At 41.9% G+C, this 144,179-nt stretch overlaps 4 protein-coding genes across 9 annotated transcripts; 3 read left to right on the forward strand and 1 right to left on the reverse strand.

Moving 5' to 3' along the window:
- The first annotated feature begins 3,864 nt into the window (after nucleotides 1–3,864).
- On the forward strand, nucleotides 3,865–52,810 carry LOC123931370 (zinc finger protein 432-like). Its single transcript, XM_045988380.1, is given in 7 exon segments — nucleotides 3,865–3,978; nucleotides 4,240–4,345; nucleotides 5,423–5,606; nucleotides 6,742–6,868; nucleotides 8,037–8,132; nucleotides 21,219–22,943; nucleotides 50,136–52,810. Coding segments are annotated over 5 exon segments (2,871 nt in total). The 5' UTR covers nucleotides 3,865–3,978; nucleotides 4,240–4,345; nucleotides 5,423–5,591; the 3' UTR covers nucleotides 51,044–52,810.
- Nucleotides 52,811–55,291: 2,481 nt separating this feature from the next.
- On the forward strand, nucleotides 55,292–75,993 carry ZNF615 (zinc finger protein 615). 6 transcript variants are annotated; one of them, XM_045988218.1, is made up of 5 exons: nucleotides 55,292–55,417; nucleotides 66,490–66,700; nucleotides 68,840–68,966; nucleotides 69,226–69,318; nucleotides 72,898–75,993. In XM_045988218.1, exons 2-5 carry the CDS (start codon nucleotides 66,686–66,688, stop codon nucleotides 74,850–74,852), a joined length of 2,190 nt encoding a protein of 729 aa, XP_045844174.1. In that variant the 5' UTR covers nucleotides 55,292–55,417; nucleotides 66,490–66,685; the 3' UTR covers nucleotides 74,853–75,993. The 6 variants fall into 6 exon arrangements, with proteins under 6 accessions (XP_045844174.1, XP_045844176.1, XP_045844171.1 ...); XM_045988220.1 differs by having other exon boundaries at nucleotides 55,293–55,370; XM_045988219.1 differs by lacking the exon at nucleotides 55,292–55,417 and adding an exon at nucleotides 63,889–64,063.
- A 5,092-nt stretch (nucleotides 75,994–81,085) lies between these two features.
- On the forward strand, nucleotides 81,086–91,693 carry LOC123930560 (zinc finger protein 713-like). The gene is made up of 5 exons (XM_045986777.1): nucleotides 81,086–81,187; nucleotides 85,918–86,112; nucleotides 86,491–86,613; nucleotides 88,026–88,121; nucleotides 91,640–91,693. Exons 2-5 carry the CDS (start codon nucleotides 86,098–86,100, stop codon nucleotides 91,691–91,693), a joined length of 288 nt encoding a protein of 95 aa, XP_045842733.1. The 5' UTR covers nucleotides 81,086–81,187; nucleotides 85,918–86,097.
- Nucleotides 91,694–116,858: 25,165 nt separating this feature from the next.
- LOC123931330 (vomeronasal type-1 receptor 4-like) lies at nucleotides 116,859–117,809 on the reverse strand. The gene has a single exon (XM_045988324.1). The coding sequence runs from the start codon at nucleotides 117,807–117,809 to the stop codon at nucleotides 116,859–116,861; it is 951 nt and encodes a 316-aa protein (XP_045844280.1).
- Nucleotides 117,810–144,179: the final 26,370 nt, after the last annotated feature.

Consider the following 144,179-nt stretch of genomic DNA (forward strand, 5'->3'; position numbering starts at 1 on the left):
AAACCACTTCTTATAATTTACAGATTCCTCCTTTTCTTCTTTGCTTATTTTATTTTCCCTAACTAGAATATAAGCTCAGTGAGAATAATATGTTTGTGTGTCCCCAACACCAGCACTGTGGCCAGAACCTAACAGGCATTTTATCAGGATTTGTGGAATGACTGAATGCGGCCCTTGGAATTTTGGATGACGTTTTCCTTCCACCTCTATTTTCTCTTCTAGCAGTGGCTTTCTTATTTTCTACTCTCTGCATGTTTTTGCAAGATGCTATTTAGAAAGCAGCTGACTCTATATTTACTCATTGTGAATCATCCAAGCTCATTTTCATATGCTTATTGCTTTTGCCACTCGAGTTTTGCATATTGTGTTTTTAACCAGTGTTCAAGAAATAAGGAACATTATTAAAGTTTCTTTCATCCTGAGGTCATGCATTCAATACAGAGATTGGCCATTCCACACCTGGGCATTCATTGTTCTCTTTTTCCTAGAAGTCGAGGAAATTGATGATCATGTGCAGTGATACTTGCATACCCAGAGATTTCTAAAGACGACTAAATATCGAGCAATGTGTGAACATAATGTCTTTGAAAATACTGTTCATCTGGACCAACATCATTTTCCTTTAAGGCAAAATCATGGAAAAATTCTGAAATCAAATTTAAATTCAGTCAGTTAAAACAGAAGCTGTGAAATAAAGAACCTTGGTGAGCAGGTGGAGATGGGAAATCCTTTCTCCTTACAAAATATGAGCAAATTCATATGAAAATGCCTGAAATTGGAAAACCCATCAGCACTAAGGCTCCCATTTGTTAAGCATCAGAGAACTCACAAAATGGAGAAATGCGCATATACAGTGAATGTGGGGAATCCTTCATCAGGAAGTCTCTGCTCACTAAAGGTGAGAGAATTCACTGGGAAGAGAAACTCCATGGCTATAGTACATATACAAAGGCACACACCACAAAGTCTAACTAACTGGAGTTTAAATAAAAACTTGGAAAGAAAAAAGATGTATAAATAATCCAAGATACAAATACTTTTTAAAAAATGCCCATGTCTTATCTCCCCACATTGATTATATATTCCTTGACAGTTTTGCACTAATTTCAGTAGCCATTAGCCACATGTGGAAATTTAAATGTAAATTAATCAAAATTAAATTGAAAATGTGTTTCATCAGTATCAAGGGTTCACATTTCAAGAGTTCAATGTTTTTTTGTGGCTAGTGACTACCGTGTTGGACAGTACAGATGTAGAACATTTCATTATTGCAGAACAGTCTCTTGCATGGTGCTGCTTTATAGAGTCACATATCCTTTGTGGTATAGAAAAATAATTATATATTGACTTGGAAGATGAAGGTGAATGGACTATAAAGAAAAAGCTCTATCTTTGTGAAGAATGAGCAATTGTAAGGCAGTTCTAAAAGAACGTAATTGTTCAAAAAACGTTTTGTGTACATGTGCATTATTAGAATAAATGTTTGCCTATAAAAGGGGGGAGCAGAAGAGGAAGAGGATGCCCAGGATAAGTAAAATAAAAGGCATGAGAACCTCGGTCTAAGATGGAAGGAAGCTAGCATATGAAAGCAGGTAAGATTTCTCTTGAGTGTACTGGAGAACCTTTACATTGTTCACAGCCCTATCACCTCTGAACGTTGCCATAATTTTAATAGTTTTCATTTCCTCCGTGACCTGCTTCATTGCACATGTAATCTGTCTTTTTTTTTTTTAAAAGATTTTATTTATTTATTTGTCAGAGAGAGTGAGCACAGGCAGACGGAGTGGCAGGCAGAGGCAGAGGGAGAAACAGGCTTCCCACTGAGCAGGGAGCCCGATGCGGGACTTGATCCTAGGACACCGGGATCACGACCTGAGCCGAAGGCAGCCGCTCAACCAACTGAGCCACCCAGGCGTCCCTAATCTTTCTTTTCTTTTCTTTCTTCCTCTTATGACTGGGGCTCTTGTCCTCTCTCCTCTACGAGGTCTTTCTCTTGATGCAATAAAGGTATCTTGCTAAAAAAAAACCCCCTGAATCCTGGTTAAAGAAGAAATGGGTATTTGCTATGTAGGAGTTGTCTTATCTTTCACCACACACCCCTGGATTATTGGGGGGAAATTCAACACATATTTTTAAGCACCTAAATTTGGTTATGTCAACACTTGAGATTTGATTCTGTAATGCAGTCATTAGACAACTGAGAAGAGGAAAATTTTTCATGATTTGTGTTTTGCTAGGATCACCTTGCCTGCCTTATGAAAACGAGATGGTACAGACTTAGTATCAGGTTAGTGTTATGCCTGAGTTTTCGCGTCCACCAAGAGACCACCAAGGAGCCAAGCACCGATGCAATCACAGGAGGGTTTATTCAACAAGCTTAAGCTTGGGCCCAAGTATATCCGACACAGCGGAGTAGGGACTTGGACCCCGAGCTTAGTTAAGGCAGGGGTATTTATGGGTTCCTGTTACTAAAGCAGGGTGGGGCTTCCTGGAACTAAAGTAAAGCAAGGAAAATTCAGCCCTTAGGCACGGGGTCTGAGATGGCTGTACTTATGCTAAGGCTAAACCTGAGGTGGGATGGCCTTGATTTTTCTCAGCCTCCACGGTACGAGACTAGGCCTGCATAGTAATGATGAAGATCTGACTTCATGCTTTGACCTGTGGTTACATGACTTTATCAGGTGGATTCTGAAAATGATGATCGCCTACGGGATTGAACATGGAGCAAACAGGTTAACCTGGTGTCTGTGCCACAACCTGTGTTCTCCAGATCTCTGGTTCCTCAGGGGAATGGGGCGAATATGAGCTGGAGCAGGGCTAGAAATGGGTAGTAGGCCTGCAAATGGCTGGCAAAGGCGGCTTGGTGCTGCAGACGCACAGTACTGTGCTGAATCAGTTCTCTGTGGTCATCTTATTTTCTACACATGAATGTTCATAAGATTTCCAGTTGCAATATCCAAAACACTGGAAACAGCCCAAAGGCAATTATGCTGTGCGAAAGAAGAGGGAAGGAGGGGACGGGAGGGAAGGAGAGGAGGGGGGGCGGGGCGGGGGAAGGAGTACACCCACGACTCATTTCGTGAATATGTCGCAGACCAATCTTTAGTGACAAGCGGCTGCCTAGGGTGGATAAGGGGCATGGTTGGGATGAGGATGGTAAAAGGCTCAACGTCCGTGGCTTCAGCCTTCTTTGCGACCGCCACACACCCCATATCATCTCACTTTTCCAAACCGTGCTCTCCTGAAGCACCCTTGCCCAGCTCCCAGGCAGCTCGTGCTCCGCCGCCCGGACACCTAACTCCATCCGGGCTGACGAGCACCTGCTCCGGGCGCAACCCTCCCCGGCCACAGCGCACCGCCTCCTTTCTTGTCATCCTGCTTAAATTTTGACATGGCTTCTGAGCCTCTTCTCAATGAGAATCGAGACTGCGGGGCCGGAGGTTATTTTAATTTCCCACCTTGCTGAGACTTCCGGCCGTAGGAGCCACGCCCCTTAGATGGGGTAGGGCTCCCGGCCTTTGAATACTTGGCGCCGTTCCCCGTCCCTTACCTCGAGGAACCCTGCCCCTTCAAAGATGATCCCCATGTCATGTCTGCCTTGAGTGAACTCGAGCCTCTAAACATCTCCCCATTTTCCCGTAAGAGCTGAGGGGCCAGGAAGCACGAGGGATTCAGCACGCTCACCATCCTGTCACCGCGAAAACGCGGCCGCCGCGCCTCCAATACGTCAGGTGTGCCAAGATGGCGGCCCCCAGAGGGTCCATGCGACGGGCGCACGGCTGTATGACCTCATAAGGAAGCGCCGGAAACCCGTAATCCGTTTTCCATAGAAACGCGCCAGAAATGCCGCTGACCCCGGTCAGGTGTTCCCGGGAAAGGAGGCTGGGTGAGGGGACTAGAGCGAAGGAAGTTTAGGGAAGTGAGTTGGGCCCTGACGAGGTCGCTGCAGGCTCAGGAGAGACTCCTGCCCGCGAGTAGGTCAGTCTGTGGAGAAGGGTTGGGGAGGAGAGGGGCGGCCTAACGGCCTCTGGGTCAGTTGTTGGTCCCTTAAGTTCGTGAAGGTAGCGAGGGGCGGGTGTGTTTTTGGAGGTGAGCACGGAGGAGTTACTGTATGTAATCGAGATATCTTTGGGGTCAATCGTGGGGGGCCGTGGTTGTCAGTGATGGAATGTGAACAGATTAACTACCGAGAGTCCTGAAGTCAGGGTTTAGAGTCGTCGCTGGTCACTCTCCTTGTAGGTGATTGACAACTGGCCGGGTGGTGTTTGTCAACGAAGGCGGCGTTTGGCGTGGATCTGGAATAATTTGGAGCTCAGTGATCGGGGAACCATTAAGGGAGGTCAATGTATGTGTGTCGCTGGTCTGGGTTTGATATCGTCTGTCTTTTGTGCAGGGTTGTGTGACAACAGGCGTGCATGTTCAGGAACAGTGGCTGCTTGGTGCTTTGGACTCATAGTCGCTCCTGGAACAGAGTTGTTGAATGTTAGCATTCCTCAAAAGCTCCAAGCCCAAATCCATATAATTTCTTAATTTCCATATAATTTCATATAATTTCCATATAATTTATGGAATTATAAATTCCATAAAATTTCTTAATTTCTTTTGGCTCCCCCACATGAGCCCATCCCTTTGAACCTGCAGAAATGAAAGTTTGGGGGGAGATGAACGATTCAGATTTTAAATTAATTATCCTTTTTTTCCCACCAGATTTTATTTATTTATTAGAGAGAGAGAGAGAGAGTACAAGCAGAGCGAGCAGCAGAGGGAGAGGGAGAAGCAGGCTCCCGACTGGGCAAGTAGCCTGATGCGCGACTCGATTATAGGGCTGCGAGATCATGACCTGAGCCCAAGGCAGCCACTTAACCAACTAAGGCAACCAGGCATCCCTAATTAGCCTTTTATTTAAGATTCTGTGTTTATCCTTCTGTGTGTGTGTGTGTGTGTGTGTGTGTGTGTTTACACATATAAAGACTGCTATCTGTATATAAAGCAGTATATAAAGACTGCTATTTTCCCAGTATTTATATTTTTGAGGTGTTTCTTAAAATTTGTTCCTTCCCCTTTTTTTTGGTGTGCTCATTGTTCCTCATATTGAAGTGTATGTAGATAGGTATGTAAAGACTTTTAAAAGAGGTAGAAGAGCAACATAGTTTAAAGGAACAATTCGCTGTTCCTCACTGTCCATATGGCCTCATTTCTGAAATTGATCTGAAAGTTACCTGCCAGGGAGGCATAGTTCTGTTCTGATTCTCCTTTGCCACTTTCCCCATCCTTGTTATCTCTACACATTCAGAGTCTTATGCCTAAGGCATGAATTCTGGGGGATGAATAAAGAGACAGAAATACTGGGACCATGTGTTAAGGTGAGTGCATAGCAAGAGAGAATGCAGCACTGAAAGTAATTTTGTTCTTTGGCCCACAGATCCTGACAAAAAATGAATGAAGAAAAAGGAGGTCCCAGGACCTATATAGTGTCATCTCTGGGCCACTTTTGACTGGTGACTAGATTTTTAACTAGAAATTTAGAGCATATCCGGAAGAGACAAAGACAGAATATTGCAGTTGCTGGCCATTTCTCAAAACAGAAGAAAATGATCAATGCCCAGGTGATTTTTGTCTTGTTTTATTCTCTCCTTTGTTCCCTGATGGATGTGTAGAGGCTTGTAGAAATCGGTTCAGTATCTACAGAGAATTAAAGTTTAAATCTAACTCCAACATTGTCACAAAGCAGAATGAAGAATATAGGGTTCAGGGGCGCCTGGGTGGCGCAGTTGGTTAACTGTCCGGCTCTTGATCTCAGCTCAGGTCTTGATCTGAGGTCATGAGTTCAAGGCCTGGACTGGGTTCCACGCATGGAGCCTACTTTAAAAAAATAAAAAAGAACATAGTGTTCATATGATTCCTAGTAAATAACGAATGTTGGAACACCATATGTAACTGAAGGATCCTCTGGCTTACATTAGCCGTCACACTGCATCTCTTGTGTGCAAAACCAACAGGAGAGAATCATGTTATGTGATATGCAGTGACCGTGAGGAGAAAGCAGAATGGTTCCTCTGGCACTGAGGACTCAAGGAAAATGTTATATTCTTAGAGGTGATGGGGTGGACAGTGCTGTGAGCAGTAGCCTTCCAATAAAGGCAGCAGCAGACTTCCTAGTGCTATTACAGAGTTCCTCAGAGTCTCCTGTGGGAATAGGCCAAGGAAACTTCAGTGAACACAGTTTTCACAGGGGACCAATGCAAGGCTTCATGAATGGGTGGCTGAACTGGCATTAAATTACAGATTTGGCGTTAGATAGTTGCAAGAAATTTTGTCTGGTAAGAGCTCGAGTTATAAGTTCTGGAGTGTTTGCTGTATAACTTCATGTTATCTCAGAAAATGTGTTATCCTTTTCCTTTTTAAGATCTAATTTTTACGTACTCTTCCTTTATTGCTTTTGTTTCCTATATTTGTAGAAATGACTCATGAGTATTTTTAAAAAAAATTATTTGTTTTTAAATTTATTTTCTTATGTATTTGAGAGAGAGAAAACACACAAGTTGGGGGTGGGGCAGAGGGAGAATCCCAGCATCCGCACGGGTAGCCTCCCACCACTCTGAGGTCACAGCCTGAGCCGAAATCAAGAGCTGGACGCCCAAGCAACTGAGCCACCCAGAAGCCCCCCATGAATACCTTTTATTATTTTTTTCTCATGAGGACCTTTTAAAGGAAAAAAAATACACAAACATGTTGTTACAGGAACCGCTGACACTGGAGGACGTGGCCGTGGACTTCACCTGGGAGGAGTGGCAGCTGCTGGCCCCCGCCCAGAAGGGCCTGTACCGGGACGTGATGTTGGAGAACTACAGCAACCTGGTGTCAGTGGGTGAGGACAGCTCCCCTGTGTCACTCAGAGGGTGCCCAGTTAGTGGCCTTTCCGTTCTCAGCTGCTTACACTCCAGAGCCACTGCTTTGCTCCGTTTGCCAGATTCTCAGTGCCTCCTTGGGAATATGATACAAGGGTCTAATGTACTACGACCAGCTCTTACTACCAACACAAATGGTGCCAAACCTGTGGGGTTTTTCTACACCAACAACCAGGTCTCCAACTCTCCAGGGACCAGCTAGGTGTCCTGCCATTCATTTCAGTTCTGCCACTACCCAGAGTTAGCCTCGGACTCCACAGGCTTAAGGACTCAGTTCCACAGGACTGCCCTCACTTCAGATGCCACTGGCCACTGCTGGGTGCCCACTACCCAGGGTACCCATGCTTCAGTCCAGCAATAAATTGGACATTCCTGCAACCCCCTTCAGGCCTGGCAATTTGCTGGAACAGCTCACAGAGCTGGAAAGCACTTTACTTAAGATTACCATTTTATTATAGAGGATAAAACTTGGGAACAGCCAAAAGGAAGAGCTGTATAAGGCGTGGTACAGAGGGAGGGGTGTGGACCTTCCATGGCCACTCTAGGTCTGCCATCCTCCCACCCTTCAGGTGTGTTCACCAACCTGGAAACTCCCAACTTGGTGGTTTAGGGCTTTTTATGGAGGTTTCATTCTGTAGGCATGATTGCTTAAATCATGATTAACTCAGTCTTCCAGTGGCAGGGCCAGGGGCTTGGAGCTGAAGGTTCCAACCTTCTCATCCTGCCAGGGTCTTTGTGGCAACCAGCTGCCACGCTCAAGCTCTACAGGGGTCCTTGCCACCAGTCATTAGTTCACAGAAAGACACTCATCACCCTAAAGAGTCTAGGGGTGTTAGAAGTTCTAGTGTCGGGACCCGGAACTTAGACCAAATGCTCTAACAGAAGATGCTCCTGTCATGGCTGTCACTTAGGAAATTACAAGGGCCTTAGGAGCTCTGTGCCAGGAACCGGGTACAAAGACCAAATCTACATCATTATTTCACAGAATCACATGTGCCCTCTCCTGAAAGACAAGCCTCTGCTTTGCAGATGTGAAAACTGTCTCAGACCCTCAAATGTAGCATTCCCCCATATTGACAGACCCCAGCCCGATTTGGTGAGTCTAAGTGTTCTCTTTTCCATGACTAGGGTATCAAGCCAGCAAGCCAGATGCACTCTCCAGGCTGGAACAAGGGGAGGAACTGTGGGCAAAACAGGAGGAAGTCCCCAGTGGAACTCGGCCTGGTGAGTGAGAACCGGGACCGGGTAACCGGAAGTCGCCCCTGTCAGTGAGAGAAGGCTGGCAGCGTGCTCCTTGTATCTCTCTCCCATAGCAGAACTTTCCTTTAGGTCTTTAGAGGGAAGTTGAACTCTTTTTCTCTTCTGATATCTGATCCTTGCTTTTTTTCATTTTACATCTTGATTTTTGTTGGTTTGCCTAGTTTTCTTCCATGGAGTCTGTGGCTTACCCCTTCTTTGTACCCTGTCAGAGTGTGTGTCCCTATTTGTTCCGCTCCCTGGCTGTGAAATCTGCACCCCCCACCCCCCAGGCCTTACTCCAAAGAGAGCCATGTGAATTCACACCGTTTCTGACTATTGTACCTTCCCGCCCGGCTCCTGCGAAATGCCAGTTGCCCTCCCAATGGTGGGCTCCAGCCTGTGTTGTGCCGTCACAGTAACCTGGTCTCTTACGGGGCATCAGTCCTTTCTAGCTTTCCCCTCCACTCGAGATTCTTCTACCTCTTTTCCATTTTCCCTGCTGAATTCCTAATACTTGAGGCTTTCCTTCTGGCTCATGAATTAAGATCTTTCTGGAAGAGACTCCAAATTGGAGTCTAATTGGTGTCTCCTACACCAAATTAGTGTCTCCTACATACTATGTAGCATTGTGGGTATTTTACCTGCCCAAGATTTCTGAGTCCCTGCATGAGGAGAAGTAATCCTCTTCCCTCCGCCAACAATCCCCTTCCATCTCGTCTGAGCATCAGATTTGCCTTTTGTAAGGTACACTTTACCCCGTCCACACTGCTCTCAGCTATAGCATTCTTGTCTTAAAGGTCTCTGCTCTTTCTGTTCACTGTTTCACTAGAAAAGATGGTTTTATATCCTACATCACTTCTACCCAAAATCAGCTTATGCCTGCCTTGATGGCTTCCTTCATACAGTTAATATTTCCGATTTTCCCTTGGTTTGTTCAAGGTCTTCCCATCTCTCTAAATCATTTGTTTTCCCCATTTTTAAAAGCAGCTTTGAAATAATTCACATAACCTACAATTTGCCAGCTTAGCACATACAATTTAGTGCATTGTAGTACATTGACAGGGTTATGTAACCATCCCCTTAAGCAATTTTGGAAGATTTTCATCACTTTGAAAAGAATCATTTCCAAGGTGCCTGGCTGGCTCAGTCAGTAGAGCATGTGACTCTTGATCTGGGGATTGTAGAAATTACTTAAAAATAAAATTAAAAAAAAAAATAAAGTAAAAATTAAAAAGAAACTTTTCTTTCCAGGCCCCAAGCTCTGGGCAGCCACTGATCGACTTTCTACCTCTAGAGATGTGACTATGTTGGATATTTTATATAATCATAAAATATTTGGTCTTTTGTGTCAGGCTTCTTGCATTTAGCCTAAAGTTTTTAAAGTTCTTCCATGCTTTAACATGTGTCAGTACTTCATTCCTTTTTATTGCCAAATAATACTCACACTGTATGGATAACCACATTTTATTTACTCATTAATCTGTTGATGGACATTGGGTTTTTCCACTTTTTGGCTTTTATGAATTATGCTATGAACATTCATTTAGGTATACACCCAGCAGTGGAATTCTAGAAGCACGTGTGCTTCTAGACTCGTGGCCAGCATTCCCTCCTCCCAGCTGTGGTGTGTGAGAATATGCAAAGAGTATTGCCAACCAGGGGAGCTCACTTGAACCTTTGGCATCCAGTGTTTTTATGGGGGCTCAGTCACACATTGCCTACATGGCTGAACTTTAGTTTTTAGCCCCACCAGAAATCAGACTAATTCCTATAGTCTCCAGTTCCTCTGAGGGTCCAGAGGTTGAAACTGACATGGCATGGCCCAAAGTCTCCTTCATAAACCACACTGTTAGAGTATCCAGTGTCCAAAGGCCCCAGGCAAACAAAGGCAGTCCTATCAGGTAGGACATTGTGAGGGCCTAGAGATCACTTCCCTGGAGTCAATGGCAAGGGCCAGACCTCTCTTTGGGTGAAATTAAATCTTTTTTTTAAAATTTAGGGTGAAATTAAATCTTAACTGAAGGTAACTATGAAAATAAACAATAAAGGGACTAATTTAGAAATAAAAAGGAAATAGAGCTTATGGTTGTGTCGTCAGAATCAAATGACAGCATAATATATACAAAGGACATCTACATTTTGAATTAGGAAGATGCCACTGTGAATTAGGAATGAAGGCATGAAATAGGAAACTGCAAGACATGGTATTGACTACTCAGAATGGCTTGAAGTTAGCTGGACGAAAGAAGCATTAGAAGGTGTCGACGGAAGAATCAGTGGAGTGGACACATAGATAAATGGGAGTATTCACGAGGGTGTGCACTTTTATTGCCAGAATGACTGGATTTGGTATGTGAGTACTTGAGGTAGCATGGTGGAGGCTGTGCTTGGTTTTGCATTTTTTTTTAAAGATTTTATTTATTTGACAGACAGAGATCACAAGTAGGCAGAGAGGCAGGCAGAGAGAGAGAGAGGAGGAGGAAACAGGCTGCTTGTGGAGCAGAGAGCCTGATGCGGGGGCTCGATCCCAGGACCCCAGGATCATGACCTGAGCCGAAGGCAGAGGCTTTAACCCACTGAGCCACCCAGGTGCCCCGGTTTTGTATTTTTTGTAGCTCTAGGTTCTATGACCTTTTCACCTGGACAGGGGTAGTGGAGTAACAATAAGGAACATCTAGATGTTCTAAGAAAAACTGAAGGTAAAGCTGACACACCTTGGTTTTAGAGAAGGAAGTTGTTCCTCTCGTACAACCTGTTGACAACCAAGACACAAACGTAGAGCTACTGAACTAGATGCTGCTGCTGGCAAGTGAGGGAACAGCATATCGGGGACTCTGAAATGCGAAAAACTTGGGTATGATTTCCGTACTGAACGCAGAATGTCATCAGCTTGACAGTTTCTATATCCTGTGCAGGAGCATGTCAGCTTCTTCTTTTTTTTTTTTTTTAAATATTTTTTTATTCGTTTATTTGTTTATTTACAGCATAACAGTGTTCATTGTTTTGGCATCACACCCAGTGCTCCATGCAGTACGTGCCCTCCCTATTACCCACCACCTGGTTCCTCAACCTCCCACCCCCCCCCCCGCCCGCCCCTTCAAAACCCTCTGGTTGTTTTTCAGAGTCCATAGTCTCTCATGGTTCATCTCCCCTTCCAGTTTCCCTCAACTCCCTCTCCTCTCCATCTCCCCATGTCCTCCGTGTTATTTGTTATGCTCCACAAATAAGTGAGACCATATGATACTTGACTCTCTCTGCTTGACTTATTTCGCTCAGCATAATTTCTTCCAGTCCCGTCCATGTTGCTACAAAAGTTGGGTATTCATCCTTTCTGATGGAGGCATAATACTCCATTGTGTATATGTACCACATCTTCCTTATCCATTCATCCGTTGAAGGGCATCTTGGTTCTTTCCACAGTTTGGCGACCGTAGCCATTGCTGCAATAAACATTGGGGTACAGATGGCCCTTCTCTTCACTACATCTGTATCTTTGGGGTAAATACCCAGCAGTGCAATTGCAGGGTCATAGGGAAGCTCTATTCTTCATTTCTTCAGGAATCTCCACACTGTTCTCCAAAGTGGCTGCACTAACTTGCATTCCCACCAACAGTGTAAGAGGGTTCCCCTTTCTCCACATCCTCTCCAGCACACGTTGTTTCCTGTCTTGCTAATTTTGGCCATTCTAACTGGTGTCAGGTGGTATCTCAATGTGGTTTTAATTTGAATCTCCCTGATGGCTAGTGATGATGAACATTTTTTCATGTGTCTGATAGCCATTTGAATGTCTTCGTTGGAGAAGTGTCTGTTCATATCTTCTGCCCATTTCTGGATATGATTATCTGTTTTGTGTGTGTTGAGTTTGAGAAGTTCTTTATAGATCCTGGATATCAACCTTTTGTCTGTGCTGTCATTTGCAAATATCTTCTCCCATTCCGTGGGTTGCCTCTTTGTTTTGTTGGCTGTTTCCTTTGCTGTGCAGAGCTTTTGATCTTGATGAAGTCCCAAAAGTTCATTTTTGCTTTTGTTTCCTTGGCCTTTGGAGACATATCTTGAAAGAAGTTGCTGTGGCTGATATCGAAGAGGTTACTGCCTATGTTCTCCTCTAGGATTCTGATGGATTCCTGTCTCACGTTGAGGTCTTTTATCCATTTTGAGTTTATCTTTGTGTACGGTGTAAGAGAATGGTCGAGTTTCATTCTTCTACATATCGCTGTCCAGTTTTCCCAGCACCATTTATTGAAGAGACTGTCTTTTTTCCATTGAATATTTTTTCCTGTTTTGTCGAAGATTATTTGACCATAGAGTTGAGGGTCCATATCTGGGCTCTCCACTCTGTTCCACTGGTCTATGTGTCTGTTTTTATGCCAGTACCACGCTGTCTTGGTGATCACAGTTTTGTAGTAAAGCTTGAAATCGGGTAACGTGATGCCGCCATTTTTGTTTTTGTTTTTCAACATTTCCTTAGCAATTCGGGGTCTCTTCTGATTCCATACAAATTTTAGGATTATTTGCTCCAGCTCTTTGAAAAATATCGGTGGAATTTTGATCGGAATGGCATTAAAAGTATAGATTGCTCTAGGCAGTATAGACATTTTAACAATGTTTATTCTTCCAATCCAAGAGCATGGAACAGTCTTCCATCTTTTTGTGTCTTCTTCAGTTTCTTTCATGAGTGTTCTGTAGTTCCTCGAGTACAGGTCCTTTACTTCTTTGGTTAGGTTTATGCCCAGGTATCTTATGGTTCTTGGTGCTATAGTAAATGGAATCGATTCTCTAATTTCCCTTTCTGTAATTTCTTTGTTAGTGTATAAGAAAGCCACTGATTTCTGTACATTGACTTTGTATCCTGCCACGTTACTAAATTGCTGTATGAGTTCTAGTCGTTTGGGGGTGGAGTCTTTGGGGTTTTCCATATAAAGAATCATGTCATCTGCGAAGAGAGAGAGTTTGACTTCTTCCTTGCCAATTTGGATACCTTTTATTTCTCTTTGTTGTCTGATTGCCATTGCTAGAACTTCTAATACTATGTTGAACAAGAGTGGTGAGAGTGGGCATCCTTGTCGTATTCCTGATCTCAATGGGAAGGCTGCAAGCTTTTTCCCATTGAGGATGATATTTGCTGTCTTTCATAGATTTTATGAAGTTCAGGAATGTTCCCTCTATCCTATACTTTGAAGCGTTTTCATCAGGAACGGATGCTGGATTTTGTCAAATGCTTTTTCTGCATCAATTGAGAGGACCATGTGGTTCTTCTCTCTTCTCTTATTGATGTGTTCTATCACATTGATTGATTTGCGAATGTTGAACCAACCTTGCAACCCAGGGATGAATCCCACCTGGTCATGGTGGATAATCTTTTGAATGTGCTGCTGGATCCTGTTTGCTAGGATCTTGTTGAGAGTCTTTGCTTCCATATTCATCAGTGATATTGGTCTGAAATTCTCCTTTTTGGTAGGGTCTTTGCCTGGTTTGGGGATCAGGGTAATGCTGGCTTCATAAAAAGAGTCTGGAAGTTTTCGTTCTGCTTCAATTTTCTGGAACAGCTTCAGGAGAATTGGTGTTATTTCTTCTTTGAAAGTTTGGTAGAATTCCCCAGGGAATCCGTCAGGTCCTGGGCTCTTGTTTTTTGGGAGGTTTTTATCACTGCTTCAATCTCGTTACTAGATATCGGTCTCTTCAGGTTGTCAATTTCTTCCTGGTTCAATTTTGGGAGTTTGTAGCTTTCCAGGAATGCATCCATTTCATCTAGGTTGCTTAGCTTATTGGCATATAACTGTTGGTAATAATTTCTGATGATTGTTTCTATTTCCTTGGTGTTAGTTATGATCTCTCCCTTTTCATTCATAATTTTATTAATTTGGGCTTTCTCTCTTTTCTTTTGGATTAGTGTGGCCAATGGTTTATCGATCTTATTGATTCTTTCAAAAAACCAGCTTCTAGTTTCATTGAGACGTTCTACTGTATCTCTCGTTTCTACCCCTTGATCTCTGCTCTAATCTTGATTATTTCCCTTCTTGCATGTGGAGTTGGTTTGATTTGTTGTTGATTCTCCAGTTCGTTAAGGTGTAGAGACAGCTGCTGTATTCTGGATTTTTCAGTGTTTTTGAGGGAGGCTTGGATGGCTATGTATTTCCCCCTTAGAACCGCCTTTGCTGTATCCCATAGGTTTTGGACCGAAGTGTCTTCATTCTCATTGGTTTCCATGAATTGTTTAAGTTCATCTTTGATCTCCTGGTTGATCCAAGCATTCTGAAGCAAGGTGGTCTTTAGCTTCCAGGTGTTTGAGTTCCTTCTGAACTTTTCCTTGTGATTGAGTTCCAGTTTCAAAGCATTGTGATCTGAGAATATGCAGGGAATAATGTCAGTCTTTTGGTATTGGTTGAGTCCTGCTTTGTGACCCAGTATGTGGTCTATTCTGGAGAAGGTTCCATGTGCACTTGAGAAGAATGAGTATTCTGTTGTTTTAGGGTGGAATGTTCTGTATACGTCGATGAGGTCCATCTGGTCCAATGTTTCATTCAATGCTCTTATTTCTTTATTAATTTTCTGCTTCGATGATCTGTCTATTTCTGAGAGAGGCGTATTAAGATCTCCTACTATTATTGTATTCCTATCAATATGACTCTTTATCTTGATTAATAGTTTTCTTATGTAATTGGGTGCTCCCATATTGGGGGCATAGATATTCACAATTGTTAGATCATCTTGGTGGATAGTCCCTTTAAGAATTATGTAGTGTCCTTCTGTATCTCTGACTACAGTCTTTAGTTTAAAATCTAATTTATCTGATATGAGAATCGCTACCCCCCGCCTTCTTTTGAGGCCCACTGGCATGAAAGATGCTTCTCCATCCCTTCACTTTCAGTCTGGGTGTATCCTTAGGTTCAAAATGGGTCTCTTGTAGACAACATATGGATGGGTCCTGTCGTTTTATCCAATCTGCAACCCTGTGTCATTTTATGGGCGCATTTAGGCCATTCACATTGAAAGTGATTATTGAGAGATAGGTTTTTATTGACATCGTGTTGCCTTTGAAGTCTTTCTGTCTGTAGATTGTCTCTATATTTCTGTTCAATGATATTCTTAGGATTTTTTCTCTTTTATAGGACCCCCCTTAATATTTCCTGCAGTGTCGGCTTGGTGGTTGCATAGTCTTTTAAGCCTTGCCGGTCTTGGAAACTCTTTATCTCTCCATCCATTTTAAATGTCAGTCTTGCTGGATAGAGTATTCTTGGTTGCATGTTCTTCTCATTTAGTACTCTGAATATATTTTGCCAGTCCTTCCTGGCTTGCCAGGTCTCTGTGGACGTTATTCTAATGGGCTTTCCTCTGTACGTAAGGAGCTTTTTTGTCCTAGCTGCTTTTAAGAGGGTCTCTCTTGAAACGTAATTCCTCATTCTAACTATAAGGTGTCGTGAGGACTTTCGAGAATTTAAAATCTTGGGAGGAAATCTCTCTGCCTCTAGTACATGAACGTTGTTTCCATTCGTGAGATTGGGAAAATTTTCATAGACAACTTCTTCCACTATATCTTCTAGACTTCTTTCTTTTTCCTCCCCTTCAGGGATTCCAATAATTCTGACGTTGGAACGTTTCATGGCATCGTTTATTTCCCTGATTCTGTTTTCATGGCTTCTGAGCTGTTTGTTCCAGGCTTCCTCCTGATCCTTTTTCTCTATCTGTTTGTCCTCCAGATCACTAATTCTATCTTCTGTCTCAGTTACCCTAGCTTTTAGAGAATTTAGATTAGATTGGAACTCATTGAGAGCATTTTGAACATCATCCCTGGTGGCTTTCAGTTCTGCCCTAATCAATTCTGTTTGGTCATCCATGGCTTTCTCCAACCTAGCTATTGCCTGGATAATTGTTAGTCTGAATTCCTTTTCTGACATATTGTCTATGTCGATAGCCATTAGCTCTGTTGCAGAAGGCCCATTCTCTGTATTTTTCTTCTGTTGGGTATTCCTCCTCCTAGTCATTTTGGAAAGAGATGACTGAACAGATGCAGCTGGACTTATCGATTGTGGTGCAGTCAGTGTGCACCCTGGAATGCTTCTGTGCAATCAGGATTCCCCACCCAAATGAGAGAAAAAAGAAAAGAAAAAGAAATAGAGAAGAAGAAAGAAAAAAATGGGGAAAGAAAAAAGGAAAAATAAAGAGAGAGAGAGAGAGAGATAGGAAAAAAAGGGAAGATAAAAGAGAAGGCTCAGCCCGAATGGGCCCCAAGGTAAGATTTATGAAGTATACAAACAAAAACAGACAAACAAAAAGACTGATAAAAGTATATGACAAGAGAAAAAAAAAATATATATATATAAGCAAAAAAAAGGGAAAAACCTCATCAGAAAGAACCCCAAGTATAAGATTTATATATTATCAGGACAAACACAAATTCACAGAAACACTGAGAGAAGGAAAAATTGGGAGAGTGGTTATAAATTATCAGTGTGGGTGAGGAAGGTTATTTTGATTCTTCCTGAAGGTGTCTTGATGTTTTTGTTAAGGGACTCAACTTTCCTAAGTTACAGGGGGATTAGAAACTGGTTTGCCTATAGGGGTAGCATTGATTGGGGAAAGGGGATTACCTTGAAGTTTAACTTTATATGTATAGTAGAAAATAAAAATTAAAAAAGAATAAACTAGACTAAACTAAGTTAAAATTAAAAAAGAATTAAAAAAATAGAAAAGCAAAAGAAAAACACGGGTGTATGTATCAAAAAGTTCAGGTTAGAAGGTTATTAAAGAATTTGATATACTGGACATCTCAGTGTGGTGGTAAATAGGTTAAAAAATTATCTGTATGTATAAAAAAAAAGAACCAGAATATTGGTAAAGAGTTCAAAATAAAAGTTGTATTTATGAAGTAGTGGTGGTTGTTCTCTTCTAGTCTTTTTTTTTTTTTTCTTCCTTCCTCGTTGGTTTTCTGGGGGAGGGGCCTGCCATGTGGGTTTTCAGACAATGATGTTCCCTGAGTTAGGTCCTCCCGCTCCCCTCAAGGGGGTGAGCTCTGAGGAAACTGTTTTTTTCAGGCTTTTGTTCTCTGGGGGTTTTTATGTTCTTTCATCTGCTTTCTCTCGCCTTGACAGCTTTTGATGGTTTTTGGAGGTTTAGAGGAGAGCAAACTGCACCCCGACCTCCCTCTCAGAGAGAAGCCCCAGAATGTTTTGCAAAAGCTGCTGGCTGAGCCGGTTCTGAGTCACTGTCCCTGGGGATGCAGGAGCTCCTCCTTGTACCCAAAACCAGGGCAGCGGTGGCTGTCTAGGCAGCTCCAGACCGCCAGAGAGGTTCCGAGTAGAGATCGCACACTGAGATTTTTCCGCTGTCCCGGGCTGGGAATGTCTGGTTTTTCCGGAGGGAGGGTGTGGGATGCGCGCGTTTCAGGATTGCCATCTGGCCAGGCTCCCAGCTCCTCACGGGAGCCCGACCCCACTCGTTCTCGGGCGCGCTGGCGTTCAGGCGCACTGGCGGCTCAGGGACGGAGACCTGATTTCTCCGGCACACTCTCTCTGGCTCAGCGCCAGGGGAGGCTGTCCTGGGTCGGGGGACTTAGGTCCCTGACCCTAACCGCCCAGGTTCTCACTATTACCCCCCGCGATCCTTTGCTCTTTGTTTTTTGAGTGCTTTCAACCAGACTCCAAGTTAATGCTGGTCCCCAGATGCAGAGCACTGTCGTGTTGGGGTGTTACTTTCTGATCGGTCACCTCTGGTGGCTCCCTCCCCCTTTTGTTTATCTTCCGATATCAGTCCGACACTCCCAGTCTGCTTTACCTGCCACTGGCGTCTTCTGCTCCTGTAGAGATCCAGACGTGTATAATTCTGATCTCAGGCTGATTTCATGGGTGGTCGGAGTTCTTTGGTAGGTAATCAGCTCACTTTAGGGTACAGGTTGAAATGGTGCCTCCTCCTACTTCCCCGCCATCTTAGGAACCCCCGCATGTCAGCTTCTGAAAATGGCTACCTGGTGCACTGTCCGGCTGCCAGATTTCCTACCAGTCATGATCAGCCTATTCAGTGTAGACGGAATGTATGATAACATGAGAGCTGGGCTAAGGGTGGTGTTCACTAAATCTGACTGATGTCTGTGGAAAGTTAGTCTGGTGGTGGTCTACAGAAAGACCAATTGAGGAACAGGATTACTATGCAAGAGTCCGTCTCAGGTCACTTTCAATTCTGAAGACCTTACTTGATTACTTGCTAGGTAACAAATGCATTTATTCATACACCTCCATTTGCATAGTTCCCCAGTGTCTCTAGTCAGATTTTGGGTTCTCAGGTGAACTTAAAGAATCCCCAGCCTAAGTGTTGAAATGTCTAAAACCTTCTCTACCTTCACCATCTTTCATTCTCTGTGGCCTCACAACTTTTCACCTGGTCTTCTTTTCTTGATGGCAGGTATGTTATCATTTCAACACTGTTAACTCCGTCTACACCTCCAACCAGACCTCGATGTCTGTACTACATTGTCTAATAATCCTCACAAAGTTTATGTTCTGCAACACAGATTTTTTCCTATACATTCTGAATTTCAGCTGTATTTCTCATCTTCATTTGACATTCCTTTACCTACCCAGTGGTAGGTAAATCCTATTCTCCACTGAACTCATCATTCAACTGTCTTGTTTTTATGGAGGTATATCCTGATTCCCTCCACTTCCAGTCTCCATTGCTCTTTTAATCACATTTCACAATATCCAGCTCCCTTCTTTTTTCTTTTCTTCATCATTTGGTTTTCCCTAACTAGATTTATGATCAGTGAAAGTGAGGCATATTTTATATATTTCAAATACCAGCCTAGTGCCTTGTACACAGGAGCCATTCAGGAAACAGTTTGGAGTGAACAAATGTAACCCTCATAGTTCTGGATAGTAGTCTGTTCTCCCTTTATGGTCTGGTGTTTTTCCAAGTTCTGTGGGATGGTGTTTCTCCAACCCTGTCATTTGCTACCAACAATGACTTGCTTCTGTTTTTACTATTTCTGCATGTTTTGTGAGATCCTAGTTAGAAAGCAGCAAATCTACATACATTGTCAGATGCATAACCTTATTTATACTTACTGCTTTTCCCTTTGGATTTGTTTCTATTACTGTGTTTTTACCAATGTATAAGAGATAGGAATATTTATATATGGCATTTCTTTTATACTGTTATCATAGGGTTGTCAGTAACATGCCATTTTTTAAGAAACATGAAAGAGGTTTTTTTGTTTATTTATTTATTTTCAACGTAACAGTATTCATTGTTTTTGCACAACACCCAGTGCTCCATGCAATACCTGCCCTCCCTATTACCCACCACCTGGTTCCTCCAACCTCCCACCCCCTGCCCCGTCAAAACCCTCAGGTTGTTTTTCAGAGTCCATAGTCTCTCATGGTTCATCTCCCCTTCCAGTTTCCCTCAACTCCCTTCTCCTCTCCATCTCCCCATGTCCTCCATGTTCTTTGTTATGCTCCACAAATAAGTGAAACCATATGATACTTGACTCTCTCTGCTTGACTTATTTCGCTCAGCATAATTTCTTCCAGTCCCGTCCATGTTGTACAAAAGTTGGGTATTCATCCTTTCTGATGGAGGCATAATACTCCATCGTGTATATGGACCACGTCTTCCTTATCCATTCGTCCATTGAAGGGCATCTTGGTTCTTTCCACAGTTTGGCGACCGTGGCCATTACTGGTATAAACATTGGGGTACAGATGGCCCTTCTTTTCACTACATCTGTATCTTTGGGGTAAATACCCAGCAGTGCAATTGCAGGGTCATAGGGAATCTCTATTTTTAATTTCTTTTTTTTTTTAAGATTTTATTTATTTATTTGAGAGAGAGAGATTACAAGTAGACAGAGCACAGGCAGAGAGAGAGAGAGAGGGAAGCAGGCTCGCCGCTGAGCAGAGAGCCCGATGCAGGACTCGATCCCAGGACCCTGAGATCATGACCTGAGCCGAAGGCAGCGGCTCAACCCACTGAGCCACCCAGGTGCCCTATTTTTAATTTCTTGAGGAATCTCCACACTGTTCTCCAAAGCGGCTGCACCAACTTGCATTCCCACCAACAGTGTAAGAGGGTTCCCCTTTCTCCACATCCTCTCCAACACACGTTATTTCCTGTCTTGCTAATTTTGGCCATTCTAACTGGTGTAAGGTGATATCTCAATGTGGTTTTAATTTGAATCTCCCTGATGGCTAGTGATGATGAGCATTTTTTCATGTGTCTGATAGCCATTTGTATGTCTTCATTGGAGAAGTGTCTGTTCATATCTTCTGCCCATTTTTTGATACGATTATCTGTTTTGTGTGTGTTGAGTTTGAGGAGTTCTTTATAGATCCTGGATATCAACCTTTTGTCTGTACTGTCATTTGCAAATATCTTCTCCCATTCCGTGGGTTGCCTCTTTGTTTGGTTGACTGTTTCCTTTGCTGTGCAGAAGCTTTTGATCTTGATGAAGTCCCAAAAGTTCATTTTCGCTTTTGTTTCCTTTGCCTTTGGAGACATATCTTGAAAGAACTTACTGTGGCTGATATCAAAGAGGTTACTGCCTATGTTCTCCTCTAGGATTCTGATGGATTCCTGTCCACGTTGAGGTCTTTTGTCCATTTTGAGTTTATCTTTGTGTACGGTGTAAGAGAATGGTCGAGTTTCATTCTTCTACATATCGCTGTCCGGTTTTCCCAGCACCATTTATTGAAGAGACTGTCTTTTTTCCACTGTATATTTTTTCCTGTTTTGTGGAAGATTATTTGACCATAGAGTTGAGGGTCCATATCTAGGCTCTCCACTCTGTTCCACTGGTCTATGTGTCTGTTTTTATGCCAGTACCACGCTGTCTTGGTGATCACAGCTTTGTAGTAAAGCTTGAAATCGGGTAACATGATGCCGCCAGTTTTGTTTTTGTTTTTCAACTTTTCCTTAGCAATTCGGGGGGTCTCTTCTGATTCCATACAAATTTTAGGATTATTTGCTCCAGCTCTTTGAAAAATACCAGTGGAATTTTGATCGAAACATGAAAGAGTTTTTTTAAAGTTATATTCAAAACAAGATTATGAAAGGATTCATTGTTCTCTTCTCTTCTAGAACCTAGCAAAGTTCATAACCACCTGCAAGGTCACTGGGAAAATCCAAGAATGCTGAAAGGTATGGAACAAAACCACAAAAATGATGCATTTGGAAATCCTGTTCCTCAAAGCAAAAATCATTTTCTTTCCAGGCAAAATCATATGCTTGAGTTCTATATAAAAACTTTGAAATCAAATTTAAGTTTAGTCAACCAGAGCAAAAGCTATGAAATTAAAAACTCTACTAAATTCAGTGGGGATGAGAAATTATTTCTGCATGATAACCATGAAGATTTTCATTCAGCTGTTAAACTCCCTGTAAGTGCAAAACCTATTAGCAGTAATTCCCAAGTCATTAAGCATCAGAGAACTCGTCAAATAGAAAAGCCCCATATATGCAGTGAATGTGGAAAAGCCTTCATTAAGAAGTCTCAGCTCACAGATCACCACAGAGTTCATACAGGAGAGAAACCTTATGGATGCAATATTTGTGCAAAAGTGTTCTCCAGAAAGTCCAGGCTCAATGAACATCAGAGAATTCATAAAAGAGAGAAATCCTTTCTATGCAATGATTGTGGGAAAGTCTTCACCATGAAGAGTCGTCTAATTGAACACCAGCGAACTCACACTGGAGAGAAACCCTATGTATGCAGCGAATGTGGAAAAGGTTTCCCAGGGAAGCGGAATCTCATTGTACATCAGCGAAATCATACTGGAGAGAAATGCTACATATGCAGCGAATGTGGAAAAGGCTTCACCGGGAAGAGCATGCTCATCATACACCAGCGGACTCATACAGGAGAGAAACCCTACATCTGCAGTGAATGTGGGAAAGGCTTCACCACGAAGCACTATGTCATTGTACATCAACGGAATCACACAGGAGAGAAACCCTATATATGCAACGAATGTGGGAAAGGCTTCACAATGAAGAGTCGACTAATTGAACATCAGCGAACCCACACAGGTGAGAAACCCTATGTATGCGATGAATGTGGCAAAGGCTTTCCCAGGAAGAGTAATCTTATCGTACATCAGAGAAATCATACAGTAGAGAAATCCTATGTATGCAGCGAATGTGGGAAAGGTTTCACTGTGAAGAGCATGCTCATCATACACCAGCGGACTCATACTGGAGAGAAACCCTACATCTGCAGTGAATGTGGGAAAGGCTTCCCCCTGAAGAGTCGGCTGGTCGTCCATCAGCGAACACATACTGGCGAGAAACCTTACAGATGCAGTGAATGTGGGAAAGGTTTCATTGTGAATAGTGGACTGATGTTACATCAGCGAACTCACACTGGAGAGAAACCCTATATATGCAATAAATGTGGAAAAGGTTTTGCCTTTAAGAGCAATCTTGTGGTACATCAGCGAACTCATACTGGAGAGAAACCCTTCACGTGCAGTGAATGTGGAAAAGGCTTCACCATGAAACGCTATCTCATTGTACATCAACAAATCCATACAGGAGAGAAATCCTACATATGCAGCGAATGTGGGAAAGGCTTTGCTACGGAAACTGAGCTCATTTTACATCAGCAAATTCATACTGGAGAGAAACCTTATGCATGCAATGAATGTGGTAAAGGCTTCACTGTGAAAAGCCGACTAATCGTTCATCAGCGAACTCATACAGGAGAGAAACCCTTTATATGCAGTGACTGTGGAAAAGGCTTCTCCTCAAAGAGAAATCTTATTGTACATCAGAGAACTCATAATGGAAACAAACCCCAGTGACACAGTGAATATGGTCACACCCTCAGGAAAATATGCCTCATGCAACATCAGAGATTTCATGCAGAATTAACTTCTTTATGTGTACTGACTGTGGTAATCCCATTCCCAGGGAATTTATGCAGCAAACTATGTAGACAGTTAATGGGAGAAAGCCTTAAATACCAAGTCAGCAGCCATCATACATCAAAGAATTCATAGAAAGACTCTGGATTTAACAACACCTTTCACTCATTTGTTAAGCCTTGTCAATACACACGAGAAATGTATAAGTCAAGGTACATAAGCCTTTGCAGAGAATCTGAACTCATTACTTACAAGGGAACTCTCACAGGGGGTAAACCGTGATAGTTCAGTGACCTCATTAAACATCAGTGTGCTCCCAGCATACCTGAATATAGTCAGTATAGATCAATTAGCCTGTTGCTAGATTTTCACCCTTGGGAAATACTGAATTTGCACAGGAGTGAAGTTCAATGAATGCAGAGAATGTGCTAGTGCCTTCAGTGATCAATTACCTCATATATATCACAACAGGAAAAAAAACCCCGATACTTCAATGCAGAAAAGTCCTGAGGAAACATTTCTAGGTAATTACATATCTGAAAAGTATATATTAAGATAAAGCTTGTGAATGGAGAGAATAGGAAAGTCTCCTATGGGAATAAAAACCTGTCTCATCAGTGATCATAATCCTACCAGCGAGCTTACACACAGTAGCAATGATATGATTGTGCAAAAGCCTTTGCCTAGAATTAAAACCTCAATAATTGTGTGAAATTCATGTTGAAGGAAAATGGCAGTGAATATGAATTTTAGCGCTACATTCTGCCTCATCATTTCTGATAAATTCATTACAGACATAAAACTCATGAACACACTAAATGTGGAGTAGCTAGCAGAGAAATTTTGAAGGAAAGAAGCCTCATGAAAACAATGCATACCTGAGTTTTCCATCATAAGTCTAATCTTCTACATCTGATGTCCATTTTGGGGCGGGAAACCTTGAACCATATTCTCAGTGAGGCCATCATTTTAAAGTAGGCTATCCTCAACACAGATTAAATTTTAATGTACACAATGCAGGGGTGTTCTGTGCCCTGTTTGCATCATTGTATCATTAGCTTTTAGATTTCTTAGGTTCTAAAGTCATCTCTTTCAGGCAAAAGAAAAAGGAATATATTTATAAATGTAATTTAACAAATTAGGGTGTATTTATTCAAGTTTGAAAGTAGTTTACAAAAATAACCTTATATATGATTTTTCTAAGTTTTTGGAAATAATTTTAGACTCACTTCCTGAGTACTTGTACTCAGGTTCTTCAGTGACTGTATCTTACATAACCGTAACACATAATCAAAACCAATAAAATGACATGGGTACAATGCACTAAGTAAACTATAGGACTTATTTGGTTTTCACTAGTGCTTGCATGCATTAATTTATGTGAAGTTTTGTTTTTTAGTGTAGCGTTATAAGAAACCTGATCACATATATAGACTCCTTAAATCTCACCACAGTCAGGAGGCAGAATTGTTGTGCCCATACAAAGAAACATCCATGTGCTGCCCCACAACCCTGACCCATGGTGACCACTGACCAGTACTTCATCATTCTGATTGTCATTTCAAAGATGCTGTTAAAATGGAATGATACAGTTTGATCTTTGGGATAGGCTCTATTTCACACAGCAAATTGTCCTTAAGATTCATCCAATTTGTTGGGCATATAAATAGTTTTACTTTCTGTTACTGAATAATATTCTTTTGCTATGAATGCACCATAGTTTATTTGTTCAATATTGGTGGACTTTGGGTTGTTTCTAGTGTTTCATTGTTATGAATAAAGATACTATGAATCCAGTTTTATATGAACATAAGTTTTCATTTCTTTGGGATAAATACTCATGTTAATTTTTTTTTAAAGATTTTATTTATTTGTCAGAAAGAGAGAGAGTACACACAAGCAGGCAGAGAGAGAGGAGGAAGCAGGCTCCCTGCCGAGCAAGGAGCCCAATGCGGGACTCAATCCCAGGACCCCAGGATCATGACCTGAGCCAAAGGCAGTGGCTTAACCAACTGAGCCACCCAGGCGTCCCAAGTTTTTTTTAACTTTATAAGAAACTGACAAACTTTTCTGTAGTAGCCATACTAATTTACATTCCCACCTTCAGTGTATCAATGCCCTAGTTGTATCTTGTCCTGCACTTGGCACAGTCATATTTGATCCTGGACTTCCTGTCAGGTGTGTGTAGGATATAATGGTGGCCTTTTTTTTTTTTTTTAAATTTATTTGACAGAGAGATCACAAGGAGGCAGGGGAAGAGAGAGAGGGGAAAGCAGGCTCCCCGCTGAGCAGAGAGCCCCATGCGGGGCTGGATCCCAGGACCCTGAGATGATGGCCTGAGCCGAAAGCAGAGGTCCAACCCACTGAGCCACCCAGGCGCCCCTATAATAGTGGTCTTAACTGATCTTTCCAAACCTGCTCAGTGTATGAGTTGTCATTTATGCTTTCAATCGTCAAACATAATTTTAAAAACTCAAAGGGGAATAGCCTATTACGTCTGATGATATATTTACCTTTTTCATTTCATTTTCTTCATTCCTGGTGTTTCATGTTTCCTTCTGTCATTTCCTTTTTTAAAAAATTTTTTATTTCTTATTTTTTATAAACATGTAATGAATTTTTATCCCCAGGGGTACAGGTCTGTGAATCGCCAGGTTTACACACTTCACAGCACTCACCATAGCACATACCCTCCCCAATGTCCATAATCCCACTCCCCCTCTCCCAACCCCCCCTCTCCCCAGCAACCATCAGTTTGTTTTGTGAGATTAAGAGTCACTTATGGTTTGTCTCCCTCCCAATCCCATCTTGTTTCATTTATTCTTCTCCTACCACCCTAACCCCCCATGTTGCATCTCCACGTCCTCGAATCAGGGAGATCATATGATAGTTGTCTTTCTCCGATTGACTTATTTCACTAAGCATGATACCCTCTAGTTCCATCCACGTTGTCGCAAATGCCAAGATTTCATTTCTTTTGATGGCTGCATAGTATTCCATTGTGTATATATACCACATCTTCTTTATCCATTCATCTGTTGATGGACATCTAGGTTCTTTCCATAGTTTGGCTATTGTAGACATTGCTGCTATAAACATTCGGGTGCACGTGCCCCTTTGGATCACTACGTTTGTATCTTTAGGGTAAATACCCAGTAGTGCAATTGCTGGGTCATAGGGTAGTTCTATTTTCAACATTTTGAGGAACCTCCATGCTGTTTTCCAGAGTGGTTGCACCAGCTTGCATTTCCACCAACAGTGTAGAAGGGTTCCCCTTTCTCCGCATCCTCGCCAGCATCTGTCATTTCCTGACTTGTTAATTTTAGCCATTCTGACTGGTGTGAGGTGATATCTCATTGCGGTTTTGATTTGTATTTCCCTGATGCTGAGTGATGTAGAGCACTTTTTCATGTGTCTGTTGGCCATCTGGATTTCTTCTTTGCAGAAATGTCTGTTCGTGTCCTCTGCCCATTTCTTGATTGGATTGTTTGTTCTTTGGGTGTTGAGTTTGCTAAGTTCCTTATAGATTTTGGACACTAGCCCTTTATCTGATATGTCATTTGCAAATATCTTCTCCCATTCTGTCAGTTGTCTTTTGGTTTTGTTAACTGTTTCCTTTGCTGTGCAAAAGCTTTTCATCTTGATGAAATCCCAATAGTTCATTTTTGCCCTTGCTTCCCTTGCCTTTGCCGTTGTTCCTAGGAAGATGTTGCTGCGGCTGAGGTCAAAGAGGCTGCTGCCTTTGTTCTCCTCAAGGATTTTGAGATTCCTTCCTCACATTGAGGTCCTTCATCCATTTTGAGTCTATTTTCATGTGTTGTGTAAGGAAGTGGTCCAATTTCATTTTTCTGCATGTGGCTGTCCAGTTTTCCCAGCACCATTTATTGAAGAGGCTGTCTTTTTTCCATTGGACATTCTTTCCTGCTTTGTCGAAGATTAGTTGACCATAGAGTTGAGGGTCTATTTCTGGGCTCTCTATTCTGTTCCACTGATCTATGTGTCTGTTTTTGTGCCAGTACCATGCTGTCTTGATGATGACAGCTTTGTAATAGAGCTTGAAGTCCGGAATTGTGATGCCACCCACTTTGGCTTTCTTTTTCAATATTCCTTTGGCTATTCGAGGTCTTTTCTGGTTCCATATAAAATTTAGGATTATTTGTTCCATTTCCTTGAAAAAAATGGATGGTATTTTGATAGGGATTGCATTAAATGTGTATATTGCTTTAGGTAGCATAGACATTTTCACAGTATTTATTCTTCCAATCCAGGAGCATGGAACATTTTTCCATTTCTTCGTGTCTTCCTCAATTTCTTTCATGAGTACTTTATAATTTTCTGCATATAGATTCTTAGCCTCTTTGGTTAGGTTTATTCCTAGGTATCTTATAGTTTTGGGTGCAATGGTAAATGGGATTGACTCCTTAATTTCTCTTTCTTCTGTCTTCTTGTTGGTGTACAGAAATGCAACTGATTTCTGTGCATTGATTTTATATCCTGACATTTTACTGAATTCCTGTACAAGTTCTAGCAGATTTGGAGTGGAGTCTTTTGGGTTTTCCACATATAGTATCATATCATCTGCGAAGAGTGATAGTTTGACTTCTTCTTTGCCGATTTGGATACCTTTAATTTCTTTTTATTGTCTGATTGCTGAGGCTAGGACTTCTAGTACTATGTTGAATAGCAGTGGTGATAATGGACATCCCTGCCGTGTTCCTGACCTTAACGGAAAAGCTTTCAGTTTTTCTCCATTGAGAATGATATTTGCGGTGGGTTTTTCATAGATGGCTTTGATAATATTGAGGTATGTGCCCTCTATCCCCACACTTTGAAGAGTTTTGATCAGGAAAGGATGCTGTACTTTGTCAAATGCTTTTTCAGCATCTATTGAGAGTATCATATGGTTCTTGTTCTTTCTTTTATTAATGTGTTGTATCACATTGATTGATTTGTGGATGTTGAACCAACCCTGCAGCCCTGGAATAAATCCCACTTAGTCATGGTGTATAATCCTTTTAATGTACTGTTGAATCCTATTGGCTAGTATTTTGGTGAGAATTTTTGCATCTGTGTTCATCAAGGATATTGGTCTGTAGTTCTCTTTTTTGGTGGGATCCTTGTCTGGTTTTGGGATCAAGGTGATGCTGGCCTCATAAAATGAGTTTGGAAGTTTTCCTTCCATTTCTATTTTTTGGAACAGTTTCAGGAGAATAGGAATGAGTTCTTCTTTAAATGTTTGGTAGAATTCCCCTGGGAAGCCGTCTGGCCCTGGGCTTTTGTTTGTTTGGAGATTTTTGATGACTGTTTCAATCTCCTTACTGGTTATGGGCCTGTTCAGGTTTTCTATTTCTTCCTGGTTCAGTTGTGGTAGTTTATATGTCTCTAGGAATGCATCCATTTCTTCCAGATTGTCACATTTGTTGGCGTAGAGTTGCTCATAGTATGTTCTTATAATTGTCTGTATTTCTTTGGTGTTAGTTGTGATCTCTCCTCTTTCATTCATGATTTTATGTATTTGGGTCCTTTCTCTTTTCTTTTTGATAAGTCTGGCCAGGGGTTTATCAATCTTATTGATTCTTTCAAAGAACCAGCTCCTAGTTTCGTTGATTTTTTCTATTGTTTTTTTGGTTTCTATTTCATTGATTTCTGCTCTGATCTTTATGATTTCTCTTCTCCTGCTGGGTTTAGGGTTTCTTTCTTGTTCTTTCTCCAGCTCCTTTTCATGTAGGGTTAGGTTGTGTACTTGAGACCTTTCTTGTTTCTTGGGAAAGGCTTGTACCGCTATATATTTTTGACACCAGTTGAGACCTGATTTAGGACCCAGGATGTGATCTATTCGGGAGAATGTTCCATGTGCACTAGAGAAGAATGTGTATTCTGTTGCTTTGGGATGAAATGTTCTGAATATATCTGTGATGTCCATCTGGCCAGTGTGTCATTTAAGGCCTTTATTTCCTTTCTGATCTTTTGCTTGGATGATCTGTCCATTTCGGTGAGGGGAGTGTTAAAGTCCCCTACTATTATTGTATTATTATTGATGTTTCTTTGATTTTGTTATTAATTGGTTGATATAGTTGGCTGCTCCCACATTAGGGGCATAGATATTTAAAATTGTTAGATCTTCTTGTTGGACAGACCCTTTGAGTAGGATATAGTGTCCTTCCTCATCTCTTATTATAGTCTTTGGCTTGAAATCTAATTGATCTGATATAAGGATTGCCACCCCAGCTTTCTTCTGATGCTCATTAGCATGGTAAATTGTTTTCCACCCCCTCACTTTAAATCTGGAGGTGTCTTCGCATCTAAAATGAATTTCTTGTAAGCAACATATAGATAGGTTTTGTTTTTTTTATCCATTCTGATACCATGTGTCTTTTGATTGGGGCATTTAGCCCATTAACATTCAGGGTAACTATTGAGAGATATGAATTTAGTGCCATTATTAGCCTGTAAGGTGACTGTTACTGTATATTGTCTCTGTTCCTTTCTAATCTACTACTTTTAGGCTCTCTCTTGGCTTAGAGGACTCCTTTCAATATTTCCTGTAGAGCTGGTTTGGTGTTTGCAAATTCTTTCAGTTTTTGTCCTAGAAGCTTTATATCTCTCCTTCTATTTTCAATGATAGCCTAGTTGGATAGAGCATTCTTGGCTGCATGTTTTTCTCGTTTAGTGCTCTGAATATATCATGCCAGCTCTTTCTGGCCTGGCAGGTCTCTGTGGATAAGTCTGCTGCCAATCTAATATTTTTACCATTGTATGTTACAGACTTCTTTTCTCGGGCTGCTTTCAGGATTTTCTCTTTGTCACTAAGACTTGTAAATTTTACTATTAGGTGACGGGGTGTGGACCTATTCTTGTTGATTTTGAGGGGGGTTCTCTGCACCTCCTGGATTTTGGTGCTTGTTCCCTTTGCCATATTAGGGAAATTCTCTCCAATAATTGTCTCCAATATACCTTCTGCTCTCCTCTCACTTTCTTCTTCTTCTGGAATCCCAATTATTCTAATGTTGTTTCGCCTTATGGTGTCACTTGTCTCTCGAATTCTCCCCTCATGGTCCAGTAGCTGTTTGTCCCTCTTTTGCTCAGGTTCTTTATTCTCTGTCATTTGGTCTTCTATATCACTATTTCTTTCTTCTGCCTCATTTATCCTAGCAGTGAGAGCCTCCATTTTTGATTGCACCTCATTAATAGCTTTTTTGATTTCAACTTGGTTAGATTTTAGTTCTTTTATTTCTCCAGAGAGGGCTTTTATATCTCCAGAGAGGGTTTCTCTAATATCTTCCATGCCTTTTTCGAGCCTGGCTAGAACCTTCAGAATCGTCATTCTGAACTCTAGATCTGATATATTAACAATGTCTGTATTGATTAGGTCCCTAGCCTTCGGTACTGCCTCTTTTTTTTTTTTTTTGTGGTGAATTTTTCTGCCTTGTCATTTTGTCCAGATAAGAGTATATGAAGGAGCAAGTAAAATACTAAAAGGGTGGCAAAGATCCCAGAAAAATGCGCTTTAACCAAATCAGAAGACACCCCAAATCGTGGGGGGGGGGGATAAAAAGAGGTTCAGAATAAAAAAAAAAAAAAGAAAACAAATAAGGAAAAAATATAAAAAAGAAAAAATATATATATTAGATAAACCAGTTAAAAAACTTTAAAAAAGAAAAGGGTAAAAGTTTAAAAAAGTTTAGCAGAAGAAGAAAATAAATTGAAAAAAAAAAATTAAATTAACCGCAAACTAAAGAATCATGGGGAGAAAGCCATGAGTTCCGTGCTTTGCTTTCTCCTCCTCTGGAATTCCGCTGCTGTCCTTGGTATTGAAGCTGCTTTCCTTGGTAGATGAACTTGGTCCTAGCTGGATTTCTTGTTGATCTTCTTGGGGAGCGGCCTGTTGTAGTGACTCTCAAGTGTCTTTGCCCGAGGCGGCAATTGGGGGCGGGGCTAAGTAATCCGCTGGGGTTCATTTTTGGGAGCTTCTGTTCCCTGAATGCTTTCCGTAGAGTTCTGGAGGACAGGAATGAAAATGGCGACCTCCCAGTCTCCGTCCCAGAGGAGCCGAGATCCTGGGGCCCCACTCCTCAGTGTGCCCCCAGAGAGCAGCGCCTAATTACTCCAGTATCCCTGGCCTCCGGCCGCGCTCCAAGCTCACCCAGCCTGCGACCGGTTCAAGGTAACCCCGAGCTGAGAGCTCAGTCCTCGGTTCTGTCTCTGTAGCCGGCTTCCCTGTTCTAATACCTGCGAGCTCTGCGATACTCCGACACCCCCGATCCTTCTGTGACCCTGCGGGACCTGGGGCCATGCTGACCCTGCGTGGGCTTCACCCCGGTTTAGCCTCTGGAGCAATGTCCCTCAGTGGAACAGACTTTTAAAAGTCCTGATTTTGTGCTCCGTTGCTCCGCTAATTGCCAGAAGCCGGCCCCTCCCCCGTGGTCTATCTTCCCGTCGTTTTGGATTCACTTCTCCGCCAGTCCTACCTTTCAGAAATTGGTTGATTTTCTGTTTCTAGAATTGCTGTTCTTCTTCTCTTTGATCTCCCATTGGATTTGTAGGTGTTTGCAACGTTTAGATAAGCTATCTAGCTGATCTCCTGCTACCTGATGTAGTCTCAGCCTGGTACTTCTCCACCATCTTGAATCCTCCCTGTGTCATTTCCTTTTTGTTAGAGCTTTCTTTTTAAAAAAAAAAATTTTTTTATTTGTTTATTTACAGCATAACAGTGTTCATTGTTTTGGCATCACACCCAGTGCTCTATGCAGTACGTGCCCTCCCTATTACCCACCACCTTGTTCCTCCAACCTCCCACCCCCCCACCCCTTCAAAACCCTCTGATTGTTTTTCAGAGTCCATAGTCTCTCATGGTTCATCTCCCCTTCCAGTTTCCCTCAACTCCCTCTCCTCTCCATCTCCCCATGTCCTCCGTGTTATTTGTTATGCTCCACAAATAAGTGAGACCATATGATACTTGACTCTCTCTGCTTGACTTATTTCGCTCAGCATAATTTCTTCCAGTCCCGTCCATGTTGCTACAAAAGTTGGGTATTCATCCTTTCTGATGGAGGCATAATACTCCATTGTGTATATGGACCACATCTTCCTTATCCATTCATCCGTTGAAGGGCATCTTGGTTCTTTCCACAGTTTGGCGACCGTAGCCATTGCTGCAATAAACATTGGGGTACAGATGGCCCTTCTCTTCACTACATCTGTATCTTTGGGGTAAATACCCAGCAGTGCAATTGCAGGGTCATAGGGAAGCTCTATTCTTCATTTCTTCAGGAATCTCCACACTGTTCTCCAAAGTGGCTGCACTAACTTGCATTCCCACCAACAGTGTAAGAGGGTTCCCCTTTCTCCACATCCTCTCCAGCACACGTTGTTTCCTGTCTTGCTAATTTTGGCCATTCTAACTGGTGTCAGGTGGTATCTCAATGTGGTTTTAATTTGAATCTCCCTGATGGCTAGTGATGATGAACATTTTTTCATGTGTCTGATAGCCACTTGTATGTCTTCGTTGGAGAAGTGTCTGTTCATATCTTCTGCCCATTTTTCGATATGATTATCTGTTTTGTGTATGTTGAGTTTGAGAAGTTCTTTATAGATCCTGGATATCAACCTTTTGTCTGTGCTGTCATTTGCAAATATCTTCTCCCATTCCGTGGGTTGCCTTTTTGTTTTGTTGACTGTTTCCTTTGCTGTGCAGAAGCTTTTGATCTTGATGAAGTCCCAAAAGTTCATTTTTGCTTTTGTTTCCTTGGCCTTTGGAGACATATCTTGAAAGAAGTTGCTGTGGCTGATATCGAAGAGGTTACTGCCTATGTTCTCCTCTAGGATTCTGATAGATTCCTGTCTCACGTTGAGGTCTTTTATCCATTTCGAGTTTATCTTTGTGTACGGTGTAAGAGAATGGTCGAGTTTCATTCTTCTACATATCGCTGTCCAGTTTTCCCAGCACCATTTATTGAAGAGACTGTCTTTTTTCCATTGAATATTTTTTCCTGTTTTGTCGAAGATTATTTGACCATAGAGTTGAGGGTCCATATCTGGGCTCTCCACTCTGTTCCACTGGTCTGTGTGTCTGTTTTTATGCCAGTACCACGCTGTCTTGGTGATCACAGCTTTGTAGTAAAGCTTGAAATCGGGTAACGTGATGCCGCCAGTTTTGTTTTTGTTTTTCAACATTTCCTTAGCAATTCGGGGTCTCTTCTGGCTCCATACAAATTTTAGGATTATTTGCTCCAGCTCTTTGAAAAATATCGGTGGAATTTTGATCGGAATGGCATTAAAAGTATAGATTGTGTTAGAGCTTTCTTTATCAATTCTTTTTGTGCAGGTCTGCTGGTAAAAAAAAAAAATCTTAGTTTTCCTATCAAAAAGCCTCTTGTTCTCCCCTTTTTTCCCTTGGTCTTTATCCATTTATTTCCTTGATATAAGAACATGCGGGATGCATGGGTGGTTCAGTCAGTTAAGCCTCCAACTCTTGGTTTTGGCTCAGTCATGATCTTAGGGTTGTGGGATCATGCCCCACATCAGGCTCTCTGCTTGGTGTGGAGTCTGCTCCAGATTCTCTCCCTCCCCCTTCCCTCCACTCACATGTGTATATGCATATGCTCTCTGTCTCTCAAATAAATTTTTTTTAACAAAAGGATATGCAATCCAGTTTATACATCCTACTTGTGGCACCCCCCCCCCCGAATTTGCCATACAGTGTTATGGCCGTGTTGAATAACTCATTCCTTTAAGGAATTTATTTTTTTATTTTTTAGCATTTACACTGTACCAGGCACCATTGTAGTCACTGGGGACGCGTTAATGAGCAAAACAGGCAAAGTCATGGCCTTTATGGAGCATATGGTTTAGTGAAGGTGACTGAATAAAATAAGTACATAATAGAATGTCAGTTGTTGAGTGCTATGGAGAACTAAGAAGGCAAGTACATAGCTTGTAATGGAGGAGCTATTTTGTTTTTCAATTATTTATCTATTTGACAGAGAGAGAGAGAGAGAGAGAGAGATTGGGCACAAGCAGGGCAGCAGGCAGAGGGAGAAGCAGACTCCAGGCTGACCAGGAAGCTAGATGAGGGCCTCAGTCCCAGAACCCTGGGATCACAACCTGAGCCAAAGGCAGATGCTTAACTCGCTGAGCCACCCAGGTGCCCCCGGAGGAGCTATTTTGGTATGGGTTTTCAAGGACAGCTGTTCTAGCAGATGTAATTTGAACTAAGACCTAAGTATACTGAGGGTAACCAGCAAGCAAATTACTTGTAAGCCGGAACACTCAGATCTGTTTCTAAGTGTTTTCTCTGCACTTCCTGCCTCAATATTTTCTGAGAAGTTAGTAAAACATGCAAATTCTTAAGTCAAACCCAGACCTCCTAAACCAGAACCTTTAGTCTTGGGCCCAAGACCCTGTATTTGTAAAATAATCTTTGTGATCTGCACTTAAATTTTAACATCTTTGCCCTAAATCCTGGATTAGTGCACCTGTTACAACCACTACACTGTAATAGGATCGATTCCGGGTAGACACTCTCTACAGTAAAGAATCAGATATGAGTGTTCTACCAACCAGGCCCTCTGATCCCCTCCACTTCTTACCCTTTTGTGGAGCTACACATCCTGCCATGGCAAGATCGGATCAGCTCATTCCTGAAATCGATCAGGCAGGGTCCCAGAATGGGCTACCCAGGCTACCCTGAGCTCTCTGGACCAGAGGCCGGACGCACTTTTCAGAGCTTGACATCCCAGGTGAATGGGGTGACCCATTTAATCCCTGAAGAGAATAAAATACTCTTATAATTAAGAAATTATTCAGACAATAAATTCTTAACATATGGAAATTAGAAAACATGGGGTGCTTGGCTGGCTCAATTGCTAAAGCATGTGACTCTTGATCTCAGGGTCATGAGTTCAAGCCCCATGTTGGGCATGGAGCCTACTTAAAATTTTATTTTATTTAAAAATTTTTTTTAAAGATTTTATTTATGACACAGAGAGACAGCAAGAGAGGGAACACAAGCATGGGGTAGCTGGAGAGGGAGAAGCAGGCTCCCTGCTGAGCAGGGAGCCAGATATGGGGACACTCAGCAGACACTCAGCAGAAGGCAGGCACTTAATGACTGAGCCATGCAGGCGCCCCATACTTAAAATTTTAAAGAAGTTTTTAAAAGATTTTATTTATTTATTTGACAGGCAGAGATCACAAGTAGGCAGAGAGGCAGGCAGAGAGAGGAAGAGAAGCAGGCTTCCTGCTGAGCAGAGAGTCTGATGTGGGGCTCGATCCCAGAACCCTGAGATCATGACCTGAGTCGAAGGCAGAGGCTTTAACCCACTGAGCCACCAGGCGCCCATAAAATTTTAAAGAAGTTTTTTTTTTTAAGAAGTTTTTTAAAAAATTAGAAAACATGTATAAACCATTGAAGAAATTTTAAATCACCCATAATTGTACCTGAGTCTAGCATTATATTATATTATATAGCAATATATCTAGTCTACAATATATTTGCAATATATTGTAAACAATATATTCTCCCCAAATTTTCAGTATATTTCTTTCGTGAAAGAAAATTGAGGCTAGTTTTTTTAATATTTATAATGTTATGAGCATCTACATCATTAAATACTCTAAAACTTCTAAAATTGACATTTTTATAATAAAGTAATACGGAATTATGACACAAAGAAATGTAAACAATGGAGAACTGCAAAAATAGGGAATGTGAAAACTTCTGACATACACTTAAGTACAAAGCCAGAAGTAATCCAAACTAAATGTTTACTTAACCAACCACAAATAAACAGGCAAACGCTTACAATTTGTTCCTGTAATGGGCGGTCATAAGATTTATATTATTCTGAAGATGTGTTTTTTTTTTTTTATTCTTGAGAATGCAGTTATCTTTCCTTATTTATACTGACAGTTTTAGTATATTCTTTCCAGTTGTTATGTACTGTTTGGGTCAGGGCAGTTCCATAATTTACCAAAGTAATTCTCTGTCATCGTATATTTAGATTTTTTTCCTTCTTTTTTTTTTTTTTTTTAAAGATTTTTATTTATTTATTTGGCAGACAGATCACAAGTAGTCAGAGAGGCAGGCAGAGAGAGAGGAGGAAGCAGGCTCCCCGCTGAGCAGAGAGCCTGATGCGGGGCTGGATCCCAGGACCCTGGGATCATGACCTGAGCCGAAGGCAGAGACTTTAACCCACTGAGCCACCCAGGCGCCCCTAGATTTTTTTCCTTTTTAATTGCAAAAGCCAACGTCGTTGATATAAAGAAAATTTTGGGGGCACATGAGTGGCTCAGTCGGATAAGTGTCTGCCTGCCGCTCATGGTCATGATCCCAGCATCCTGGGATCCAGGCCCCCATCAGGCTCTCTGCTTAGTGGAGATACTGCTTCTCCCTCTCCCCTCTGCCTGCCGCTCTGCCTGCTTCTGCTCTGTTAAATAAATAAATAAATAAATAAATAAATAAGAAAGAAATAAACAAGTAAGTAAGAAAGAATCCTTAGGGGTGCCTGGGTGGTTCAGTGGGTTAAGTGCCTGCCTTCGGCTCAGGTCATGATCTCAGGGTCCTTTGGATCGAGTCCCGCATAGGGCTCTCTGCTCAGCGGGGACCCTGCTTCCCCTTCTCTCTGCCTACTTGTGATCTCTCTGTCAAATAAATAAATACAATCTTATAAAAAAAAAACTTAAATTTTTTTTTTTAACTAAGAAACTGTGGCAATTACTCTTTCTAAGTCAGAGAATGAAAAATGTAAATTGATTCAGGTTGCCTTCTATAAGGGGAGTAACTAAATCCCCTATGATTAAACCTCCCACGCCTAAATAATAATAAAAACTTTAAAGCGTGCACTCTTAAAAATCTGGGCACTATGCTGGGGCACCTGGGTGGCTCAGTGGGTTAAGCCGCTGCCTCCGGCTCAGGTCATGATCTCAGGGTCCTGGGATCGAGTCCCGCATTGTGCTCTATGCTCAGCAGGGAGCCTGCTTCCCTCTCTCTCTCTTTCTGCCTGCCTCTCTGCCTACTTGTGGTCTCTGTCAAATAAATAAATAAAATCTTTAAAAAAAAATCTGGGCACTATGCAAAGTATAATAATTACATTATCTCGTAATTTCATATTCACCAATACCCCAGGGTCATCTTCATTTATTTTTGTAAGGAAAACAAACATTTGCTCCTTCACTTCATCCCTTTCCTTACTAGCGGTAGTAGCTGTGTATCCACTCCCACGCGGGGATTAGCATTTCTTTAGGAAGCCCACCCTCTTAGCTCCGCCCGTCAAAAGCGGTCTTCCTTCTAAACGACTAGCGCCCTACCCAGTCCATACACAACTGCCCTCTCCCTAAACCTAAGACGTTAAGAGACCGCTGGTTTTATCAACTCTGTGACCGACGCCTCTCCAGCGACGTTCCACCTTCTTCAAACTTTCGTTTCCCAAGTTGGCCTTGGCCTGAGCCCATCCCAGCCTTACGGACACCTGCCTTCCTCTAAGATGGCCGCGTCCACGGTGCTCCCGCCTTAACGACTACGCTCGGCAGTGCTCAGAGGGCGCCGCCATCTTTCTTCCCTCGGCTGATAAAAGTGCCTTGTGGCTTTGGGTAGACACCGACCTCTGAGTCTTACCCAGTTAGCACAACTCTGCTGACCATCCCTCCCAACGAGGAGGTAAAAACACTGAGGTGGCGCGAAATGATTTCGATCCCCCCACACAGCCGCTATGCCCCCTCCCGTTAGACGCGCGGGGTGGGCGTGGCAGATATGTCGTAGAGCGGGGCCAGTCCTTGGAGCTGCGAAATCCCGTAGCTCTCCCAGGTCCTCGCGGGAGTCGCCGGCCCGGGAGGACCTGAGTCCCTACGTACCGCGAGGAGGGGCGTACGGAGAGGAAGTGGGTGGCCTTTCGTCGCTGCCAGCAGCGTTTGTAGCATTTCGGGTTCAGGTGAGTCGGGTTCTGGGCTTAGCTCTCGGCCTGTGGGGTCCGTGAAACGGGAGCGTGTGTGAAGAACCGCGGCTGGGATTTTATTGGGATTCAGCCCCTGAGGAATCTGAGGGGAGTGATTGGGCCTTTGGAAAGTCGGTGATTAAGAGTCTGAAGAAGTCTCGGCCGAGCGGCCGACTGTGTTAGGGTTTGAGGTCCACGTGCATCTCTCTGTCTGTGGGATTCGGTGGTTGAGAAGTGGGGTGGGGAATATGTACGTGAACGCCCGTCTCGTCCGGCTTCCGCGTCAGAGCAGCCTGGGTTGGAGATGTCCCTGTTGGCTCCTTGGGCTTGCTTGTGGGTTAGTAGGGCCTTTGATACAGGACTCCCTCCTGGAGACGCCCGGTGGGGCTGTCAGTGTTTGAGGAGGTCCAGGGCCCCCAGAGAATCGGAAGGTTCCGGCTCAAACCTTGAATGCCGGAGACAGACCTGAAAGGTGCATTTTCTCCAGTTAATCCGAACCCAGTTTACTGCTTCAATCCGTCCTCTTGGACCTTACTGAAAAGTTCGTCTCCCAACATCACCGCTCTTCTCACTTTCCCACAAGATTAGATGGGTTCGGAGTGAGCTAGTGATATATTGACTATTAAAGATGTAGCTTTTGTTTTTCTTGCCTTCAAGTTCACTGCACTTTTGGATATTTCCTTTTAGAGTCATTATAAGTAAAAGCCTCTTTTTTACCCTATCTTCTGTTCCATAGTGAAAACCTACCCCCCTACATTTAGGATCATCTGTATAAACACAAAGAGAAATTAATTGTATCATGTAATTGCTCATCCTCAACATATTTGCGTACGAGATGATATTTCTACATTCTTAATTATTGCAGTGAGTATCAACACAGCCAGTGCCATAGTGTCTGAATGAAACATTAATATAATAACTAGATTCAGAAGTATTCAATTACAATTTTAGTAGTTTCACTGAGGTTTAATTTACATACCATAAAATTCACCAGGTGTAAGTATTTACATTTTGGTGATTTTTTTTTTTTTTTGAGGATTTTATTTATTTATTTATTTATTTGTCAGTACAATTAGGGGTAGCTGCAGGTACAGGGAGAAGCAGGCTCCCCTCTGAGCAGGGAGCCCTATGTGGGACTCAATCCCAGGACCCCAGTATCAAGACCTGAGCCAAAGGCAGATGCTTAACCCACTGAGCCACCCAGGCATCCCTACATTTCAGTGATTTTAACTGAGTTTCTAGAGTTGTGCAACCATGAGTACAGTCCAGTTTCAAGACAATCCAACTTTAAAACATTTCTGTCACCCAGAAAAGTTTTCTTAGTCCTCTGTACACTCCTACTTCCAGCCACACACCATTCCGTCCAGAGTCTATTAATTTGCAGTTTCTAGGCATTTCATATAAACAGAATCAAAATAAATGTTTCTAGGCATTTCATATAAACAGAATCATATATGTAGTCTTTTGTTGTTGCCTTTTTTTCATTAGCATTATATTTTGGTCTACATTATAATTATCACTGGCTTTTCCTCTTTTTCAAAGTGATTTATTGAGGTAAAATTGACATACAATAAGCTACAGATCCATAATTGGTAAACTTGACATATATACTCATGAAAGTGTCGCCACCATGAAAATCATGAACATACCCCTCACCACTGAATTTTCTTTGTGCCCCCCGTTTTTAAAAGATTTTATTTATTTGACAGACAGAGATCACAAGTAGGCAGAGAGGCAGGCAGAGAGAAGAGGAAGCAGGCTCCCTGCTGATCAGAGAGCCTGATGTGGGGCTCGATCCCAGGACGCTGGGATCATGACCTGAGTCGAAGGCAGAGGCTTTAACCTACTGAGCCACCCAGGAGCCCCTTGTGCCCCTTTTTAATCCATCCCTCTCATCTTTCCCCAAGCAACCACTGATCTATTTCTCATCACTACAGGCTAGTTTATATTTTCTTAAGTTTTATTGAAATGGACTCCTACAGGATGTCCTCATTTTTATTATGATTTGATTCACTCAGGATTTGTATTTCGAGATAACATTCTTGTATCAGTAGTTCCTTTCTTTTCCTTTTTGTTGCTTTGTGTTCCATGTGGGCTTATCAGTTCATTTGTACAGTTTATTTTTTAATTTTTTTTAAAGATTTTATTTATTTGACAGACAGAGAGATCACAAGTAGGCAGAGAGACAGGCAGAGAGAGAGGGAGGAAGCAGGCTCCCTGCTGAGCAGAGAGCCCCATGCGGGGCTCGATCCCAGGACCCTGAGACCATGACCTGAGCCGAAGGCAGAGACTTTAACCCACTGAGCCACCTAGGCGCCCCCATTCTGTACAGTTTATTAATTCACCTGTTAATGGGCGATTGTTTTTCCAGTTTTTAGCTCTTACAAATAAAGCTTCTATGAACACTCATGTTCAAGTCTATATTTACATCTTTTTCTTTCTCTTGGGTAAATCTCTAGGAGTTGAATGGCTAAATCATAGGGTAGATGCATGTTTAACTTCTTTAGAAACTGCTAGACTATTTCCCCAGATGGCTGTACTTTGTATTCCCACGAGAAGTGGATAGTTGTTCTGTGTCTCCATGTTTTTGTCGACACTTTGATTTGGCTTTCTTTTTGATTTTAGGTATTCTGATGGGTGTGGAGCAGTACCTTGTAGTTTTATTTATTTTTATTATTATTTTTTACCTTGTGGTTTTAATTTGTATTTACCTAACAGTGACTAAGGATGTTAGTTAAACATCTTTTCATATGCTTGTTTGGCATCCATATATCTTCCTTGGTGAAGTACTTGTTCAAGTCTTTTACACTTCTCTGTTGTCTTTTCTTGTTAATTTTTGAGAATTCATTCTATATTCTGGATACAAGACTTTCCTTTACCAGTTATAGGCTTTGCAAAGATTTTCTCCCAGTCTTTGACTTGCCTTCCAACATTCTCTTAATAGTGTGTTTTGAAGAGCAGAAGGATTTAGTTTTTGTGAAGTCCAACACATGAACTTTTCTTTTGGTGTTGTACTTAAGAAATCCGCTTTACTGCAAGAGCAGAGGATTTTCCCCAATTTTTTCTTCTCAAAGGTTTAGGGTTTTCTGTATTTTTTTTTTTTTAGGTTTTTCACTTAGGTTTGTTATTTATTTTGAGCAAGATATATGATCCAATGTATGGATCCAGGTTCTTTTTTCTTTTTTTTTTTGGTATATGCATATCTACTTGTTCCATCAACGTTTGTTGAAAGGTTTTCCTTTCTACACTGTATTGCCTTTGCGCCTTTGTAAAATGTCAGTTGACGATATGTGTGTGGGTCTTATTCTGTACTCTATTCTATTCATTCGTCTGTTCTGACACGGACATTACCCTGTCTTGATTACTGTAGTTTCAATAAAATTCTTTTTTTTTTTAATATTTTATTTGTTTATTTGACAGAGATCACAAGTAGGCAGAGAGGCAGGCAGAGAGAGGCGGGGAAACAGGCTCTCCGCTGAGCACAGCGCCCGATGCGGGGCTCGATCCCAGGACCCTGAGATCATGACCTGAGCTGAACGCAGAGGCTCTAACCCACTGAGCCACCCAGGTGCCCCAGTTTTGATAAAATTCTTGTAGTCAGGTGGTGCAGACTCACCAATAAAGACTCATTTATTTTAGAGAGTAGGGGGAGGGGCAGAGGGAGAGGGAGTGCGCATATCTGAAGCAGATTCCAAGCTGAGTGTGGAGCACCACACCGGACATGATCCCAGGACCCGGAGTTCACATGAGCCAGAACCAAGAGTTGGTAAACCAACTGAGCCACCCATGCACCCAATCCTGTTCTTTTTTTACAGTTGTTTTAGCTATTCTAGACCTTTTGCATTTGTATGTGAATTTAAGAATCAGGTTGTCACTTTATACAGAAAAGCCTCTTGGTATTATGATTGAGATTTGTGACTCTAGGCCAACTCTGGAGAATGGTCTGTTTGGTTCATTTAAAAAAATGGACCATTTTCTGACATGGACAAAGTGTATCTTTCCATTTATTTAAGTCGTAATTTCTCTGATACAGTTTTCTTTTCTTTCTTTAAGATCTTATTTGTTTATCTGATAGACAGAGATCACAAGTAGGCAGAGAGGCAGGCAGAGAGCGAGGGGGAGGCAGGCTCCCTGCTGAGCAGAGAGCCCGATGCGCTCGATCCCAGGGATCATGATCTGAGCCGAAGGCAGAGACTTTAACCCAGTGAGCCACCCAGGCGTCTCCTCTGATACAGTTTTCAAAAGGTGTCTTAAATTTTTGGTAATCTTTTTCCCTGAGTATTTCACATTTTAAAAACCATTTTCACCTTTTTTAAAAAATCATCATTTTATTTGCTTATTTATCTTTTTTGTTTCAAGTTTTTATTTAGATTCTGGGTTAGTTAACTTATAGTGTAGTATTGGTTTCAGGAGTAGACTTTAGTGATTCATCACTTACATATTAACATCTAGTGCTCATTACAGCAAGTGCCCTCCTTAATGCCTGTCACTCATTGAGCCCATCTCCCACTCCCCCCATCAACCCTTAGTTTGTTCTCTATAGTTAAAAGGGTCTCTTATGGTTTGTCTCCCTCTCTTCCCCCCCTTCCCCTGTGTTCATTTTTTTTTTTTGTTTCTTAAATTACACGTGAGTGAAACTATATGGCATTTGTCTTTCTTTGACTTGTTTCACTTAGCATAATATACTCTAGTTCCATCCATGTCATTGCAAAAGGCAAGATTTCATTTCTTTTTGATGGCTGAGTAATACTCCATTGTATATACATATATATATAGCACATTTTTTTTTTTTAAAGATTTTTATTTATTTATTTGACTCAGAGAGAGATCACAAGTAGGCAGAGAGGCAGGCAGAGAGAGGAGGAAGCAGGCTCCCCGCGGAGCAGAGAACCCGATGCGGGGCTCGATCCCAGGACCCTGAGATCATGACCTGAGCCGAAGGCAGCGGCTTAATCCACTGAGCCACCCAGGCGCCCCTATATAGCACATTTTTATCCACGCATCAGTTGATGGACATTTGGGCTTTTCCCATTATTTGGCTATTTTTGATACCACTGCTATTAACACTGGGGTGCATGTGTCCCTTCGAATCAGTATTTTTGTATCCTTTGGGTAAACACCTAGTAGTGCAATTGCTAGGTTGTAGGGTGGTTCTATTTTTAATTTTTTGAGGAACCTCTACAAACTATTTTCCAGAGTGGCTGTACCAGCTTGCATTCCCACCAACAGTGTAAGAGAGTTCCCCTTTCTCTGCTTCCTTGCCAACATGTGTGGTTACCTGTGTTGTTAATTTTCGTCCTTCTAACAGTTGTGAGGTAATATGTCATTGTGCTCTTGATTTGTATTTCCTTGATGATGAGTGCTGTTGAGCATCTTTTCATGTGTCTGTTAGTCATTTGTAGGTCTTCTTTGGAAAAATGTCTATTTGTGTTTTCTGCCCGTTTCTTAACTGGATTATTTGGTTGGGTTTTTTTGTTTTTTTGTTTTTGGTGTTGAGTTTGGTAAGTTCTTTATAGATTTTTGGACACTAACCTTTATCAGATAAGTCATTTGCAAATATCTTCTCCCATTACATAGATTCCTTTTAATTTTTGTTGATTGTTTCCTTTGCTGGGTAGAAGCTTTTTATCTTGGTGAAGTCCCAAGTTCATTTTTGCTTTTGTTTCCCTTGCCTCCAGAGACATGTCTAATAAGAAGTTGCTATGGCCAATGTTAGAGGTTGTTGCCTGTGTTCTCCTCTAGGATTTTGATGTGAGACAGGAACCAGTTATCTTTCTTTCCTGATTGTATTTGAGTCCTCTCTTTCTTCATCAGTCTAGCTAAAAGTTTGTCTGTTTTTTGTTTATCTTTCCAAGAAAGGCAGCTTGTATTTTCATTGATCTTTTGTCTTTTTAGTCTCCATTGGATTTATTTCCACATTCCATTTTGTTATTTCCTTATATTTACTGATTCAGGGCTTTGCTTGTCCCCCCTCCCCCCACTTCTTTCCCATGTAAAATTAGGTTGTTTATTAGAGAGCTTTCAGGTGGATTGATGAGGACCTGAATTTCTATGAACTTCTCCCTTAGAGGCACTTTTGCTGCATCCCATAACTTTTTATAAGTTCTCTTTTTCATTTGTCTCAAGGTACTTTTAAAATTTCTTTTGATTTCTTCTTTTTTTTTTTTTTAAAGATTTTATTTATTTACTTGACAGATAGAGATCACAAATAGGGAGAGAGGCAGGCAGAGAGAGAGAGAGAGGAGGAAGCAGGCTCCCTGCCAAGCAGAGAGCTCGACGCGGGGCTCGATCCCAGGACCCTGGGATCATGACCTGAGCGAAAGGCAGAGGCTTTAACCCACTGAGCCACCCAGGCGCCCCTGATTTCTTCTTTGACCTTTGGTTGTTTACTAGCATATTGTTAAACCTCTGCATATTTTTGACTGTCCCATTTTCTTTTTGTGACTGATTTCTACTTTCATACCATTGTGGTTGGACAAGATTTGGACCAGAGGGTGAAGGGAGCATTCAGATTAAAGGTTAGTTTCCTGGGGTATTTTCTGTGGGCAGACCACAAGTTCCACACGGACAGAGGAAGGTTTTGTGAAACTGGTGGGGGTGGTCAACCCGTGTTAGAATTAGTGACTGCTACCATGCAGGCTGTGCACCACCATTCACACTGTAGCCCTGATGGACTTGTACTTCATTCGAAACATTTTCCAGAAGGTGCAGGGGTGGGCTTCTCTAACAGAAAGTTGCCTTGTGGGTTCATCACATGGCCCGAGGTCAGCAACCAGCGTGTATGGTATATTGAGGATTCAGAACCCGACTTTTTGTTGGAAGTGATAGAAATGGGGCATGATGAGTTTCATGACAATAGCCGAGGTCCCGAGTGACCCACTGGATATTGGTGGTAGTTCGGGTAGTGGGGCTGAATAAATAAATAAAATCTTAAAAAAAAAAAAAAAAAAAAAAAGAAGCTGCCAAACTATCTTCTAACGTGGTTGTATCATTTTACATTCCCAACAGCAATACATGAGAGTTCCTTTTGCTCCATATCCTTGCCAGCATTTGGTATTATTGGTGTTTTGAATTTGGGCTGTTCTAACAGGTGTGTAATGGTATCTCAGAGTTGTTTTAATTTGTAATTCTCTAATTATATATGATGTTGAGCAGCCTTTCATATGCTTATTTGCTATCTGTGTATCTTCCTTGGTAAGATGTCTGTTTGGGGCTTTTGCCCATTTTTAAAAAATTGGGTTGTCTTTTCTTATTGTTGAGTTTTAGGAGTTCTTTGTATATTTCGGATAACAGTCCTTTATCAGATATGTCTTTTGCAAATATTTTATCTAGTCTGTAGCTTATCTTCTCATTCTCTTGAGATAGTTTATATTTCTAGCTGTTACATTGAAATTTATCATCTATCTTTTTTGTGAGACACAGAGGGCACTTAAGTATGGGAGGGGTGGGAGGAGGACAAAGGGAGAGGGAGAGAGAGTCTTCAGTGGGCTCCACACCCAGCCTGGAGCCCCATGCAGGACTTGATCTCTCGACTCTGAGATCACAACCTGAGCTGAAATTAATTGTTGGACACTTAACTGACTGAGCCACCCAGCCAACCAAACTGGCATTCCTGGGCTAAATCCCCCTTAGTCACTGTATGTAATCCCTACTTATATTATCCTAGATTGTTTTGCTAATATGTATTTCTTTCCTTTAAATTATTATTTATTGACATACAGTTCAATATGGGTTTTGGGAGTAGAGTTCAACGATTCAACCTTTACATATACACCAGTGCTCATCATAACAAGTGCCCTCCTTGATACCATCACCCATCTATCCCATCCCCGACCCACCTTCCTCCATCAACTCTGTTTTTTCTCTGTAGTTAAGAGGCTCTCATGATTTGTTTCCCTCTGTTCTCCCCCCACCAAGTGTTCATCCATTTTGTTTTCTTAGATTGCACATATGAAAGCAATAATAATGTATTTGTCTTTCTCTTATTTCGCTTATTGTTTTGGTAATATGTTAATGATTTTTCACATATTTCATGAAAGAGATTGGTCTGTAATTTTCCTCTCCTGTGGTGCCTTTGTCTGGCTTTGGTATTTTGGTAATAGTGACACCTTCTATGGTGTCTTATGCCCACGTGAGTTAGTTTTTTTAAGTAGGCTCCGCGCCCAGCATGGAGCCCAAAGTGGGACTTGATCCCTGAGATCAAGTTCTGATCGGGGATCAAGGGTTGATTGCTTAACCAACTGAGCCACGCAGGTGCCCCAGGAGACAGTTTTTAATTACTAATTCAATTTTAATTACTAATTACTAATTCAATTTCTTGTTTTATGTCTATTTGGCTTTTTTTAGAACTGTTCTTCTGTCTGTTATTTGTCTCTTTCTAGGCATTTGTCCATTTCATCTAATTAATATTTATTTTTAATTCATGATTACTCAGAAGTATACTAGTTAATTTCCAAATGTTTGTGTATTTCTGAATTTCATTCTGAAGCAGATAATCTAATTCAGTTTGCTGTGGTTGGAAAATATATTGTAAATTTATTGACATTTGTTTTATATCTTAAATTATGGTCTTTCCTGGAGAATGTTTCGTGTACCTTTGAAGAGAATGTATATTTTGTTTCTATTGAGTATGGCATCAAATAATTGTCAGTTGATTATGTTGTTCAAGTCTTAAATATCTCTGCTGGTTTTCTGTTTGTTTGTTTGTTTTTAGATTTTTAAAAATATTTATTTGAGATTGTGAGTAAGACAAGAGTGAGAGTGAGAGAAAGAGAGCACAGAGGGAGAGAGAGAAGCAGATTCCCTGCTGAGTAGGGAGCCCGAGGTGGGGCTCGATCCCAGGACCCTGCGATCTTGACCTGAGTCAAAGGCAGACACTTAACCCACTGAGCCACCCAGGCGCCCCTGGTTTTCTGGGTTTTTGTTTGTTTGTTTGTTTTTTAATTATTGGCAGTGGAATTTTGAAACTCAACTATTATTATTGAATTTCCTATTTCTCTCTTTAATTTTGTCAGTTTTTATTTGTATTTTGTGATTCTGCCATTAGGTGTGTATAGATTAGTAATTTATAGCTTCCTCATTTGTTTACCTTTTCTATCATTATTGCCCACCAGAGAAAACTCACACAAGCCTTGGTATCAGAGTTTTTATTGGAGTTAATGAGCACTATGACTGATTGCTTGTGTGGCTGACCTTAGTCTTCTCCAGCCCCTCCAGAGACCTGGCTGATACCACATGGTCCAAGGCCCTTCCCCATAAATCATTTTATTAGAATAGACTGCCCTGCATGGCCCAAGCCTCCCAGGTGAGCAGAGACACTCTTATCATGCAGGATATCCCAAGGACTTAGAAGTTTCCTCCTAGAAACTAAGGGCAAAAGCCAAGCCTCTGTTGGGCAAGGTTAATCATTTAGTGCACAAAGTGGGATAAAACAGCCTGTGATTTGCTTGGTACACCAGTCTGCACACTGAAGTGTGTGTACCCGTGGGGCATATAAAGACTTTCAAAGCAGGGCACGAGCACGCATGCTTTTTAAAATGTCCAGATCTTTGGAACCTTCCATATGTTCTAAGTGGTTGTTATTGATAATCCACCGGCTTCTGAGGCATCCTGCTTTATTGCTTTGCTTTCCCACCTCCCCTTTAATAGCCATGCGGCTTCTACTTCACAGAGGAGAGGCACACCTCTCCCTCATTTAGGACCCTGCTTTATTGCCCTAGAGTGTGAAAGCCTCGGGGGCACCAAATAAAGGCACAGTTGGAAATACCGAGGTCCTCTAAGGTAAGTGTGTAGCAGCAGTGATCACACGTAGGCCCAGAGGAGATGGACACTCAAAGTCAGTTTGCTCTTCAGCCACAGGTCCCAGGTCCCCAAGAGCAAGAGTGATCAAGTGAAGGAATGAAGGAAGAAAGAAGAGGTGCTTGGACTCGGATATCATTGCTCCTAGGGCCAACTTCAAGCAGACACCGGAGCTTTCTGACTCTAAGAACTTTGTGGCAGATGCAGGAGAGATGAAAGACAGAAGAATCCGTGTTACTGTTCTGTGAGCACAGAAGAAAATGACGAAGGCCCAGGTGATTTTCGTTTGTTACATTTTCCCTATGTTTTTCACAGGTTTCTAGTGACCTGAGAAAAATCAGTTCAACCTTTTAGTAGAAATTGGGATAATTGGATTCTGGGAAGAAATTAACTTAGACTCTAAATTCAGAAGCGGGGCAAAGTGAAATCAGGAGTGTATTACAGGGTTCATCCAGAAGGACTACTGTTAGAACACGGGTGTGACTGTGGTGCATCCTGTGGGTTACGGGAGCTGTCACTTTGAGTCTGATATCTCTAAGAGACATCGTAACCAGAGAGACATGAAAAGCTGCATGATGTGCACTGACTCTGTGGGGAAGGCAGGCCTGTTTCTTGGGGGATTCAGGAGTTTATGCCACTTAGGTCTCATGAAATTTCTTCCTTCCTTTTTTTTTTTTTAAGATTTTATTTATTTATTTGACAGAGAGAGATCACAGATCACAAGTACACAGAGAGGCAGGCAGAGAGAGAGGGGGAAGCAGGCTCCCTGCTGAGCTGAGAGCCCGATGCGGGACTTAATCCCAGCACCCTGAGATCGTGACCTGAGCCGACGGCAGTGGCTTAACCTACTGAGCCATCCAGGTGCCCTAAAAAGAAAAAAACTGTGTATAGTTGAGGCTATATGGTGATTAGAATAGCCTCCCTCATGCTTCTTCCATGTTAACAAAAGTAATTCACATCACATTAAACAGGAGCGTGTTATTGCAGGAATCACTGACACTGGAGGATGTGGCGGTGGACTTCACCTGGGAGGAGTGGCAGCTCCTGGGCCCTGCTCAGAAGGACCTGTATCGGGACGTGATGTTGGAGAACTACAGCAACCTGGTGTCAGTGGGTGAGGACAGCTTTCTGTGTCATTTAGATGTGCTCAGTCCCTGGCTTTTCCTCTGTCACTTGAAGACAGCTTTGCAATCATTATGGTCTTCGGAAGAGTCCCCTCTCTTGACCCTAATCAGAGGAGTATAATCTTTTCTATCCTGAAAGAGAGCTTTTACTTTGCATACGAGAAATTGTTTTGTCTCTAAAATGTAATGTTTTCCCATCTCAACCTACTTTACCCCAAGTCACTGCATCTAAGTCTTTTGTCATTTCTCATGAACAGGGGGTCAGGCTACCAAACCAGATGCATTGTCCAAGCTGGAAACCGGAGGTGAACCATCGATAACAGAGGATGAAATCCGGGATAGAACCCATCTGGGGAGTGAGTACCATGACGGGGAGTGGTGAAGTTACTTCTAGTCTTTAAGACAAGGTGTCACAGGTGCCTGAGGATACCTAATCAGCTCCTCCACATATTCCTTTCCCCAGATGAGAACTCTTTATCTTTTGTGGGCATTTAGCTCTAAATATGCTCCTTATCTCTTCTTGGATCTGATATTTATTTCATCTTAATCTTTATAATTTTCTTTCAAAATTGTCAACAATGAAGAGCCACCCCGACCACAACATCTTTAAAACACTTTTATTCCATACTATCCTCGTGAGAATTTGTTACTGTCTTGTTTTCCTAGGATTCGGAGAGTTTGATCGTCACCTGCAAGAACTCTCTCAAAACCAGAGGTTTCTGAAGAGCGCACAACAGTACGGGGAGCAGAGTGCATTTAGACATACTGTTCATCTGAGCAAAATACATTTTGCCATAACGCAAAATCATGTGTTTGACTTATGTAGAAAAGCTTTGAACTCAAGTTTGAGTTTAGTGAACGAGAAGAGAAGATATGAAATAAGGAAGGCTGTTGAGTTTGATGGAGAAGAGAAATCTTTTCTGCATGGTAATCACGAACATTTGTATTCTGGAATTGAATTCCCTGAAAGCACAAACCATAGCAGCACTGAATTCCAAGACTTTAAGCATCAGAGGACTCACAGAATAGAGAAACCCTACTCATGCATCGAAGTTGGGAAAGCCTGCATCAGGACGTCTCCGCTCATTTACCAAGAGAGCAGTCGTAGAGGAGAGAAACCCAATGGGTGTGATCCATGTGGAAAACCCATTTTCAGAAATGTCATGTTTGCTAAACATCCGAAAACTCATACACAAGACAAAGTCTGTATAATCAGCGAATGCAGAAAAGGCTCTAATGTGAAGAGCGGTCTCATTTTGCCTCAGCAAACCCAAATGGCAGAGAAATCCTACACATGCAGTGAGTGTGGAAAAGGCTTCACCATGAAGCGCTATCTGATCGCACATCAGCGAACTCATAGTGGAGAGAAACCTTATGTGTGCAGCGAATGTGGAAAAGGCTTCACGGTGAAGAGCAATCTCATTGTGCATCAGCGAACTCATACGGGGGAGAAACCCTATATATGTACTGAATGTGGAAAAGGCTTCACCATGAAGCGCTATCTTGTTGTCCATCAGCGGACTCATACTGGAGAGAAACCCTATATATGCAATGAATGTGGAAAAGGCTTCACAGTGAAGAGTAATCTCATTGTACATCAGCGATCTCATACTGGGGAAAAATCTTACATGTGCGGTGAATGTGGAAAAGGCTTTACCACAAAGCGCACCCTCATTATACATCAGCGGACTCACACAGGAGAGAAATCTTACTTATGTAATGAATGTGGAAAAGGCTTCACCACAAAGCGCACCCTCATTATACATCAGCGGACTCACACAGGAGAGAAACCCTATGAATGCAGTGAGTGTGGTAAAGCCTTCAGCCAGAAGATATGCCTCATCCAACATGAGCGGTGTCATACTGGAAAGACTCCCTTTGTGTGTACTGACTGTGGAAAATCCTATTCTCACAAATACGGTCTCATTACCCATCAGAGAATTCACACGGGAGAGAAACCCTATGAGTGCCGTGAATGTGGAAAAGCCTTCACCACAAAGTCAGTACTTAACGTCCATCAAAGAACTCATACAGGAGAGAGACCCTATGGATGCAGCGATTGTGAGAAAGCCTTCTCCCACTTGTCAAACCTTGTTAAACATAAGAAAATGCACACAAGAGAAATGGGTAGATTCAGTCAAGTTGGAAATCCTTTTAACGCAGAATCACAGCTCATTACTTATGAGTGAACTCCTGAAGGCTTATGAATGTGATGACTATGAAAATGGCTTCTTTGGCAACCAAGACTTCATTAAACGGCAGTGTTTCCAGCAGATTGGAATGTAATCATGGTACTGCCGGTTTTCGGATATGTGCCCTGAGGAGATTAAAGAACGTGTCCAGGAGGTAAATCTGGTGGCTACAGTGAATGTATTGTAGTGCCTTCAGTGATCCTTACCTCATATTTTCCGTCAGTGAAAACATGTTGAGAAAACTCTGATACATTCAATGTGGAGATGCCTTGGGCAAAACTTTCTAGCTTCATTATATTCTGAAAAGCATACACGGAGGCAAATTCTGTGAAGGCAGAGACTAGGAGGGCCATCAGGGGGAAGGTAGACTTTATTATCAGGGATCATCATAAAGCATCAGTGAGCTTATTGTTCATAGAAATACAGTTTTTTAAAAAAAGTGTGTGATGATCATGGGAAAGCTTTCACCCAGGAAGAAAACCTCACTGAGGGTCAGAGTCCACACTGGAGGACAGTATATATATGGCAGGATATCAGTGATACAGTCGGCCTCGTTTTGTCAGGAAATCATATAGAAATGAAAACTTCATGAACATGCTAAATGTGGAGCACCTCCAGTCAAATTCCAGAACTCGTGAAGGAATGACGTCCTGTGAAAGTGGTAAATGTCGGAGTGCTTTTAAATGTTTTTAATGTTTTAAATGTTAAGTCTGACCTTTTAAATGTTTTAAATGTTAAGTCTGACCTCATTATACATCAGATAATTCACCTGATAGACATTTTCAGATGATACTTTGAAACCCTTTTTTGGTGGCCTTGTCAGTAATTTCATAGTTTCAAAAAGTCGTCTGCTTTCCTCATTACTGATGAATATTTATTGTTATATGCAATGCAGAGTGTCCTATGGAGTATTCTAGGACTACCCTGTATTATATGATTTGTTTTTACCTTTCTTGGGCTTTAAACTTAATTGTAAATTTAGCATACTGAAGTAGTTTAAAAGGAAATAATGTTTTACATTTATAAAATAATAAGTATTTGTACTTGCTTAACTAAGTTTATAAATACGACCAAATATTTTATAAAACTACCTTCCGAGTTATTTTTTTTCTTCCGAGTTATTTTTATAAAATGTTTAATTTGAAATCATTTTAACTTATAAGAAATTGCAAAATAGTCCAGAGAGTTCCCTAGTATCCTTTACCTCACGTCTCCCAGTAAAAACATTTATGTAAGCCAGGTCTTGTTACTGAATCCAGGAAAATGACTTGGTAGTATACTGTTAGCTAAGCCCTTAATCTTGTTTGGATTTCGTTAGACTTTCATGGTTTTTTTTTTTTTATGTTGTAATTCTAAGAAGTTTTATTACATATACAGATTCATGTAACTACTACCACAACCATCATGTAAAACTGTAATCAACACAGATTCCGTCATTGAACCTTGTTATGCTCATACCCTTATCCAAACCTACCTCTCACAACCACTTCTGTTTTCCATCAATATAGTTGTATAATTTTATGTTATAAAAATCATTTTTACAACTGGATTTAAAATATTATATATATGTTATATTTATTGACATAATTTTATATTTTTCCATAAAAGTTATTATTGACTATACAAATTTATAATTTTTTATTAGTAGAACATACGTAAACTTTTCATGTTTTTGTCATTTGGCAAATTGCTCTGAAGACTTACGTGAGTTAATGGATGGTTGTTTTATTTTTATTAGTGAGTAATAAACATACTAGATGACCAGTTTGTTTATCACTTCATTCTTGGAAGAGATCTCCTGGTTTCAGCTGTTGTAAAGATGGTATGAAATCCGCATACACGGTTTTGTGTGAGCATAAATTTTCGTTTTGCTACAATAAATTCAGGTGTATGATTGCTGGGATGTATCGTAAGTTGTGTTTAGCCTTATAAGAAGCTACTCTCTTCCGGTGTGGTTGTGCTCTTTTATATTCTCACCAGCGGTGTATGAAATACTGTTCTGTATACTCTCCAGCACTTGGTGTTCAGTGCACTTAAGGTAACTACTAATAGCTTGCTGTTGACTGGAAGCCTTACCGATAACATGAACAGTCCATTAACGCATGGTTTGTATATGTGTTATATATTATGTTCTTTAAGTTAGGAAAAAGAAAATATTATAAAGTCAGACTTTTGGGGACCCAGATGGCTGTCAGTTAAGCATCTGACTCTTGGTTTTGGCTCAGGTCATGATATCATGGGTCGTGGGATCAAGCCCCATTCATTTGTATAGGACACAGTTTTGATGCCACGGCTATTGTAAATAATGCTGCAGTGAGCATGGGAAGACAACTGGCCTTTTGAAATAGTGATTTCATTTCCTTTGGGTATATTCAAGCAGAATTATTGAATCATACAGTGGTTTTATTTTTAATTTTTTGAGGAAACTCCATACTGTTTTCCATAGTGGCTGCACCAAACTTAAAGGGTGTCTTTCATTCTTTTTATCTTTCTGCATGTTCATTTATGATTTATTTAACGAATCATCTACTGAGGCACATTCATATTGGTATTAGTTACTTTTGCATTACAAAATTACTTTCCTAAAAGTTAATGTCTAAAGACAAACATTTAGTAATTCTTTTGTGTGGGTCTAGGGTTGGATTGTCTGGTGGGGCTGTCTGGACAGAGCCTGTATGAATGGGATGTTTTTTTGTTTTTTTTTTTTTAAAACACCTCTAAGCCTCCGATGGAATTGATGGGGTCTTTCACAGGCTCTCATGCTACAACAGGCTAGCCTGGGCTCTATTCTAATGTGTTAGAAGAGCTCCAAGAGATAGACAGACTATACCTCACCGAACAAGTCTAGTTCTATCCTGTTTGTTATTTGTCCTATTGGAAACACTGGTCAGAGTCACTAGGAAGGAATGCTATCCAAAAGTGCATATAGAGATGGAAGAGAAGTACATTTACGTAACAAATTTGTGTTATTTCCTTAAAATTGTCAAAATTGATGCCATAATTATTCTTGTACATGTTCTCAAAAAAAATTTCTACGGAATCCCTGAAATTAATTGCTGGCTCAAGAAATGAAAAGTTTTAAATTGGATAATTTAAACAAGTACAAGATTGTACTCCAGAAACATTTTACTGGTTGGTATGCTCTCATCTGAATCCTGACTAAACACATCAAATACGTAATATTAAATGTGTTGCATTTTAAACTTCCAACTATGATAAGCAAGATAGTAACATCTCAGTTCACTCAAAGCCATATGTGGTGGACTATTTACCCATGCAGATGAGAGAAATAAGACTTAGCACAATAGAGTGTCTTTATTGCACGGCCTTGCCATAACGATGAATGTTATTCATCGTTCAGCCTTTATGAATATTAAGGCATAACATATTTTTGCTTCCTGTTCACTTTGTACTTATTTGAATATTAGATGCACTTTAAAAAATCGGATATTTGCAATTTTAAAAAATAAGTGGCTTATTATTGAGCTATTTAAAAAATTAGTTGGTCTTTTTCCTATTCCTCTTATAATAGGACGTGGAGAGTGGCTGTCATACATGGATAGTGGAATGGATTGGTAACTAACTGGAAAATAGTTGGCAATTTTACATGCATAGGCCTTTCTCTCCATTCTTCCCTATTTCTGGCCTTTGGTCCTCAAAGCCTGCCTTCCTCTCTGGACCCACGGAAAGATTCGCCTGCGTCCTCAGGTCAGCCTTCGCCCTGGGCACTGATCTTTTATGACTCGCCGTGGCCTTTCCCCCCCATTACTTGCCCGCAAGCCTAACTGGCTCGTTCTGACGCTTTTATTTCCTCATCAGTGACCACCATCCCTGTGCCCCCAGAGCTTCTGCGGATGTCCTGCTTTGTCCAAAAGTCTCTTCAAACCCATTTTTTGCTAGAAACTCGGTGGAGGAGGTGGGTTCCCAAGCGAGTTCTGTGCTGGACAGATAACCTCCACTTTTAACGGGGTAGTGCCAACGGAGCCATCTAAGTTTAATTTTCTAGTCGGCTCACTCAAAGGGATTTCCGCCGGGCGTTATTGCCCGGTTTAAGCTTCAGTCTGGAGACACCTGCGCGCTTCTGCCGGGACCCACCCGCCCTTCCACTTTCCCAACCTTCCCTGCTGCGGGCACGTAGGGCCCGACCCCCGGCGGCCCGTACGACCGTGATCTAAGATGGCCGCCCCCGTGGGGCACGGCCTGGGCGCGGCCATGTTGCCGCAGCGGAAAAGCTGGGATCCAGTTGCCTTTTCTCTACAAATGCCTCAGACCGGTGTTGGCCACCATCCGGCGGTGCCGAGCCAGGCGGAGGAAGTTCGGCGAAGTAAGTTCAGGCGCCGACCGGTCGTGGTGGGGTGTGGCGAAAATCAGGTCAGTGTCTGGGGCTCTTCGTGGGCAGTGGCTGAGGGGTGGCGGTTGGCGTCTGCCTGGGGTGACGCGGCCGGGATTCCCGCGGGAGGACGGCGTGGGTGGGTGTTCCGCCGTGTTGGGGTGTGCGCTTTTGGCGTCCCTCGACCCAGTCCGGAGTCGCTCTCGAGGCTCGTGGTTGAAGATCTCTGGGGAACAGCGACCTGGGGCCGAGGGCACATCTGGGGGCCGTTTACTCTCTCGGGCTAGGAGATGGCTAGCCGGAGGGTGGTGGCTGTCAGGGACAGCCGCATATGGTGCGCATTTGGTTTGGGGCTCGAAGATGAGGCGCTGCTTCGGGGTTCACGTGCAGGGGTCTGTGGGGTTCACGGGGCTCGGAGGGGCTGCCCTGAGCATAGGCGCCGCTGCTGGAGTGTGGGCTGCGCCTGGAAGCCCGGGGCTAGGCTGCTGCTGCCACTGACGCGAGGTGCCTTTGCGTCCTCCTTCTGCCCCGTAGCCCCAGGTCTTCAGCTTCAGTTTTTTTTTTTTTTTCCCTTTTATTTTTTTATTATTTTTTTTAATTTTTTATTTTTTTATTTTTTTCCCCTTTTTATTTATTTATTTTTTTTTTCAGCGTAACAGTATTCATTCTTTTTGCACAACACCCAGTGCTCCATGCAAAACGTGCCCTCCCCATCACCCACCACCTGTTCCCCCAACCTCCCACCCCTGACCCTTCAAAACCCTCAGGTTGTTTTTCAGAGTCCATAGTCTCTTATGGTTCGCCTCCCCTCCCCAATGTCCATAGCCCGCTCCCCCTCTCCCAATCCCACCTCCCCCCAGCAACCCCCAGTTTGTTTTGTGAGATTAAGAGTCATTTATGGTTTGTCTCCCTCCCATTCAGCTTCAGTTTTAAACCCTCTTTGGCCCCCAACATAACCCCTTAGTGTTGAACTTCAAAGTTTCTGGCGAGATGAATGATCCCGCATACCTCATAGCGGTTTCCTGTTTAAGATGCAGCCTTTTCTCCTTTGTCCTCTAAGATTCCTGCGCATTCCTCTGGGATATTTCTTTTCAGACTCCGTAGGACATAAGCAGAATAACACCTCTTGTCATTAAGTTCTATTCCCAAGGGATAATCCTTGTCAAAATTTCAGTACATTCCAGTTTGAGGCTTTCATGTTATGTGCTTAATATTGATAATCCAGATAAATTGTGTAAATGGTACAATGATTTTCTCTATTCCCCTATTTCATGTAATAAACATTTACAAATGATTTTAGTGTATGAACCTGTGGTATTGTGAGTGTTTCATGAGTGGATTCGTAGTCAGTGTTTGCATATGTTTGTATAAAGGTGAAATGTTTGAAATGTTTAGGTATCATTTTGGGGACATTTCATGATTATTCATTTACTCATGGATTTGTTCCCCTGCCTTTCATCTCCAATGTAGACTTTTTTTTTTTAATTCGTTTATTTGTTTATTTACAGCATAACAGTGTTCATTGTTTTGGCATCACACCCAGTGCTCCATGCAGTATGTGCCCTCCCTATTACCCACCACCTGGTTCCTCAACCCCCGCCCCCCACCCCCTGCTGCCCCTTCTTAACCCTCTGGTTGTTTTTCAGAGTCCATAGTCTCTCATGGTTCATCTCCCCTTCCAGTTTCCCTCAACTCCCTCTCCTCTCCATCTCCCCATGTCCTCCATGTTATTTGTTATGCTCCACAAATAAGTGAGACCATATGATACTTGACTCTCTCTGCTTGACTTATTTCGCTCAGCATAATCTCTTCCAGTCCCGTCCATGTTGCTACAAACGTTGGGTATTCGTCCTTTCTGATGGAGGCATAATACTCCATTGTGTATATGGACCACATCTTCCTTATCCATTCATCCGTTGAAGGGCATCTTGGTTCTTTCCACAGTTTGGCGCCCGTAGCCATTGCTGCTATAAACATTGGGGTACAGATGGCCCTTCTTTTCACTACATCTGTATCTTTGGGGTAAACACCCAGCAGTGCAATTGCAGGGTCATAGGGAAGCTCTATTCTTAATTTCTTCAGGAATCTCCACACTGTTCTCCAAAGTGGCTGCACTAACTTGCATTCCCACCAACAGTGTAAGAGGGTTCCCCTTTCTCCACATCCTCTCCAACACACGTTGTTTCCTGTCTTGCTAATTTTGGCCATTCTAACTGGTGTCAGGTGGTATCTCAATGTTGTTTTAATTTGACTCTCCCTGATGGCTAGTGATGATGAACATTTTTTCATGTGTCTGATAGCCATTTGTATGTCTTCGTTGGAGAAGTGTCTGTTCATATCTTCTGCCCATTTTTTGATATGATTATCTGTTTTGTGTGTGTTGAGTTTGAGGAGTTCTTTATAGATCCTGGATATCAACCTTTTGTCTGTACTGTCATTTGCAAATATCTTCTCCCATTCCGTGGGTTGCCTCTTTGTTTGGTTGACTGTTTCCTTTGCTGTGCAGAAGCTTTTGATCTTGATGAAGTCCCAAAAGTTCATTTTTGCTTTTGTTTCCTTGGCCTTTGGAGACATATCTTGAAAAAAGTTGCTGTGGCTGATATCGAAGAGGTTACTGCCTATGTTCTCCTCTAGGATTCTGATAGATTCCTGTCTCACGTTGAGGTCTTTTATCCATTTCGAGTTTATCTTTGTGTACGGTGTAAGAGAGTGGTCGAGTTTCATTCTTCTACATATCACTGTCCAGTTTTCCCAGCACCATTTATTGAAGAGACTGTCTTTTTTCCATTGAATATTTTTTCCTGTTTTGTCGAAGATTATTTGACCATAGAGTTGAGGGTCCATATCTGGGCTCTCCACTCTGTTCCACTGGTCTGTGTGTCTGTTTTTATGCCAGTACCACGCTGTCTTGGTGATCACAGCTTTGTAGTAAAGCTTGAAATCGGGTAACGTGATGCCGCCAGTTTTGTTTTTGTTTTTCAACATTTCCTTAGCAATTCGGGGTCTCTTCTGGCTCCATACAAATTTTAGGATTATTTGCTCCAGCTCTTTGAAAAATACTGGTGGAATTTTGATCGGAATGGCATTAAAAGTATAGATTGCTCTAGGCAGTATAGACATTTTAACAATGTTTATTCTTCCAATCCAAGAGCATGGAACGGTCTTCCATCTTTTTGTGTCTTCTAATACTATGTTGAACAAGAGTGGTGAGAGTGGGCATCCTTGTTGTGTTCCTGATCTCAACGGGAAGGCTGCAAGCTTTTTCCCATTGAGGATGATATTTGCTGTGGGTCTTTCATAGACAGATTTTATGAAGTTCAGGAATGTTCCCTCTATCCCTATACTTTGAAGCGTTTTCATCAGGAACGGATGCTGGATTTTGTCAAATGCTTTTTCTGCATCAATTGAGAGGACCATGTGGTTCTTCTCTCTTCTCTTATTGATTTGTTCTATCACATTGATTGATTTGCGAATGTTGAACCAACCTTGCAACCCAGGGATGAATCCCACCTGGTCATGGTGGATAATCTTTTGAATGTGCTGCTGGATCCTGTTTGCTAGGATCTTGTTGAGAGTCTTTGCATCCATATTCATCAGTGATATTGGTCTGAAATTCTCCTTTTTGGTAGGGTCTTTGCCTGGTTTGGGGATCAGGGTAATGCTGGCTTCATAAAAAGAGTCTGGAAGTTTTCGTTCTGCTTCAATTTTCTGGAACAGCTTCAGGAGAATTGGTGTTATTTCTTCTTTGAAAGTTTGGTAGAATTCCCCAGGGAATCTGTCAGGTCCTGGGCTCTTGTTTTTTGGGAGGTTTTTGATCACTGCTTCAATCTCGTTACTAGATATCGGTCTCTTCAGGTTGTCAATTTCTTCCTGGTTCAATTTTGGGAGTTTGTAGCTTTCCAGGAATGCATCCATTTCATCTAGGTTGCTTAGCTTATTGGCATATAACTGTTGGTAATAATTTCTGATGATTGTTTCTATTTCCTTGGTGTTAGTTGTGATCTCTCCCTTTTCATTCATAATTTTATTAATTTGGGCTTTCTCTCTTTTCTTTTGGATTAGTGTGGCCAATGGTTTATCGATCTTATTGATTCTTTCAAAAAACCAGCTTCTAGTTTCATTGAGACGTTCTACTGTATCTCTGGTTTCTACCTCATTGATCTCTGCTCTAATCTTGATTATTTCCCTTCTTGCATGTGGAGTTGGTTTGATTTGTTGTTGATTCTCCAGTTCTTTAAGGTGTAGAGACAGCTGGTGTATTCTGGATTTTTCAATGTTTTTGAGGGAGGCTTGGATGGCTATGTATTTCCCCCTTAGAACCGCCTTTGCTGTATCCCATAGGTTTTGGACCGAAGTGTCTTCATTCTCATTGGTTTCCATGAATTGTTTAAGTTCATCTTTGATCTCCTGGTTGATCCAAGCATTCTGAAGCAAGGCGGTCTTTAGCTTCCAGGTGTTTGAGTTCCTTCTGAACTTTTCCTTGTGACTGAGTTCCAGTTTCAAAGCATTGTGATCTGAGAATATGCAGGGAATAATGTCAGTCTTTTGGTATTGGTTGAGTCCTGCTTTGTGACCCAGTATGTGGTCTATTCTGGAGAAGGTTCCATGTGCACTTGAGAAGAATGAGTATTCTGTTGTTTTAGGGTGGAATGTTCTGTATACGTCGATGAGGTCCATCTGGTCCAATGTTTCATTCAATGCTCTTATTTCTTTATTAATTTTCTGCTTCGATGATCTGTCTATTTCTGAGAGAGGCGTATTAAGATCTCCTACTATTATTGTATTCCTATCAATATGACTCTTTATCTTGATTAATAGTTTTCTTATGTAATTGGGTGCTCCCATATTGGGGGCATAGATATTAACAATTGTTAGATCGTCTTTGCGGATAGTCCCTTTAAGAATTATGTAGTGTCCTTCTGTATCTCTGACTACAGTCTTTAGTTTAAAATCTAATTTATCTGATATGAGAATCGCTACCCCGGCCTTCTTTTGAGGCCCATTGGCATGAAAGATGTTTCTCCATCCCTTCACTTTCAGTCTGGGTGTATCCTTAGGTTCAAAATGGGTCTCTTGTAGACAACATATGGATGGGTCCTGTCGTTTTATCCAATCTGCAACCCTGTGTCGTTTTATGGGCGCATTTAGGCCATTCACATTGAGAGTGATTATTGAGAGATAGGTTTTTATTGACATCGTGTTGCCTTTGAAGTCTTTCTGTCTGTAGATTGTGTCTATATTTCTGTTCAATGATATTCTTAGGATTTTTTCTCTCTTATAGGACCCCCCTTAATATTTCCTGCAGTGTCGGCTTGGTGGTTGCATAGTCTTTTAAGCCTTGCCGGTCTTGGAAACTCTTTATCTCTCCATCCATTTTAAATGTCAGTCTTGCTGGATAGAGTATTCTTGGTTGCATGTTCTTCTCATTTAGTACTCTGAATATATTTTGCCAGCCCTTCCTGGCTTGCCAGGTCTCTGTGGACAGGTCTGACGTTATTCTAATGGGCTTTCCTCTGTACGTAAGGAGCTTTTTTGTCCTAGCTGCTTTTAAGAGGGTCTCTCTTGAAACGTAATTCCTCATTCTAACTATAAGGTGTCGTGAGGACTTTCGAGAATTTAAAATCTTGGGAGGAAATCTCTCTGCCTCTAGTACATGAACGTTGTTTCCATTCGTGAGATTGGGAAAATTTTCATAGACAACTTCTTCCACTATATCTTCTAGACTTCTTTCTTTTTCCTCCCCTTCAGGGATTCCAATAATTCTGACGTTGGAACGTTTCATGGCATCGTTTATTTCCCTGATTCTGTTTTCGTGGCTTCTGAGCTGTTTGTTCCAGGCTTCCTCCTGATCCTTTCTCTCTATCTGTTTGTCCTCCAGATCACTAATTCTATCTTCTGTCTCAGTTACCCTAGCTTTTAGAGAATTTAGATTAGATTGGAACTCATTGAGAGCATTGTGAACATCATCCCTGGTGGCTTTCAGTTCTGCCCTAATCAATTCTGTTTGGTCATCCATGGCTTTCTCCAACCTAGCTATTGCCTGGATAATTGTTAGTCTGAATTCCTTTTCTGACATATTGTCTATGTCGATAGCCATTAGCTCTGTTGCAGAAGGCCCATCCTCTCTATTTTTCTTCTGTTGGGAATTCCTCCTCCTAGTCATTTTGGTAAGAGGTGACTGAACAGATGCAGCTGGACTTATCGATTGTGGTGCAGTCAAGGTGCACCCTGGAACGCTTCTGTGCAATCAGGATTCCCCACCCAAATGAGAGAAAAAAGAAAAGAAAAAGAAATAGAGAAGGAGAAAGAAAAAAAAGGGGAAAGAAAAAAGGAAAAAAAAAAAGAGAGAGAGAGAGAGAGAAATAGGAAAAAAAGGGAAGATAAAAGAGAAGGCTCAGCCCAAATGGGCCACAAGGTAAGATTTATGAAGTATACAAACAAAAACAGACAAACAAAAAGACTGATAAAAGTATATGACAAGAGAAAAAAATATATATATATAAGCAAAAAAAGGGAAGAACCTCATCAGAAAGAACCCCACGTATAAGATTTATATATTATCAGGACAAACACAAATTCACAGAAACACTGACAGAAGGAAAAATTGGGAGAGTGGTTATAAATTCTCAGTGTGGGCGAGGAAGGTTATTTTGATTCTTCCTGACGGTATCTTGATGTTTTTGTTAAGGGACTCAACTTTCCTAAGTTACAGGGGGATTAGAAACTGGTTTGCCTATAAGGGTAGCATTGATTGGGGAAAGGGGATTATCTTGAAGTTTAACTCTATATGTATAGTAGAAAATAAAAATTAAAAAAGAATAAACTAGACTAAACTAAGTTAAAATTAAAAAAGAATTAAAAAAATAGAAAAGCAAAAGAAAAACACGGGTGTATGTATCAAAAAGTTCAGGTTAGAAGGTTATTAAAGAATTTGATGTACTGGACATCTCAGTGTGGTGGTAAATAGGTTAAAAAAATTATCTGTATGTATAAAAAAAAAGAACCAGAATATTGGTAAAGAGTTCAAAATAAAAGTTGTATTTATGAAGTAGTGGTGGTTCTTCTTCTTTTTTTTTTTTTTCTTCCTTCCTGGTTGGTTCTGGGTAGGGGCCTGCCACGTGGGTTTTCAGACAATGATGTTCCCTGAGTTAGGTCCTCCAGCTCCCCTGAAGGGGGTGAGCTCTGAGGAAACTGGTTTTTTTTCAGCCTTTTGTTCTCTGGGGGTTTTTATGTTCTTTCATCTGCTTTCTCTCGCCTTGACAGCTTTTGATGGTTTTTGGAGTTTTAGAGGAGAGCAAACTGCACCCCGACCTCCCTCTCAGAGAGAAGCCCCAGAATATTTTGGAAAAGCTGCTGGCTGAGTCGGTTCTGAGTCACTGTCCCTGGGGATGCAGGAGCTCCTCGTTGTACCCAAAACCAGGGCAGCGGTGGCTGTCTAGGCAGCTCCAGACCGCCAGAGAGGTTCTGAGCAGAGATCGCACACTGAGATTTTCCCGCTGTCCCGGGCTGGGAATGTCTGGTTTTTCCGGATGCCAGAGCTCCAGGCTAGCGCCTATGAGCACGTATCCCAAGGGAAGGTGTGGGGCACGCGCATTTCAGGATTGCCTTCTGGTCAGGCTCCCAGCTCCTCACGGGAGCCAGACCCCACTCGTTCTCGGGCGCGCAGGCGGGTCAGGTGCACTGGCGGCTCAGGGATGGAGACCTGATTTCTCCACCGCACTCTCTCTGGCTCAGCGCCAGGGGAGGCTGTCCTGGGTTGGGGGACTTAGGTCCCTGACCCTAACCGCCCAGGTTCCCACTATTACCCCCCGCGATCCTTTGCTCTTTGTTTTTTGAGTGCTTTCAACCAGACTCCAAGTTAATGCTGGTCCCCAGACGCAGGGCGCTCTCGTGTTGGGGTATTACTTTCCAATCGGTCACCTCTGGTGACTCCCTCCCCCTTTTGTTTATCTTCCGATAACAGTCCAATGCTCCCAGTCTGCTTTACCTGCCACTGGCGTCTTCTGCTCCTGTAGAGATCCAGACGTGTATAATTCTGATCTCAGGCTGATTTCATGGGTGGTCGGAGTTCTTTGGTAGGTAATCAGCTCACTTTAGGGTACAGGTTGAAATGGTGCCTCCTCCTACTTCCCCACCATCTTGACTCCCCCGACTTTTTTTTTTTTTTTAATCGCAGTTGTAAGCCTGTTATTCCTTTCTGACTCCCTTTTCCTTATAATTTTCTAGAATATAAAAGATCAATTAACTTTAATTATCTACTGGCTACTTGGCCACGCTACTAAATTCTTATTGCAGTATCTTTCTCTCTATCTAACATTTTAGTGTGGAAGATTTTCAAACATACAGAAATATCAAAAGAATGTTAAAGTATCCATCCATACACCTACCACATAGATTCTACCATTAATGTCCTACTAGACTAGCTCTACCAGTTATCTAACCTTCTGTCCATCCTTTGTTCATGAAGCAGTCTTTTTTGTTACAGGCAGGGGTGGAGGGAGAGAGAGAGAATTCCAAGCAGGCTCCATGCCCTGCATAGAGCCCGAGACCGGTTCCGTGTCACAACCCTGAGATCATGACCTGAGCCAAAAAACAAGAGTCAGAAGCCTAACCACCTGAGCCACCCAGACACAAGATGAGTCAGTCTTCTGTTGGTTTCCGTGCATTCTAAAGACAGCTGCAGTCCTGTACGGTTACTCTAAATGCCTTTGGAATTACATGACTAATAGAGTTCTAATAGCTTTATACTTGTTTCATTTGTTTACTTAATGGACAGATTTCTTACTTACAAATAGTCTTGGCCTGCTGTGAAGTGGAATGAAAGTGAATTTTGGAATGAATTGAATCTTGTTTTTATTAATTTATTAAAGATTTTATTTATTTATTTGAGAGAGAAGGTGAGAGAGAGCACAACCTGGAAGTGGGGACAAAAAGAGAGGGAGAAGCAGACTCCCCACTGAGCTTGGAGCCTAACAAGGGGCTCAATCCCAGAACTCCAGGATCATGACCTGAGCCGAAGACACTTAACTGACTGAGCCACCCAGGCACCCCTGAAATGAATCTGATTTTTCAAACCACTGTGTGATTGATGTGACCTGTAGCTGTTTCCCTGGTAGCAAAAAGAAGTCAAAATCTCCCTCAGGGGTTGTTTTGAAGATCCAGTGAAGTAAAATACCTAAAATGGTGATCTGTGATGGCAGGAATCTAGTATATTTGAATAAGAAGGCTGATGATTTCCCCATATTTATGGTTTTGTGCTTTGTAAAATTTGTATTTATAACTAATTTGCTCTCTCCCTGCCTCCCCCTTGTTTCTCTGTCTTTATTCTTTTAAGTATGAAAACTTTTTTTCTCGTTATTTAATTTATTTTTTTAAATTTTTTTGTATTAATATATAATGTATTATTTGCCCCAGGGGTACAGGAAATATGAAAACGTTTAAAGCTATGATCTAGCAACACAATTTTAATTATAGAATGCTGATAATTTTTCTGATTTAAAACATAAGTGCTCTTTGGAAACTATAATGAAGAAACTAAATGTCCTATCAAATACTACACTGTTGCCAGTATTTCCTTTTTAGAAGTTCTTAGAAGTAGATTTTTAGTTTACTAGCAATACTTTGAATGTTAAATTGAATGTTAAATTATTCCCATAAAATGTCCTGTTCTTTAACACTGACCTTGACCCTCTGTGTGCTTTATGATGGTATGGGGACAGCTGGGTGGCTTAGTTGGTTAAGCGTCTGCGTTCAGCTCAGGTCACGATCCCAGTGTCCTGGGATCAAGTCCAGCATCAGGCTCCTTGCTCAGTGAAGAGCCTGCTTCTCCCTCTGACTGCTGCCTGCTGCTCCCCCTGCTTGTGCTGGCGCGCTCTCTCTGACAAATAAATAAATAAAATCCTTAAAAATTAAAAAAAAAAGATACAGACTTTTTCTATTTAAATGTTGTAACCAGCCACCTGACTAAAGAGGTATATAGACATGTTAGGTGAATATTCATAATTGGCCTTTTTTTAAAAAAGATTTTATTTATTTGTCAGAGAGACAGAGATAGAGCAAAAGCAGGGGGGAGTGGCAGGTAGAGGGAGAAGCAGGCTTCCCGCTGAACAAGGGAACCCCCCCCCACCTCACCCCAGGACTTGATCCTGGGATCAAGACCTGAGTCAAAGGCAGTTACTTAACTGACTGAGCCACCCAGGCATCCCCATGTGGTACTAAGTTAGACTTAAACTCTTACCAGTTTTGTTTCTCTTGACTCCTTGCTCCTCTGCTTATGTTGGTGGATCCTTTCCTTTTGCTTGAAGAACATTCATGTTTGCTGTAACACAGGTTTTCTGATGAAGAATTCTCTCTGCTTTTGCCTGAACATGTCTTTATTTCAGTTCTATTTCTAAAGAATATTTTTGCTGACTCTCCTATATAGGTTTATACTTATAATTCTCTACAGAGTATCAAGAAATGGATGATAATGAGAAATTAGATAAGACCCTGCTTAATATTTGCTTAGCATGATGTTCTCAAAATCAAAATGTATGCAGCCTGGGATGTAAGAAGACTTTTGAAGAGGGGGATGGACATGCATGATTTAAAAGATAATGGGGCGCCTGGTGGCTCAGTCAGTTAAGCATCCAACTCTTGGTTTTGGCTCAGGTCGTGATCTCAGTCATGAGATTGAGGCCTCTGTTGGGCTCCATGCTGTGCGTGGATCCTGTTTGGGATTCTCTTTCTCCCTCTCCCTCTGCCCCTCTCTTGCTCACAGTTGCTCCCTCTTTTTCTATAAGTAAATAAATAAATTAATTTAAAAAATTAAAATGCGTACATCTTAACTGTCTGTATGTCCTCATTCCTAAAATGAATCCACATAAGGAGTTCCCTGCCACTGGGTATCACGCTCTTCTGGGTCTCTGTCCCGCATTCCCTTTGATAGTTATACTGCTTCCACTCTACAGAAGAAAGGTGCTTCCCAAACATTCTGAATTTTATGTTTTCTTGGCCCGGAGTACTTAATAAAAAGATAGATCTTTTGGGGCCTTGGTATAAGGTGAATGCACAGCAACAGTGACAACATCTGGGCCTAAAGAGAATGTGCCACTCAGAGTAATTTGTTTTTCAGCCTGTAGGTGCTGGCTCTCCAGGAACTAGACAGATCAAGGGAAAAGGGAGGAGAAGACTCCAAGACTTAGATGACATCATTTCTGGGGAAACCATTGACTGGAGACTGAGATTTTTGAACAGAAATTTAGAGCTGATCCAGAAGAGCTAAAGACAGAGCATCCAAGTTAGCAGCCATTTCCCCAAATCAAAAGAAGATGATCCAAGCCCAGGTGACTTTTGGGCTCTTTTATTCTTTCCTTTATTTCCCAATGGATTTGTAGAAATCGACTAAAAAAAAAAGATCAGTGCAATTAAAAAGAAAAGTTTAAATTGAGAATAGCAGGATCTGGAGAAATCTGGGCAAAGTAGGATCAGGAACCTAATTTCATAGGATTCATACTTTGTGATTCATGTTGGAATGAATATATGTGACTGTGTAAGACCCTGTAGGTCACATGAACTGTCAGTTTGCTGCAAATGTCTCTGACAATCATCACAAGAGAATGTTGGTAAGTTACATGGTAGGCATTACTGTGATATGTCTACTGCCAACACTTCTGACACCAAACATGAGTTTTTGTGCACAAATGACCAGTTCTCCAACTCTCCAGATACCACCTGTCTACAATTTGATTCAATCTTGGCTCTGACTACATGGATTTACTGTCATACTCCACAAGTTTGCCCTCATGTCAGATACCAAGTATTGGGTGCCCAGAGTACTCGTACTTCTGACTTGACTACAAATAGACAGTTCCCACAATCCCTTTGTTGGTTTTGATAATTCACTATAGTGACTCACATAACTCAGGCAAACACTTTACTTCACGTTTACCAATTTATTATAGAGGATAGAAGGTGGAAACAGGCAAATGGAAGAGAAGCCCAGAGCAAGGTTTGGGAGAAGGAGCAAGGACCTTCCATGCCTTCTCGAAATAAGCCATCCTCCCAGCACCTTGATATGCTCACCAACCTGGAACTTCTCTGAGCCCTGGAGTGTAGTGCGAGTCGGTTTTGTCATTGTCGTTGTTGTTTTTTTTAAATATTTTATTTATTTGAGAGAGAGAGAGCATGTGCATATGTGCACAAGGTAGGGGGTACAGAGGGAGAGGGACAAGCAGACTCCCCACTGAACGGGGAACCCGATGCGGGGCTCATACCAGGACCCTGAGATCATGATCTGAGCCAAAGTCAGATGCTTAGCCCACTGAGCCACCCAAGTGTCCCCTGGAGTGTTTGTTTTTTATTTAGGTTTCATCATGTATGGGCAATTGATTAAATCACTGGCCGTTAATGATTATCTCAATCTCCAGTCCCTCTCCCTCCCTGGACAGCTGGGATGGGGCTGAAAATTCCAGCCCTGTAATCAATAGGTTTGTTTCCCTAGCAACCAGCCATATCCTTAGGGTATCTAGGGTTCCACTATGTTTTACCTTGTTAATATATATTCAGGTAAGGTTGAAAGGAGCTTATTACAAGTAATGCAAGATGTCCTTCCCACCCCAACCACTTAGGAAATTCCAGGGCTTTAGGAGCCGTGCAAAGAACCAGAGATGAATACGGAATACAAATTTCTTATATCACAATATCACAGGCATCAAGTGTGAGGAGAAAACAGACTGGTTCCTTGAGGGATGTTAATATTTCATGGCATAGTTTCTGAAGTTCACATAGGTCTTTGATGGTTTTTCAGAGAGGTATTGTGGTTGGTGAGGTCCTTAATTGCCCCTACTACTTATAGATGTAAAAATATGTTTCCTACAGCTGTTTCTTCATTGTATCTGTTACGGTATTAACCCTGCCTAATGATATGCACACATACATATATGTTTGTCTTTTTACATATATGTGTCCATAAATATGTTCTTTATAGTTTTTTAAAAATTTGCTTAGTCATCTGTTAATCCTTTTGCTTTATACATGTTTTATACAGTTTCTTTTGTTTATTTTTATTAACCACTGAAATAAGTATGTATTGTCTTATCTGCAGTCTCTTCATTACTGGTTTTGGTGTTAGCTCGAATGCTCATGGTGAATTTGGAAATCTGTATTATTTGTCTGCTTATAAGTGTTATGTAGTTAAGTATTGGCAAAGAGGTTTTCAAATACATATAGATTATAGATGCCTACACTAGCAAGAGGATTTTGTGACACATATTACAAAAATTTCCTTAAATTTTCAAGGTCATTGAATGAATAGAAGATTGCACACGACATAGTATTATATAAGATTTTTTCTATCACAATGTATTAAAGAATAAAAACCACCATTTCCTATATAGTGAAATGAGCAGAATAACTTCCTTTATCTGTTTTTTCCATATCACCACAAGAATATCACTTCATTAAACATAACTGTGTTATAACAGGAATTCCTGACATTTGATGATGTGGCCGTGGACTTCACCTGGGAGGAGTGGCAGCTCCTGGCCCCTGCTCAGAAGGACCTGTATCGGGACATGATGTTGGAGAACTACAGCAACCTGGTGTCAGTGGGTGAGGACAGCTCCCGTGTGTCACTCACAGGGCGCTCTGCCAGTGGCTCTGTCTTTCTCAGCTATTTAACTCTTTAATACTCGAAATGGTAGATCCTCAGATCCTTCTCTTGCCTTAGACAAGAGGGTATAATGTCCCATCTTCTGAGAGAAAAGCCTTGATGTTACAGATGTGAAACCTGTTTAGTTCCTAGAATGTAACATTATCCCTCCTTGCTGTACCCAAGTCCACTGAGTCTTCTGTCTTTTCTCACGCACAGGGTATCAAGCCGGCAAACCAGATGTACTCTCCAAGTTGGAGCGAGGAGAACTTTGGACGAGAGAAGATGAAATGCACAGTCAGATCTGCCCAGGTGAGTGAGAACTGGCAAGGTGGGCGGCTAGTAGTGTTAGGTCGTTCAGAGAAGGCATCAGGACTGTGACCATGTCTGAGGAAACATCAACAGCCCATCCCTGTATCTCTCTTCTCATATGAGAATTCTTTTTCTTTTTTGAAGTTTAGAGGAAAATATGCTCCTTTTTTTTTCTTTTGAGATTGGATCCCTGTTTACTTTATTTATTTATTTTTTAAAAAGATTTTATCTATTTATTTGACAGAGAGAGATCATGAGTAGGCAGAGAGGCAGGAAGAGAGAGGGGGGGGAAGCAGGCTCTCTCTGCCGAGCAGAGAGCCTGATGTGGGGCTCGATTCCAGGACCCTGAGATCATGACCCGAGCCAAAGGCAGAGTCTTAACCCACTGAGCCACCCAGGCGCCCCTCTTTTTATTTTTTAGAAAGATCCATTTCTTTATTTTTAGAGAGAAAGTGCGCATGAGCAGGAAGAAGGACAGAGGCAGAGGCAGAGAGAGTGTCGTCAAGCAGACTCCTCGCTGAGCATGGAGTCTTGACGCAGGTCTTGATCCCAAAACCTGAGATCATGACCTGAGCCAAAATCAAGAGTCGGATGCTCAACATATCAATCCACCCAGGCACCCCTTTTTAAGTTTTTTTTAAGGATTTTTGTTTTTAAATACCCAACATGGGTATTTTAGACACCCAGCATGGGCCTCGAACTTACAACCCTGAGATCAAGAGTCACATGTTCCAGTGACTGAAGCCAGCCAGGCTCTCCCTCCTAGGATTTTCTAATCTTCCTCTTCTTCATCCGCTGTCACAGTGTTTTTACCTGTGTTACCACCTCTCCTGCAATGAAATTCCACTTTCCAGGCCTCTCTGGAAAAAAACAACTTTAAGTTCATCACTTTCTTCTTACTACTTTGCTTACCTGCCTTACTAGGAAATAATGATTTCCTTCCATGATATCTAACCCCACCTTGGATGCTTTGTCTCCATGATAACCTGGTTTTTCTGGGCATTTATGTTGTTCCTTGGCTCCCCTCCCCCACTTTCCTACCAGAACCCTGGAGGTTCTGTCTCCATACTTCTGTTTTCATTTTCTTCTCAGATCTCATAACTCTGAAAAGCTTCCTCTATTCCTATGAATTAATCCTTTCCCTTCTCTCATACATCCTAATTGGCTTCTCTCTTAATACAGTGTGCTTTCTTTTGATGTTTTTTACCCTTCTTCATGGTAGCATGGTAGCATGAAGACTTCACATTTTGTGTGTGAGAACGGGAATCATCTTCTCTCCATCTTTTTTTAAAATTTAGGGTCTTTTTCAGCTCAACACAACTACACATTTTAAATTTCTTCCTATCCTGGCAATGTTTTCTACTTGCTGAGGTTTCTTCTTTTTGGGGGGAGAATGGGGTAGAGAGAGAATTTTAAGTAGGCTCCACAGCCTGACACAAGGCTTAATATCACAACCTGAGGTCATGACCTGAGCAAACATGAAGAGTTGGATGGTTAACCGACTGAGCCATCCAGGTGCCCCTGAGCTCCCTTCTTTAAAGGTCATTTGATTAACAAGAAAATATCTTTTTTAACATGCTACATGTTTTCCAACCCAAACCAGGTCATAACTTAAGTCTGCTTCAAGTAATTTCCTTCATGGTTTTGCTAATTCAGATTTTTCTTGAGTTAACTAGATACTATCACTGCTTTTATTTTCCTAAAGCTTTTGTTTTCACTTTTTTTTTTTTTTTTTTTTTTTTTTGGTAATTCATCAGTCATGCCCTGACACTGGCTGTGGCCATTTATTATTACTTTCCAGTTTCTAAAGTGATGACAAAATGGAATTTCCACTAATTTTTTAAGACCTTTACTCTGATTCTTTTTTTTTTAATTGAAGTATAATTAACATACAGTGTTATATTCATTTTGGGTACACAATATAATGATTCAGCAATTCTATATATTTCTCTGCTCATCAAGATAAGTTGCTCTTAACTCCCTTATCTATTTAACCCATCCTCCCATCCACCTTCTTTCTGGCAATTATCAGTTTCTTCTCTGTATTTAAGTCTGCTTTTTTGTTTGTCTCTTATTGCTTTGTTCACTTGTTTTTTTCCTTAAATTCCACATATGGGTAAAATCATAAGGTGTTTGTCTTTCTCTGGCTGACATATTTCACTTAGTATTATACCCTCTAGATCCATTCATTTTGTTGCAAATGGCAAGATTTCCTTTTTTACAGTTTAGCAATATTCCATTGTATGTGTATACCGTATCTTTATCTTTTTTTTTTTCCCAAATTTTTATTTAAATTCTAGTTAGTTAACATATAGTTTAATCCTGGTTTCAGGAGTAGAATTTAGTGATCATCACTTACATACAACACCCAGTGCTCATCACAAGTGCCCTCCTTAATACCCATCCCATTTAGGCCGTCCCCCGCCGCCTCCCTCCAGCAACCCTCAGTTTGTTCTCTGTAGTTAAGATGCTCATGGTTTGCTTCTCTTTCTCTTTTTTTTTCCCTTTCCTATATGTTCCATGTATCTTCCTGTATGTTCATTTGTTTCTTAAATTCCACATATGAGTGAAATCCTATGATATTTGTTTTTTTCTGACTGACTTATTTCACTTAGCATAGTACACTCTAGCTTCATCCATTTCATTGCAAGAGGCAAGATTTCACTCTTTTTGTTGGCTGAGTAATACTCCATTGTGTGTATGTCTATATATCACATCTTCTCTATCCATTCATCAGTCGGTGGACGTGTGGGCTCTTTCCATATGTTAGCTATTGTTAATAATGCTGCTATAAACATCAGGGTGCATGTGCCCCTTCAAATCTGTATTTTTATATCCTTTGGGTAAATACCTAATAGTTCAATTGTTGTATCATAGGGTAGTTCTATTTTTTTTTTTTTTAAAGATTTTATTTATTTGAGAGAGCATGTGAGAGAGCACAGGTGGTGGAAGGGAGAAGCAGGCTGCCCATCAAGCAGGGAGGCTGATGCAGGGCTCGATCCCAGGATCCTGGGATCATGACCTGAGCCGAAAGCAGCCGCTTAACTGACTGAGCCACCCAGGTGCCTTAGGGTAGTTCTATTTTTAACTTTTATTTTTAAAAAAGGTTTTATTTATTTGAGAGAGTGAGCTTGAATGAGGGAGGGGCAGAGGGAGAGGGATAAACAGACTTCCTGCTGAGTGCGGAGCCCAAAGTGGGGCTCGATCCCAGGATCTTGAGATCATGACTTGAGCCGAAGGCAGACACTTATGGACTGAGCCACCCAGACATCCCCAGGTGAAGGCATTTTTATTTACTTTTTATTTTTTAATTTTTTAAAAAGATTTTATCTGACAGTCAGAGATCACAAGTAGGCAGAGAGACAGGCAGAGACAGAGGGAAGCAGGCTCCCCACTGAGCAGAGAGCCCAATGCGAGGCTCAATCCCAGGACCCTGGGATCATGACCCAGGTGGAAGGCAGAGGCTTTAACCCACTGAGCCACCTAGGCGCCCAATGTGAAGGCATTTTTAAAACAGTTTTATTCCAAGCTAAGATTATGAGAGATTACAGAATGATTCATTGTTCTTTTCTCTCTTAGAAATCAGGAACGTTGATGATTCTCTGCAATGTCACTTGGAAAATCGAAGCAATCAGAAGAGTGTGGAACAATGGTGTGAACATAATACTTTTGCAAATATTCTTAATCAGAGTGAAAGTAATTTCCTGTTAAAGCAAAATTATGATATATTTGACTTACATAAAAAATCTTTAAAATCAAATTTAAGTTTTGAAAGCAGGGGTATAAACTATAACTCAAAGAACTCTGAGTTTAATGAAGATGCGAAATCCCTTCTTCATACTAACCATGAACAATTTTATGGTGTAATAAAATTTCCTTTAAGTGTAAAACCCATCAACAATAATTCCCAGGTCATTAAACAGCAGAGAACTCACAACATGCAGAAAGCCCATGTATGTGGTGACTGTGGGAAAGCCTTTGTCAAGGTGTCTCAGCTCATTGATCATCAGAGAGTTCATACTCGAGAGAAACCTCATGGATGCAGTCTGTATGGGAAGGCATTCTCTAGAAAATCCAGGCTAACTGAACATCAGAGAATTCATACAAGACTGAAACACAAATGTACCGAATGTGACGAAACTTTCCTCAAGAAATCACAGTTCAGTTTACACCAGAAAACTCATATGGGACAGAAGCCTTATACATGTAATGAATGTGGGAAAGCGTTCATCAAGAAGTGTCGACTTATTTATCATCAGCGAACTCATACAGGAGAGAAGCCCCATGCGTGCAGTCTATGTGCGAAAGCCTTCTCTACAAAGTTCAGTCTCACTACACATCAGAAAACTCATACAGGAGAGAAACCTTATATGTGCAGTGACTGTGGAAAAGGCTTCATCGAGAAGAGGCGTCTTGTTGCACATCAACGAACTCATACTGGTGAGAAACCTTTTATCTGCAACGAATGTGGGAAAGGCTTCACCTTGAAGAACAGTCTTATCACACATCAGCAGACTCATACAGAACAGAAATTGTATACGTGCAGTGAATGTGGAAAAGGCTTCTCAGTGAAGCACTGTCTCGTCGTACATCAGCGATCTCATACAGGAGAGAAACCCTACACATGCAGTGAGTGTGGAAAAGGCTTCACCTTGAAGAGTCCTCTCATCAGACATCAGCGAACGCATACAGGAGAGAAGCCCTATGTGTGCAGTGTATGTGGAAAAGGCTTTACCATGAAGAGTGATCTCATTGTGCATCAGCGAACTCATACTGCAGAAAAGCCATATATATGCAATGATTGTGGGAAAGGCTTCACTGTGAAGAACCGTCTGGTTGTCCATCAGCGCACTCACACAGGAGAGAAACCTTATATATGCAGTGAATGTGGGAAAGGCTTTCCAGCAAAGATACGGCTGATTGGACATCAACGAACTCATACAGGAGAGAAGCCCTATACATGCAATGAATGTGGAAAAGGCTTCACAGAGAAGAGTCATCTCAATGTACATAGGCGCACTCATACAGGAGAGAAACCCTATATATGTAACGAATGTGGCAAAGGCTTAACTGGAAAAAGCATGCTCATTGCCCATTTGCGAACTCATACTGGGGAGAAACCGTATATATGCAATGAATGTGGAAAGGGCTTCACCATGAAGAGTACTCTGTGTATACATCAGCAAACTCATACTGGGGAGAAACCATACAAATGCAATGAATGTGATAAAGCCTTCAGGAAGAAAACCTGCCTCATACAACATCAGAGATTTCACACAGGAAAAACTTCCTTTGCGTGTCCTGAATGTGGAAAATTTTCTTTGCGTAAAAATGACCTCATTACCCACCAGAGAATTCACACAGGAGAGAAACCGTATGAGTGCAGTGAATGTGGGAAAGCCTTCACTACAAAGTCAGGGCTCAATGTTCATCAAAGAAAACATACAGGAGAGAGACCTTATGGATGCAGTGATTGTGGGAAAGCTTTTGCCCACTTGTCAATCCTTGTTAAACATAAGAGAATTCATAGGTAGTCACTTTGGGATAACCTGTTGCCAGTTGTAGGCCCTCAAGATAATAGTATGTAATGAAAATAACAGTGCAAAGAATGGTATCATCTTGAGTGATCAATTGTGTCATATTTTATGTTGAGGAAAAAATTTACAAAACAACTCACAATCAGCCTTGATGAAAATGTTTTAGGACATTATACATCTAAAAAGTAGACTGAAATAGATTCTATGAATGTGAAAGATGAGGAAAGCCTTCGGTGGGAAATAGACCCTATCATGTGATCATCACAGATAGTGAGTGTTTCCAGTTGGCAGATATGTAACTATGGGAAAATCTTTGCCCGGAAGTAAGACCTCAATAGATGTCAGTTCACACTAGACAAGTACTTCCTATGGCAATGAATACAGTAGGGCTTGAAGTAACATATTTGCCAGGAAGTCCATACAGAAATAACTTAGGAACACATTGGATGTGGTGGACTTCAGCAAAATACCAGACAACTTAGAGGAAAGAAGCCTTGAAGCCTTGGGGAAATGATGAATGAGAGCATTCTGTCACATCTGAACATAATGGATAACACGCCTCACAAGCATCCAGAACAGGATACTTAAGCTATATTTGATTGCCTTGTCATTGATTTTATAAATTTTAAATAGTGACTGTTACTCTCACCATGAATTAAATTTTAATATGTACAGTGTAGTGCAGGAGTGTTCTATGCCTGTGTCATTATATAATTAACTTTAGAATTTCTTTAGTTCCAAGTTTGTTATTACAGAATACTTGAAGTATTTCAAAATGAAGCAATATGTTAATTTCATATTTTAACAATATATTTGGATGTGTTTAACCAAGTTGTAAGTACCATCAATTTTGAATTTGAAATAAGTTTAGAATCACAAACACTGGAATATTTCAGAAATTTCCTAAATGTCCTTCATTCAGCTACTTCCAAAGGTAACATTTTACATAATCAGAGCTCATTATCAAATAGGGGAAAGTGAAATTATAATGCTTTTAACCACAGGATTTACTTGGGTCTCACCAGTTTTTTTTTTTTTTTTTTTTTTAAGATTTTGTTTATTTATTTGAGAGAGACATCACAAGCAGGAGGGAAGGTAGAGGGAGAAGCAGACTCCCCACTGGGCAGGGAGCCTGATGCGGGACGTGAGCTGAAGGCAGACACTTAATCGACTGAGCCACCCAGGTGCCCTGATCTCACCAGTTGTAACATGTACTCATTTTTCTTTCTGTCTGTCTTTCTTTCTTTTTTTATATAGTTTTAAGAAACTTTATCACATGTGTAGGTTTGTGTAACCAACACCACAGAATGTTTTGTCAACACAAACTCCTTCATGCTACTCCTTCATAGTCAAATTTTCTGTGACCCTAACCCCTGGCATCAGAGATTCTGTAAGTTTGTCATTTATAGACTATGCGGAAAGTAGAATCATTTAGCACTTACACTTTGAAGGTGGCTATTTGGCGTTGTGAGATAATAGAAAATATATATGTTGGTTTCTGCCCCCGGTGATGAGTGCACTAGGGTTTTTGTTTTTTTTTTTAAGATTTTATTTAGTGATTTGACAGAGATCACAAGTAGGCAGAGAGAGAGGAAAGCAGGCTCCCTGCTGAGCAGAGAGCCCGAAGGGGCATTTTTTTATTCTAATGAGGCAACACTGGGGGGACTCCTGTATGCCTTCTGGATTGGGACCGGTCACTAGAGAGAGAGACGAAGCCATAGAAGCTTAGAACTTACAGGCGTGTCTCCTCTCCCCTCCCCTCCTTACCCCCAATCCTTCAGAAAGGGGAGAGGGAAATTGAGTTAGTAACTGATCAATTCTACCTGAGGAAGCCTCCATTCACCGCAATGGCAGGTGAATTTCCATGTAGTTGGAGGAGGGCTGCCTCCATGTCCCTAGCGCTGGTGGAGAGTGCACAGAGAGCACCGCACTTGGTTGCAGTCGCCCTCCGGGGAGCCCTCGCAGGCTGGGGGTCTGGTGCGCCTGACTGGGTGTCGGTCCCGAGTGAGGAACCTAGCCGGTGAAGCAGGAACGTGCGTGGGGACATTTGCCATATTTGGGGTTTTACTTGGGGCCAGTCACCAAGGAATGCGAGCATGAGTTAAGGCGTAGTCTTCAGAGACTGATGATGAAAGGACGATGGTCAGGGCCTGGGGCCTGTGTGTTAACTCGGGCTCCGTGACTGAAAAGTAGGTGGCAGGTGTGGACCTGTGATCACTGCCCCTAGGCTACCTTAGGGGTGTCACCCGGGGTCCTGACAGGGAGCAGCCTGCCGTGGTAGGGGCGGGAGTTTCCATGGACCAGAGATCCTGGGGTGAACTTGAGATTTAATTTGAGGTCAATGTTTTTGGGGAGTGCAGGGTTTGTCTGTGTTTGGGAGCATAGGAGTCGGGGAGTTTTGAAACCCATAGCTCTGGGCTAGTGGGTGTTTTGAGGCTCAATCTTCAGATGAAAACATTTCCTTTTGGTCTTTCGAGTTGCTTCTCAAGGTTCTTACAAAAATGTGAAGAAAAATTTGTCTCCTGCATCCACTCTTCCCACTGTCCCCACAGAAATCAGAGTAGTTCACCATGATCAAGTGGTGTGTCTATGACTAAAGAGAGGATTTTTAACTTACAGCCAAATTTACTCTGATATTTCCTCTCAGGTTTGATACAAGTAAAAGCAACCATTGTCCTAAATGCTCCTCCTCAGTGAGAGCCATTTTGTTAAAAGAGATTTTTTAGATCACGTTTCAAAAAATTGGGGTCATCTAGACTCTGCCTAGCTTCTAATACTCCTGTATGCTTTTGTATTGTCTCTAGAAAATATCAAAAATTCTTGTTGCTCCCCCTTATCAGCAGCATTTTATACTCAAAGTTTTTTGGATTTTGGCAATTTCAATATCTGAGTCCTTGTATCACACAGCGGTTTTAATTTGTGATTTCCTAATACGGAATGACATTGATCATCTTTTCATATGCTTGTTTGCCATCTGTCTTTGATCAAGCTCCTGTTCAAGGTCTTTGCCCATTTTTAAAAAAATTTATTTATTTTTTCAGCATAACAGTATTCATTGTTTTTGCACAACACCCAGTGCTCCATGCAAAACGTGCCCTCCCTATTACCCACCACCTGTTCCCCCAACCTCCCACCCCTGACCCTTCAAAACCCTCAGGTTGTTTTTCGGAGTCCATAGTCTCTTATGGTTCGCCTCCCCCTCCAATTTTTTTTTTTTATAAACATATAATGTATTTTTATCCCCAGGGGTACAGGTCTGTGAATCACCAGGTTTACACAGTCTTTGCCCATTTTTAACACTGAGTTTTCTTATTATACATTTTATATGAGACAATCAAGGAAACATGATTTCTGAATGCATTATTATATTGTATTCTTGGACAGAAAAAAGATAGTAGTGGAGAAAATTGTGCAATATGAATAAAATCTGTAATATAGTTGAGTATTATACAATTTTTAAAATTAACATATAATGTATTATTTGTTTCAGGGGTACAGGTCTGTGATTCATCAGTCTTACACAATTCACAGCACTCACCATAGCACATACCCTGCCCAGTGTCCATCACCAGGCCACCCCATCCCTTCCACTGCCCTCCACTCCAGCAACCCTCAGTTTGTTTCCCGAGATTAAGAGACTTATGGTTTGGCCTTCTCTGGTTTCATCTTGTTTCATTTTTCCTTCCCTTCCCCTATGATCCTGTGTCTTGTTTCTCAAATCCTTCATATCAGTGAGATCACATGATAATTGTCTTTCTCTTACTGACTTATTTCACTTAGCATAATACCCTCTAGTTCCATCCACATCATTGCAAATGGCAAGATTTCATTTTTGATGGCTCCATAATATTCTATTTATACAATGTTGTTTTCTTAATTTGACAAATGTACTATAATTATATAAAGTGGTCACAAGAGAGGAAGCTGAATAAAGCATATGTGAACTCTTTGTAGTATTTTGTGACTTTTATGTAAATCTAAGCTTTTCCGAAAACAAAAAGTTTATTAAAAATAGATCTAACCTATGTCAATTATATCTTAGTACAACTGGGAAAAATAGGTGTAACCTAATTTTATCACAATATCTCATTGAAAATATAGTTTTATATTATAAAATGTTTATGCATATCTATATATGATATTATTAAACAGCTGTAATAATATAGGCGAATTTGTAGGATGGTAACTAGAGTCACATAAAATGTATGCATTAAAGTAAGGTGTACTTGAAGAACAAACTCTTCAATTATGTTCAGTTTCTATTTTGGTCTTCTTTATTCAAATTCTTTTTTAAAAATTTTATTTATTTGAGACAGAGAGATATCACAAGTAGACAGAGAGGCAGGCAGAGAGAGAGGGGAAAGCAGGCTCCCAGAAAGCCTGATGCAGGGCTTGATCCCAGAACCTTGGGATCATGATTTGAGCCGAAGGCAGAGCCCCAACCCACTGAGCCACCCAGGCTCCCCTCAAATTCTCACAGTCTTACTGCAAGGTTTGTTGTAACTTTTTTCTTATATGTTCCAGCTATCTCCAATTAGTTTTACTCCTAGGTAGTTTATATATAGCATTTCTATGTGGTGTCTTTAAAAAAAAAATCATACCCTATACATTTTGTAGTATGGTATAGCAATTCAATTCAACAGGTTTATTGTCAAAATGTACATATAACATTTACCATTAGTGAGTGTACAACTCAATGACATTTACGAAGTTTAGAGACTTGTGCCACCATCACCACAATCCAATTTTTAGAAATTTTCATGATCAACAAAAGTAACTGGATGGTTGTTTTGTTACTGTTGAATTTTGACAATTTTTTAAAAAGATTTTGTTTATTTATTTGACAGATAGAGATCACAAGTAGGCAGACAGGCAGGCAAAGAGAGAGGGAGAAGCAGGCTCCCCGCTGAGCAGAGAGCCCCATGCGGAGCTCCATCCCAGGACCCTGAGATCATGACCTGAGCCGAATGCAGAGGCTTTAACCCACTGAGCCACCCAGGTGCCCCAGAATTTTGACAAGTAAAAAAAATATTTTATTTGTCAGACAGCGAGTGCACAAGCAGGAGTAATAGCAGGTAGAGGGAGAAGCAGGCTCCTCACTGAGCAAGGAACCTGATGCGGGACTCAATCCCAGGATCCTGAGATCACAGCCTGACCTGAAGGCAGGGCCTTAACCTACTGAGCCACCCAGACATCCTGGCACTTCTTTATATATTCTGAATACAAGTACTTTATGAGATGTATAATGTGCAAATATTTTCTCCCAATCTCTGGCTCTACTTTTCACTTCTTAAATACGGTGCTTAGAAAGTACAAATGTTTAAAGAAAAAAAAGTACAGATGTTTTAATTTCTATTTATTTATTATTATTTTTTAAAGATTTTTATTTATTTATTTGACAGACAGAGATCACAAGTGGGCACAGAGGCAGGCAGAGAGAGGAGGAAGCAGGCTTCATGCTGAGCAGAGAGCCTGATGCGGGGCTCGATCCCAGGACCCCGCGACCATGACCCCAGCCAAAGCCAGAGGCTCCAACCCACTGTGCCACCCAGGCTCCCCCGGATGTATTACTTTTTCTTTTTTCTTTTTTTTTTTTTTTTTTAAAGATTTATTTATTTGACAGAGATCACAAGTAGGCAGAGAGGCAGGCAGAGAGAGAGGAGGAAGCAGGCTCCCAGCTAAGCAGAGAGCCCGATGCGGGGCTCGATCCCAGCACCCCGGGATCATGACCTGAGCTGAAGGCAGAGGCTTTAACCCGCTGAGCCACCCAGGCGCCCCTGTATTACTTTTTCTCTCCAGAAGGTCCTTCTCTGCTGCGGTATCCACACCTGAAGTTCACTGACTGTTTTGAAACTTCCTTTTTTTTTTTTTTTTTTTAAACTTCCTTTTTTAAAAATACAGATTAGGTAATATACACCCGGACCTTATTACTTCCCGTCCAGCCCGCGAACACGACTTAGCCCACACCATTTTTACCTCCAAGAGCTTGAGTCTCTAGAAATCTACCCATTTTCCGCACCAGCCAAAATTAAGGACGAGGTGTGAATGGCTTTTCAGGACCTCGCCAACCCCGGCTTCTGGCCGCAAACCCGTCCCTTTGACTCGTGTACGTCAAGTGTCCCAACATGGCCGCCCCCACAGCCACAACGAGCGGGCGCGGACATATTGCCTCCCTGGAACTAACGCCAAGCAGTTGTTTGCCGTTCTTCAAAGGCTTCAGGTCCTCCTCGGCCGCCATAGGCTGACGAGCAGTTTGGGCGACGTTCCCAGGAGTAGAAGCAGTTCGCGGAAGTGTTACGTTTAGAGACTCGTTTTGGTCTGGAGAAAATTAGGTCAGTGTGTGTTTTTATTCCTTGAAGATTCTCTGGTTTTTGTTTTCTGTTTTGCCCCGTTAGGAGGTTTGTTTCTTACAGAATGACGTGACGTCCCCAGGGTAGAAGTGGAGTAGGGTGAGCCCGTGGAATTATTGGCGGGGATCGATTGGGCCGAGCACGAAAGTGGAGGCATTTGAGAGAACGAGCTGGGAGTCTGTGACTCACCTGTCCGTGGTTAGGGTACTTTTGGGGTCAGTAAGTCGGCTCAGGGTCTGTAGAGCTCAACCTCTGTGTCCGGGCTGTCGAGAGGTTGGGGTTCTGCAGATCCGTCCGCTTGTCGGTGGTGCAGGCGATGCGGATCATTTATCGTGATCGCAGTGTCTGGTTCCAGTTGGGGGTTTAATTCGGGGCTCAGTAATGTTGGGGCCCGGGTGGATGCTCGTAACATCGGGGTGTCTGGCCCGGGTTTCGGATTAGTAAGGGGGTGCGTAATCAGTGTCTGGTACAGAGAGATGCACGTGAGGGCCGCAGCTTTGGATGCCAAGGACCCGGGGCTGGAGTTTCGATTGAGGTTCCAACCTCGGCTGCTGGAACAGAAGGCTGCAGAGTTCAGAAGAGTAGTTCGAAACCCTCTGTTTTTTGTTTATTTGTTTTTACAAGTCTTTTGTTCAGAAGTTGACTAACTTCAGACCGAGGGATTCACCCACCACCCATCTCCCCTGTCTGTTAGGAGCCGTCAATGGCTGCTTTCTCGCGGAAAAGAAAGAATTGAGTCCTTGTGCCAGGGATCTTAAAGTTGAAAATGTGTAATATCCATCCCTTTGCAGAAAATGTTTGTCAACGCCTGCACTCACCTCTTAATACCTAACACCTAACAGCGAACACTGTTGCTTCCTTTCCCGACATACAGTCACACTTTACACTTTGCTGAAAGAATGTCAATGTCCATTTTGTTTAGTATCCGTCCTTCTTGCAAGAGTACCCACATCTCGGTTTATTAGTAAGTACTGGTTGGTCTTATTCAGTCATGGTGCTTCCAGTTCCCATTGCTAATGACTGGATTTCTGTGAAATGAGCTTAGTATATTATATAGTGCAGTTCTAGCCAAATATGTGGAAATCTGCTTAGTGGCTTCTGGGGGAGCCTTCTCTCTTTTATATAAGCAATTCCATGAATCTCTTTTTCCATGTCCATGATGATATTAGTCTGAGTATAACCTTAATTTTCATTCCAGTTAACAATGTTTATAATTTATTCTTATTTCAGTGTATTGGGTCTACTCAGTAATCAGGTGGTAGTGGACATACCTATGTGTCCAGTTGCTTACCCATAAAATTCATCTGCTGTATTGTCTGGAGTTGACATGATTCCAGGAGGGTTAGACAATAAAATTTATGAATTTATCCAGGATTTCAAACTTGTGACCAAAAATGTTCATAGTATTTTTTCAAGACAAAAAAAAAATAGTCTATTTTACCCGAGTTATCCGTTTCACTACAAACGGGTATGTTTTATTGGTATTTTTAAAGAACAGGCTTTGGTGTTGTTAAATACTTATTTGTTTCAAAGATCTACCAGTTGATCTGTATAAAAGTTATGGATATTTTGGGGCGCCTGGGTGGCTCAGTGGTTTAGGCCACTGCCTTCGGCTCAGGTCATGATCTCAGGGTCCTGGGATCGAGTTCCGCATCGGGCTCTCTGCTTGGCAGGGAGCCTGCTTCCCTCTCAGTCTCTCTGCTTGCCTCTCTGCCTACTTGTGATCTCTCTCTGCCAAATAAATAAATAAAATCTTTTTTAAAAAAAATAAAAGTTATGGATATTTATATAAAGCTATCACTGCCCATGTCAAGAAACAGAATGCCGCCAGCATCCAGTGGTGCTCTATGAGTCTCCTCCCAAATATATTGCATTCTCACACCCAAAGGTAATTACTACCCTGCTGTCAGTATCAAGCCCTTTAAGGCTTTTCTTTATAGTTTTTTTTTTTTAAGATTTTATTTTTTTATTTGACAGAGAGAGATCACAAGTAGGCAGAGAGGCAGGCAGAGAGAGAGAGAGAGGAGGAAGCAGGCTCAGAGAGCCTGATGCGGGGCTCAATCCCAGGACCCTGAGATCATGCCCTGAGCTGAAGGCAGAGACTTAACCCATTGAGCCACCCAGGTGCCCCGTATAGTTTTATTAAAAAATCATTCCTAATCATGTTTTATTTAGTTATGTCTGTTTCTGTGTCAGTGTAATTATACTTCATGCATCTTTAAATGTGAGGCTGCTTTTGCTCAATATTAAGAATGATTCATGTTTTTGCAAGTAGATGTATTCGTGTTTGCTGTGCAACAGGAATCAGGCATATTCTGTGAATACACAGTAAATATTTTAGGAGTTGCTACCATAAGAGGTTTGTCACACACGCTTCTTTGTTTTTGTAGTACAGTCTTTAAAAACATGGAAATGATGTAGGGACAATCATTCTTAGCTTCAAATTGTGTAGTAGTTGTAGTTTCTACATAGCATTACATATTTTGAGTATATGGCAGATTTTCCTACTATTAATTAAACGTATTGTTTGAAGTTTGGATTGTTAGGAGGAATGCTGCTGTGAAAATTCTTGTCTGTGTTCTGGTTCACATGTGCCCTTATTTCGGTGTGAAGGGTGGTGTAGCTTAGATGTGTATCTCCGAGTGAAATTGCTGTGTCTCAGGGTATTTAACTTCAACCAAAACAGGCGATGCCAGAATGTTTTACAGAGCGTTTGTACCATTTATATCGTTTGCTTTATACTATAGATAGAATATCTATATCTAGTAGAATATCGTTTGCTTTATACTATAGTTTATGCAGCCTCTTTAAGTATCTTTCCATACCCTAATATTGTTGAGAGATTTTCTATATTCTTAAAAATATATTGATTTGAGGGGCGCCTGGGTGGCTCAGTCGTTAAGCGTCTACCTTTGGCTCAGGTCATGATCCCAGGGTCCTGGGATTGGGCCTGCACTGGGCTCCCTGCTCGGCGGGGAGCCTGCTTCTCCCTCTCCCACTCCCCCTGCTTGTGTTCCCCTCTCTTGCTGTGTCTCTTTCTGTCAAATAAATAAAATCTTTTTAAAAAATTTGCATCTTTCGTTAACATTGATAGCTGTCCTCTACAGTGATTTTTGTATATGATGTGGGGTGGGGTTCAGCCATCTCCTTGTCCCCTCAACTCCAGAACGGATATCTCATTGTCCCTGCATCATTTTTTTAAAAAGACAACCTTAGGGGTGCCTGGGTGGCTCAGTCAGTTAAGCGTCTGACTTTGGCTTAGGACCCCGAGATCATAACCTGAGTTGAAGGCAGAGGCTTAACTGACTGAGCCACTCAGGCGCTCCGGAGACATGGCATCTTTAAAATGCTTGGTTTTCTGGGTCATTGTCATAGTCAATGTCTTACTATTTATTTAAGTCTTAAAATTTCAGTATTTCTTTCTACTTACCAGATATTTTTGGTGTTCTTCAAAAGAGTGCCATTGATAGATTTTGTTTTGTTTGTTGATAGGCTGTTCTGTCAGTTACTGGGAGAGGTGTGTTGAAGTCTTCTATTGGAATGATTGGTTTATTATTGTTTTTTGGTCCATTTTTGCTGTATATATTTCAAGGCCGTATTGTTAAGTGGATAGAAATTGCAAATTTTAATAATGTGGTGAATTGAATCTCTTAACCAGTGAGTGTTCTCTTTCTCTGTAGTGATATTTGGGCTTTTTGGTCCATTTTGTCTGAGAATATAGTTACACCAGATGATGTATGGTTACTCTTCCCATGGTGTATCTTTTTCTAATCTGTTGTTCTTGACTTTTCCATGCCATTGTTTCAGACATGTAACCTATAATAGCATGTTGTTAAAAATCCGATTTTGAGACGTTTGTGTTTAATTTACTTGTTTAAATTGTTTTAATTTACTTGTTTAAAATCCTTGTTATAATTCATGTAATTCTTAGTATGTTTTAACAACAGTCATCTAAGTGCCCTGTAGTACCCCCTTGTTCTTAGATCCTCCCCTTCACCTTATTTTGGATGAATGTCATTATTTTCCCCCTTCTGTTAGCATGAAAATTACATACGTTAAGCAATTGTTAGTTTTCATCATGACACTAGAGATAATATATAGCCCGGAGCTTTCCTGTTTCAAATTCTTTTTATTAATTAGTACTTTTACACTCTTCTCCATTGATACAGGATCTGAGAACACTTCAACTTCATTTACCACTCTCCAATTTATTTACAATATTCTGTACTTATGTCTTTATCTATTTAAAATTTCCTGAGATATTATGTAGTAATACATAACTTGCAAGACAGTGCCTCTGATTTGCCCAGTACACTGGTTTTTGTACTTGAAAGAAGTGCTTGTACTCACTGACTGTACAAAAGCTCTGGAGAGGTACCTGAACACACATGGTTTAAAGGAAAACAGTGCCCCGATCGTCTCCTTCTGTGTGCTCTGTTTTATAAAAGTGATTTGCGTGAGATTCCCTTTCTCCTGAGGCATGGTGCTGGGGTAGATCTCATTTTCCTCTTCAGTGTCACACTGACCCCACTTACATGTCACAGAACGAAGGAAAAAACTTCGTGCATTTAGAACCTCAGGCTTTATTGGTCAGAAGAAGGAATCTTCTGGGCCAGCAAATAAAGGGACGCTTAGCAGTGCCGTGTGCTCAGGAGCTGTGCCAGGGTCTGGACCAGAGGAAATGCGCCCCTCAGACTCCCTTGTCTCCTCAGCCCACAGGTCCTGATGCCCCAGGAGCAAAAGGGTCATGTGAAGGAGGAAGAAGTTACAAGATGTGGTGTCAGTTTTTATGGGGGCACACCTGGCGGAGACTGAGATTTCTGAAGAGAAACTAGAAGTAGATCCAGGAGACACAAAGCCGAGTTTTCCCACTGTTTCAGAGGCCAGAAAAAATGATCCAGGCCCAGGTGACTTTTGGTTTGTTTTATTCTTTCCTTTGTTCCCTAATAGAATTGTAGAGGCCTGTAAAAAAATCAGCTGCATTAATCTGAAAAGCATACGTATATCTTTTCCCTATCATATACATATGGATGGTGTTTCTAGGTTAACAGGAAGATTGAACTTTTACATGTTATAGAAACTTCTCATTGGATGAATGGACGGATGACTGTGCACAATTACAGAATATTTAATTAGGCGTTTGCTTCTTCCATAATGTTTCAAAATAATCCACCCCACTAGATATTTAGATACAGTCTATAGAGTGGAAATAAGCAGACAAATGTTAACATTTCTTCTCTATCATCAAAAGGACATCACTTCATTAGAGAACACTGTTATTACAGGAATCCCTGACATTTGATGATGTGGCCGTGGACTTCACCTGGGACGAGTGGCAGCTCCTGGCCCCTGCCCAGAAGGACCTGTACCGGGACGTGATGTTGGAGAACTATAGGAACCTGGTGTCAGTGGGTGAGGACAGCTCCCCAATGTCACTTGGAGGGTCCCCATCAGTGACCTTTCCTTTCTCAGCTTCTTAAAGCTCTGTGGTGTCCGTGTTGCTCTGAAGTGAGATCCTTAGTCCCCTCCCTGGCTCCAGACACATGGGTATATTCTCCCTTCTCCTGAGTGCAAGCCATTACTTTGTACATATGTGTGATTTACGATGACATATATATGTATCGCACATACACGTATGTGAAACAAATGCATTTTTGGTCTTCATCCCAAATTTTGGCACAGAGCTCCTATAATAGTTGTGATTTCCTAAGTTGTAAGAGGATAATAAAATGGGTGTCTTTTGTCACTTAAATAACAAAACCCTTTCAACCACAATTGAGTTTACGTTAATGAGGTGATTTTTGGAAAGCAACTGTATAACCGAAGGATGGAGTCTGGTTGCCAAGGGAACCAACCCCCATGACAGGGTTGGAACTCTGAGTTCCATCGCACCTCTGGGGAGGAGAGGAGAGTTGGAGTTTGAATCAGTCACCAAAGGCTAATGATTTAATCAATCAGGTCTACTTTTTTTTTTTTTTAAGATTTTATTTATTTATTTGACAGAGAGATAGATCACAAGTAGGCAGAGAGGCAGGCAGAGAGAGAGCGGGAAGCAGGCTCCTGCTGAGCAGAGAGCCGGATGCTGGGCTCGTGGGATCGGATCACGACCTGAGCCGAAAGCAGAGGCTTAACCCACTGAGCTACCCAGGCGCCCCTCAATCAGGTCTACTTAATAATGTCTCCATAAAAACCCAAAAGAACAGTTTTTGAGACCTTTTGACTTGGTGAACAAAAGGAGGTGGGGGACAGTGCTCAGAGAGGGCATGGAAGCCCCCCACCCCTTCCCACATACCTGGTACTGCGTACCTCTTACACTGGGCTGTGCCTGAGTTTATAGCAAACCAGCAGTGTGATAAGGAAACTAGCTGAGTTCTGTGAGTTGCTCCAGCAAATTAACTGAATGTGAAAAGGGGTCATGGGAACCTCGGACGCATACATATTCTGTCAGAAGCCTGGGAAATAATTGGGACTTGCGACTGGGGAAGTCTCAGGGAAGTGCAGGGGGTGTGCAGTCTTGTGGGAGTGAACCTCTAACCTGTGGATCTGAAGCCATCACGAGGTGGAGAATGTCAGAGCTAAATTGTTGGACACCCTGTCAGTATCCCTTGGTGTCACGGAATTCCTCGGTATGTGAAAACCTCCTGTATCAGGTGTCAGAAATACTGTAGAAGAGTATCAACAATAGAGGAGACACACAGTGCAGGAAGGTTTTCCTCTATGATGTGAAAATTCTTTTGTCCTTAACTGTAACATTCGGTGGTCTTCCCAGACCCCAAGCCTGAAGCTTAGTCTTTTATCTTCTGTCATTTCCCATGAACAGGTTTTCACACTGGCAAACCAGATGTGCTCTCCAAGTTGGATCCAGGAGAAGCAACATGGACAGGGGAAGATGACATCCCCTGTCGTACCCTTTCAGGTGAGTCAGAGGACACGGAGGGGGTCAGGAGGGGGCCAGGCTGTGGAAATCATACTGTGGTTGGTCAGATAAGAGGCACAGCTGTGAGAGGTAGGCAGTGCCTTCATGCATCTCTCTCCTGATGTGTGACCTCTTTGTGTTCGTAGGATTTGAGAGAAAAATGTACGTTTTACCTATTCAACGATCTCTTCCATTTTTATTTTCTGTACATCTTAATTTTTTGATTATTTGCATAGTTCTCTTTTTCTTAGGATTCGATCTTACCCTTTTTTTTTTTTTGATCTTTCCCTTCTTCATACTCTTCTACCTTTCTTGCCATAAAAGTCCACTGTCCAGAGGCCCCTCCCCAAACAGAAAACCTTGAATTCCTCAATGTCTTCTAACTGCTGCACCTTTCTGTCCCACTGGTAATGTTGATTTTCCTTCCTAACCTCCTCTAAATCCTGGATGCTGTGTCCCCAACGTAAACTGGTCTTCACTGGGTCCTTGTCCTCACTTTGAGGTCCTCCAAAGGTTCTGTTTTCCATTTTCTCATCTGGTCTCCTAACTTTCAAACTTTTCTTCCTTTCCCTTCCTTCCTTCCTCTCTATCTTTCTTTGTTTTTCACTCTCCTAATCTCTCTTTTTCTTTCCTTTTTAAAGCTTTATTTAATTTATTTAATTAAGCTTTATTTAATTAAGTAGTGTCTATACCCAATGTGGGACTCCCACTCACAGCCTGAGATCAGGAGTCACATGCTTCTCTAACTGAACCAACTAAGCACCTCAAACTTTCTTTATTCTAATAAGCTAAGCTTCTTCTCTTCCCCGTAGGAGACTCTCAAACTGATGTATCCTGAAAGTGATCTGCCAGACTTCAGTTCGGTATCATTCACTCACCCCTTGGCAACTCTCCTGAGTTCCCAATAAGTGCAAGGAACTCTCATCATCTTCCCTCCCAGAAAACGCCTACAAGTTTCGGTTCTCTATACTCCTGTGCATCTTACATCCTGGCCATCCAGACATCACCTCAGCTGTTCCCTGTATGCAGAGCTCTCATCTTTAAAGGAGTCTCTTGTTCATGAATTTGAGCTTAAAAAATATTTTAGCATTCTCCAGTCTCCATTCTAACCCAAGCCAGATCATAACTCATACCTCCTTTAATTCCTCTATGTATTTACTAATTTTGAACTTTCTTCTCGTTCCTTGTAGGTGTTGAATTGTTGTGTTCATTTCTCTGAAACTTTTATTTTTTTCCATCATATTCTGCTGACATTAAGTCCCAGTTAACCATGTTAGCGGTCACATGTCATGAAATTGTGTCTCCATAATGTATTATCTTGCTTACACAAATACAGAGTTTTGTCATCTCTCTTACACTCTTAACACTGTATTCTGTACATGTGATTGCTTCCTTCCTTCATTCCTTTAGAAATCATTTGTGATAGCACTGTATGCTTGAGGATCCAGTGGACATGCATACAAGTACACCAAGAGCTTTCATTCTAAGAGGTTTAAAAAATTAATCAAAATAAACAAATAAATAATATGTCCAGAGGTTAAAAGTACTGTGATAAAAATTTAGTCATTATAACAGAATAGTAGGGGCTTGGTCTCCTCTTTAGGAATGGAACTTACAAGGTGCCTTAGGGCCAGGAGGTGAGGGAAGTTAGCAGGCTGCTGGACTGGGAGTGTTCCAAGCAGAGAGCAAAGCAAACTTAAAAGCCCAAAGCAGGAATGTGTTTGAGAAACATCAAGAAGCTGTGTGGGCTGAGTGGAGTGTGCTGTCGGGAACATGATGGAAATAGGTCCAAGAAGCCGTAACAGCAGGGGGAAGGGAGAGTAAGATCATTCAAGTAATCCATTTCAAGGAATCATGATTTTGTTTCTAATAAGATGAGAAAACATGAGCAGTTCTTGAGTACTGGGATGACACGAACTCATTCTGTTTCTAGAGAATCCCTCTGGTGGTGGTTACAGGCAGTAGACAGTGGCGGGCAGAGGGGCCACAGAGGGGGCTGTTGCACCACGTGATGGCAGATCGGCTGGCTTCAGCGTGGGTGGAGGGGACGGTTGGTCATGTTCTGGATGTAGTCATTACAGAGGGCAGGTGAGATTCAACATGAATATGGCCTTTGTGAGAGGAAGGAATGGATGGAGGTGGAAGGTAAGGCTCTGGGCGTGAAAACAGCTGTTAGGGACATTAAAACAGCGTGACTGAACAATGAGTGCTTGGCCTTGCCCGTGATTTGAGGTATGGGAATCCTTGTTAAGGTACATTTGAGCAGGTAGATGAGGGATGTGAGTAGGCTCTGGGTAAGGAATGTTCCACAGGAAAACTGGAAAGCTCCTGAGGCAGGAATGTGGTCTGCAGAATTTAGGAAGAGTAGACAGAGCAAGACTGGAGAGAAGGTCAATGGGGTGGTGGCTGGGGGTTGGGACAGCAGGTCCCATAAGAGCCTTTCAGGGACACGGTAAGATCTTGATTTTATTCCTCATGAGACGAGAAAACATTAGGGAGTTTCGAGCAGCGGAGGCTTGACTCGATATAATTTATGTTCGGAAGGATCACCTTGACTATTGTCTAGAAAGCTGACAGGAGCTGACCGGGCAGGAACAGGAAAGCCAGGCAGGAGGCTGCTGCTGTAGAACAAGAAAGCGACTGGCTTCCACGAAGGTGGGAGGCATTGGTGTTGGTCCAGTTCCGGTTTTGACTATGAAGAGGGCAGGCGGGACTGATCATGGAGGGAGAAACTGTGTGTGTGAGTGAGACACAGATGACAGGCGGCGCTGAGTCCTGTCCTGGTTAGAGGGAAGAGTAGAGGCGCCATTCACTGTGCCGGAGGGGCTGTGTGGAGGAGGAGATTCGGGATGGGAGATCAGGAGTTCCCTTTTGGATGTTGTAGGTTACATGTTGTTTGGAGCCCAGCGTGTATCATTACTGTTGCTCCCCAAGGCAGATGGTGACAGCGAGTCCTCCAGGGAGGCCTGTCTTCCTCCACAGTGTCACCTGATTTCCTGCATCTCTCTCCATCTCCATTGCTCCTTCACACCAGTTTTCACAGCGTGCAGCTGTCTTTCTGTGTCCTTTACCCAAACTGCAGTGTAGACCCCCTGAACATGAGGACTCTGAGTGTGTCCCCAGCATGAGTACCGTGTCCTGCACACAGTAGTCCTCAGTACGGATTTGTGATGTGACTGAGTCTGTCTCTGGCCAGTTTGGATGAGGTGGCCCTCCAACCTGTGGTCTGCTGCTCATGGGAAATTGTGTGTATTTCATAGACACTGCGTGTTTTGCAAGGCCTTGTTTAGAAATCAGTCAAATCTGCATTTATTTATTGTGAACAATCCAACCTTGTTTTTACACTATCTTTTGGGTAATTTATATTAGTCTTATCAGACGTGCAAGCAACATTAAACGTGTCGATACTAATTTCGTAGAGTCATCACTAAATAGACCTATGACATCAAGGGAGTCTTTTAGTTGTCTTTTGTCCAAATCAAGATGATAAATGAATTCCTTATTCTTTTCCTTTCTAGGAATATGGAAACTTGATGATCATTTGCCAGAGCACTTACAAACTGAAATCATAGAGAATAGCATAGGACGATGGCACGGACAGAGAACTTTTGAAAGTAATGTTCGTCAGAGCACAGCTCGTTTTGTGTTAAGGCAAAATCATGATACGTATGACTTATATGGAAAAATCACAAAACCAAACTTAACTTTACTTCACCAGAGCGGTAGCTGTGAAATAAAGAACACTGCAGATCTTACTGGAGATGGGAAATCCCTTCTGCATGCTAACAATGAACAATTTCATCCTAGAACTAAATTCCCTGAAAGCAGGAAACTCATCAGTACTAAGTCCCAGTTCATCAAGCGTCAGAAAACACAAAAAACAGACAAGCCTCATGTATGCAGTGAATGTGGGAAAGCCTTCATCAAGAAGTCCTGGCTCACTGATCACCAGATCATTCATACAGGAGAGAAACCCCACAGGTGTAGTCTATGTGGGAAGGCATTCTCCAGAAAGTTCATGCTCACTGAACACCAGAGAACACATACAGGAGAAAAACCTTATGAATGCTCCGAATGTGGCAAAGCCTTCCTCAAGAAATCACGGCTCAATATACATCAGAAAACACACACAGGAGAGAAACCCTATATATGCAGTGAGTGTGGGAAAGGCTTCATCCAGAAGGGAAATCTCATTGTACATCAGCGCATCCATACTGGAGAGAAACCTTATATATGCAGCGAGTGTGGGAAAGGCTTCATCCAGAAGACATGCCTGATAGCACATCAAAGATTTCACACAGGAAAGACTCCCTTTGTGTGCAGTGAATGTGGAAAATCCTGTTCCCAGAAGTCAGGTCTCATTAAACATCAAAGAATCCACACGGGAGAGAAACCCTTTGAATGCAGTGAATGTGGGAAAGCCTTTACCACAAAGCAAAAGCTCATTGTCCATCAAAGAACTCACACGGGCGAGAGGCCCTATATCTGCAGTGAGTGTGGGAAAGCTTTTGCCTACATGTCTTGCCTTGTTAAACATAAGAGAATACACACAAGAGAGAAATGTGGAGACTCAGTCAAAGTGGAAAATCCTCCCTCAGAGAATCACAGCTTATCACAGACTGGTGGTGCCACGCAGGGGAAAGACCTTGTCAATACCGTGACTGTGCAGGTGCCTTCTGTGGCTTGTCAGACGCCACTAAACATCAGTGGGCTCTTAGCAAATAGGAATGTGGTCATAGTGGGACAGCCTGCAGCCAGATGTGCACCCTCAGGAGACAACAGAGGATTTGCCCAGGACAGAAACCTCATGAATGCAGTGAATGTGGTCGTGCCTTCCGTGGTCAATTATGTCTTATTTTATGTTGCAGAAAGCCAGTAGGAGAAAGCTCAGAGACCTTCTATGCGGAGAAGGGTTGAGCAAAAATTTCTAGGTCATATTATGGCTGAAAAGTATATACTGAGAGGAACTGTATGAATCCCGAGTATGGGAAAGTTTGAGCTCATCCTATTAAAAATATGCTTTGAAACAGAGGCATAATCCGATGTAAACCCAAATACATACACCTCAGTTGCTGTATTGTGTCTGTTAAAGGAATGGAGGAATATTGAATTCAATAAGTGGAGGAAATAAGTTCAATCGGAGCTTACCTTGGGTGGGCGGAATATGGGGCATGTGTATATCAATTCAGTTTCTGCAGGCCAAGGGGAAGGGTTAATTGGAAACTGGGATGTCTGCTGTGAACTCTTAGGTTATTTTATACAGAGGCACTTACGAAACAGCAGCCTTAGAATGAGTCAGTTCATTCATTTACTGAGTATTTGTTAAATACTCCCTTTGTACTGGGTCCTGTTCGAGGAGGTGAGGATTCAGCGGGGACCAAAACAGAAAAAGGCCATGGTCTCCTGGGAGAGAGCACTAAGGTACCTGGATTATCTTTAAGCGGTACATTACACCAGCTAACCTAGTAAGAGGATGTAAATACCTATTCTGCGTGAAATAGATACCGCCCTGGTTCATTCTGGTGGCTGTAAGAGCATACTGTAGCCTTATACTGGATGGCTTATAAAAAGAAATTTATTTGAAAGAAAAAGTGCAGAGTTCCTATATAATGAAAGTTTCAGAACGTTCTAAATGACATATGAGAAGTCTTGAATAAATAATGAAAGAAAAAAGTTATTTCTGTTTTGGAAGCTTCAAGGTCGAAGATAAAGGTGCTGGGAGATTTGGTGTCTGCTGAAGGTCTGCTTCCTGGCTCAGGGAAGGTAGTCATCTCACTGTGTTCTCACACAGGGGAAGGGGAGAGCCGTTCCCTGGGATGTCCTACCAGGGCACTAATCCCATTTGCGTGTGTGCTACCATCATGACCTAATCACCTCTCAAGGGCCCACTTCTTAATACCATCATGTCTGGGATTAGGATTCAATATATGAATTTGGCGGGGGGGGGGGGGCACAAACAGTCCAGAGAAGATAATGGAGTACGGAAGTCCCCTCTTATGTGTGGGGTGTATGTTCTAAGACGCCCCCAGTGGATGCCTGAAGCTAGGCAAGCACTGAACCTCATCCTATATACAGTATGTTTTTCCTTATACAGACACACCTCTGGTAAAGTCAAATTTATAAATTAATCATAGTAAGAATTAACACCAAAACTAATAATAAAATAGAACAAGTATAACAATACCCTGTAATAAAAGTTATGTGAATGTGGTCTCTCTCAAAACATTTTACTGTCCTGTACTCGCCCTTCTTTGATTATGTGAGATGATAAAAGGCCCATGTGATATGAAGTGATGTGGAGGATTTGTGACTTAGGGTTAGGCCAGTGCTGCTGTCAGGAGGATCATCTGCTTCCAGACTGCCTTTGACCTCAGGTAACAAATCCCTGAAAGTGAAGCCATGGATAAGGGGTGACACTGTTTGGTTCTAGGGGTTAGGATAATTTCTTGTTCAAAGGGCATATTACTTCAGTGGAGGGCAAGGACTCAATGGATTTTAAAGCACCCTAGGATATAAGAAAGCTTTTTTTTTTTTTTTTAATGCCCATGTCTTCCAAAATAGATTAAACATTCCTTGACATTTTGTTTTTGCTATTTAAATTTTAAAGTTTTAAAAACAAAATAAAAAATCGGTTCCTCAGTTGCACTAAGGCAAATTTCAAGTGCTCAGTAGCCATCTGTGACTAGAGGCTACTCCTTTGGACAGCACAGCGAGCTTCACTATATGGCTGAAAAGCATAGACTGAGAGAAATGTGTCATCATTTCCAGAAAGTTATTTTGGAGCGTATTGGTTTGCATGGTTTTATATTTCCGAGCACAGAAAAATTAAGGCAAATATGTTGGTCTGGAAAGTGCAGAAATTAGCCAATGGACTGGTCAGAATGTTTTGTCACTTAAGGAAGCAGTAAGTCATTCAAAAGCAGTTCTAAAGAATACAGATGTCTCCTTCCAAATTGTGTGTGATTAGAGACTCAGTAACTGAATATAAACCGGGCAAGAACAGGAAAAAAGAGGTCCTCAGAATAAAAAAGAGGACAAGAGTCTTTGTTCCTAAGACTGGAGAATCTAGGAAATGGGAGATGAGGTCCCTAAGGCATGTCATGGAGAAGAAACTTTGTATTTGTCCCCAGAACCATCACCGTTGCGAGCTCCACCGAATCAAGGATTCCAGCTGCACTGGTCGCTGCTGAGTTGAGACATGTGCTTTCTCCTCATGATTCCTTCTCCCTCTTCTGGGAGTGGGGCTCTTGGCCTCTCACTACTGAGTACTTTCTCTCAATCTCACAAATACCACATAGTTATCCACCTACTTGAGTTACAAACAGTTCTCTTAAAGGAAAAGAAATTTCCCGTCCTGTGCCTGTCTCAGCATTCAATCGGAAATGCCTGGTTATTGGTATTCGTTCCTTCAGATACATTCTGAAGCTCACTGAGGAAACACTACTGAACAAAACGGTCAACAGCACAGCCTTTATGGACCTTACAGTCTAGTGAGGGGGAGACAGTGGGTTACCTGATCTTAGGAAGCCATAAGTACTGTGAAGAACAAGCCTAGTAATACTAATTGACAGTAATGTATAGGTTGCAACAGGACAGGCTCTTCTCCACCTGCCACCCACACGCCCATGGGCTTTTCTGGATATAATTTGAGCCAAGACAGAAGTAGTGAGGGGAATCACCCATCGTAATATTTGTAACCACAGAACAGTTTACAATTATTTCTAATGCTTATGACAGGCCTCTTGTCTCAGATCCTCTGAGAAACGTAAAAGAATGCAAACTCCCAAGTCACACCCCATGAGTCCTAAACCACAATGTCTGAGGCTGGAGTCTAGGACACCGGCCTGACGAACACCTAATTTTTAGCACTCTTTACCCTAAAAACTGAATTACTGCCCACCACCACCCTCACAGTATAATTGGATGGATTCAGGTGCTGCCTTTCTCATTGGCTCCAGGTTTGTTGGCCTTGTTTTGGTTGCCTTTTTTGGCCTTGTTGGCCTTGACTTTGGTGGCCTTTCCCCCAGGCCTTGATTTTGGTGGCCTTGTTGGCTTTTTTCCAAGGCTCCAATCCCAATTTGGGTTGTTGCAGCTGCTCTTTCCCTCTGGTGGGTAATGGCCACCCCTCATGCACTTCCAGTTTCTGGGAATCTTCTGTTCTTAAAAACTGCTTTCGCAGGCCAAAATTACTTGGGCTGCCTGGGTGGCTCGTTGGTTAAATGGCAGACTCTATAGATTTCTGCTCAGGTCAGTATCTCAGGCTCTTAGGATCATGCCTGCCTCTAGCTCCTAATCTTTGGGGAGTCTGCTTGAAATTCTCTACTACCTCCCCTGGCTCTCTCTCAAACCATAGAAATCTTCAAAAAAAAAAAAAATTAAAACATTACCACAATTTCTATGTTTCCTAATTTTTTAAAAAAAGATTTCTTATTTTAGAGAGAGAGCCCAAGTGAGGGAGAGTGCATGGGGCAGAGGGGCAGAGGGAAAGAGAGAATCTCAAGCGACTCCCCACTGGGTGCGGAATCTGACTGGGCTCAGTCTCACAACCGTGAGATCAGGACCTGAGCCAAAATCCAGTCAGTGCTCAACCGACTGAGCCACCCAGGTACTCCTTATAAAGAGAATTTTAAAGGATTCTTACCATTAGAATTTTTAGGTCAAGGAGAACGACACATTTAAATTGTATAGATAGTTCTAAAATACCTTGAAAAAAAGATGTACAGATTATACCCACCACTCCCCCCACCTCTTTTACCTGCATAAAATAATGGCTAGTATTTCTTAAGTGTGTTTATTTTACTTGGAAATGATGCCAAACGAGGCAGTAGCATATCCGATCATCTGATCACTCTCCCGTGCCCGGGTATTTTGGGGAAACACTTGCGTATATCTGAAGCCTCACGCATCTTCTTTCCCTACTGGATGGGGCGCCCCAGACAGGTCCCCGAGGGCATCTATTTCCGCAGCCCCGCCCTCCACCGTTCGCTCAGCCCTTTCTAGGGTTTCCGACCCACCTAACACAGAACTGCGCTATCGTTCTCACCTCCATTCCACCCCATTCTCAACTCTCCCCAGGACTGGAGTCTCCCGTATTTCGTCCGCGGTCTGACCGCTACCCCTTTAACGCCTCGGCTCCCACACACCTCGTAGGCGGTCGAAGGCTCTTCGCGTCCTCCTCTCCTTAGCTTCCCCGGTCTTCCCACCCAGCGGAACCGCGCTCCCCGCAAAGATGGCCGCCCTCACGGCGTTCCTCGGTAACGGCTCACGGGCGCCACCATCGTTCCAAAAGGCTAACTAGAAAAAACCACAGGGCGACGCGGGCCTTGGATAGGGTCCGCCTCTGCAAACTTATTCATCACAGCGCTGTAACCAACGAGAAGGCGGAAAAGGCAAGGAGATACCCCAAAATCGACCTCAGGGTCTTTTTTGGGCGCTGAGCCGCAGCCCAGATACGGTCTCTTCGGCCCAGATCGCTGCGGGGGGCGTGGCCACGTACGTCACAGAGCTGCATCCGGGGCTGGAGCGTGGCGAGGTTGAAGACACACCTGACGCGTCTCTAGCGACCGCTGGGGGCGCCGGGACTGGGTTATTTGGGAAGTGAGTTCAGTCTACGGAAGTTCAGCGTCGGTGGGTGTCTCCGGAGTGAGGCTCCTGAGGTCCGTAAACTGTCTTTTTGGGGATTGGTTTTGGTTCCGTCCCTGGGGAAATCTGGGCTCTAATAATGGCCCTTCGGGGGTCCGTGTTTTTTATTTATTTATTTATTTATTTATTTTTTAAAGATTTTATTTTATTGATTTGACAGAGAGAGAGAGATCACAAGTAAGCAGAGAGGCAAGGCAGAGAGAGAGAGAGAGAGAAGCAGGCTCCCGGCTGAGCAGAGAACCTGATGTGGGGCTTGATTCCAGGACCCTGAGATCATGACCCCAGCCTGAGGCAGAGGCTTAACCCACTGAGCCACCCAGGCGCCCCCTGGGGTCCATGTTTTTAAGCGTTTAAAGAAATTAATGGCCGAGGGCCCGACCGTCTGCGTCGGTGTCGTCGGTGTTGGTGTGAGTGATTCTCTTGCGGGGCGTGGTGAGGAAGAGCGGGAATGGTAGAGGTGTGTATCAGGTTCACGCTTCCCTGCAGGGCTCGGACACGGAGAAACCTGGGGTGCAGGGTGTTAGCGAAGGCGTTTCTGGTCAAGATTTCAGACTTAAGAGGGAGCCTGCTTCCCTTCCTCTCTCTCTCTGCCTGCCTCTCTGCCTACTTGTGATCTCTATCTGTCAAATAAATAAATAAACTCTAAAAAAAAAAAAAAAGATTTCAGACTTAAGAGGGCCCTGGTGGCTCAGTCGGTTAAGTGTCCGCCTTGGCTCAGGTCATGGTCTCAGGACCCAGGGATGAGCCCAAGGTAGGTCGTCCTGCTTAGCGGTTAGACAGTGTTTCTGGTTCTTTTCTTTGTTGGGAGTTCTTAGTCATTCTGTCAAGGGACGGTTGAGTGAATGAACAGAGTCCAAAATATCAACCAGGACCCAAGCAAGGTGCACCCTAGGCACATCTGGAGAGGTCGGTCAGTCGGAAGTCACCATAGGAAAATAAAGCCAAAATGAAATACAAGAATAAAATTTAGAAGTTAAAAAAGAAAAGAAAAAACGGGGAGACTATAATTTCTCAGGGTGGACAAAGCAGGGTGTTCCAGTTGTTCTTGGTGAATTTTGGTCCATGTGTTAGAGGACGCTACATCCCAAAATTACAACGAAGGTAAAACATATATAACATATTGAGTAGAGTGAAAAAAGGAGTAAAATGAAGCATATTATCTAAAGAGAAAAAGCATAAGAAAAAGATTAAAAAAAGAAAAGGAGAATTTTATTTGAAAAATAAACAAGTTGTGAGGCAGCACCTGGAGCTCAATATACTGTTTTCCCCTGACATTGGGATTTTACAGTATTACAGGATCCATAGGGCTCCCGTCTTCTGCCGCTGTTTCTTAGGTTACCCAGCTGGTGCAGTTTCCGCACCCACTGTGGGGAAGTGGAAACCCCTGTTCTGTGTGACTTTTGTTTTCCTGGAGGCTTTTTGCGCCTTTTCAGAGGATCAGACCAAAAATGGCGGGGCCCAAACCTCTGGTCCAGAGCAGAAAATTCACGGTCTGCCCTCTTCAGTAAACCCTCCAGGACAAACAGTCTCCACTTCTCTAGGTGCCACTGGAAACTGCAGCTTCCCACATGCACGCCCACCGCAGCTTTTCCAAAGATAGTCCCAGGGACCCAGGAGTGCCACTATCCCTTGTGACTGTAAAACTACAAGTGGCCGCAGGCTCGTGTGTACACTGGAAGCTTCTGGAGGAGGTCTAGCTGCTACTCTGATGTCCTTTCCATGCCGCTGCCGCCCTGCGAGTTTTTGCCTGGTAGGGCACAGGTTCCAGACTTTTTCAGGCTGCTCAGGGAGTGTGTGATTATCGACCTCCCCAGGTTCATGGTTTAGCACGATGGGAACTAAGAGTCCCTTCCTGAGCCCACTGACCATAACGTGCTTCTTGGCTCCACTGCTTGGAGACTCTACTGGTTCAGGCACCCCCTTTTTCACTCTGTGGCTCCTTGTCTCCCAAGACCATAATTACCTACTAGAATTAATGCCTTTTCATTTCCAGAGCCCCTTTCAGAGAAGGAGTCTCTCACTAGAGCAGATTTCCAAGAGTTCCGGTTTTGCGCTCCGGTGTTGTATCAGTTTCTAGTAGCCAGCTTATGGAGACTCGCTCCCCCTGTTTATCTTCCAGTATCTCCCCAAAGATTCGTGACTCTTCACATCCTACTTTGCAAAAAGCTGTTGCTTTTCTGCTCGTAGAAATCCAGATGTGTATTCTTAAGTCTCAGACTAATTTCGTTGGGTGTTCAAAATGGTTTGATAGGAATCCACCTGAACTCGGGACCAGTTGAAATGGGATCCCCTCCTCTTCCATCATCTTTCCTTCCCTCAGCTTTGCCTTTTTTTTCCATTTTATTTATTTTTTCAGCGTAACAGTATTCATTGTTTTTGCACAACACCCAGTGCTCCATGTAAAACGTGCCCTCCCTATACCCACCACCTGTTCCCCCAAACTCCCACCCCTGACCCTTCAAAACCCTCAGGTTGTTTTTCAGAGTCCATAGTCTCTTATGGTTCGCCTCCCCTTCCAAATTTTTTTTTTAATAAACATATAATGTATTTTTATCCCCAGGGGTACAGGTCTGTGAATCGCCAGGTTTACACACTTCACAGCACTCACCATAGCACATACCCTCCCCAATGTCCATAGCCCCCTCCGCCTCTCCCAATCCCACCTCCCCCCAGCAACCCCCAGTTTGTTTTGTGAGATTAAGAGTCATTTATGGTTTGTCTCCCTCCCAATCCCATCTTGTTTCATTTATTCTTCTCCTATCCCCCTACCCCCCCATGTTGCTTCTCCATGTCCTCATATCAGGGAGATCATATGATAGTTGTCTTTCTCCGATTGACTTATTTCACTAAGCATGATACGCTCTAGTTCCATCCACGTCGTCGCAAATGGCAAGATTTCATTTCTTTTGATGGCTGCATAGTATTCCATTGTGTATATATACCACATCTTCTTTATCCATTCATCTGTTGATGGACATCTAGGTTCTTTCCATAGTTTGGCTATTGTAGACATTGCTGCTATAAACATTCGGGTGCACGTGCCCCTTCGGATCACTATGTTTGTATCTTTAGGGTAAATACCCAGTAGTGCAATTGCTGGGTCATAGGGTAGTTCTATTTTCAACCTTTTGAGGAACCTCCATGCTGTTTTCCAGAGTGGTTGCACCAGCTTGCATTCCCACCAACAGTGTAGGAGGGTTCCCCTTTCTCCGCATCCTCGCCAGCATCTGTCATTTCCTGACTTGTTAATTTTAGCCATTCTGACTGGTGTGAGGTGATATCTCATTGTGGTTTTGATTTGTATTTCCCTGATGCCGAGTGACGTGGAGCACTTTTTCATGTGTCTGTTGGCCATCTGGATGTCTTCTTTGCAGAAATGTCTGTTCATGTCCTCTGCCCATTTCTTGATTGGATTGTTTGTTCTTTGGGTGTTGAGTTTGCTAAGTTCCTTATAGATTTTGGATACTAGCCCTTTATCTGATATGTCATTTGCAAATATCTTTTCCCATTCTGTAAGTTGTCTTTTGGTTTTTTTAACTGTTTCCTTTTCAGCTTTGCCTTTTAATGGTCAGCTTTACTATTTGCATTTGCTGTCTCAACCCAGTACTGTCTGTCCCTCACTCCAGTTTAAATCTTGCTTTTTAAAAAATCATTTGTTTCCTTTTAGTTTATTTTACCTTATAATTCCTGCTGCATAGGTTATACATTTTAGCTTTTGTTGTATGCAGTGATTTAGAAGATCACCTTGTTTATAATCTTGGAAATTCCCTTTAAGTTTTTCAGAAATATTCTCGAGTTTATGTTATTTTAATTAGCAAAATGGCTTGCTTTTAGGTAGTCTTTCTACTCTCTATTCTAGTTTCCTTTGTTTTAAAATAGGAATAATTGAAGATGAAATAAAATACTGTATATTGCTTTTTTATTAACTTATACATTATTTCCCTCCAATGTTACTAGAAATTGTTATTACTAAAAGGCACTGTGACGTATTTGATACCTGTGAGTTCTGTATCTCTATTCATGTTTTAACTATTACAAAGGCTGTGTGTCAGAGAAGTAGTGGTTTTTGTGACTCACTTATTTATTGCTAGGAAGTCCCTTAGCAAGTATATAGACTAACTGGGATTAAAACCAGGCATATTTTCCCTCAAATCTTATGTGCTTTCCAGTGTACTCCTTGGGTAAAACTCATAATGACTAGCAAGTTGATCTACCCTCAGGTAACCCCAGAACATGCTTTTAGAGGAAATATTGAGAGTATCTCAGAAGTGGTCATTATGTTTTCAGGTTTTCTCAGCATCTTGGTGGAGCTCTTGGTATATATGTGCTCAGAGGCCACCAGGATCCTCCTGCCTGCTCCATTTAGCTTTTGGCCTAGCAGCACTGGTTAGAGCCTACAGACATGCCATTTTGGTTGAGCACTCAGAAGTGACCATCATTACTGTTCCACCTAAAGTGAAATTTCTCCTGAATCCATAGTTCCCAGCTTCCCATGACTGATAAATGAAGTGAGGAGGAGAGGTGCCATAGGACTAGGAATTCATCTTTTCCGAAGATGCACTTGACTGGAGGCCACCTACTGCAGATTTGGACACAGAAGAATTGTCGCTGGAAAGAACAGCTGTAGAAGTTGCTTGCCTGTATCAGAAGAACAGCAAAAAATGAACTAATCCTAGGTCTTCATATTCTAACAATCTCCCACTTTCTGTTCTTGGCTTTTCTGTTCTCCATTTTTCTGTTCTTGACTTTTATTGTAACTCCCTCAGTAATTTCTTCCCTCTGAAAGTTGATGGTATTGGTTCTATGCTGCTGTTTCCCAAGTTGACAATCATCACATTTGACCTGTAGCTCCATATTTGCTTGCCTCCAGAATACCTCCCCTGTGATGTTTTTCTTTCATTATAAAGATCAGAAATGGAAACTATCCTCACACCCCAATAATTCCTTATTTCCTTCCTCTTTATTTAAAAAAATAAAAAATATTTTATTTATCTATTCAGAGAGAGCGCACAAGCCTGGGGAGGTGCAGAAGGAAAGGGAGAGAGAGAATCTCAAGCAGACACTATGTGCTGCATGTGGAGCCCAATGTGGGGCTTGATCCCACGACCCTGAGATCATGACCTGTGCTGAAATCAAGAATCAAACATTCCTTCCTCTTGTATACTAGCTGTTCTTATGACATTTATCCTGTAGCCTGGCTATGGTTAATTTTTTTTTCCCTCTAAACTATATTTTTCAGGCCAGTTTTAGATTTACAGAAAAAAATGTGCATAGATGATACAAAGAGTTCCCATATATCCCACATCTAGTTTCCAGTTAACATTTGACTTTAATGTGGTAAATTTGTTACATCCAGTTAACATCTAACATTAATGTGTTAACATTTATTTCAATGACTGAGCTAATATTGATACATTATCATTAACTAAAGTCTCCATTACTGTTTCACCTACTGTCCCTTTTCTTTTCTAGGATTCCATCTGGAATACCACATTACATTCGATCAGTGTGGGAAAGTCTTCTCTCAGAAGTCATATCTCATTGTACCTCAGTGAAGTCACTTTGTGGTGAAACTCTTCACTTGCAGCAGGTGTAGGAAAACTTTCTCCTAGCAAGCTACCTCACTAAACATTCCACACATAGCAACTGTGTGTGAGTCTCACATGCTCACATTGGGTGAGAAATCCTGTGAACTCAGAGACTGTGGAAGACGCTTTACTCAGGAATGTACCTGATTACCTATCAGAGAACTCACCTTGGGGAGAAGCACTAAGAATGGGGTGGATGTAGGAAAACCTTTGCCCGGAAGTCATGTCTCATCAGACATCGGGGAATTCACCCAGGTAAGAAATACTGCTTTAGGACAGCCAGTGACACTGAAGGCAAAGAACTGTGCAAGTGGTGCAATGAGCAGGAGAGAGTTTATTCACTCCGCAAGGGAGGAGAGGGGCCAGACGTCTAGAAGAATGCTGGCCTTGAGTGTCTGTTAGGCTGGGGTTTTTAAGGATGTGAGAGAGCTGCAGCTGTACCCATGGGGCGATACCGGAGGGGGAGAAGTCAATTCTTGGCCTGCAGGCGGCAGGTTTTTCACAGGGCTCTGTCCAGGGCTCATCTAGGATGTGGGTTGTGGTTAGGCTAGCGAAGAGGATGTTTTTTTGTTTGTTTGTTTGTTTTTTCACTTTTTAAAAAATTTCTTTTCAGCATAACAGTATTCATTGTTTTTACACCACACCCAGTGCTCCATGCAATACGTGCCCTCCCTATTACCCACCACCTGGTTCCCCAACCTCCCACCCCTGCCCCTTCAAAACCCTCAGGTTGTTTTTCAGAGTCCATAGTCTCTCATGGTTCATCTCCCCTTCCAGTTTCCCTCAACTCCCTTCTCCTCTCCATCTCCCCATGTCCTCCATGTTATTTGTTATGCTCCACAAATAAGTGAAATCATATGATACTTGACTCTCTCTGCTTGACTTATTTCGCTCAGCATAATCTCTTCCAGTCCCATCCATGTTGCTACAAAAGTTGGGTATTCATCCTTTCTGATGGAGGCATAATACTCCATCATGTATATGTACCACATCTTCCTTATCCATTTGTCCATTGAAAGGCGTCTTGGTTCTTTCCACAGTTTGGCGACCGTGACCATTGCTGCAATAAACATTGGGGTACAGATGGCCCTTCTTTTCACTACATCTGTATCTTTGGGGTAAATACCCAGCAGTGCAATTGCAGGGTCATAGGGAATCTCTATTTTTAATTTCTTGAGGAATCTCCACACTGTTCTCCAAAGCGGCTGCACCAACTTGCATTCCCACCAACAGTGTAAGAGGGTTCCTCTTTCTCCACATCCTCTCCAACACACGTTGTTTCCTGTCTTGCTAATTTTGGCCATTCTAACTGGTGTCAGGTGGTATCTCAATGTGGTTTTAATTTGAATCTCCCTGATGGCTAGTGATGATGAACATTTTTTCATGTGTCTGATAGCCATTTGTATGTCTTCATTGGAGAAGTGTCTGTTCATATCTTCTGCCCATTTTTTGATATGATTATCTGTTTTGTGTGTGTTGAGTTTGAGGTGTTCTTTATAGATCCTGGATATCAACCTTTTGTCTGTACTGTCATTTGCAAATATCTTCTCTCATTCCATGGGTGCAAAGAGGATGTTTTGTAGTGGAGGTCTACTTTCTGAGAATGTAGGGCACCATGGCCTAGAAAAACGGAGTTAGGGTCAAATGCTCATGTTCTCATGTGCTTCTGGCTGCCTATCCATATATCAGCTTATTTTCTAGATCACTAATTCGTTTTTCTGCCTCATTTACTCTGGCTGTTAGAGTATCCAGTTTATTTTATTTTATTTTTATTTTTTTTGTTATGTTAGTCATCATACTGTACATCATTAGTTTTTGATGTAGTGTTCCATGATTCAGCACTTGCCTGTAACACCCAGTGCTCCCTGCAGTCCGTTTCAAGTGCATCTCATTCATCCTTTTTGAATTCCTGCTTCCCATTCTTCTGGAAAGAGGAATTCTTTCCCCTTTCCTTACCACTTCTGGTATACCCAGAAATGAAATTGCTGGATCATACAGTAATTTTATGTTTAATTTTGTGAGGGGCTGCCATACTATTTTCTATAGCAGATGCACAATTTTACATCTCCAGATGTAAAGTCTCCAGAAATGCTCAAGTGTTGCAGTTTCTCTACATTCTCACAAAATTTTTTTGTTTTTATAGGAGCCATTCTAATGGGTGTGACTCATTGTGGTTTTGATTTGCATTTCCCAGATGACTAATGGCATTGAGCATCTTTTCTTTCTTTTTTTTTTTTAAAGATTTTATTTATTTATTTGACAGAGAGATCACAAGTAGACAGAGAGGCAGGCAGAGAGAGAGAGAGAGAGAGAGAGAGAAGCAGGCTCCCCGCTGAGCAGAGAGCCCGATGTGGGACTCGATCCCAGGACCCCAGGATCATGACCTGAGCCGAAGGCAGCGGCTTAACCCACTGAGCCACCCAGGTGCCTTGAGCATCTTTTCTTGGGCTTCTTGCCTTTTGTATATTGTCTTCAGAGAAATGTCTTTTTAATCCTTTATCCATTTCAAATTGTCTTATTGTTGATATATAAGAGTTCTTTATATTCCAGACACTACCATCTTACCAGATATATGATTGGCAAGTGTTGTCTCCTGTGTGGTGTCTGTCACTCTCTTGATAGTGTTTTTTAATGTACTAATGTTTTAGTTATAATGAAATCCGATTTTTATATTTTTTCACCTGTTGGTTGTGCTTTTGTTGTTATGTCTAAGGAACCACGATAAAATCCAAGGTCATCAAGATGTTCATAGATTTAGTTCTTACATTTTATCCTGCTTGCCCATCATCTCTCCATTGCCATTATTCCCTTTTCCCATTACATCCTGTATACCCTTTCCACCCAGATCCTAATAACTCCCTTACCCTTACTTTCCCTGCACATTTTGTCCCCTTGTAACCCTAAGCCTGGATTTGCAGTTTAACTCCTAAGCAACATTTAACACCTTTTGCCTTTTATCCCCCTTTTATCTTTTTATCTGCAATCCCTATATCCCAAACCTCTGGGTCCTCCCATCACCCCCTCTTATCCTGTTCCCTCACTTCCTGTGTGCCCTCCTCTTATGGTACTGGATCATATACCCACACACTGTCACCTTCCAAAGGCTGTAGTGTTAAACGATTGCCACTGATTGTTTCTGGTGAATGCCCCAATGCACAGAGCAAGCTCAGAGTCAGATCAAAGAGAGAAAAGCCACGAGAATATATTTCCAGCTGGCAGATAGGTTAAATAGTGAAAGTTCCCTGGGGTTGAGTTTTGGGGAGTTCCAGAAGCATTCTTGCCCCCTCCTGTGGCTGCTAGATTGCTGATTTTCACTGTTACTATAGTTGCAGGGTGGTTGGTTTTCAAGGCTACTGTGGAGCTGAAGAGATCGGGATGGGATTGGGTCAAGTTACAATGGAATGAGGCTCACTGTGGTTTGACATATGGACTTAATCAGCAGCTCAGCAGGGGAGGAATGACTTGCCTCCAACCATGGCCTCTCACCTGGGTCAGGACAGCACACCAAGAATTTTACCACCGTCCCCACTGTTCAACCTATCCGATTCCAACCATGCAGCACCAACTTGATCTCTCTGCCCCTCTGGACATCCATTTATTTCAATTCCTTTATCTCATCATATAAACATTATCCTTGGGGTGACTGTTGTACACATGACCCAGATATCAGCGGGGTCTATCTGTGTCCTAGCAGAGATCCTTTTTACTGTACTAGTTCCAGGACCTTGAAAGGCTAAAGATTTCCCAGGAATTTGTCCTGATTTCCGGAAGTTTACACTATCAGGAGCTCCTATGTTCTCACCTCAGCCTTCCCCGTAAAATTAGACATTGCTGCGTTAAGGACAGATGTCAAACTGAGGCTCCAGTGTACATTCTCAAAAGAACATTCACACATAAAAATCTCCATGAACTATATGGATTTTAAAAAGACATTGTAAAAAAAATTAAAAAGACATTGTAAGAATGACAGAGAGAAGGTACCAGGGCATTCTAGGGCAAAGACTTGGTATCCTCTTATAATAGTTGTTTTTCTTCCATTGTCCATTTCTGCTGTGCCTATGAGGCCTTTTTTTTTTTTTAAAGATTTTATTTATTTATTTATTTATTTTTTATGGGGCCTTTGAATCGTCACCCTGTTCCTATGCAGTGTCTCCACCTACTGGTCCTGCTTTCCTGTCTGCCATGTAGCCAGACTGCCCAAACAACTTAACCACCTTCTCCACTTGGATAGAAATCCGTTGGCCCTCTCCTGTCGCCATGCTAATCTGAATACCTAAATTTATTTTGATTTAGAGAATAGGTGAGCTTTTGCTTTAGTATAAACCAACCTTAATTTTTTTTATTAAATTCAGTTAGCCAATATATAGTACATCATTAGTTTTTTTTTCCCCATTTTATTTATTTTTTCAGCGTAACAGTATTCATTCTTTTTGCACAACACCCAGTGCTCCATGCAAAACGTGCCCTCCCCATTACCCACCACCTGTTCCCCCAAACTCCCACCCCTGACCCTTCAAAACCCTCAGGTTGTTTTTCAGAGTCCATAGTCTCTTATGGTTCGCCTCCCCTTCCAAATTTTTTTTTTTAATAAACATATAATGTATTTTTATCCCCAGGGGTACAGGTCTGTGAATCGCCAGGTTTACACACTTCACAGCACTCACCATAGCACATACCCTCCCCAATGTCCATAGCCCCCTCCCCCTCTCCCAATCCCACCTCCCCCCAGCAACCCCCAGTTTGTTTTGTGAGATTAAGAGTCATTTATGGTTTGTCTCCCTCCCAATCCCATCTTGTTTCATTTATTCTTCTCCTATCCCCCTACCGCCCCATGTTGCTTCTCCATGTCCTCATATCAGGGAGATCATATGATAGTTATCTTTCTCTGATTGACTTATTTCACTAAGCATGATACGCTCTAGTTCCATCCACGTCGTCGCAAATGGCATGATTTCATTTCTTTTGATGGCTGCATAGTATTCCATTGTGTATATATACCACATCTTCTTTATCCATTCATCTGTTGATGGACATCTAGGTTCTTTCCATAGTCTGGCTATTGTAGACATTGCTGCTATAAACATTCGGGTACACGTGCCCCTTCGGATCACTATGTTTGTATCTTTAGGGTAAATACCCAGTAGTGCAATTGCTGGGTCATAGGGTAGTTCTATTTTCAACATTTTGAGGAACCTCCATGCTGTTTTCCAGAGTGGTTGCACCAGCTTGCATTCCCACCAACAGTGGAGGAGGGTTCCCCTTTCTCCACATCCTCGCCAGCATCTGTCATTTCCTGACTTGTTAATTTTAGCCATCCTGACTGGTGTGAGGTGATATCTCATTGTGGTTTTGATTAGTATTTCCCTGATGCCGAGTGACGTGGAGCACTTTTTCATGTGTCTGTTGGCCATCTGGATGTCTTCTTTGCAGAAATGTCTGTTCATGTCCTCTGCCCATTTCTTGATTGGATTGTTTGTTCTTTGGGTGTTGAGTTTGCTAAGTTCCTTATAGATTTTGGATACTAGCCCTTTATCTGATATGTCGTTTGCAAATATCTTCTCCCATTCTGTCAGTTGTCTTTTGGTTTTGTTAACTGTTTCCTTTGCTGTGCAAAAGCTTTTGATCTTGATGAAATCCCAATAGTTCATTTTTGCCCTTGCTTCCCTTGCCTTTGCCGTTGTTCCTAGGAAGATGTTGCTACGGCTGAGGTCGAAGAGGTTGCTGCCTGAGTTCTCCTCAAGGATTTTGATGGATTCCTTTCTCACATTGAGGTCCTTCATCCATTTGGAGTCTATTTTCGTGTGTGGTGTAAGGAAGTGGTCCAATTTCATTTTTCTGCATGTGGCTGTCCAATTTTCCCAGCACCATTTATTGAAGAGGCTGTCTTTTTTCCATTGGACATTCTTTCCTGCTTTGTCGAAGATTAGTTGACCATAGAGTTGAGGGTCGATTTCTGGGCTCTCTATTCTGTTCCACTGATCTATGTGTCTGTTTTTGTGCCAGTACCATGCTGTCTTGATGATGACAGCTTTGTAATAGAGCTTGAAGTCCGGAATTGTGATGCCACCAACTTTGGCTTTGTTCTTCAATATTCCTTTGGCTATTCGAGGTCTTTTCTGGTTCCATATAAATTTTAGGATTATTTGTTCCATTTCTTTGAAAAAAATGGAGGGTATTTTGATAGGGATTGCATTAAATGTGTAGATTGCTTTAGGTAGCATAGACATTTTCACAATATTTATTCTTCCAATCCAGGAGCATGGAACATTTTTCCATTTCTTTGTGTCTTCCTCAATTTCTTTCATGAGTACTTTATAATTTTCTGTGTATAGATTCTTAGTCTCTTTGGTTAGGTTTATTCCTAGGTATCTTATAGTTTTGGGTACAATTGTAAATGGGATTGACTCCTTAATTTCTCTTTCTTCAGTCTTGTTGTTAGTGTACAGAAATGCAACTGATTTCTGTGCATTGATTTTATATCCTGACACTTTACTGAATTCCTGTACAAGTTCTAGCAGTTTTGGAGTGGAGTCTTTTGGGTTTTCCACATATAGTATCATATCATCTGCGAAGAGTGATAGTTTGACTTCTTCTTTACCAATTTGGATGCCTTTAATTTCTTTTTGTTGTCTGATTGCTGAGGCTAGGACTTCTAGTACTATGTTGAATAGCAGTGGTGATAATGGACATCCCTGCCGTGTTCCTGACCTTAACGGAAAAGCTTTCAGTTTTTCTCCATTGAGAATGATATTTGCGGTGGGTTTTTCATAGATGGCTTTGATACTATTGAGGTATGTGCCCTCTATCCCTACACTTTGAAGAGTTTTGATCAGGAAGGGATGCTGTACTTTGTCAAATGCTTTTTCAGCATCTATTGAGAGTATCATATGGTTCTTGTTCTTTCTTTTATTAATGTGTTCTATCACATTGATTGATTTGCGGATGTTGAACCAACCCTGCAGCCCTGGAATAAATCCCACTGGATCGTGGTGAATAATCCCTTTAATGTACTGTTGAATCCTATTGGCTAGTATTTTGGCGAGAATTTTTGCGTCTGTGTTCATCAAGGATATTGGTCTGTAGTTCTCTTTTTTGGTGGGATCCTTGTCTGGTTTTGGGATCAAGGTGATGCTGGCCTCATAAAAAGAGTTTGGAAGTTTTCCTTCCATTTCTATTTTTTGGAACAGTTTCAGGAGAATAGGAATGAGTTCTTCTTTAAATGTTTGGTAGAATTCCCCTGGGAAGCCGTCTGGCCCTGGGCTTTTGTTTGTTTGGAGATTTTTGATGACTGTTTCAATCTCCTTACTGGTTATGGGCCTGTTCAGGTTTTCTATTTCTTCCTGGTTCAGTTGTGGTAGTTTATATGTCTCTAGGAATGCATCCATTTCTTCCAGATTGTCCAATTTGTTGGCGTAGAGTTGCTCATAGTATGTTCTTATAATTGTCTGTATTTCTTTGGTGTTAGTTGTGATCTCTCCTCTTTCATTCATGATTTTATTGATTTGGGTCTTTTCTCTTTTCTTTTTGATGAGTCTGGCCAGGGGTTTATCAATCTTATTGATTCTTTCAAAGAACCAGCTCCTAGTTTCATTGATTTTTTCTATTGCTTTTTTGGTTTCTATTTCATTGTTTCTGCTCTGATCTTTATGATTTCTCTTCTCCTGCTGGGTTTAGGGTTTCTTTCTTGTTCTTTCTCCAGCTCCTTTACGTGTAGGGTTAGGTTGTGTACTTGAGACCTTTCTTGTTTCTTGAGAAAGGCTTGTACCGCTATATATTTTCCTCTCAGGACTGCCTTTGCTGTGTCCCACAGATTTTGAACTGTTGTGTTTTCATTATCATTTGTTTCCATGAATTTTTTCAATTCTTCTTTAATTTCCTGGTTGACCCATTCATTATTTAGAAGGATGCTGTTTAGTCTCCATGGATTTGGGTTCTTTCCAGCTTTCCTCTTGTGATTGAGTTCTAGCTTCAGAGCATTGTGAAATGCTCTGTGAAAATATGCAGGGAATAATCCTAATCTTTTGATACCGGTTGAGACCTGATTTGTGACCCAGGATGTGATCTATTCTGGAGAAGGTTCCATGTTCCCTAGAGAAGAATGTGTATTCTGTTGCTTTGGGATGAAATGTTCTGAATAGATCTGTGATGTCCATCTGGTCCAGTGTGTCATTTAAGGCCTTTATTTCCTTGTTGATCTTTGGCTTGGATGATCTGTCCATTTCAGTGAGGGGAGTGTTCAAGTCCCCTACTATTATTGTATTATTATTGATGTGTTTCTTTGATTTTGTTATTAATTGGTTGATATAGTTGGCTGCTCCCACGTTAGGGGCATAGATATTGAAAATTGTTAGATCTTCTTGTTGGACAGACCCTTTGAGTAGGATATAGTGTCCTTCCTCATCTCTTATGATAGTCTTTGGCTTAAAATCTAATTGATCTGATATAAGGATTGCCACCCCAGCTTTCTTCTGATGCCCATTAGCATGGTAAATTGTTTTCCACCCCCTCACTTTAAATCTGGAGGTGTCTTCGCGTCTAAAATGAGTTTCTTGTAGGCAACATACGGATGGGTTTTGTTTTTTTATCCATTCTGATACCCTGTGTCTTTTGATTGGGGCATTTAGCCCATTAACATTCAGGGTAACTATTGAGAGATATGAATTTAGTGCCATTATTAGCCTGTAAGGTGACTGTTACTGTATATTGTCTCTGTACCTTTCTGATCTACTACTTTTAGGCTCTCTCTTTGCTTAGAGGACCCCTTTCAATATTTCCTGTAGAGCTGGTTTGGTGTTTGCAAATTCTTTCCGTTTTTGTTTGTCCTGGAAGCTTTTGATCTCTCCTTCTATTTTCAATGATAGCCTAGCTGGATAGAGTATTCTTGGCTGCATGTTTTTCTCGTTGAGTGCTCTGAATATATCATGCCAGCTCTTTCTGGCCTGCCAGGTCTCTGTGGATAAGTCTGCCGCCAATCTAATATTTTTACCATTGTATGTTACAGACTTCTTTTCTCGGGCTGCTTTCAGGATTTTCTCTTTGTCACTAAGACTTGTAAATTTTACTATTAGGTGATGGGGTGTGGACCTATTCTTGTTGACTTTGAGGGGGGTTCTCTGCATCTCCTGGATTTTGATGCTTGTTCCCTTTGCCATATTAGGGAAATTCTCTCCAATGATTCTCTCCAATAGACCTTCTGCTCCCCTCTCTGTTTCTTCTTCTTCTGGAATCCCAATTATTCTAATGTTGTTTCGTCTTATGGTGTCACTTATCTCTCGAATTCTCCCCTCATGGTCCAGTAGCTGTTTGACCCTCTTTTGCTCGGCTTCCTTATTCTCTGCCATTTGGTCTTCTATATCACTAATTCTTTCTTCTGCCTCATTGATCCTAGCAGTGAGAGCCTCCATTTTTTTTCCCTTTTTATTTATTTTTTCAGCGTAACAGTATTCATTCTTTTTGCACAACACCCAGTGCTCCATGCAAAACGTGCCCTCCCCATCACCCACCACCTGTTCCCCCAACCTCCCACCCCTGACCCTTCAAAACCCTCAGGTTGTTTTTCAGAGTCCATAGTCTCTTATGGTTCGCCTCCCCTCCCCAATGTCCATAGCCCGCTCCCCCTCTCCCAATCCCACCTCCCCCCAGCAACCCCCAGTTTGTTTTGTGAGATTAAGAGTCATTTATGGTTTGTCTGAGAGCCTCCATTTTTGATTGCACCTCATTAATAGCTTTTTTGATTTCAACTTGGTTAGATTTTAGTTCTTTAATTTCTCCAGAAAGGGCTTTAATATCTCCAGAGAGGGTTTCTCTAATATCTTCCATGCCTTTTTCGAGCCCGGCTAGAATGTTCAGAATCATCATTCTGAACTCTTGATCTGACATATTACCCATGTCTGTGTTGATTAGGTCCCTAGCCTTCGGTACTGCCTCTTGTTCTTTTGTTTGTGGTGATTTTTTCCGCCTTGTCATTTTGTCCAGATAAGAGGATATGAAGGAGCAAATAAACTACTAAAAGGGTGGCAAAGATCCCAGAAAAATGTGCTGTAACCAAATCAGAAGAGACCCCTAATTGTGGGGGCGAGAAGGGGGATAAAAACAGGTTCTGAAAAAAAAAGAAAAGAAAGAAAAAAAAGGAAAAAAAAAAGAAAAAAATTTAAAAAATAAAACAAATAAAAAATATAAAAAAGAAAGAAAAAATATATATATTTAGATGAACTAGTCAAAAAACGTTAAAAAGAAAAGGGTAAAAGTTTTAAAAAATTTAGCAGAAGAAGAAAAAAGAAAAAAGAAAAAAAAAATTGAAAAAAGAAAAAAAAAATTGAAGTAGCCGCAAGACTAAAGAATCATGGGGAGAAAGCCATGAGTTCCGTGCTTTGCTTTCTCCTCCTCTGGAATTGCTCTGCTGTCTTAGGAATTGAACCTGCTTTCTCCTTGATAGATGAACTTCGTCCTGGCTGGATATTTTGTTGATCTTCTGGGGGAGGGGCCTGTTGTAGTGACTCTCAAGTGTCTTTGCCCGAGGCGGGATTGCACCGCCCTTACCGGCGGCCGGACTAAGTAATCGGCTCGGGTTCATTTTTGGGAGCTTCTGTTCCCTGAACGCTTTCCGTAGAGTTCCGGAGGATGGGAATGAAAATGGCGGCCTCCTAGTCTCCGGCCCGGAGGAGCTGAAAGCCTGGGGCCCCACTCCTCAGTGCGCCCTCAGAGGACAGCACCCAATCACTCCCGTATCCCCAGCCTCTAGCCGCGCTCCGAGCTCACCCAGCCCGCGACCAGTTCAAGGTAACCCTGAGCTGAGAGTTCAGTCCTCGGCTCTGTCTCTGCAGCCGGCTTCTCCGTTCTAATACCTGCGAGCTCTCCGACACTCTGACACCCCCGATCCTTCTGTGACCCTGCGGGGCCTGGGGCCACGCTGACCCCGCGTGGGCTTCACCCTGGTTTAGCCTCTGGAGCAATGTCCCTCAGTGGAACAGACTTTTAAAAGTCCTGATTTTGTGCTCCGTTCCTCCGCCGCTTGCCGGGAGCCGGCCCCTCCCCCCGCGGTCTATCTTCCCGTCGTTTTAGATTCACTTCTCCGCCAGTCCTACCTTTCAGAAAGTGGTTGATTTTCTCTTTCTAGAGTTGCTGTTCTTCTTCTCTTCGCTCTCCCGTTGGATTTGTAGGTGTTTGCAATGTTTAGATAAGCTATCGTGCTGATCTCCTGTTACCTGATGTAGTCTCAGGCTGCTACTTCTCCGCCATCTTGACTCCTTCCCCTACATCATTAGTTTTTGATGTAGTGTTCAATGATTTGTGAGTATAACACTCAGAGCTCATCACATAATCCAGCTTTTAAAGAGATCTATCTGTCATCTATCTAATCTATCATCTATTTTCTGTCGTCTATATGTCTCTGAATCTGTTTGTTTTGTTTTTATTTTTTAAAGGATTTATTAATTTATTTTAGAGAGAGCAAGCTGGAGGAGGGCACAGAAGGAAGCATGAATATCCTGATTGCAACAGTTTCCCTTGGTCCCCTTGCTTGTCCATCCTTATTCCAAGCATGGTGCTGCAGGGAGGCCCAGATGAAGGCTACACATGCATTTGGTTTTCATCACACTCGAGGAAGCCCAAGTACAGGAAAATGGAGTCTTTTAAAGGGGACTGCTAGCACATCTGCTGTGCTCTCTGCTCCTGAGGAAGACATTATCTTTATTTTCCTGTATAGTAAATAAGTCAGCCTAGTGTTCCAGAGCTCTTTCTTTAAAAATTTTTAATTATCATGTAATATATCATTAGCCCCAGGCGTATAGGTCTGTGAATTGCCAGGTTTACACTTCACAGCACTCACCATAGCACATACCTTCCCCAATGTCCATAACCCAACTACCCTGTCCCTACCCACCCCCCATTGGCAACCCTCAGTTTGTTTTGTGAGATTGAGTCTTTTATGGTTTGTCTCCCTCCTGATCCCATCTTGCCTCATTTATTCCAAGGCTCTTTTCTTTTCTTTCCTTTTGTTTTCTTTTCTTTCAAAGATTTATTTATTTATTTGAGAGAGAGACAGAGAGAGAAAGAGAGAGAGGGTGAGAGAAAGCATGAGGACAAGGGGAGGGGCAGAGAGAGAGGGAGAAAGAAAATCTCAAGCAGACTCCTCCCTTGCATGGAGCCTAACATGGAGCTTTATCTCATGACCCTGAGATCAAGACCTGAGCCAAAACCAAGAGGTGGATGCTTAGCTGACCGCGCAACCCAGGTGCCCCCCAAGGTTCTTTTCTTTTTTTTTTTTAAATTTATTTATTTATTTTTTCAGCGTAACAGTATTCATTGTTTTTGCACAACACCCAGTGCTCCATGCAATATGTGCCCTCCCTATTACCTATCACCTGGTTCCCCCAACCTCCCACCCCTGCCCCTTCAAAGCCCTCAGGTTGTTTTTCAGAGTCCATAGTCTCTTACGGTTCGCCTCCCCTTCCAATCTCCCTCAACTTCCTTCTCTCCATCTCCCAAGGTCCTCCATGTCATTTGTTATGCTCCACAAATAAGTGAAACCATATGATACTTGACTCTCTCTGCTTGACTTATTTCACTCAGCATAATCACTTCCAGTCCCGTCCATGTTGCTACAAAAGTTGGGTATTCATCCTTTCTTTTCTTTCTTCTTTTTTTTATAAACATATAATGTATTTTTATCCCCAGGGGTACAGGTCTGTGAATCACCAGGTTCACACACTTCACAGCACTCACGATAGCACATACCCTCCCCAATGTCCATAACCCCCTCCTCCTCTCCCAATCCCACCTCCCCCCAGCAACCCCCAGTTTGTTTTGTGAGATTAAGAGTCATTTATGGTTTGTCTCCCTCCCAATCCCATCTTGTTTCATTTATTCGGCCCAAGGTTCTTTTCTAAACACAGTCTTGAATATAAGCTGTTCATGATTTTTTTCACAGAGCATGAGCAAACATTTAAAACCCATAGTAGACCATCTTCCAACAATATCCAACACTGATTTATGGAGTGTATTATCTCCTCACACAGCTTCCCATGAACAGTTGTTCAAATGCTGTAATTAATCTGACAAAGGGCTAGGATCACATCCATTCAACTTACCTCAAACAATATTTGATTAAGATTGGAGGAGAGATGGGGAAAAGGGTAATTGGGTGATGGACATTAAGGAGGGCACGAATGTAATGAGCATATTACACATGATATTATGTGCAACTATGAATCACTAAATTTTACCCCGGAAATTTTAATACACTATATATTAACTAAATTGAATTCAAATGAGGGTTTTTTTTTTAAAAAAGACTATTATCAACAAGATACTATGTATCTGGATGAGGCTACCCTGATTTATTCACCTCAGCTATGCCCACGTAGTCCTGACATTTAGGCATCTGAGGAAATCCTGAATACCCGTAGGTTTCACCTTAGAAAGATACATATCTTCTCTCTAAGATTCTGTGTTGACTTTTTGAGTCTAATGAGAATAAAAAATTGGAAATTGCGCAAAAGCATACAATTTACATTTTTCTGGTGAGAATAGGGGATTTTGTGTTTCTTATCCTCACAAAGCAGACCCTAGTTACCGTAGAGTCTCGGCTCATGAGCAGAAAAGGGCTGACCGCTGGAAAACACATAGAACTTAGGTCAGAGGTCTTCACTAACCACCAAGTGGGATTATAAATAAAAACAGTACCAACATGAAAGATGGAAGAGAGGAAGGAAAAAGACACAAAGGTGGTCACCAGGGCAAGGGTGCTCTGGGTGGCTCTGGACTCAGCAGAGGATCTGGGGGAGACTTTAGGCCTGTGAATGTGCTGGACCTGCTGCCTGTGCCTGTGCAGGAAGAAGACCATGGAGCCACTGGCCCAGATTGTGAGCACACAGAATGAAACTTCAGGGAATACTACCAGTGCTATAAAAATTAACCCTGAAGTTGTCTCATAACTGTAAGTAGAACAGACTCCAAAGTCCTTTTTCTTTGTGACGTTTCTGCTGCTCTGTTTCCCTGATACATACAGCACGTACATAGGCATGATAAAATTTACCATTATGTGCATGATCCAGCAGAGAGAAATGGAGAAGCTGACATACTCTGGGGCTTTGACTTTAAAATCCTTCCAACAGGAATTCATGGGGCTGATCATGATGTTCTGGAAGATACTCAAGAGGCAGATATTGCTGATGCACACTCCCCTGCCCACTCTGTGGACATACAAAAGAAGTCTGCATCCCAAATCATGGTAGAAATATTTCAACCCAAAAGCTGACAATGTCTGGGGAACTCCTTTTGATAGCATCAGCAAGGAGTTGGCTATAACCAGGTGTTTGAGAAGCAAATCTGTGGGTCTCAATCTGCCTTCAATGTAGTAATGGCAGAGATAGTGGTAAAGAAGAGAGAAATTGCCCAGGATTCCAACTATTGTCTGTGATAAGTATATTGTTGCTATTACCAAGTCCCTAGAAGCCATTCTGCCGTTCAGCATGTTTTCCTCTAAATGATAGCAACATGCGTTCCTATGAACAAAAAGGCTCATTGAAGATTTGGATATGAAGAGTAACTTTGATGGCTTGTTTCTGTGGGATTGCCAAAGACTTTGAGAGGTAGGAGGAGATGGAGAGAAGTACCAGGATCTTCCTTGGAAAAGTCATCACTAAAGTTGAGGTGGTTTCACCTGGACAAAGCAATGATAAGTGACAGCAAGTGGAGAGAATGCTTCATACATTTTCAGAAAACTGAAATTGTTACCCACAATGGAAAAAACATAGAACCTCAGTCATTACCTATAGCATGGGACAAATCAGTTCTGAATGTGTCACTGATTTAAACATTGCAGACAAACTATGAAGTCTGTCATTTCTGGGGCTGAGAGAAATGGTTAGAGAAGCAGAAGAGGCAGGAGGTGCCATTGGACACACCCTGCCAAGATTGTGAGGATAGAAGACAAAATTACATTCCAAATTGTGAGGAAATGTGTTGCACCTAAAGTCTGTTTTTGTGTTGTGGATACCTTTAAGGAGAATGATCAGGAGGTGGGTGTAAAACAGATGTTTAAGAATCAGCACTGTGGACCTGAATCTGTAATGCGGGTGGAAAAGAAAGAGAGGATGGTAAGGAAGAGAGAAAGCGCCTGGAATCCCTAGATGGTCTGTGATAAGTAGACCATTCCTACTGCAAAATGTTTTGGCCCCATTCTGTCAGTTTCCAGGGATTGATGATCATCTTGAGAACCCGAGGGGCCTGCCTGAGCACATGTGTGAACCAATCATATCAGATCCAGTATTTTCACTGAGAAGTAATTAAGGTTTTTTGTTGTTAGTTATTGTTAAGAAGCTTCCCAGAGTGGAAGTTGTAATACCGAAAAAGCACTTTGCATGAATCAGTGCTATAGCTGTACTTCTGGTATTTTTATAGGTCTTCATAACTGCATGATGCAGGTATGCACTGGCATTGCATCATTTTCATTGTAAAGAGAAGTAGTTTGCTGCAAAGAAGTTGAGAGAACTGTGTAGATTCACATGCTGGTTTGGGCAGAGTGAGGACCAGAAACTGACTAGGCTGTTTGCAAAGACCTTTCTCTGACCACTGTGCTCCACTAACAAACCATGTCAGCTGTGCTTTCAAATAATTCACATCTATATTTAGTTTAGTGCTCAGACCTTGCCTTTTAGATAGTTTATTTTATAATTTGGTTTATAACAAGTTTCCATTACTATTTAAATATTTATTATATAGGTCAATATGAAATATGAATGAAGTTTTAAAGATCTGAATAAAATACAGATACACTATTTACAGTGTAATCTGAAAGTCACCTGCCCCTGCAGAAGTTGGATTTTATCAATGTAAGATTGTCTCAACATTACCTTGGCAGGAGAAAGCCTTGTTTGTTGTCCTGCTGGAACACAGATACAGTGGACACTATTGAATAGTGTCATTTTGTCCTGAATCCTGATACATGAAACACTAATCTGTGATAAAATACTGTAGGACAGAAACCAGATAATTACTAATTTCACATCATAAATTCCTCAGGCTATTAATATATGGGTTAAGTGTAATGATTAGCTATGGAGTAAGATCTGTGCAATGCATTAAAATACAGGAGATTATATGACATGGGATGTGGAGAATGAGAAATCTTAAGCACATGAGAAGTTGAAATCATAGCGCAATGTGTAGTGACCCTGTGATTGAGGTTAGAATATTATTAAACCAAAGAGAGTAACACATGTTCTCACGACTGTTTTCTGAAACCATAACTGAGTTACCTTTGCCTCAAACCCTCCCTACCTTGAAGGGGGAGAGCATCTCACCATGAGCATTGGAGCACTAAAACTACAGATATTTCCAGTAGAGACACAATTACTATCCCAAGTGCATCACAGACCCAGAAGTAGATTTTGAAAACACACTTTCTTATTCTAGAAATAATTCAGATACATGGTTTCTGCACAAAGTGAGGTCATTCTGATCCTACTCTCTATTACAATCATGAAGGCATTACAAACACACCTCTCATAATACAGTGAATGTGGGCCATGGTTAAGTAAGGTAGTGTGAATAGCACATTGATCTTTTTCCCTCAAAATAGTTATTTATTTATTTAATTTTATTTTTTCCCAACATTGTTTTATTTATATCCACATCCAATTACAACTTCTTTCTCCCCTAGATAATTTAAAAAAATTTAAAAATTTTTTTTTCAAATTTCTTTTCAGTGTTCCAGAATTCATTGTTTATGCACCACACCCAGTGCTCCATGCAGTACATGCTCTCCACAATACACACCACCAGGCTCACCCAACCTCCCACCCACCTCCCCTCTAAAACCTTCAGTTCCTCAGAGTCCACAGTCTCTCATGGTTCATCCCCCCTCTGATTTCCCCCAACTCCCTTCTTCTCTCCATTATTATTATGTTCAGTTAACCAACATATAGTACATCATTAGTTTTTTTTACAGATTTTTAAATAATTTATTTGACAGACAGAGATCAAAAGTAGGCAGAGAGGCAGGCAGAAAGGGGGAGGCAGGCTTCCTGCTGAGCAGAGAGCCCAGCTCAGGACTTGATCCCTGGACCCTAGGATCATGACCTGAGCCGAAGGCAGAGGCTTTAACCCACTGAGCCACTCAGGAGCCCCCATCATTAGTTTTTGATGTAGTGTTCAGTGATTCATTAGTTGCGTATAACACCCAGTACTCTTCACAACACAAACAGTATATCAATTTCTTAACTATAGTCTTTAAGTGCCTGAAAAACCCATTTTATTATCACTGGTATGATTCACCAAAAGTCACGCTCCATTAAATGATATTAGGAGCCATAGGAGCCATCGGGATTGGTGTAGGGTCTAGGATAATAATTTCTCTTCACTAACTCAGCTCATAACTAAGGAATCATTCCTTTCCCCATCTGTCTTTGCCACTGGATCTGTTTTTACCCCAAAAGAATCCTTTTTAACACACAAGTACTCACTCAGACTCCATTTCCTGGTAAACTCTGCCTCTCAGACTTAAATACAAATCTGGACTCTTCTGTGGTCACGCAAGTTGGCTGTGTATGTGTGGGCAGGAGGCAGCCAGACTCAGATAAAGGCCTGTGAGTCTATGACCTCACCTCCCCGTGATGGGCAATTATCATTTCTCTTGTAGACTCAGTGACAGTGCAGGCTTGGGGAGATGAGGACAGTCATGAAAAACTCATTTCTCAGTTGCCAATTATCAAGAGCAATTAAAAGTTTCTTCTGAGTATCCTTAACTGACTATTGAAGTGTTTGAGAGAGCTATTTTTCATGATCCCTAAAGGCAGATAGGATCTCATAGGAAAGGAGGAGAAATATTGAGGGCTGACTCATGGGGAATGGCTGCAGAGCAGGTGTATCTCACTGGATTTGCTGCTTCCTTGAGAAGGTCTTCTGCCCCAACTGAAATTCATTCTCAATCTTCAGCCGCTAAGCTGAACCATTATTGAAGTACTACTGAAAAACTTTCCAGTGAGATAAGAGTAAAACCAAAAATTTGACATCAGTTATTTACCTTAGAAGTTGTTGGAGTCTTGTTAGAACTAAATGCAAATCAATTTGGAAGAGATGATACAGAAACTTTTTAGGAAAATAACTTTACCAATATCAATTCCAGCCATGGTAGAAAGTCTAAACAAACAAAATCTATAGAGGGGTGCCTGGGTGGCTCAGTGGGTTAAGCCTCTGCCTTCAGTTTGGGTCATGATCTCAGGGTCTTGGGATTGAGCCCCACATCGGGCTCTCTATTCAGCAGGGAGCCTGCTTCCCTCTTTCTCTGCCTGCCTCCTCTCTGCTTACTTGTGATTTCTATGTCAAATAAATAAATAAATAAATAAAATCTTTTAAAAAATCCATAGAAACAGATGTGAGGAAATGTCCATCACGAATCAAAGCGCCAGGATCAAATGGCATAACAGGCAGAGTCTGTCATTCTTGAACTATCAGCGAAGCCAGTGGTACGGTCTTAGTTTAACTGCACTGAATGGTTAGCAGGATTTGCTGGACTTACTCTGAAAGTTCATTAAGGAGTTTATTGATTATGTCATTAATGAAAAAACAATGCTTAAGAGAAATAGTTCAAATTGGCCAACAGTGAAATCACCCTTTGGTCTATGTCTTCCACCCCTTGCTCTTGTGAGAGTTTTAATCCAGCTGAGAAGTTGGAGGAACCGTGGTGCACACAAGGGCACACTCACTGCTGAATTTATCAGCGGTTTTCCAAAAAGAAGTTTTCCAAACCATGCTCAATTTCAATAATTCTCTAGAGGGACTCACAGAACTCACTGAGAGCTGTGGTTTATTATTATAGGGAAAGTGAACAGATGAACATCAGACAGGGATAAGATGCATGGGCCAGAGTCCAGGAAAATCTCCCTCCATGGATCTTCTAGTTGTCCTTTCTCTGTGCAGTCAAGAGTGTGACTTTCTGGGGTTGATATGTGATAACACTCATGGAGTATTGCCAATGAGGGAGGCTCACCCAAACCTTGGTGCCCAGAGTTTTTACTACAATTCTACCACTTAACTTCTGGATAGCTGACTTTAGTCTCCATTCTGTCCGCAGGGTGAGCTGAAACCTTTAGTCTCTAGCCCATCAAGAGGCCGAAATGATACTTTGGGCCCAAAGCCCCATCATAAATCACATTGTTAGACAGTCTGGTGGCCAAGCCTCCAAGCAAAGAAAGATTCCTGTTGGGCTTGAGATTTGAACAGTCTGAAATCACTTCCCAGTAGCAGAGGGCAAAGGCCAGACCCTTCGTGTTCTGGCTAATTCTCTACACAGACCACCCCCTGGCCTCTACTCAGGATTCTCTCTTAAAAAAAAAAAAAACCAACATATTTGGGTGGCCATCTACACGTGGTACAGTATTTACAGGACAGTTGACAGTGTATAACTGTGAGTAAGCCTAACATTTGGAATAAGCAGTGTGGGATGGGACAGATTTAAAGAAATAGCTAATCTATCCTCTGCATTACATATATTTTCATAATTTTGTACTAAGTGAATTACTCAGTTCCCTTTTTGGTCTACAAACCTACATCTGGGGGATGCCAATTCTGTTGTACTCACATTCTAGTTGCCACAGCAGGCAAAAGAGCCATATGGTTGATAACCCATTTTTCACTCACAAATGCCCACACACGGTTACTCAGACATACGTGCAAATGCACGTACACACACTTACAGACTGAACATACTGAAATGAGTCCTCATACGCACATGCACACTTACCGCATGCAGACGTCCACATTCTGACACGATTATGGTGCACACACCGCACAGATGATACTGTGCCGCTCACTTTCTCTCAGTCACTCACACAGTCACCACGTGGATCTCAGGAATGTGTTCATAGTTGTAAAAGTTTCATGGGTATCTCTAAACCTGTGGGGCAAGACAAGAGGATTCTAATTGACCTTTACACTCTTCCTCACCTGCCACAGGCCAGGATTATAACATTTAAAGTGTACAACATTTAAAAAGTGCTGCGAATTTAGCGACTTGAGGTGGAGGTGAGACACTTTTGCGTGTGCAGGGTCTGAGTTGGGTGAGCAAGAGAGCATTGGAAAAGGGGGCACAGGGGAAGGGGGTGTAGACAGCATGGCATGTAGGGGTGAGAGACTCGGGATAAAGTGCATGGGGGTAAAGTGTACAGCATGCTTTAAGGGCACCGTGGGGCCTCATGGAGCAAGGGGACAACATGTGCAAGGACATTGAGGATAGCACATACTGGACTCTGTGGGGATAAGGGTTGTAGAGGTCATGAAATAAAAAATTTAATGGAGAGGAGAGAGAGGGGAGAGTGCAGACAGGTGGGTGAGGGGCAAGGTTATATAAGAGGCAAAGAGAGTCCATGTCCACAGTAGGTTGAGGAGCACAGTGGGATGAGGAGTATGTCTTTTATAAGATTGATTTTTTTTCTTGATTTTCTGAAGTCTCATTGTCCTCAAATCTGAAAGATTCTTTTGATTTTGGACACAACATGAAATGACTAGCAGCATGGCACCAGGGGACAGGCAGGCCACACAATTCTCCCTCTGGGGGAGGGGAAACAGAAGCTTGGAGGTGGAGAGGCACCTTACATATGGCAAAGAGAGTAAAGTTACCTGGGTTTCATGGCTCCCTGAGCATTGGCTGGCGTGAATAATTCTTCAAGATCCAGGGTATGTTGGATGGTTCCTCATCTAGTAGTAGTTGGCTTAAGAGCAGTTAGAGCTGATGAGTGGTGGCTGGAAGTAGGAGAGCTCGCAGAGAGGAGTAGTGTGTGTTTGGATTTGCTCATTTGTTCAAGAAGAGCCTATGGTCCCTGAGCCTGGGACTCCAAACTGGGCCAAGACAGCATAAAACAGAAAACTCAAAATTCTATTACTTGCATTTTTTGGATATATATATGCCCTGGGGATAGTTAGCATCCAAGATAGAGCCAGAGATGGGATGGGGAGTAGAGCCTTACAGGGGTGATAATGGGCTTGTGGAGACAAAATGGTTGCAGGTGATGAAGTCAGTGGGGGGAGGGTAGTGGTTTTTGGTAGGCTTCAGGGCCAGAGGAAAATAGCAGATATAGGGGTGTGAATATGTGACATGGGGTAGTGATGACACCCTTAATTTTGAAGGGTGGGATTTTGAGGGAGGAGTAAGGAGGATATGGAATTGGGCTGAGGTCATTGGAATTGGGGCAGACATAGGTCCAGGGGAAAGCAGAGGCTGCGGAAGTCAGGAGTGTTTGGCTGAGGTCTTGCTAATGGCGTGTGGCAGAGAGTTGACATAAGGAAGGAATTCCAAGTGGGTTTGGTTGGAGGTGGGACATGGATGTAGAACGATCCAGAGAATGTGGGAGGGGAAAATATATCTTAGGGAGCTGAAGGGTGATCAGATTATGGATGGGCAAGATCTAAAGGCTCATAGGATGAAGGTCTCAAGAGCAATGGAGGTAAAGATGGGACCAGTATGAGATTCAGGGGATGGAGGTTAGGCCTGCTGTGGGTCACTGATTCATCCCCCCCACTCCTTAATAACCTCATTTACATTAGAGTCCCACATTACTCCTAGATTGTTTTTATTTTGAGGCCATGAAGCAAAACTCTTACTCATTTAAATTGCTCCTGCATAATTTTTGCATACAATAGGATCGCAGGTAGAAGATTGAGTAATCAGCACTCCATCCCTATCCCACTCCTGAGTGAATTTCAGGTGGAGGGTGTGCCTGAGGTGGGTCTGGCAGGAGACCCTGTTCACTGGTACCAGGCACTCAGTATTGGCAATAGGTGACAGGCCTGACCCTTCCCAATATTTTGACCTTCAGGAACTTTTATTGTCCAAAAGTGATTTTTTAAAAATTGTAATTTTTAAAATTTTTATTTTTTTCTCACCACAGCACATACTCTCCCCAATGTCCATCACCCAGCCACCCTATCCTTACCACCCCACCCCCCAGCAACCCTCAGTTTGTTTTATGAGATTAAGAAATTCTTATGGTTTGTCCCCCTCTCTGGTTTCATCTTGTTTCATTTTTCCCCTTTTTTCCACTATGATCCTCTGTCTTGTTTCTCAAATTCCTCATATCAGAGAGATCATATAATAATTGTCTTTCTCTGACTGACTTATTTACCTTAGCATAATACCCTCTAGTTCTATCCTGTCATTGTAATTGACAAGATTTTGGCTTTTTTGATGGCTGCATGATATTTCATTGTGTGTACACATCTTCTTTATCCATTCATCTGTTGATGGACATCTAGACTCTTTCCATAGTTTGCCTATTGTCCTTATTGCTGCTATAACATTCAGCCCTTTGGATCACTACATTTGTGTCTTCAGGGCAAATACCTGGTAGTTCAATTGTTGGGTTGTAAGGTAGCTCTATTTTCAACTTTTTGAGGAACCTCCATACTGTTTTTCAGAGGGGCTGCACCAGCTTGCTTTGCCACCAGCAGTGTAAGAGGGTTCCTTTTTCTCCACAACTTCTCCAAATTTGTTGTTTCTTGCTTTGTCAATTTTTGCCATTCTAACTGGTGTAAGGTGGCATCTCAATGTGGTTTTTATTTGAATTTCCCTGATGGCTAATGATGATAAACACTTTTTCATGTGTCTGTTAGCCATTTGTATTCTTCTTTGGAGAAGTGTCTGTTCATGTCTTCTGCCCCTTTCTTGACTTGATTTTCTGTTTTTTTGGGTGTTGAGTTTGAGAAGTTCTTTATAGATCTTGGATATCAGCCCTTGATTTATAGTGTCATTAGCAGATATCTTCTCCCATTCCATGGGTGGCCTCTTTGTTTTGTTGACTATTTCCTTTACTGTGCAGAAGCTTTTTATCTTTTTTTTTTTGTTTATTTACAGCATAACAGTGTTCATTGTTTTGGCACCACATCCAGTGCTCCATGCATTACGTGCCCTCCCTATTACCCACCACCTGGTTCCTCAACTTCCCACCCCCCTGCCCCTTCAAAACCCTCTGGTTGTTTTTCAGAGTCCATAGTCTCTCATGGTTCATCTCCCCTTCCAGTTTCCCTCAACTTCCTCTCCTCTCCATCTCCCCATGTCCTCCATGTTATTTGTTATGCTCCAGAAATAAGTGAGACCATATGATACTTGACTCTCTCTGCTTGACTTATTTCGCTCAGCATAATCTCTTCCAGTCCCGTCCATGTTGCTACAAAAGTTGGGTATTCATCCTTTCTGATGGAGGCATAATACTCCATTGTGTATATGGACCACATCTTCCTTATCCATTCATCCGTTGAAGGGCATCTTGGTTCTTTCCACAGTTTGGCGACCGTAGCCATTGCTGCAATAAACATTGGGGTACAGATGGCCCCTCTTTTCACTACATCTGTATCTTTGGGGTAAATACCCAGCAGTGCAATTGCAAGGTCATAGGGAAGCTCTATTCTTAATTCCTTGAGGAATCTCCACACTGTTCTCCAAAGTGGCTGCACCAACTTGCATTCCCACCAACAGTGTAAGAGGGTTCCCCTTTCTCCACATCCTCTCCAACACACGTTGTTTCCTGTCTTGCTAATTTTGGCCATTCTAACTGGTGTCAGGTGGTATCTCAATGTTGTTTTAATTTGAATCTCCCTGATGGCTAGTGATGATGAATATTTTTTCATGTGTCTGATAGCCATTTGTATGTCTTCATTGGAGAAGTGTCTGTTCATATCTTCTGCCCATTTTTCGATATGATTATCTGTTTTGTGTGTGTTGAGTTTGAGAAGTTCTTTATAGATCCTGGATATCAACCTTTTGTCTGTACTGGCATTTGCAAATATCTTCCCCCATTCCGTGGGTGGCCTTTTTGTTTTGTTGACTGTTTCCTTTGCTGTGCAGAGCTTTTGATCTTGATGAAGTCCCAAAAGTTCATTTTTGCTTTTGTTTCCTTGGCCTTTGGAGACATATCTTGAAAGAAGTTGCTGTGGCTGATATCGAAGAGGTTACTGCCTATGTTCTCCTCTAGGATTCTGATAGATTCCTGTCTCACGTTGAGGTCTTTTATCCATTTCGAGTTTATCTTTGTGTATGGTGTAAGAGCATGGTCGAGTTTCATTCTTCTACATATCACTGTCTAGTTTTCCCAGCACCATTTATTGAAGAGACTGGATACAAAGTCAATGTACAGAAATCAGTGGCTTTCTTATACACTAACAATGAAAATACAGAAAGGCAAATTAGAGAATTGATTCCATTTACTATAGCACCAAGAACCATAAGATACCTGGGCATAAACCTAACCAAAGAGGTAAAGGACCTGTACTCGAGGAACTACAGAACACTCATGAAAGAAATTGAAGAAGACACAAAAAGATGGAAGACTGTTCCATGCTCTTGGATTGGAAGAATAAACATTGTTAAAATGTCTATACTGCCTAGAGCAATCTATACTTTTAATGCCATTCCGATCAAAATTCCACCGGTATTTTTCAAAGAGCTGGAGCAAATAATCCTAAAATTTGTATGGAATCAGAAGAGACCCCGAATTGCTAAGGAAATGTTGAAAAACAAAAACCAAACTGGCAGCATCACGTTACCCAATTTCAAGCTTTACTACAAAGCTGTGATCACCAAGACAGCGTGGTACTGGCATAAAAACAGACACACAGATCAGTGGAACAGAGTGGAGAGCCCAGATATGGACCCTCAACTCTAGGGTCAAATAATCTTTGACAAAACAGGAAAAAATATTCAATGGAAAAAAGACAGTCTTCATTAATTTTCTGCTTCGATGATCTTTCTATTTCTGAGAGAGGCGTATTAAGATCTCCTACTATTATTGTATTCATATCAATATGACTATCTTGATTAATAGTTTTCTTATGTAATTGGGTGCTCCCATATTGGGGGCATAGATATTCACAATTGTTAGATCATCTTGGCGGATAGTCCCTTTAAGAATTATGTAGTGTCCTTCTGTATCTCTGACTACAGTCTTTAGTTTAAAATCTAATTTATCTGGGGGCGCTTGGGTGGCTCAGCGGGTTAAGGCCTCGCCTTCAGCTCAGGTCATGATCCCAGGGTCCTGGGATCGAGCCCCGCATTAGGCTCTCTGCTTAGCTGGGAGCCTGCTTCCTCCTCTCTCTCTCTGCCTGCCTCTTTGCCTACTTGTAATCTCTATCTGTCAAATAAATCTTAAAAAAAAATCTAATTTATCTGATATGAGAATCACTACCCCGGCCTTCTTTTGAGGCCCATTGGCATGTAAGATGCTTCTCCATCCCTTCACTTTCAGTCTGGGTGTATCCTTAGGTTCAAAATGGGTCTCTTGTAGACAACATATGGATGGGTCCTGTCATTTTATCCAATCTGCAACCCTGTGTCGTTTTATGGGTGCATTTAGGCCATTCACATCGAGAGTGATTATTGAGAGATAGGTTTTTATTGACATCGTGTTACCTTTGAAGTCTTTCTGACTGTAGATTGTTTCTATATTTCTGTTCAATGATATTCTTAGGATTTTTTCTCTTTTATAGGACCCCCCTTAATATTTCCTGCAGTGTCGGCTTGGTGGTTGCATAGTCTTTTAAGCCTTGCCGGTCTTGGAAACTCTTTATCTCTCCATCCATTTTAAATGTCAGTCTTGCTGGATAGAGTATTCTTGGTTGCATGTTCTTCTCATTTAGTACTCTGAATATATTTTGCCAGCCCTTCCTGGCTTGCCAGGTCTCTGTGGAAAGGTCTGACGTTATTCTAATGGGCTTTCCTCTGTATATAAGGAGCTTCTTTGTCCTAGCTGCTTTTAAGAGGGTCTGTCATGAAACATAATTCCTCATTTTAACTATAAGGTGTAGTGAGGACTTTCGAGAATCTAAAATCTTGGGAGGAAATATCTCTGCCTCTAGTACATGAACTAGAACATGAACTAGTACATGAACATGAACAAGAATGTTTCCATTCTTGAGATTGGGAAAATTTTCATAGACAACTTCTTCCACTATATCTTCTTGACTTCTTTCTTTTTCCTCCCCTTCAGGGATTGCAATAATTCTGATGTTGGAATGTTTCATTGCATCATTTATTTCCCTGATTCTGTTTTCGTGGCTTCTGAGCTGCTTGTTCCAGGCTTCTTCCTGATCCTTTCTCTCTGTTTGTCCTCCAGATCACTAATTCCATATTCTGTCTCATTTATCCTAGCTTTTAGAGAATTTAGGTTAGATTGGAACTCATTGAGAGCATTTTGAACATCATCCCTGGTGGCTTTCAGTTCTGCCCTACTCAATTCTGTTTGGTCATCTATGGCTTTCTCCAACCTAGCTATTGCCTGGATAATTGTTAGTCTGAATTCCTTTTCCGACATATTGTCTATGTTGATAGCCATTAGCTCTGTTGCAGAAGGTCCATCCTTTGTATTTTTCTTCTGTTGGGTATTCCTCCTCCTAGTCATTTTGGAAAGAGATGACTGAACAGATGCAGCTGGACTTATCGATTGTGGTGCAGTCAAGGTGCACCCTGGAACGCTTCTGTGCAGTCAGGATTCCCCACCCAAATGAGAGAGAAAAGAAAAGAAAAAAAGAAATAGAGAAGAAGAAAGAAAAAAAAGGGAAAAGAAAAAAGAAAAAAAAAAGAGATATAGAGAGAGAGACAGGAAAAAAGGGAAGATAAAAGAGAAGGCTCAGCCCAAATGGGCCCCAAGGTAAGATTTATGAAGTATACAAACAAAAACAGACAAACAAAAAGACTGATAAAAGTATATGACAAGAGAAAAAAATATATATATAAGCAAAAAAGGGAAGAACCTCATCAGAAAGAACCCCAAGTATAAGATTTATATATTATCAGGACAAACACAAATTCACAGAAACACTGGCAGAAGGAAAAATTGGGAGAGTGGGTATAAATTCTCAGTGTGGGCGAGGAAGTTTATTTTGATTCTTCCTGGATGTATCTTGATGTTTTTATTAAGGGACTCAACTTTCCTAAGTTACAGGGGGATTAGAAACTGGTTTGCCTATAGGCGTAGCTTTGATTGGGGAAAGGGGATTATCTTGAAGTTTAACTCTATATGTATAGTAGAAAATAAAAATTAAAAAAGAATAAACTAGACTAAACTAAGTTAAAATTAAAAAAGAATTAAAAAATAGAAAAGCAAAAGAAAAACACGGGTGTATGTATCAAAAAGTTCAGGTTAGAAGGTTATTAAAGAATTTGATGTACTGGACATCTCAGTGTGATGGTAAATAGGTTAAAAATTATCTGTATGTATAAAAAAAAAGAACCAGAATATTGGTAAAGAGTTAAAAATAAAAGTTGTATTTATGAAGTAGTGGTGGTTGTTCTCTTGTAGTCTTTTTTTTTCTTTTTTCCTGGTTGGTTTTCTGGGGGAGGGGCCTGCCACGTGGGTTTTCAGACAATGATGTTCCCTGAGTTAGGCCCTCCCTCTCCCCTCAAGGGGGTGGGCTCTGAAGAAACTGTTTTTTTTTCAGGCTTTTGTTCTCTGGGGTTTTTTATGTTCTTTCATCTGTTTTCTCTTGTCTTGACAGCTTTTGATGGTTTTTGGAGTTTTAGAGGAGAGCAAACTGCACCCCGACCTCCCTCTCAGAGAGACCCTCAGAATGTCCTGCAGAGCTCCTGACAGAGTCAGTTCTGTGTCACTGTCCCTGGGGATGCAGGAGTTCCTCGTTGTACCCAATACCAGGGCAGCGGCGGCTGTCTAGGCAGCTCCAGACCACCAGAGAGGTTCCGAGCAGAGATCGGGCACTGAGATGTTCCTGCTGTCCCGGGCTGGGAATGTCTGGTTTTTCTGGATCCCAGAGCTCCAGGCTAGCACCTATGAGCACCTCTCCCAAGGGAGGGTGTGGGACATGCGCATTTCAGGATTGCCATCTGGCAAGGCTCCCAGCCCCTCATGGTAGCCCGACCCCACTCGTTCTTGGGCGCGCTGGCGGGTCAGGTGTACTGGCGGCTCAGGGACAGAGACCTGATTTCTCCACCACACTCTCTCTGGCTCCGCACCAGGGGAGGCTGTCCTGGGTCCGGGGACTTAGGTCCCTGACCCTAACCGCCCAGATTCCCACTATTTCCACCCCCCACAATCCTTTGCTCTTTGTTTTTTGAGTGCTTTCAACCAGACTCCAAGTTAATGCTGGTCCCCAGACACAGGGCACTCTCGTATTGGGGTATTACTTTCCAATCGGTCATCTCTGGTGGCTCCCTCCCCCTTTTGTTTATCTTCCGATATCAGTCCGATGTTCCCACTCTGCTTTACCTGCCACTGGCATCTTCTACTCCTGTAGAGATCCAGACGTGTATAATTCTGATCTCAGGCTGATTTCATGGGTGGTCGGAGTTCTTTGGTAGGTAATCAGCTCGCTTTAGGGTACAGGTTGAAACGGTGCCTCCTCCTACTTCCCGCCATCTTGACTCCCCCTGCTATACTACCATCTTATATTATCTTTATATATATATATATTATCTTCTTTATCCATTCATCTGTTGATGGACGTCTAGGTTCTTTCCATAGTTTGGCTATTGTGGACATTGCTGCTATAAATATTCAGGTGCACGTGCCCCTTTGGATCACTATGTTTGTATCTTTAGGGTAAATACCCAGTAGTGCAATTGCTGGGTCATAGGGTAGTTCTATTTTCAACATTTTGAGGAACCTCCATGCTGTTTTCCAGAGTGGTTGCACCAGCTTGCATTCCCACCAACAGTGTAGGAGGGTTCCCCTTTCACCACATCCTCGCCAGCATCTGTCATTTCCTGACTTATTAATTTTAGCCATTCTGACTGGTGTAAGGTGGTGTCTCATTGTGGTTTTGATTTGTATTTCCCTGATGTCGAGTGGTGTTGAGTACTTTTTCATGTATCTTTTGGCCATCTGGATGTCTTCTTTGCAGAAATGTCTGTTCATGGCCTCTGTCCATTTATTGATTGGATTATTTGTTCTTTGGGTGTCGAGTTTGCTAAGCTCTTTATAGATTTTGGATACTAGCCCTTTATCTGATACGTCATTTGTGAATATCTTCTCCCATTCTGTCAGTTGTCTTTTGGTTTTGGTAACTGTTTCCTTTGCTGTGCAAAAGCTTTTGATCTTGATGAATTCTCAATAGTTCATTTTTTGCCCTTGCTTCCCTTGCCTTTGGCAATGTTCCTAGGAAGAAGTTGCTGTGGCTGAGGTTGAAGAGGTTGCTGCCTGTGTTCTCCTCAAGGGTTTTGATAGACTCCTTTCTCACATTGAGGTCCTTCATCCATTTTGAGTCTATTTTCATGTGTGGTGTAAGGAAATGGTCCAGTTTCATTTTTCTGCACGTGGCTGCCCAATTTTCCCAACACCGTTTGTTGAAGAGGCTGTCTTTTTTCCACTGGACATTCTTTCCTGCTTTGTTGAAAATTAGTTGACCATAGAGTTGAGGGTCTGGTTCTGGGCTCTCTATTCTGTTCCATTGATATACATGTCTGTTTTTTTGCCAGTACCATACTTTCTTGATCATGTCAGCTTTATAATAGAGCTTGAAGTCTGGAATTGTGATGCCACCAACTTTGGCTTTCTTTTTCAATATTCCTTTGGCTATTCAAGGTCTTTTCTGGTTCCATATAAATTTTAGGATTATTTGTTCCATTTCTTTGAAAAAATGGGTGGGATTTTAATAGGGATTGCATTAAATGTGTAGATTGTTTTAGGTAGCATAGACATTTTCACAATATTTGTTCTTCCAATCCATGAGCATGGAACATTTTCCCATTTTGTGTCTTCCTCAATTTCTTTCATGATTACTTTATAGTTTTCTGAGTGTAGATTCTTTGCCTCTTTGGTTAGGTTTATTCCTAGGTATCTTATGGTTTTGGGTGCAATTGTAAATGGGATTGACTCCTTAATTTCTCTTTCTTCTATCTTGTTGTTGGTATAAAGAAATGCAACTGATTTCTGTGCATTGATTTTATATCCCGACACTTTAATGAATTGCTGTACAAGTTCTAGCAGATTTGGAGTGGAGTCTTTTGGGTTTCCCATATGTAGTATCATATCATCTGCAAAGAGTGATAGTTTGACTTCTTCTTTGCTGATTTGGATGCCTTTAATTTCTTTTTGTTGTCTGATTGCTGAGGCTAGGACTTCTAGTACTAGTATTATGTTGAATAGCAGTGGTGATAATGGACATACCTGCTGTGCTCCTGACCTTAGTGGAAAAGCTTTCAGTTTTTCTCCATTGAGAATGATATTTGCGGTGGGTTTTTCATAGATGGCTTTGAAAATATTGAGGTATGTGCCCTCTATCCCTACACTTTGAAGAGTTTTGATCAGGAAGGGATGCTGTACTTTGTCAAATGCTTTTTCAGCCTCCATTGAGAATATCACATGGTTCTTGTTCTTTTATTAATGTATTGTATCACATTGATTGATTTGCGGATGTTGAACCAACCTTGCAGCCCTGGAATAAGTCCCACTCGGTCATGGTGAATAATCCATTTAATGTACTGTTAGATCCTATTGGGTAGTATTTGGTGAGAATTTTCGCATCTGTGTTCATCAAGGTTATTGGTCTGTAGTTCTCTTTTTTGATGGTATCCTTGTCTGGTTTGGGATTAAGGTGATGCTGGCCTCATAAAATGAGTTTGGAAGTTTTCCTTCCATTTCTATTTTTTGGAACAGTTTCAGGAGAATAGGAATTAATTCTTTAAATTTTGATAGAATTCCCCTGGGAAGCCATCTGACCCTGGGCTTTTGTTTGTTTGGAGATTTTTGATGACTATTTAAATCCCTTACTGGTTATGGGTCTGTTCAGGTTTTCTATTTCTTCCTGGTTCAGTTATGGTAGTTTATATGTCTCTAGGAATGCATCCATTTCTTCCAGATTGTCAAATTTGTTGGCGTAGAGTTACTCATAATATGTTCTCATAATTGTTTGTATTTCTTTGGTGTTGGTTGTGATCTCTTTCATTCATGATTTTATGTATTTGGGTCCTTTCTCTTTTCTTTTTGATAAGTCTGGCCAGGGGTTTATCAATCTTATTAATTCTTTCAAAGAACCAGCTCCTAGGGGCGCCTGGGTGGCTCAGTGGGTTAAAGCCTCTGCCTTCGGCTCTGCTCATGATCCCAGAGTCCTGGGATCAAGCCCCACATTGGGCTCTCCGCTCTGCGGGGAGCCTGCTTCCTCCTCCTCCTCCTCCTCCTCCTCCTCTCTCTCTTTCTCTCTCTCTGCCTGTCTCTCTGCCTACATGTGATCTCTGTCTGCAAATGAATAAATGGAATCTTAAGAAAAAAAAAAGAACCAGCTCCTAGTTTCGTTGATTTGTTCTATTGTTTTTTTTGGTTTCTATTTCATTGATTTCTGCTCTGATCTTTATGATTTCTCTTCTCCTGCTGGGTTTAGGCTTTCTTTGTTTTTCTTTCTCAAGCTTCTTTAGGTGTAGGGTTATTTTGTGAATTTGAGACCCTTCTTGTTTCTTGAGAAAAGCTTGTATTGCTATATATTTTCCTCTCAGGACTGCCTTTGCTGTGTCCCACAGTTTTTGAACCATTGTGTTTTCATTATCATTTGTTTCCATGAATTTTTTCAATTCTTCTTTAATTTCCTGGTTGACCCATTCATTCTTTAGAAGGATGCTCTTTAGTCTCCATGTCTTTGGGTTCTTTACAAATTTCTTCTTGTGATTGAGTTCTAGCTTCAGAGCATTGTGGTCTGAAAATATACAGGGAATGATCCCAATCTTTTGATCCCGGTTGAGACCTGATTTAGGACCCAGGATGTGATCTATTCTGGAGAATGTTCCATGTGCACTAGAGAAGAATGTGTATTCTGTTGCTTTGGGATGCAATGTTCTGAATATATCTGTGATGTCCATCTGGTCCAGTGTGTCATTTAAGAGTTTTTTTTAAAGATTTATTTATTTGACAGAGAGAGATCACGAGTAAGCAGAGAGGCAGGCAGAGAGAGAGAGGAGGAAGCAGGCTCCCTGCTGAGCAGAGAGCCCAACGCGGGGCTCGATCCCAGGACCCTGAGATCATGACCCGAGCTGAAGGCAGAGGCTTAACCCACTGAGCCACCCAGGCGCCCCTCATTTAAGACTTTTATTTCCTTGTTGATCTTCTGCTTGGATGATCTGTCCATTTCAGTGAGGGGAGTGTTAAGGTCCCCTACTATTATTGTATTATTATTGATGTGTTTATTTGATTTTGTTATTAATTGGTTTATATAGTTGGCTGTTCCCAGGTTAGGGGCAGAGATATTTAAAATTGTTAGATCTTCTTATTGGACAAACCCTTTGAGTATGATATATTGTCCTTTCTCATCTCTTATTATAGTCTTTGGCTTAAAATCTAATTGATCTGATATAAGGATTAGCACAAGTATTTTTTTTTCAGTGTAACAGTATTTATTGTTTTTGCACAACACCCAGTGCTTCATGCAATATGTGCCCTCCCTATTACCCACCACCTGGTTCCCCAACCTCCCACCCCCCGCCCCTTCAAAACCCTCAGGTTCTTTTTCGGAGTCCATAGTCTCTCATGGTTCACCTCCCCTTCCAATTTCCCTCAACTTCCTTCTCCTCTCCATCTCCCAATATCCTCCACGTCATTTGTTATAGCACAGGTATTTTTATACTTGACTTATTTTCTAATCAAATAGCTTTTCTGAATCATGGTCTGTAAAAGAGATATATTTATGCATTAGAAATATATCTCCCATATTATATTCCCTTAAAAACTACATGATTCAATAGTATTAACCAGTTATCTTTATCAAGACACTCCATATTTATACATTTGAATTTTTAAGGTTAGGTTATGTTAGTCACCATACAGTCTATTGTTTGTTTTTGATGTAGCATTCAATGATTTGTTATTTGCATATAACACCCAGTGCTCATTGCAACACGTCCCCTCCTTAATACCCATTATTGGGCTACCCCATCCTTCCACCCCCACTGAAACCCTCAGATTATTTCCTGAAGTCCATGGTCTCTCATGGTTCATCTCCCTCTTTGACTTACCCCCCTTTCAGTTTTCCCTTCCTACCCTTAATATCCTCCGTGCTATTCCTTCTGTTCCACATATGAGTGAAACCATATCATAACTGTCTTTCTCTGCTTGACTTATTTCACTCAGCATAATCTGCTCCATTTCTATCCACGCTAATGCAGATGGTGGGTATTCATCCTTTTTGATGCCTGAGTAATTCTCCATAATATTCCTTTGTATATACGAAGCACATCTTTATCCATTCATCTGTTGAAGGGCATCTCGGCTCCTTCCATAGTCTGACTATTGTGGACAATGTTGCTATGAACTTTAGGGTGCTTGTAGCCCTTCTTATCACTAAATTTGTGTCTTTGAGGAAAACACATAGGAGTGCAATTTCTGGGTCGTAGGATAGCTCTATTTTTTCAAAAAAGATTTTATTTATTTGACAGAGATCACAAGTAGGCAAAGAGCCAGACAGAGAGAGAGGGGGGAAGCAGGCTCCCCGCTGAGCAGAGAGCCTGATGTGGGGCTTGATCCCAGGACCGGAGATCATGACCTGAGCCAAAAGCAGAGCCTTAACCCACTGAGCCACCCAGGCGCCCCAGGATAGCTCTATTTTTAACATCTTGAGGAACTGCCATACTGTTTTCCAACGTGGCTATAACAGCTTGCATTCCCACCAACAGTGTAAGAGCATTCGCCTTTCTCTACAACTTCTCCAACATTTGTTGTTTCTTGCCTTGTCAATTTTGGCCATTCTAACTGGTGTAAGGAGGCATCTCAGTGTGGTTTTGATTTAAATTTCCCTGGTGGTTAATGATGTTGAGCATTTTTTTTATGTGTCTGTTAACCATTTGTAATGTCTTCTTTGAAGAAGGCTCTGCTCATGTCTCCTGCCCATTTCTTGACTGGATTATTTGGTTTTTGGGTCTTGAGTTTGAGAAGTTCTTTATAGATCTTAGAGATCAGCCCTTTATCTGTAACGTCATTTGCAAATATCTATTCTCATTCCATGTGTTGCCTCTTTGTTTTGTTGACTATTTCCTTTGCTGTGCAGAAGCTTTTTATCTTGATGAAGTCCCAATAGTTCATTTGTGCTTTTCTTTCCCTGCTTTTAAAGATATGTTTTTAAAGAAGTTGCTGTGGCTAATGTCAAAGAGATTACTGCCTATGTTTTCCTCTATGATTTTGATGGATTCCTGTCTCTCATTAAGGTCTTTCATCCATTTTGAATTTATCTTTGGGTATGGTGTAAAAATATAGTCAAGTTTCAGTCTTCTGTGTATGGCTGTCCAATTTTCCCAGCACAATTTATTATAGAGACTTTTTTCCATTGGATATTCTTTCCTGCTTTGTCAAAGATTAGCAGACCATAGAGTTGAGGGTCCATATCTGGGCTTTCTGTTCTGTTCCATTGTTCTATGTGTCTGTTTTTGTCCCAATACCATGCTGTCTTGAGGATCACAGCTTTGTAATATAGCATGAAGTCAGGCATTGTGATGCCCCCAGCTTTGTTTTCCTTTTTCAACATTTCCTTGGCAATTTGGGTCTTTTCTGGTTCCATACAAATTTTTGGATTGTTTGTTCCAGCTCTTTGAAAAAGGCCAATGGTTTTTTTTTGTTGTTGTTGTTCAGATATCCATCTTTCTAGAAGATGGGTTTTATTTTTATTTATTTATTTTTTTAAATTTTTTTTGTTTATTTACAGCATAACAGTGTTCATTGTTTTGGCATCACACCCAGTGCTCCATGCAGTACGTGCCCTTCCTATTTACCCACCACCTGGTTCCTCAACCTCCCACCCCCCACCCCCGCCCGCCCCTTCAAAACCCTCTGGTTGTTTTTCACAGTCCATAGTCTCTCATGGTTCATCTCCCCTTCCAGTTTCCCTCAACTCCCTCTCCTCTCCATCTCCCCATGTCCTCCATGTTATTTGTTATGCTCCACAAATAAGTGAGACCATATGATACTTGACTCTCTCTGCTTGACTTATTTCACTCAGCATAATCTCTTCCAGTCCCGTCCATGTTGCTACAAAAGTTGGGTATTCGTCCTTTCTGATGGAGGCATAATACTCCATTGTGTATATGGACCACATCTTCCTTATCCATTCATCCATTGAAGGGCATCTTGGTTCTTTCCACAGCTTGGCAACCGTAGCCATTGCTGCAATAAACATTGGGGTACAGATGGCCCTTTTCACTCATCTGTATCTTTGGGGTAAATACCCAGCAGTGCAATTGCAGGGTCATAGGGAAGCTCTATTCTTAATTTCTTCAGGAATCTCCACACTGTTCTCCAATTCTAACAATGTTTATTCTTCCAACACATGAGCATGGAATGTTTTCCCATCTTTTTGGTGTCTTCCTCAATTTCTTTCATGAGTGTCCTGTAGTATCTAGAGTATAGATCCTTTAATTCTTAGGTTAGGTTTATTCCAAAGTATCTTAGGGTTTTTGGTGCTATTGTAAATGGATTCAATTCCCTAATTTCTCTTTCTACATTTACATTTTTAGTGTACAGAAAAGCAACTGATTTCTGTGCATTGATTTTGTATCTTACCACATTACTGAATTGCTGTATGAGGTCTAGTAATTTGGGGGTGGAGTCTTTTGGGTTTTCCACGTAAAGTATCATGTCATCTGTGAAGAGAGAGAGAGAGTTTGACTTCTTCTTTACCAACTGGGATATGTTTTCTTTCTTTCTTTTTTTTTTTAAAGATTTAATTTATTTATTTGGCCGAGAGAGATCACAAGTAGGCAGAGAGGCAGGCAGAGAGAGAGAGGGGAAAGCAGGCTCCCTGCTGAGCAGAGAGCCAGATGTGGGGCTCGATCCCAGGACCCTGGGATCATGACCTGAGCTGAAGGCAGAGGTTTTAACCCACTGAGCCACCCAGGTGCCCCTCTTTCTTTTTTTTTTAAGATTATTTATTTATTTATTTGACAGAGAGAGAGAGAGAGATATCTCTAGAGAGAGAGATATCATAAGTAGGCAGAGAGGCAGGCAAGCAGGGAGGGAGGAGACTCCCCACTGAGCAGAGAGTCCGGTGTGCGGCTCTGATCCCAGAACCCTGAGATCATGACCTGAGCTGAAGGCAGAGGCTTAACCCATTGAGCCACCCTGGTGCCCCGATTTCTTTCTTTCTTTCTTTCTTTTTTTTTTTTTTTTCTTATTGCTGATGCTGGGACTTCTAGTACTATGTTGAACAATAGTGTTGGAGTGGACATCCCTGTCATGTCCCTGATCTTAGAGGAAAATCTGCGAACTACTTTTCTTAGATGGTTTTTATGAAATTGAGGAATGTTCCCTCTACACCTACACTTTGAAAGCTTTTAATCAGGAAAGGATGCTATATTTTGTAAAATGCTTTTTTATTTTTTGCATTGGGGGATCATATGATTCATGTCTTTTCTTTCATTAATGTGGTCTATCATATTGATTGATTTGTGAATGGTGAACCACCCTTGCATCGCAGGAATAAATCACACCTGGTAGTGATGGATAACCCTTTTAATGTACTGTTGGATCCTATGAGCTAGGATTTTGTTGAGTATTTTGGCATCCGTGTTCATCAAGGATATTAGTCTGTAGTTCTCCTTTTTGATGGGGTCTTTTCCTGGTTTTGGGATCAAGGTAATGATGGCCTCATAGAATGAGTTTTGAAGTTTTCCTTCTATTTCTATTTTTTTGAATCAGCTTGGAGGAGTACGTATTATTTCTTCTTTAAATGTTTGTTAGAATTCCCCTGAGAATTCATTATATATTTGGCTTATTGGACATTATATCAAAATGCTATACTTTGGCTAATTGAATTTAAATTTAAAAAATACTTGAGTGTACCACATCTTCCTTAACCATGAGAGACTATGGACTCTGAAAAACAACCTGAGGGTTTTGAAGGGGCGGGGGGTGGGAGGTTGGGGGGAACCAGGTGGTGGGTAATAGGGAGGGCACGTATTGCATGGAGCACTGGGTGTGGTGCAAAAACAATGAACACTGTTATGCTGAAAATAAAAAAAAAAGACGAGTGAAAAAAATTCTTGATATTGATTATCGGGATAAGGTTCTAAGAGCTGTAATTTCCTCTGTAATTTTTTGGAATAATTTATAACACTCCTGCTGTAGTAGGGAGAAAATAAAGATACTTGCAAATTTAAGAAAAAAGAGTTGAATGTTGGCTATCCCACACAACAGGGGGTGTGGAGACTTGGTTAATTGCTTCCATGTGGATTGTCTCTGTGGTTCTAGATGTAGGATCACATCACCACCATGGCTGCTTGTTCTCACCATGGCTGCACACTTGCTAAATTGTCCTTGCAAATGGCTGTACCATGTAATATCCCAGCATTGGCATGCCACATGCCTCCACCTGTCATTCAATGCTCACTTTGTATAATGAACAGTCTAACAGAAAATATAAAGTAGAAAATGTAAACACTAGTGTTATGCCTTCTTCTGATAGATTACCCATATACAGATTTCCTGCAGTGATACAATGATGTCAGTGTTGTCTGTTTTCAGAAATCTTGGATCCAGTCATGTCAGGGATTTATTTTATTGTCTTCTTTTCTTAGTTTCCTTAATCTAGGTCAGTTACCGCTTTTCTGTTCTCTTTGTCCTCAGTAGTAGTGACAGTATTGAAGAATGCTGTCATTGTTTTGCAGAATGTCCCTCTATGTCAGTGTCTCAGATTGTGTCTGTCATCCTGAGACTCAGGCACCACATTGGAGCAGAACTTCTCCACACAGATGATGGTGGGACTTCCTGAGTGCAAGAGCTCAGAGGCTAAGGTGATGAGGAAATGTCGGTGACCTAGATGTGTGGATGAGTTCTTCAAGGAAGAAGCAAGAGATGTGGTTTGATTGTCAGGGTGAGCTGGGGAGAGAGGATGTATCCACAGATGTTCAGGCTCCTGGAGGAGCGCAGTCAGGTCTCAGATGCAGGGTGATCAGAAGCCTATTATTAGCGTGGAACACCCCAAAGAAGTTCTTTCAGGAAGATGCCCAGATGATTCCCAGGCTCATTTCAATTTGAGAAGTAGTGTGGAACTAAATGGTCCTTGGTACTGAGTTCCCAGTTGGGATCACTTGGGGAGTTTCACAAACACCTTCACTTGTCCTCTACTAATCCCCCACTTTTATTCTGTCAGTGTTTGTGTCTCCAAGACACGTTTCTGAGAGTGGAGCCAAAGCTCTGGCCCAGGGAACACAACAGGGTGCTGCTCTGCATGGGTTTTGTTTAAGAAGTATTTGGTACAGGACCATCCCTAGTGCTGTTGCAGGATTTGGGATGTTTCTAGGAGGGCAATGTCCCTGCTGACAGGGAAGGGGAAACACATGTTACAACCTTCAGATCAGAACTGTGTGTCTTGGGGCGCCTGGGTGGCTCAGTGGGTTAAAGCCTCCGCCTTTGGCTCAGGTCATGATCTCAGGGTCCTGGGATCGAGCCCCGCATCGGGCTCTCTGCTCAGTGGGGAGCCTGCTTCTCCTCTCTCTCTGCCTGCTTCTTTGCTTACTTGTGATCTCTGTCTGTCAAATAAATAAATAAAATCTAAAAAAAAAAAAGATTTATTCTTCTCCTATCCCCCTACCCCCCCATGTTGCTTCTCCATGTCCTCATATCAGGGAGATCATATGATAGTTGTCTTTCTCCGACTGACTTATTTCACTAAGCATGATACGCTCTAGTTCCATCCACGTCGTCGCAAATGGCAAGATTTCATTTCTTTTGATGGCTGCATAGTATTCCATTGTGTATATATACCACATCTTCTTTATCCATTCATCTGTTGATGGACATCTAGGTTCTTTCCATAGTCTGGCTATTGTAGACATTGCTGCTATAAACATTCGGGTATTGGGAGGGAGACAAACCATAAATGACTCTTAATCTCACAAAACAAACTGGGGGTTGCTGGGGGGAGGTGGGATTGGGAGAGGGGGAGCGGGCTATGGACATTGGGGAGGGGAGGCGAACCATAAGAGACTATGGACTCTGAAAAACAACCTGAGGGTTTTGAAGGGTCAGGGGTGGGAGGTTGGGGGAACAGGTGGTGGGTAATGGGGAGGGCACGTTTTGCATGGAGCACTGGGTGTTGTGCAAAAAGAATGAATACTGTTACGCTGAAAAAATAAATAAAATGGAAAAAAAAAAAAAAGAACTGTGTGTCTTTGACCCTCCTGTGGCAAAGGACATGCAAGGACAGGCTTTTTTGTATTTCAGAGACCTTCTGCATGTGGGGAGAGGGGGTGATAGGGAAGGTGTATCAGTTTGCTGGTGTTGCCCTAAGATGGACTATGATGTTTCCTTTCCTGAAGCAAAGGAAAGTTATTGTCTGGCAGTTCTGGAGGTCAGTAGTTCAAGGTCAAGCTGTCCTCAGGACCATGTTCCCTCTGAAGGTCGGGTGTAGAGTCTGCTCCAGGCCCCTCTCCCAGCTCTGTGTCCTTGCTTATGGCCAAGCAAATTTTTCTTCCTCCAAATTTCCCCTTTGGTAAGGACACTGGTTATGATGGATTAGGGGCCACCATACTCCGTATGACCTCATCTCAATGGATTCTATCTTGAATGATCCTATTTCCTATGAAGGGTACATTCTGAGCTACTGGGAGTTAAGACTTCAGCATATTAATTTTTAAAAAATTTTATTTATTTATTTGACACACAGAGAGAGATATCACAAGTAGGCAGAGAGGCAGGCAGAGAGAGGGGGGGAAATAGGTTCCCTGCTGAGCAGAGGGCCTGATGTGGGGCTCGATCCTAGGATCCTGAGATCATGCCCTGAGCCAAAGGCAGAGGCTTAACCTACTGAGCCACCCAGGTGCCCCAGCATATTAATTCTGATAAGACTCAATGCAACCCATAATAGAAGGAGTATGTTGATGCCATAAAAAAGGACATCTTTAAAATGTGTTTTTTCTAGATAATGAGAAGAGGCCTGGTGAATTAGGAGCAAAGGGAAAATGTCTTTCTCAGACCAGTAATGAGTTCCAGGTGAGATGCTGTGTCCTTTCTTCCTCCTGAGAGGCCCTGTGTTTATAGCTTGGAAACCTTTACTTCTGTCTCTCAATCCTGTCACTCTGGCCCTTTTCCCTAGGCTCTTTGGCTCCCTCATACCCACTCTCCTCTCCAGTATTCTCGGTCCTGTGCCCGTGTTTTCTACCCATGTTTCTTATTTCCCCCAGGCTTTGTGTCCTTTTCCCACATGCTAGCAGTGTCTTGAGAGGTGCTTGCTAGAAACTTGTTCTTTGTAATTGGCACCTGGGAAAAAAGTTTTCAAAAATACACTTAGCTCCCAGGCCTGTCAGTACCAATGCTGCTGCTTCAGGTGAAATGATAATTGCAGTTGTGAAGGGAAGGGAGCTCCCAGACTCATAAAAACACGCCTCAGGGCCCAGCTGCACCTCTTGCACCTGTACTGCCTGTTCTGACCACCACTCTGAGCTCTACAGTTGGGCAGCAGGAAGAATTTGGTGGGTTCTCTGTATCTTTCTATCTGAGAGGTACAATCTGGAAGGCAAGGAGTTGTCTCAGGAGTCCAGGTAAGGGAGCATAGTGGACAAAGGGGGATTTATGTGTATGAATGTGGTCCAGTGCTGAAGCCAGGCATGGAGGTGGAATCTATCCCGAGGCAGGAGCTGAGTCAGTAGAGAGAGATGTGGATGCTAGACTAGCACCCACCCCTGATGGCTCCTGAGGCAACAGAGTAGAATCCTCCCTGACAGTGACTGTTGTGTTTTCGTCAGAGAGGTCGTCCAAAGTGACTTTTTAAAGTGTTAATTTTACTTCCACTTACTTACCATACAGAGTTATATTATGTTCAGGTGAGGAATACAGTAATTCAATACTTTCTCCAAAAATCTTTGATTTTTAATATGCCTAAGGACTGTCGTTCTTGAGTGAGTCTGCTGTTGAGTCTGTGT

This window comes from Meles meles, chromosome 19 (assembly GCF_922984935.1).
Source record: "Meles meles chromosome 19, mMelMel3.1 paternal haplotype, whole genome shotgun sequence".
NCBI classification, from domain to species: domain Eukaryota; kingdom Metazoa; phylum Chordata; class Mammalia; order Carnivora; family Mustelidae; genus Meles; species Meles meles.

Coding starts and splice junctions, on each gene's coding strand:
- LOC123931330 (XM_045988324.1), bottom strand. CDS start 117,809: ATGGCTTCTAGGGACTTGGTAATAGCAACAATATACTTATCACAGACA.
- ZNF615 (XM_045988215.1), top strand. CDS start 55,307: ATGCCTCAGACCGGTGTTGGCCACCATCCGGCGGTGCCGAGCCAGGCG. Junction 55,418..68,839: donor TGGGGTGTGGCGAAAATCAG/GTCAGTGTCTGG, acceptor GTGTTATAACAG/GAATTCCTGACATTTGATGA. Junction 69,319..72,897: donor GCACAGTCAGATCTGCCCAG/GTGAGTGAGAAC, acceptor TTTCTCTCTTAG/AAATCAGGAACGTTGATGAT.
- LOC123930560 (XM_045986777.1), top strand. Junction 86,614..88,025: donor ACTATAGGAACCTGGTGTCA/GTGGGTGAGGAC, acceptor TCCCATGAACAG/GTTTTCACACTGGCAAACCA. Junction 88,122..91,639: donor CCCCTGTCGTACCCTTTCAG/GTGAGTCAGAGG, acceptor TTTCCTTTCTAG/GAATATGGAAACTTGATGAT.